General features: G+C 50.9%; 2 protein-coding genes across 3 annotated transcripts; one reads left to right on the top strand and one right to left on the bottom strand.

Moving 5' to 3' along the window:
• Positions 1-11,488: 11,488 nt before the first annotated feature.
• ECRG4 (ECRG4 augurin precursor) lies at positions 11,489-18,113 on the top strand. Its single transcript, XM_060027653.1, has 4 exons — positions 11,489-11,669; positions 13,536-13,583; positions 15,576-15,733; positions 17,836-18,113. Exons 1-4 carry the CDS (start codon positions 11,591-11,593, stop codon positions 17,992-17,994), a joined length of 444 nt encoding a protein of 147 aa, XP_059883636.1. The 5' UTR covers positions 11,489-11,590; the 3' UTR covers positions 17,995-18,113.
• Positions 18,114-47,395: 29,282 nt separating this feature from the next.
• On the bottom strand, positions 47,396-121,392 carry UXS1 (UDP-glucuronate decarboxylase 1). Of its 2 annotated transcripts, none has more exons than XM_060027202.1 (15): positions 121,238-121,392; positions 104,962-104,989; positions 103,641-103,704; positions 102,552-102,595; positions 91,952-92,012; positions 79,818-79,998; positions 68,513-68,617; positions 65,735-65,794; positions 62,827-62,948; positions 57,006-57,125; positions 56,549-56,592; positions 53,056-53,116; positions 50,972-51,029; positions 49,050-49,153; positions 47,396-48,218 (listed from the first exon to the last, which is right to left on the bottom strand). In XM_060027202.1, exons 1-15 carry the CDS (start codon positions 121,329-121,331, stop codon positions 48,087-48,089), a joined length of 1,278 nt encoding a protein of 425 aa, XP_059883185.1. In that variant the 5' UTR covers positions 121,332-121,392; the 3' UTR covers positions 47,396-48,086. The 2 variants fall into 2 exon arrangements, with proteins under 2 accessions (XP_059883185.1, XP_059883186.1); XM_060027203.1 differs by having other exon boundaries at positions 103,641-103,689.
• Positions 121,393-143,526: the final 22,134 nt, after the last annotated feature.

The raw sequence follows: 143,526 nt of genomic DNA, 5'->3' as shown, positions 1-143,526 counted from the left end.
GCCTGCAGAACTGTAAAAGAATAAGTGTGTGTTGAATTAAGCCACCAGGTTTGCAGTAATTTGTTACAGCAGCACGAGGACACACACACACACACACACACACACACACACACACACACACACACACAGAGCAATGAGAGGATCAGAGATCACGGGTAGAGTTTTCCTATAACCCCCTTTCTCTCCACAGCCCTGGGAGTAAGCAGGCATGTGTTAGGAGGGTTCCCACTTTACAGATGAGCAAGGTTTTGGCCGCTCTCCCATTACGAGTAGGCAGGCGATCCAGCACTCAGACTTGGTCTCTGGGGACCTGTCTGTTTTAGCAATTGAGGTGTTCATGCATTTTCCTCTCAGGACAAAGTTGATACACTACTTTATACTGAAGGGTTAGGAATTTAATAATGTGTCCTTTCCAGGAGTACCTAAATTTTAAAAAACAGCCAAACCCTCCCCACCTCCATCTTATTTCTAGGTGTCTCTTTGGATGTGCCCTTAAATGTCGGTTTCCCTATAGGTTCCATCCTAGGCACTCACCTTTCCACTTTGGCCCATTTTCCTGGGTGAATCTCTCCACTTCTGTGGAATCAGAGACGCCCATACACTGACAGCTCCCAAACCATCTGCAGCCCGGCCTCTCACGTGAGCTCCAGACCTGTCGTGGATATGTTCAGTTGCCCGCTGGCACTCCCGCGGGGCGTGTCATGGGTCTTTCAAATTCAACAGATCTGCCAGGTTGCTGAGTCAGAAATGCAGAGACCCTAGTGCCCCTCTCGCCATCCCATCCTCCACAACCCATCACCCAGTCCTGTCCATTCTCCACCCCGAATGTCTTCTGAATTCTGCACACAGCTCTCTGCCCCTTCCAACACCACCTTCGTCCACCTCCATCATCTCTCACCTGGAACAGCTCAGGGCCTCCCGCCCGGCCTCCTGTGTCCTCGCCAGGTGATTCAAAACACGAAAGCCGCAGTGACTCTTAAAATTTACTTTCTATTTCTTTATCCCTTTGTACAGCAACGGATAAGTTGTGATGTGCACAACCAACTCAAAAACTGTGCAAACTGACATCTTTGCATGTGACAATAACTTCAAAGACTTATGGGAAGAGCATCTCTAACAGGCAGCGTCCACTTCCCAGCATGAGTCTGTGGTGTTTATTTTCATCCCGTAAAAAGTGTTCTTGTTAAGGTGGTTGTTGTGGGGTTTTTGGGGTGTGTGTGTGTGTGTGTAGTGGAGTTTTCACTGTGGCAGGCACTACAGTTCCTACACTAAGTCCCCGTAGTAACAAGAGTCGGGCTGAAGCCCACCCCTACCCCTGACCCTCACCACGTTTGGGCTTTGCCCGCAGCAGTGAAAGTCACCGTGTGTTTTGGTTCACACCCCAGCTGGGGTTTTGACGACGTGCATCCTGCCACCCAGTGTTTATTTATCGATTATATTCCTGTCCCCATTTTCCTCCCCTTGAGTCTCTGCTTTGGTTGTTTTTGTGGTTTTTTGTCTCTTGGCTCCAGATACTACCTTGTTGACAAGGTCTGAGTTTGGCTGGATTTATTTATCCACCGATCTTCATCACAGGTCCTCTGCGTCTGTCTTCCCTGAGCTGGTCCTGGACAAGAGTATGTGGGGCCACCCTACGCACGCATCCAAGCTGTCCTCCGCCCATGACACCCTTGCTTCTCGACCCTCCAGATACAGAATCAGCTCCCCAGTCCAGCCTGGGTAGGTTCAGCCCTCCCAGTGCAGCTCCTAACCGGGCCTGGGCAAGGTCCTTTCTGGGCAACCTTCCCCAGCCCCTGGCAGCCGAGGTGAGCTAGTCTCCAGCCGGTTATTCCAAGATCTGATCTCACCTTCGACAACCAGTGGTCTTAAAGGGGGATGACCTACAGTGACGGAGGCTGTGGTCCTCCAGCTACCCTGTCATGTGGGAGAGGAAGGGTCAGTGGGCAAGAAGCCTCGGGAAACGACCTCGGTGGGTGTTTCAACACCGGGAGGGGAAGGGTCATGGGGGGACCGCTGTTCCCTGGACCTTCTCCATCTTCTCCATCTTCTCCTGCATTTTTGCCTCTTTCGTCCTGATAGCGGATTCACAGGACAGTCAGACCCACAGCGTTTACCAGAACACAAGCAACTTCTGGGAATGAGCCTGGTCCCTCTGCCAGTACATTTGAGAGCTTGAGAGAGTCCTGGAAAGTGGCTGTTTTGCGTTCGAAAGATTCTGCCATTCTTGTTTGATCTGGCGTTGATTCTGTCAATGAACAAACTTTAAATTCTCCTCTCCCTACAGGCAGGGAGATGGGTTATCTAAAGCATGGCTGGCATGATTGTACTCATTGATGTTTAAATAATCTCCCAACTCTTTGAACATTAAATGCGCTTGGAGGAGGTGAAAGGCATTGTCTTGTCGGTAGTATAATTGGACCTACAGGTCAGATCATGAACAACTGAATCTTCTTTATCAAGCTTCTCACAGGTTTGCCATCATCAGGAATTTTGATGAAGAAACAGAAGCTGACCGAGAAAAAAAATAAGTGCATCTAAGCTTTGTCAAAATAGTTTCACTTGCACCCATAGTCAGTGGTACTTAATTGAAGTCCTTTTCACCAACATGTGTGACAATTAATCTTGGACCAACTAAATATTCAGTTAATCATGTATTAGACTTCCACGGCGTCGAAGCAGATTCTTTTAGACAGAGATGCTGTTAAATTCCACCAAAGGTATTTATTTGAAGTCTCCCTCCAACACCAGAGGCAGGCATGTCCCCCACCCTTAAGGATCTTCGAAACTGTGAGCTTGAAAAATTGTACCGATATATTCTTTGAGCCGCTTGGGATTGTGAGGAAATTTTAACCTCTGGAATTTTATTTCCTTGCAGAGTATCTGAATGCTTCTGGCCCTTTTTCGTGCTGTGCAAAATATGACTTGATCAACTATTATAAGAAACCACAGTGCTTGGTATAATCACCATGGGCTGCGTATACATGGGGCCTTAGAGGAGTTGCAACTGCTAATTACATCCAAGTCCAATCTTGACAACCCGGGGCTGGGTGTACGCGAGGGGCAGGAGGACAGATGCTAGAAAGACGCCCCCCTCCCATGGGCACAAAGTGCTTTAATGTTAAACCACACGAATGCCCCAGCATTCAGGTGAGAGCCTCGTTGCTGCTGCTTCTTTCTTTTTCTTTTTTTAACATCTTTATTGGAGTGTAATTGCTTTACAATGGTGTGTTAGTTTCTGCTGTCTAACAAAGTGAGTCAGCTCTATGTATACATATGTCCCCATATCCCCTCCGTCTCGCGTCTCCCTCCCACCCTCCCTATGCCACCCCTCTGGTGGTCACAGAGCACCGAACTTGTTGCTTCTTGTTAATGCTATGGGCTCCCTTCCCTGCCCGGCAGCTTCCAGCACTGCCTGCGAGTCGGGGCATCCGCACCCCGTCCGCTGCCAGCCTGGTGGGAGTAAGAGGGAAGTGCACAGCCGTTTTGGCGCAAGTGCAATGACATGAACCCTAACAGAGAACTCTCTGTGGGACAGGGACTGTCACTTTCACACCATTTCAGGGTCCGTGTTGAGTCAGGAGCCGCCTGTCTCTGGAAATTTCTGTGTATCAGGCGACTTTGGGTCTAAAGTGACAAAGTCCTACTGAGCTCACTAAAGCCAGGACTTGGATTCGTTGGGAAGATTGCGGCGCGTCACAGAGGCCTGGGAAGGTGGTGGACCCGGCGGAGCTCTGGGTGCCCGTGTCTCATCGCCGTGCTCCCTCCACGGCTGTGGACACGCTCTGCACGTGGCGAACACGGGCCCAGCTGTTGCTCCCCATATCCCCCAGCAGAGCCTGGGCCACACTGAGCCGTGCTGCCCCTGACACACGTCCAAGTGTCCCAGGGAAGAGACTGGAATCCACCGTCCACTCCTGGCGTCACCAACCGACACCTGGAGAGCAGGTCACCTCAGAGGAGGCACACGTGTTTGGAGCGGGGCAGGGAGTTGGTAGAGGCAGGTAGAAAGAGAAGCGTCAGTGTCAGACAGGGCAGCGCTTCCCTGCACGTGGCGAGATGAGGTTTCGTCCTGGTCTGGGCTGCAGAGCCAGTTCTGGTTGGTCCAGGCTTTCTGCGGTCTTTTATCCAATATGCCACTGACATGGTCATCATTTCATCAGTTGAAAACCAAAAACAGCAAGGAATATTCCAACCCACATATATATAAATCTCACAAATGAAAAGGAACACAGTCCTGATACACAAAACAACACGGACAAGTTAAAAACACGATGCTTTGTGAAGGGAGCCCGATGCCGTGTGTACTGCAGGCTTCCATTCGCGTGGATTTTAGAAAAGTCAGATGCACGTGTTTTGTGGTGGAAAGCAGGTCAGTGGTGGCCAGAGGGCAGGGGAGGGGGAGGCTTGGGGCGGCGCGGGGACCCCACTGGGTGAGGGGAACATGCTTTACTGGGACTGCGTGCTGCCTACACAGCTGTATACTTTCCTCAGAACTCTTTGAACTGCGCACTTGAACTATGGGCTGGTGCTTCTTCCTCAGCTGCACCCCTGTGCAGTCAGGAGGGAATGTAGGTGTTATTAGCCTCCGTTTTTAGGCTTGGGGTAGCTGGGGAAAGTTATATGTAAGTAACTCAGCAGATATTTGTCTCTGTCTGAGTTCACTTAGGATGAGATCATCTCTAGGTCCACGCGTGTTGCTGCAGCAGACACAAACTATAGGCTATGAAATAGATAAACAACAAGGACCCACTGCAGAGCACAGGGAACTCTACTCAAAATCCTGTAATAAACCATAATGAAAAAGAATATGAAAAAGAATATATATATGTATGTGTGTATAACTGAATCACTTTGCTGTACACCAGAAACTAACACCACGTGGTAAATCAAGTGTACTTCAATACAAAAATTAAAATAAAGGTAACTCAGAGGTTGCATGATAGAGAGCGGGGCTCCGATAAATTCCTTACTTCACTGACTGGTGCCCTGGGGCTACCAGATGGAGGGAAGGTCACTGCGCTCACCCACCATGGTCTGGGATGGGGGTGGGTGTCGTCGTATGGCCACGCCTTGTGACCGCTGTCACCCCTGCCGGGTCAGAGCTCCCCTGCTCCCAGGACCTTTCAAGTAGAGACAAGACTAGTGGAAAAGGGCCACTGGGGCCCCCCTCTGCGACAAAACCCTCCCCCGGAGTCCTGGAGCTGCTCCAGCGCCCAGGGCCACCCCGCCCCTTTCCTGCACCCGCAGGCAGTCCTCCATGGATGAGGTCCTGAGGAGGCTGTAAACAGTGACTCAGGGGTACACATCCCGAGCTGGAGGCTCTGACCGACGCAACACGAAAAATGACTTAAAACTACCTCCCTCCCCGTGTAACACACACACGCACGTGCACGCACGCACACACACACATGTGCGCGCACACACGCGGGAGAAAAAATAGAGCAAAGACTAAATGTCGCAAAGGAAATACCTAAAGGATTTGAAACTAGCATGCCAAGATGATCTAAACAAGCATTATACCCCTCGAAGATAAAAGGAAACTTCCTGCATAAATATCTCAGGTGAGACGAGATTCTTGAGCAGAATCTGAAGACGAAGAGACAGGTCTTTGGCAGAAGAGAATGACCTCACCTCTGACCCACGAGTTTGAAATGATGAACTGTATGTGAAGGTGTTTATAAACCATCAGTCACTTATATAAAGGTGTATCATTCTTGTTTCTAATGATAGGAATCGTGACTGTTTGGGGCCCTTAAAATGCCAGTTCTGAGACAGCTTTCAAACAGCCCAGAATCGGACTTCACACTTCCCCACGGACGGCACCCAGCACGGCCTCTTGTCTCTGGGCCACCTGAGGATGCCAACAGACCAGAGGAACGGAAGTGCGCCGGGCTGAATCGGCAAACTGCTGACTGCCAAGTCACAACCTCTGACGCCCCAGGTTCCTAATCTGTAAAATGTGGGGGCGGGGGGGGCGCTCCTGCCCGCCTTGCGGGACCTGGGCAGGACTCGGAAATCTGAAAGCACCATTTAGTTGTAGGCTTTGCCTCCCTGGGCCACCCTTTGTACCTAACAGGTGCCTCCGTCCTTGGAGTGGACAGAATGCGGGCCAGTGATGGTACCGTTGCAGCTCTCCGTCTCCGTGAAGGGAGGATCTTTCACTGTTATTACCCCCTCACACATATTTGTACTTGAGTGGAGAGTCTTGGAAGTACACTGCCCTAGCAGAAGGAGTGAATCTTGGGTGCTCTCGTCGGGGCTGGAGGGAGCTAGTTTGAATCACACTTTCACTCTACCCATACCGCTGTCTTAAAATTCTGCACTCAGTAATTCACAACCTCAATGCATAATGAAACGCAACACCACCAGAAACAAAAGGCGATTACAACAGGCCCAGCGATCTGGGGGAGCTCCGTGGACCAAGTGGGTGCTGATGCTTTAATCGGGCAGCCCCGAAGAGACCCCAGCCGGGCTCCGTCACTGACGACCCATGACTGCAGGAACGAGGCCGCGGCAAGACCCCATCCCACCTCTTTGGGATTCACGGTATCTGTCAAAGCTGAAAGGACGACTTTGAGTCAATCATTAAGGAAGAATCACGGTGGTGCTTGTGGCCCTGTCGGTACTGTGGCCCCATCTGTGCCAGGCGACGGCAGGCCTCATCGGTTCCTGGCCACCCAGCGTGGAGCCAGGACCTGGCTCTGACAGCAGCCCTCTGGCCTTGGCCTTGGCGCCCGAGGCTGGGACCCCTCACGCCTGGAGCAGCACAGCCCCAACTATTACACCATCCTTTGCGTCCGGGTGGTGGAGCCGCTGCTCTGGGTTTTATGCTGAGAATCCGCGTGCTCCCTGCCCCACAGGGCAAAGGACTTCAGGCAGAGTTCACAGGGGCTTGTTCTGCTGCGGGCAGCTACGCTGCCTTCAACCGCGGCAGTCCACGCTGAGTCTCTGGGGTCTCCTCAGCTTTCAGGATAGTTTTGGTTAAAATGCTGGAAATTTTAAGGTGTGGAGAGACTGGAAACTGGCCCCATTGAACATGCGGGTCTGTTTTAGTAGCATCATCTCTTTTCACCAGACGCCCCTTAGGGATCCGAAGACCATTGCTTCGAGACATTGGCTGTCTGTACACCCTGGGCTAGGGATCTGTGCTCACCTGCACCGAGGACAACGTCTGCCTGCAGGACACCATCACCAAGGGCCATGTCTGCCTTCAGGGTCACATCCCTAAGACCTCGTTTGTCTGTGGGTCCCTGGCTCCTCCCAGAGCCCTGCTCACCGAGCCTTCCATGAGCAGAGCTATGCATAATAAGGACTTTGTGCCTCTCGTTATTTTTTTAGGTGGAACGGAAACTCCTGCTTTCCCTGTCTTTGGCTTCAGTTAGTTATTTGAAATGGCAGAAGTTATTAAAATTCCAACGTGGGACTTTGCTTAATAAACAGGAGAGGAGTTTTGAGAACCCACCGCTGAGCGTGAAGATTAACCCTGCAGTTGCCAGTCCTGCAATGTCAGCAGTTTCTACGCTGGCCTTCGGGGAGGGTCTCTACTCAGGGGTCCTTCCTTATTACTATTCTTGGGCTGCTGTGAGTTTTCGTTAGCTAAAACATGCGCTTTTCTAGTATCAAACTTAAAGACGTATGAAACGATCTCATTTGTACAAGGTCTGTGTAACTACAGATTCACTTTTAGATGGCAACATTTATTCATGCAGTATTTATTGGGTGTCAGTTTTATGGGGTCGTAAAAAAGGGAACAAACAATTTGAGGAGCTCAAAGAAAAATAAGGTAGAATGGGGAAACCTTCATGGGGAACATAGGCTTGGAGGAATTCAGAGGAAACTATGCTCCTGGCCCAAAGGGGGAAGCAAGAAAGACTTCCTGGAGTAGGCAGCATCTAAGCTTGACCTTGAAAGGTGGCCGAGTGTAGTGGATTAAAGACAGCCACACAACCTTTGACGTCCCCCCCACTGAGAAATGGGACCTTTGGCGTCGCCCTGAAGGCCCCCTGGATGGTGGGCTCTGTGACTGCTTCCATCAAGCGAATATGGTGGCATTCACTCAGGTCAGCTTCCAGGCCAAGACCTTAAGGTGCTGGCAGCTTCGTCTTCTTGTCTGTTGGAACAGCTGATCTTGGGATACTCTTCTGGGAGCCCTGAGCCTCCCTGCAGGACCTACCCCGGGCCCCTCCTGCCAGACAGGCCACATGTAGGCGTGTCAGTGGACAACCTCGGCGGAGTGGAAGCCGAGGGCAGCAGGACGCAGAGCCCCGAGCTTCCCTCAAGATCAAGTGGGTCACAGTTCCAGGGAGTGTGGCCCAGGAACCTGCCTGAACAAGCGCCTTGGGATTTTGAGACCGAGTGTGAGAAACGGTGGAATAAGGAATAAGGACTAGACCAGCATTAGTAGAGGGAGAAAGGGAATGGCGAATTTAAGTAAATAGGAAGAAAAGGACTTTTCATGGTGCCTCATTTTATAAGTAAATACAGGTGAACAAGTAAACAAATGGAAAGAAAGCTGGACGTGGGGACCCGCACAGCATCTCCAGCCGCGCACCTGAGCCTGGCAGCCCCCGGGAAGGCACGGGGCTGCTCCTGCTACTGACCCCTGTTTTCCTGTGAATAAACATGGGGGGTTTCATCACACCTCGAACCTCTCACCGAAGTGGCAGTAATGGCCCTGGGCCCCATCACAGTCACCTTTCTCCCACGCCTTCCCTGCAAGTGAACCCTCCCATGTTTGTGCAGGAGAGAGAGAGACAGAGAAACCCCAGTGAGTAGGACCCAAGCAACCAGAGACCTGGCATGGTTGGAAGCGGACAAAAGACTGGGACAGGCGGACACGATGCTCTGTGTGCCTTTTCCGCGGCAATAAATGTTACTGACAATGTGTAAGGCACACGAACACGGGAGCCAAAGACGTTTCACTCTGGAAGATTGTCTACAGGGATGTCCGCTGAGCATTTGAGAAACAGATATTGATACTGAATTAACTTGGATTCAATTGGTAGTCATGAATCTGACCCCTTTAATCCTTCTTTTTATCGTTAGTATCTTCCTACCGGTAATCGAAAGTCTTTGTATTTTGAGTTTTGTTCGTTTTAAGGAAATGAAAATAAAATACCAGTGAAGTGTTTTTAAAAGAGGATTGCCTCAAACTAAACTTATATGTGGGGTGAGGGGCGACTGGAAGGGACACAGGGGCTCCCGGAGGGCTGGTAACGTGGTCTCTCCATCATTATGTTGTATATTTGATCTCCGCACTTTTCTATATTATGTTACATTTCAATAAAAACTTGACACAAAGGGACTGTCTCTATTAATGGCAGAGATGGTGAATTCAGCCATTATTTAGGGTGTGTAATGTTCCCCTTCCCCGGGAACTGTGGAATCTCCTGGAAACCATTCTTGTTTTGTAAAGAGTGTAAACAGACAAGTGGACACCAAAGCCTTATGTGATTACCAGATCGGTCCTTTACCTCAGATGGTCACCGGTTTTGTCTCCTTGGCTGGAGGTGTAAGCTTAGCTCAGGAAGAAGAGGCATCGTCGGTCTCCACTTCCGGCAACGTCACCACTGCCCTGCTGGGGCCCAGGCTGCTTCTGCCCGGCCCCAAGGACGTCATTCGAGCAGTTCCGGGGATGCTGCTGAATGACGTCACCTCCACCCCTCCCTGTGGAGAGGAAGCAGGGCCTAGTTCTCAGGATGTGTTCTTCTCACCTTACTGACAATTCTTGTAAAATAATTTTCTGTGGGATCCTTGATTTTTCTAACCAATTCTACATTAAAACAGCAACTGAGGGTTTTTTTTAAAATATAGGCTAATAAAAAATGAGGATTCAATATTTACTTTGCCTTCAAATCCTACAACTGCATGAGCTGATTAAAGCAGACTTTTTTCCCCCTCTTGGAGTCTTGGAATTAACAAAAAATAAAATTGCCACGTTCCTTTTAACTGTCAGTGGGAGGGTGTGAAACGAAGGCCTGTTTCCACCAGAGGGAAAAAGAAAACTCAAGGAGATGGGCTGCTGTCCTTACGGGCAACACTACTGGGTTCAGATCAGACCCTGGTTAAGAGGAGAATTTCAGTGTTACAGGAGAAGCAAATGCTGTTGGAGATTGGACTCCGCCGGGAGACCCCCGCAAGATAAGGGAGAGATTACGGTTAATATCTTCCACGCCTGTTCGAAGCCAGTCCTTTGCTTGGGTCTCCCTCCTCCCTATAAACGTTCTTGTCCTTGGGCAGAGGGACAGGTACTGCTTTGCTTCTTCTCATCCTATCTCAGCTCCCCGGGGTTTATAAGCACTTCCCCGCCAGCACTGCAAGTATGAGGTTACCTTCCGGGTTCTCTCTGGCGCCTCTTGAAGCCCGTGCGCCCAAGGCTTGGGGTTCTCCCAGAGCCCCTCTCGCCTTCCCTTTGGTCCTTTCGTCTTTGCTGGCTCAGCGTAAACGCGCTTCTTTCTGCAGAGCGCCAGCCGCATCACGCGGAGAGCTGGGTCAGGGTGCAAAGGTTTAAAAAGGGAAGCGGCCGCGCTGCAGACAGGCCTAGAGAGGTTAGTTCTCAGCAGCCGCCCTGCCTGCGAGGAGTCCTCGTGTGCGAACAGGCCTGCGGCCCGGGAAGGCACTCTCGGTTCTCGCGGGGCCTCACGGCGGTACCGCTTCAGTGTGCGTGGAGCCGGGGCGCACGAGGGCGAAATACGTCCTGAGAATACCAAATGGGCTCACCGGCTGCTGGTTACTAAAAGCCTCGTCTGGGCTTCTCTGGTGGCGCAGTGGCTGAGAGTCCGCCTGCCGATGCAGGGGACACGGGTTCGTGCCCCAGTCCGGGAAGATCCCACATGCCACGGAGCGGCTGGGCCCGTGAGCCATGGCCGCTGAGCCTGCGCGTCCGGAGCCTGTGCTCCGCAACGGGAGAGGCCGCAGCAGTGAGAGGCCCGTGTACCACAAAAAAATAAAAATAACAATAAAAGCCTCGTCTATCGGGGTCGTCTGGAGTGAGATATTCTCCTGGAACGCAGCTCTGAACCCAGAGTGTGGAGACGTTCAAACCAGCACGAAGCACAGAACTGCCAAAGGCATCTGTAATCCAGGACATTCCAAAGGCCTGCGCGGGAGGGAGCGGGCTGGGGAGGCCGGGGCGCACGGTGCGGAGGGGCGTGGGACTGCGAACCGGAGGGGGCAGGTAGGCGCGAGACCCGGCGGCCTGAGCGGGGATCCGGCACAGCATCCTCAGCCCTTCCCGGGCGGAGCCCTCCCCTCTCTGGATGCCGCGGCCCCTCCCGGAGCGGCTGGACCTCGCTTGCCCCTCACCCGCGGTCCTTGGCGGCCCCCGCACCCGGACCTCCCGTGGGCTTGGAGGAGCCGCGGCCAGAGAGAGGGGCGCGGTGGCTTGGCACGGACGCTTGGCCCGGGACCTCAAGGCACAGCGCCCGCCCGGCGGGTCCCGCCCCGGCAGGGACGCAGGGACCGCCCGCCCAGTACCCCTATGCGCGGTCCTCCCGTGCGCAGTCCCCCACGCCTGGTGCCTCCGCGCCTGACCCTCCCCGCGCAGCGGCAGCCGAGGCGCCCGCATCTCCCTCCAGCGCACTCTGCAGCCATGGCCGCCTCCTCCGCGCGGCCCGCCGCCCTGGTCATGCCAGCGCTGGCTCTGCTCCTGCTGCTGTGCGTGGGCCCAGGTAAGGGGGCGATGCCAGGGCGCCGTGGAGAGGCTCGGTGAGGGCGGGGGGGCTAGGCGCCCATCCTGAGCCCGGGCAAGGGCCAAGGTTTGACAGGGGGTCCTGGGTTCTGCCCTTGCGCGGTGGGAAGTGGCGTGCTTGGGTCAAGGGCAGGGGCTCGGATGTGCGCGGCAAGCTTGGAAAAGGAGGCGGAGAAGCCTCGGGCTGAACGCGAAGCGCCGGGCGCGGTGGGCGCTGTAGGCGGGTGGTGCGCCCGGGGCTGAGCGGAGCAGAAGGGCCATCCCCAGAGTGCCTACAAGGCGTTCCCTTCCCGGCGCTTTGGCTCGGTCAAGTTCCAGGTCTGCAGAGCTGCGAGCGGGCCTCACCTCCCAGCTGGGGAAAAGTTCTCAAGCGAGAAAGGCTTAACTTTCTCGGCTTCTTGGAGCCCTCCGTGAATGGGTTGAAAATCCCGGTTCCCTACAGAATGCGCGCATTCACACACACGCCGTAAATGCGGCGGGTTCGGGGTGTGGACTTTTGAACCCTGGGGAGCCCACATCCCCACCGCAGAAGGGCGACCTGAAATCAGAGGTTTTGCCCTGACAGTGCACCTCCCCTCCTACCGTCCTTCCCGGCTCATGCCGGCAAGGGCCGCCGCTGAGGCTCGGGGCTCTGAGAGGCAGGAGTCATGACCCCAGGTCTACGGCGAAGTTGCTGAGGCTGGAGGGCGGGAGGTGACTTGCCCAGCACCCTGAGGCTGGTGCATCTTCCACCGCAAAGCAGCCGCACGGTGGGGTGGAAAGGCAGGACCCCCTTGGTGCTCAGCTTCGGCGTTTTGGATGTTCAGCGCGGGCTGGGGTGGGGGGCAGCAGAAGCCCTGGGAGGGGGGTGGGGGGAGGATGACGGCTGTTCTAATCTAGGACCACTGGGGGGCCAGTCCATCACTCCCCATCGCGTGCTTTATCACCTCCCTCTTTGTTCCTCCCATTTTAAGAAGCACATCTGAATACAGCAAGTGGGCATCGGCTATAACCTAGTCCTTTTCAGAACTTGTATTTTATTTCGTTCATACCGAGAATGCAGCGATAGGAATCAGTTAAAATATTATCATCATTGAGCTGGAATGTGAAAGTTCTTAGGACACCAAATGAAAATCGTTTTGTAGAGTGTAGAAACGCTTTTAGATCTGAATCAAAACAACAATAAATGGTACAAATAATGCCTGATTTTAAGACAATCAGGGCAAGTTACAAAACGGGGCTGAGCTTTTAGAGCTCTAAGCCCCATGCCTTGACTTGTGGTGGAGAAGCTCCACTTCTGCCTCCGTCTTCCCACGACTGCCTTCCCTGTGGCCTCACCTCCTCTTATAAGGACACCACCGGTCACTGGATTTAGAGCCCACCCTAAACCCGGCATCATATCACCTCGAGGTCCTTAACTCATTACGTCTGCAAAGATGCTGTTTCCAGATAAGTTCACATTCGGAAGTTCTGGGTGGGTATGAATTTGGAGGGACACTAGTTGATCGACTGTACCATGAAAAGTTAAGTCTGCAGGCAGGTGCATATGACAGGTGGCTGCCCGAATATTATGACAGAAGTGCTCAAAGGACAACGTCACTTTTCCTGGAGAACAGCTCAGATGGTCTCCAGTAGCTCAAAGTGCCCTGCTCGGCCATGGTCCTTGTCACTAGTTTGAGCCACAGGCAGCCTGAATTGCTTTTTCTACACAACAGGAAATGCAACAAGCATTAAATAATGTAATACTACCAAGTTGCCAAAGCAACATAGGGGTATGAAGTGATTTTTTTCCAATGTGGATTTTTGCATGTGAGAAATTTAAGGGCGCAGTGCAACCCTTAAATGATTTCCACTTTCATTCCTTTAGGTGGCATAAGTGGAAACAAACTCAAGCTGATGCTTCAGAAAGGGGAAGGTAAGTATAGCCCACACAGATAAGGGTTGCGTTCTTAACCAGGCTGCAATGAAACAGCGATGTCGATGTCCTCACCTGAGGCTTGTGTTTGGAAAATCAAAAGTGTTTACTCCGTAGAAGGTTAGCAGATCTGAAGGGCTCGTCCTGTGGGGATGTGGGGCGGTATTTCATCAGGTAAATATTATTGCCAGTTAATGCTTTTCTGACAGCTGTCAGTGTGGACTCAGAAATAAAAGGAACAGAGCTGTAGTGTTAATTGAAGGCTGTTTGTTTTAGAATTGTGATACCCCTTAGAGCACATACCTGAATCGAGAGCACACACAGCCTCCGTTCTGGGGCAGCACAGAGTGGTATCGTGGGCGTCCTCCGTATCCAACTAGCTCTTGGGGGAGGGTTAAACAGAAAGACCGTTTTGTTACTGACACCTGTTGTGAAGAACCGGCCTCCGATAGATATGGTAACGCAGCAAAATGTCGTAGAAACAGAACTGTCTGGGAGCCACGCAGGTGAGTTCAGGCCCGCTGTAATCAGTTCGATCATTGTGTGGGCTTGTGAAAGCCATTCTCCCGCAGAACTCGTCTTCACCTGGAAATTAGCAAGTTATCTATCTATTAGAATGAAGACTACATTTTTTTTCACATCTTTATTGGAATATAATTTCTTTACAATGAGGTGTTAGTTTCTGCTGTATAACAAAGTGAATCAGCTCTGCATATGCATACATCCCCATATCTCCTCCCAAGACTACATTTCTGAGGTGAATTTCTAACTACTTATTCTTTCCCCTGGATTAACGGGGGCTCCAGGACGCTGAAGTCTGCTCCCCAATGGGGGGCGCCAGCGCTTATGCACCTGCTTCCCAGGTGGCCCCGCGGGGACACCCCCCCACACACACCTGTTGGGCACACACGGCCCCTCTCGGGGGAGGGGCTCCTGGGGGAGCTGCCAGCATCTTCCCCGGCTCTTCCAGCTGCTCCCAAGGCCCAGGTCCACCCCCGACCTCCCAGGCCCCTCAGATGGCCCCTCCCCTCCCTGTGCTGGACAGCCATCTCCCGGGGACACCAGGGGTGACAGGGGCCCTGGAGAGCAACGGCCGAGGTGATCACGACTCCTCCGTGTACATCCTCAGCTTTTGTTCAGCTCAAGCCAAGAAACACACATTGAGCACCTACTGTGTACAGAACAGTGTAACAGGCCCTGAGGGAGATGCACAGGTGAACAGGAGGTGAAGACACAAATGTGCTGCCTGATCTTTATCCACGTGACCAAGGGACACAGGGCATTTGACTGCCTTTTCCTGCGCAGCCTCCATAAGGGGAAGCGGGCCCATCAGTCCCGTGTTGCAGATGACGGCACAGAGGCTCGGAGCCGGGCAGCACTTCCCCGAGCACGCCTGCCGAAGCGGGGCCTTTTCTGCAGCTGAGTCCGCGATGGAAAGGCGTCCGGGGAAGCCGTGGGAAAGCGAGGGTCACCCCCATCAAGAGGCGGTCGAAGCGTTCATGGTCACCCTGCAGCCTGACTTGAGGACTCGCTGCTCCGCTGGGCTCGCTGGCCGGCCTGCTCAGACCCTTGCTCCAGCTCTTTCTCCCCTGGCCCCCTAAGCAGTCCCAGCACGCTCGTGTTCGTGCAGACAAGGCACGCGCAGCCAGCGGCACTGGACACCGGGCGGTTTCCCCGCGGCAGAGCCCAGGGGGAGCACCAGGGCCTGGGGCCCGGGGTCTGGGCCTGGGGAGGGGCTGCAGAGGCGGAGCTGAGTTCGGTTTCCGCCCTGGGCCTGTTACGTGGCTGTGCCTGGACAGGAGGGCTCGCTACCCCGGAGGCCGGGACAGACGGCGGGAGCCCGCACAGTACCCGCGCCCTGCAGGGAGGATGCACCAGTTAAGGCCGCCTCCTGCCAGGTGGGGGCGGGGAGGGCGATGGAGAAGAGCGATTCACCCCGAGGAGGAAAGGACTCATTCTCTGTACTTGCGGGTGGGGAACCCCTCGTTTCAGCTCCTGCTCCCCCTACGACCCCGGTGGCCGTCCAGGAGAGCAGAGCCAAGGAGTTCCTGAGCAGCCCGGGGCGGCTCAAGCGGCAGCTGTGGGACCGCACGCGGCCCGAGGTGCAGCAGTGGTACCAGCACTTCCTGTACTTGGGCTTCGACGAAGCGGTGGGTGTTCTGGCTGGAGCCTGGCTTCCCGCCGGGCAGGATGGGGGTGGGGAGGCCTGCTTTGGGGAAACGGGCACAGAGAGTTAAGTTCTGTTATCTGCCCTGAAGTCAGAGCCCCCATTCTGTGTCAAGAGCTGCCAGGTATGGGACCACATGATCGTCAGGCACAAGGGTATCAGCTGGAATTTTCCATCCCACTATGCCCAAATGGGAACCTCTCCCATCAGGTTTTGGAAGCAGAGTTCCAGAGACATCCCCGCCCAAAGCAGCTGGGACTTAAATTCATCAAGAATCTGGTTTTCTTAGGGACTCTTTTAATGTATCTGGTCAGTTTTGCCTGGGTGTCCTTAATAATAACTCACCACCTCCTGAAACATTTTCAACTTTGCCTCAAATAAACGTCAGAAACAGCAAGATCGATGCAAAGACCCATGAGGATAATGGAAAGAGATGCAAAGCGACTTTTAAAGAGAGACGGGTCTTTGCAGATGCTTTTGGGAAAATTTGTCAATGCATTTGCAGGAAGTACGGTTCAGTTCATGTGTCCAGGTAGCATGAGTGGACATATTCACCAGATTAAGGAAAAAGACTGCTTATCATCACCGACTCCCATCCGGGGACCAGGTACAGGTCAGCCAGCGGCGGAGTTAAGGTGTGAGATTCTGCTGCCCCGGAGCGAGTCTGCAGGGTGATGGACAGGGCTGTGCTGAGTGAGTCCTGATGTGGAGACCACAGCTCACCGCCCCAGCCAGGGAGTGGATGGAGGGTGGCATCTCCCACGGGGGCAGCTGGAAGGGTTTTTCCAAACGGGCTCGTGGCTCATATTGTGAATGGAGGTGTATACAAAATACTGCAAGAGGCGAACAAAATTGAACTCTTCAGAAACATCATTTTTTTTTTTTTTTTTTTTTTTTTTTGCGGTACGCGGGCCTCTCACTGTCGCGGCCTCTCCCGTTGCGGAGCACAGGCTCCGGACGCGCAGGCTCAGCAGCCATGGCTCACGGGCCCAGCCGCTCCGCGGCACGTGGGATCTTCCCGGACCGGGGCGTGAACCCATGTCCCCTGCATCGGCAGGCGGACTCTCAGCCACTGCGCCACCAGGGAAGCCCTGCATTATTTCTGTTTTCATAAAATATTTTTTAAATTTTTTGGAAAAAAAATATGTTAAGCCGAAACCTCAAACAAGATTAAAATATGAGAGAAACCAAGGAATGAGCCTGCTTCACTAGGGGAAAATCTGCAGTATTGTGAGACAAGCCAGCTGTTTCCTTTTCAGGGCAGGGCCTGGGGGAGGGTCAGAGGAGGCTGCAGCCCCAGGCCCAGTGAGTAGACGGGGATGAGGGTTGAATTGTGGCCACGTGGTAAGCGTTTGTGGCCTGAATCACTGCATCCAGGCCTGTCTGAGCAACACAACAGGGGTGAGAGTGTCACCACCAGACGTGTCCAAATTCCTGCCCCGAGGCTGCAATGTGGTTTCATGCACCACGTTTACGAAGCCCGCAGCCTGCGCAGCAGCCCGCGCAGCAGCCCAGGTGGGACGCGGAGGGGGTCAGCGTCTGCCACATCAGATGCACAGTGCCTGGGGACAGGCCCGGCTGTTACTGTATTGGGCAGATGTCCATTTTCTTTACTGAAAAAGAGAAAAATGTTGAAGTCTGGGGTATATTTAGAACTCACAGACAGACGTGTTCAAGGGTAGGGGTTGTACTCCTTTGGGGGAAAAAGTTTTCAGCGGTGTTTTCCATCTGGTTAGTATCGACCTCTGGCCCAGGGATGCTGTAGCCAGAAGTTATTTTTTTTTAAAAAAATGATTATTTATTGTTTTCTATTGAAGTAGAGTTGATTTACAATGTTGTGTTAGTTTCAGGTGTACAGCAAAGTGATTCAGTTATATTCTTTTCCAGATTCTTTTCCATTATAAGTTATTACAAGATATGGAATATAATTCCTCCCTGGGCTGTACAGTAGGTCCTTGTGGCAGGAGTTACTCTTAGGAGGGGTTGTTCATCGTTGAAGAAAAATCCCAGAGAAACAGCGTCCGTAAGATGTGCTCTGGGAAACGGTGTCCTTGAGTTCATCCCCTCTCATCCTCTTTCCTCCAGAAATTTGAGGATGACATCACCTATTGGCTAAACAGAGGTCGGAATGGGCACGACTACTACGATTACCACCAGCGCCACTACGATGAGGACGCTGCGATCGGTCCCCGGAGCCACCATGGCTTCAGGCACGGAGCCAGCGTCAACTACGACGACTACTGACCGTCCCTCAGGCGGGCTCGGGGCCGCGGGCTCCGCACCACGCACGGCCTGTGTCTGCTGCGCCTGGTCTCGGCTCATCTTTCCTACCCGCTTTCTGTGGCCACAAAGGAAGTGTTAAAGCAAAGAACGTAAATGCCTTTCGAGATTTCATGCAAATACCTAACAATGCATTTCATTAAAAAATAGAAATAAAAGCATTTTGTTAAAAGGTCTCAGTTCTTTTGGATGAAACTTGAGCTGGCGAGCGTTTTCCTTCCCTGCACGTTTCTGAGGTTGAGGCAATTTCTCAGAGGCACCTCCCCTCCAAGAATCCCCACCACCCCAGGCCATGGGACCGAGCAGGTGTATTCAATGTATTAGAATTCAGTCCACACTAAATGCCAAATTAAAAATAAAAATACAGCAAGAAAATTTAGCTGGAAATTATTTAAGGTCATAGGACACGTTTTGGAGGATTGAGGATCCACACGGGTTTGCAGATTGGCTGTGCACATCCCGAGCCGGAGGCGGACCTGTTTAATGTTGTGAGGCAGGAAAAAGGGGGTAACAGAAAAAACACTGAAGTTTGGTTGATTTCAGAGCCTCCCTTGTCTTAAAAAAATTAAACCTTGTCTAATGAGCTCAAGAAAGATTTAAGAATATACATTGCATCATGTTTAAACAATCTGAGTGAATGAAAGAGAAAAGTGTCCTGGGGGTGGGTAGGGGGAGGGGGGGAAAGTGGGGAGGTGACACATGCAGAGGGGAGGGGCCCGCAGAATGGCTCTTGAACTCGTGTGGGTCACAGACCCTCTGACAGCCTGATGGAAGTTTTCTCAGAAAAATGATACGTGATTTTGCATATAGTCTCTGAAACACATCCTCATTCACAAGCTGCAGATGACAAACCCTTGGGTTTGGTGAGGAGTACCTACCAGCGTCAGGGGACCCGTGTTTGTGGACAATCCTTTGGAATCCTTACAGCTTTTAAAACTTTGTGGTAAAATATACACAACATAAAATCCATCATTTTAAGCATTTTTAGACGCATAGTTCAGTGGGTCTGTAAACATCTCTTCATGTCCCCACGTTCAATTCTTTTGGGGATACACCCAGAAGTGGAATTATTAGGTCATACGGTAACTCTGTTTAAGTTTTTGAGAAATCACCACACGTTTTCCACATCAGTTGTACTACTTTACATTTTAATGTAACATAGAGTTGTAATAGGGAAGAACACTTTGCATTCTCTTACAAGTTAATCACTAAAGGGACGTTGCCTATAAACTTAAATTGCACACAATGACCCATCTCGGACCCTTGCCTGCAAGAGATTAAGGTAAATGAGCATTCAGCGAAAACACCTGTGTTTAGCTCCCAGGAAACCTCCTGAACAGGCCCACCTGTGAATAACTGCTTGAGGGAGAAATTAACACCTCCCCTCCGGAGGCTGACGGGAACCACGAAGTGCTTGGCTTTAGTCCCGCCCCTTTTAGTATAAAAGGAGCCTGAATGCTGACTCAGCTAGATGGTTCTTTGGGCGTCCGGCCCGCCATCTTGCTCTGCTGGCTTCCCAGGTAAACTCACTCTTCTTTGCCCCAGCAGCTCGGCTCAGTTTATTAGCCTGTCGTGCGGCGAGCAGTACAAGCTTGGACTTGGTAACGAATTTTGATGAAGCCACCCAGGAGCCTTGCTGCTCGTGGCCTGCCAGCCCTGGCTGGGGAATTCTGGGGTAAGACCCTAGCAGCTGCCGGGACTCCTTGTCCTGGGGATCTGCCTTCAAAGTTCTCTGAAGCAGCACCGGCCGCCCCAGCGCTTGGCCGTGGAAGGAAGGAATCGACCTTTGGGAGCCGACGGGCTGCGTACGGTGGGGTAAGTGGCTCCGGTGTGAACAGCCGGGAACTTGATTCCTCTCCGTTTGGGGCGTTTTGTTTTGTTTTGTTTTTGCGGCGTTTGGGGCTTTTTCTCTGGAACAAGCCAGTTTGTTTCGTATTGGAGTGGGGTGTACCCTGTTGGAGAGAGGAAAGAGTTGTTGGACTTTGACCCGATTCGTGAACTGGTTCGTTTGCTTCTCTGAAGGCTAGCACTTGTATGTGCTGTTTGTGTTTTATCTTGAATTTCTGTCTCCAAAAATGGGGAATGTTTACTACCAACTAAAGATTTTAAAGAACATCCATCGCCCCCGTTCAGTGGGAAATAGCCCGGGCAGCCTTTGTGCCTCTTCCCACAACTGTGGACTGGACGTTGACAGTGGGTAACGGTAATCGGGAAGAACCTCTGTATCCTGTTACCAGTTAATCTCTAAGGCGAGGCTGCCTATAAGCTTAAATTCTCCATAAGGCCCATCTCTGGGACCCCTGCCTCCCAGGTGTAATGGGCTTTCAGCTAAAATACCTGTGTTTAGCTCTCAGGAAACCTCCTGAGCAGGCCCACCTGTGAATGACTGCACGAGGGAGAAATTAACACCTCCCCTCCGGAGGCTGCCGGGAACCAGGAAGTGCTTGGCTTTAGTCCCGCCCCTTTTAGTATAAAAGCCTGAATTCTGACTCAGCAAGAGGGTTCTTTGGGGCATGAGCCTGCCGTCTTCTGGGTTTGGGGTCTCTCTGAAGGAAGTCGTTATTCTTTGCCCAACAGCTCGTCTCTCGATTATTGGTGTGTCCTGTGGCGAGCAGTATGAGCTTGAGTAACAGAGTTACATTAAAACTTTTGTTTTGGGCCTCCCTGGTGGCGCAGTGGTTGAGAGTCCGCCTGCCGATGCAGGGGACGCGGGTTCGTGCCCCGGTCCGGGAAGATCCCACATGTCCGCGGAGCTGCTGGGCCCGTGAGCCATGGCCGCTGAGCCTGCGCATCCGGAGCCTGTGCTCCGCAACGGGAGAGGCCGCAGCAGTGGGAGGCCCGCGTACCTGGGGGGGGAAAAAAAAAAAACAAACCCTTTTGTTTCTTTTCCTTAACTACTCTGGGGCTGGCGCAAAGCCCAGTGCAGTGTTGAGGGGGAGGCGGGGCGGGCGAGCTGGGAAGGACGTCTTCACTCTGTTCCTCATCTTAAATGTTGCCCTGCTTCTCCATAAAGTATGTTTGCTAGATGTTCTTGGTCGATGTCTTTTGTCAAGTTAAGGAAATTACTATTCTTTTAAAAATATGCTAAGAAAACTTTAAATGTCATATATGGATACTGAATTCTAGTTTCTTTATCTTTGAGATAACACATCCTTTTAAATCTGGTAATTAACAGTTCTGGTAATACATTTAATATTAATCAGTCTCATTCCTGGAATAAAAACTAACTTGATCATGATTTTTTTTTCATTGTTGGATCTGGTTGGATAATATTTGTTCAGAATTTTTGCATCTGTTTTCGTGAGGAAGATTGGGCTGTAGTGTTCTTTCCCATTCCGTTTCGGGCAGTTTGGGTGTCCAGTTTATACTGTCTTCTTAAAATGAATTGTTTACCATTTCTTCATGTAAGAGTGGAATTATCTGTTTCCTGAATGTTTGGGAGCATTCTGATAAAGCCACTTGCATGTGGTGTTTCCTTCATGGTAAAATTTTTGACCGTTGAATGCATTTCTTTTTCTGGTAAATGATGATTCTGGCTTCGTTTCTCTCCTTGAATCTGTTTCGCTAAATTCTATCTTTCTCAATAGTCATCGATTATATGAAAATTTGAAGTGTGTTGAGAGTTGGTCTTAGTATCTTCTTTTCTCTGTAACATCTGTAGTTCTTTTTTTCACTCCATTTCATTTGTGCCTTTAAAAAAAATGAATCTTGTCTTTTCAAACATGTAGTTTTTGCCTTGTTGCTGTGCTTCTCTATTTAATAAATTTCTGTTCTCTTAATTTCCTTCCTTCTGCATCTGTGGGTCTTTGATTTATGTTAGACCTTAGCTCAGTTTTGAGCCTTATTTTTTTTCAAAGGCAAATTCTTACCATTCTAAGTTTCCTTTCAAGAATTGTATCCCATGAGTTTGATGTGAAAAGTTAGATGATGAATTTGTCTAATTTCAATGACAATTTCTCCTTTGACCCATGAGTCGATTACAAGTGTTATTAAATTTCCAAGTGAATGAATTTTTCTAATTATCTTATTGGCTTTGTTTTCTAACTTAATTGCATTGCGGTTTTTAAACAATGTAGTCCGATTGTAATTCTTTGAAGTATACTGAGGCCAGCTTTACATCTGAGCATGTGCCAAACCAGCACGTGTTCACGTGTGCCTGAAAGAAATGTGTCTTTTCCAGACATCAGATGCAGTCAAATGCATTAGCTCAAGCCCGATTGTGACAGTGTTCATATTCTATTTTCTTACTAATTTTCTTGGTTCATTTGATCTACCAATTACTGATAAGTGTGTTAAAATCCACTATGACAATGGATTTGACAAGTTTTTCCTTTAATGCTGTCAGTCTGGCTTCACACAAGGCTATACACAAATTCACATGGGACACACATCTAGAATCGATACATTTTCCCAGTGAATGGAATCACTTATTGTTAAGCAGCAAATTTCCTTATTTCTAATGATGCTTTTGCCTGATTCTCCTTTGCTATTAATATGACTATATTTTGCTTCCTGTTGGTTACTAATTGCCTGCTCTGTCTTTTCCATAGTTGGGCCTTTTATCTTTCTGCGTGCTTTAGGTGTGTTTTTTGCAAAGAGTACATAGCTGAAATTTGTTTTGTTTTTAAAATAGGTTATAATTCTTAAGGTCTGAACAGGAGAATTTAGTCCACTTACATGTATTGTGATTTATGATTTCGTTTCTTTTTTAAAGATTTTGTTGCTGTTGTGGACCATTTTTAAAGTGTTTTTTGAATTTTCTACAATATTGCTTATGTTTTATGTTTTGGTTTTTTGGCCATGCGGCATGTGGGAATCTTAGTATCCTGGCCAGGGATTGAACCTGCACCCCCTGCATTGGAAGGCGACGTCTCAACCACTGGACCTCTAGGGAAGTCCCTTGTGATTTGGTTTTATCTCTAACATTGCATTTTGAATTTTGACTTGTCCCGTTTTACGTGTTCCTCTCCCCCTTTTCCTCTTCTCTTGCCTTCATTTGGACCGTTTTCCTTCACTTATTCTTTTCCTTTCACCTCCTTTGAAGGTTACACTGGGTCTGTTCTTAGTGTTTGCCCATTTAATCCATATTTAACAAGTTACCAGTCATCAGTAGCCATAGTCTTCTCCTGGACAGTACAAGGACCCCAAAATACTTGATTCTGCAACCTTCCCTCCCAATTTATAACCCCAGTAACTTGGCATTTAAAATCTAGTCTGCTTTATTTCCCCATAAGTTACCGTTGTTTCATTTCCAGTTGCTGGTTTGATTAGATGTCACACATCCACTTGGTTCACTATTTCTCCTTCAGACTCAGACCACACTCTGAGCTCATTTTCCTTTGGCCTTAATTCCATCCTCCAGAATCCGTTTAGTGAGGGTCCCTTGATGGTAAACTCCCAAGTTTCACTTTGCCTTGTTTTACTCGGTATAGAATTCTTGGTTGAGCTAATCAGCACTTTGAAGATACTGTCATATAGCCTTGTGGTTTCCACTGTTGATGTGAAGGCTTTCGCTGTAACCTGTCTTTCTTGTGGGGAGGGGACACCGTCCTCTCCAGCTGTCTTTTATAACAGACCCACCTTTGTAACTTACACCTGTGTCTATATATTTATACTGCTTGGGGCTTGCTGGGCTTTGTAATCTGAGGGTTGGTGTCTTTCAACAAATTTGGAAAATTCTATTTCTTTGAGTGTTACCTCTTCCCCATCCTGTTATTTCTTGAACTTTATTCAGGTGTATAAATTTCTCTATTTTCCCTTTTTCAAATGTGCTTAGTTATGTCTTGTTATCTGTTCAGATTTTCAAGTTTCCCTTTCATTTCCTTTAAGGTATTAAACTTTATTTCCACCATCTGAAGTCTTTGCGGCTCTATTTCTAGCTGCCACCCATTGCTTCTCACTCATGGTGTCTCACCTGCTTGATGTCATGTAATTTCTAACCATGATGTACTCATTTTCTTTGGAGCTGTTTTTTGGGTTTTTAAAATTTATTTATATTTTTGGCTGTGTTGGGTCTTCGTTGCTGCGCGCAACGTTGAGCCTGAGTTAAGTTGGATTCTTCCAGCCAGCACTTGGCTCTCCTGTTGCTAGTGGCCTAAGGTTCAGGGGCCAGGGCTGGGGGGTGGGCGTCTACCAAACAGGGACCCCTCGTGGTCCCTGTTCTCCTGGTGCCCCCACCCACCCATCCACTCCCACCCGAAGCCTCCTAACTGCCCTTTTCACCGTGATGGGTTAGTTTGTCACTTACCCTCATCAAGGTGCAGCCTTTTGGGGGCTCAGTCTGATAGGGGGCATGTGACCCGGGCGTTGTCTCCTTTTCCGAGTGCCGGGCAGCCTTCAGAGAAGCACAGGCTCTACGGGATTCTGCAGAATCCTCCAGGCCATTTTTGCTTCATTCTGGGATTCTGCAGATTCCTTGCTTCATGTATCATCTAAGGGATGCAGTTTAAAAAGATTTTTAAAAGTCATACTCAGCAGCTCATCTGCTCCCACCGGAGCATTGATAGCTCAGGTTATCTATCTAATCTGCCGCCACTACTAGAGGCTCCCATTTGATCATTGATTTAAAATCATACGGTCTTCACCATTTCAGTGTGTTTAGGAAATCTCTTCTAAGAATAATGCTTTTTAATACATAAAATCCACAAGATTACAAATGAAAGCAGCTATATTGAAAAAGGTATCAACACTTTAAAAGACAAATTTGTGACATGGTAATAAATGTTCTTCGTCATGGTACAAATAACGAGATCTGTGACAGGTATACTTGGTGACAAAGTCCCAGGTAAGACCTGACACTACTGCGGTTTCTTGTCGACATTTATAATGGAAGAAAAGGGTAAATTTGAGTTAAGGGTTATTAGAAACAAATAATGCAATATTTTCCCCCATTCATGAGACTCCCTGTGTGAAGGGCTTCCCAGTGCAACTCCTGTTATATCCAGGGTGAAAACTTCCAGTTATTCTGAGGTTAAGGTGAAAACGCACGAGTCCTAGGAGGTCTGGCCTCTGCCTCCCTGGCCAGCTTCCTCCCTCCCCCACTCCCCTGGCTCAGACTCCACATGCCCCAGCCTCCCAACCCCTTCAGCCTGCCGTTGCCCTCCCTTCTTCTGGAAAGTTCTGTCTCTTAATTCCCAGACCTCCTTCACAGCTTCGTGTTGTCATTGTCACTTTTCCGCCCCAGCTCTTCCAGGGCACCTCCCTGTCAGGGTGCCTCTTCCAAGCCTCCTCCTTTGGGAAAATTATCAATCGCACAGGGGATTGTGGGACAGATGTTTCTCCAGGTGGACAGTGAACCCAGGATGATGATCGCCACCGTCTGTGCCAGAAAGTCTTCAGAGCCTCGCACAGAGCCTGTCCGGGCAATCGCTCTAGAAAGTGTGCTGGGGGAGCCTGACTGCACCCGGAAAGAACAGGTGACCTACTCTCAGGTTTACACGTGATGACAATGGACAGAGGGTTAGAATGTCACCTCCAAGACGCAACGTGAGTTACGAACAGAACACGAACTAGAGCTCAGATTAGGCTGCGCATCCCACACCCCTTTATCTGTCCTCCCGTCCATGGCAGGATCCACCTCCTCCCTGGCCCCCTGACCCCCTCTGTGACAGGGTTCACCTCCTCCCTGCCTCCCTGACCCCCTCTATGACAGGGTCCACCTCCTCCCTGCCCCCGTGACCCGCTCTATGACAGGGTCCACCTCCTCCCTGCCCCCCTGAACCCCTCTGTGACAGAGTCCACCTCCTCCCTGCCTCTCTGAGGCCCTCTATGACAGAGTCCAAATAATTCCTCCCAGCTGATCCCCTCTAAGTCAGGGTCCACCTCCTCCCTACCCCCATGACCCCCTCTATGGCAGGGTACACCTCCTCCCTGCCCCCCTGAACCCTTTTATGAAACTCTCCACATAATTCCTGCCCCCCTTATCCCCTCTATGACAGGGTCAACCTCCTCCCTGCCCTCCTGACCCAATCTATGAAAGGGTCCACCTCGTCCCTGCCCACTTGAACCCCTCTATGATAGGGTGCACATAATCTCTGCCCCCCTGACCCCCTCTAAGACAGGGTCCACCACCTCTCTGGCCCACTGACTCCCTCTATGACAGGGTTCAACTCCTCCCTGCCCACCTGATACCCCCTATGACAGGATCCACTACCGCCCTGCCCCCCTGAACCCCATTATGACAGGGTATGCCTCCTCCCTGAACCCCTGACCCCTCTATGACAGGGTCCACATAATACCTGCCCCCCTGGACCCCTCTATGACAGGATCCACTTCCACCTTGCCCCCTGAACCCCTCAATGAAAGGGTCCACCTCCTCCCTGCTTCCCTGACCCCCTCTATGACAGGGTCCACCTCCCCCCTGACCCCATCTATAACGGGATCCACCTCCTCCCTGCCCCCCTGACGCCCTCTATGACAGAGTCCACCACCTGCCTGCCCCCCAACCCCTCTATGACAGAGTCCACCTAATCTCTGCCTCCCTGACCCCCTCTATGACAGGGCCCACTTTATCTCTGCCTCCCTGCCCCCCTCTATGACAGGGTCCACCTCCTCCCTGCCCCCCGGAACTCCTCTGTGACAGGGTCCTCCTAGTCCTTGCCCCGCCTGTATGACAGGGTCCACCTTTTCCCTGCCACCCTGACCCACTATATGACAGGGTCCACCTCCTCCCTGGCCCCCTGAACCCCTCAATGACCCGGTCCACCTACTCTCTGTCCCCCTGAACCCCTCTATGTCAGGGTCCACCTTCTCCCTGCCACCCTGATCCCCTCTATGACATGGTCTACTTCTTCCCTGCCCCCCGAACCACCTCTATGACAAGGTCCACCTCCTCCCGGCCAACCTGACCCCTTCTATGACAGTGTCCACCTCCTCCCTGCTCCCCTAACCACCTCTATGACAGGATCCACCTCCTCCCTGCCACCCTGACCCCCTCTATGCCAGGGTCCACCTCGTCCGAGCCCCCCTAAGACACCTCTTGACACGGTCCACCTCCTCCCGGCCCCCTGAACCCCTCTATGACAGTGTCCACCTAATCTCTGCTCCCCTGATCCCCTCTATGACAGGGTCCACGTCCTCCTTGCCCCATTGACCCTCTCTGTGACAAGGTCCACCTGCACCCTGCCCCCCTGACCACATCTATGACAGGATCGACCTCCTCCCTGCCCCCATGACCCCTGTATGACAGGTTCAACCTCCTCAATGCCCCCCGATCCGCTCCATGATTATCCGCTCCAGTCCAACTCCTCCCAGCCACCATGGCCCCCTCTATGACAGAGTCCAAATAATCCTTGCCCCCCTGACCCCTCTATGACACGGTCCACCTCCTCCCTGCACCCCAGACCCTCTCTATGACAGGTTACACCTCCTCCCTGCCCGCCCTCATCCCCTCTATAACACGGGCCACATAATCCCTGCCCCCCGACCCCCTCTATGACAGTGTCCACCTCCTCCCTACCTCTGTGACCCCCTCTATGACAGGGTACACCTCCTCCCTGGCCCTCTCAACCCCTCTATGATACGATACACATACTCCCTGCCCCACTGAACCCCTCTATGACAGAGTACACCTCCTCCCTGCTCCCCTGACCGAATATATGAAAGGGTCCACCTCCTCCCTGCCCACTTGAACCCCTCTATGAAAGGGTACACATAATCTCTGCCCACCTGACCCCCTCTAGACAGGGTCCACCACCTCCCTGCCCCACTGACCTGCTCTATGACAGGGTCCACCTCCTCCCTGCCCCCCTGACACCCGCTATGACAGGGACAACCTCCTCCCTGCCCCCCTGAACCCGTCTGACAGGGTCCACCTCCTCCCTGCCCTCCTAACCACCTCTATGACAGGATCCACCTTCTCCCTGCCACCCTGACCCCCCTCTATGACAAGGTCCACCTCCTCCCTGCCACCCTGATCCCCTCTATGACAGGGTACACCTCCTCCGTGCCCCCCGGACGCCATCTATGACAGGGTCCACCTCCTCCCTGCCCCCCTGACCCAATCTATGAAAGGGTCCACCTCCTCCCTGCCCACTTGAACCCCTCTATGATAGGGTGCACATAATCTCAGCCCCCCTGATGCCCTCTAAGACAGGGTCCATCACCTCCCTGCCCCACTGACCCCCTGTATGACAGGGTTCACCTCCTCCCTGCCCACCTCATTCCCCCTATGACAGGGTCCACCTCCTCCCTGCCCTCCTAACCACGTCTATGACAGGGTCCACCTCCTCCCTGCCTCCCTGATCCCCTCTATGACAGGGTCCACCTCCTCCGTGTCCCCCAGACGCCCCCATGACAGCATCCACCTCCTACCTGCCACCCTGATTCCCTCTGTTAGAGGGTCCACCTAATCCATGCCCCCCTGACCCCCTCTATTATACGGTCCACCTGCTCCCTGCCCCCCTGAACCCCTCTGTGACAGGGTCCGCCTCCTCCCTGCTCCCCGACCCCATCTCTGACATGGTCCACTTCCTCCCTGCCCCCCTGACCCCCTGTTTGACAGGGTCCACGTCATCCCTGACCACTTGAACCCTTCTATGACGCAGTCCACCTCCTCCCTGCCCCCCTGACCCTCTTTGTGACAGGGTCCTCCTCCTCCCTGCCACCCTGACCCACTTTGTGAAAGGGTCCACGTCTTCCCTGCCCCCCTGACTCCCTCTATGATAGGGTCAGCCTCCTCCCTTCCACCCATGACCCTCTATGACAAAGTCCAACTAATCCCTGCCCCCCTGATCCCTTCTATGACAGGGTCCAACTCTTCCCTCTCCCCTGACCCCATCCATGACACGGTCCACGTCCTCCCTGCTCCCCTGACCCTCTCTATGACAGGGCCCACGTAATCTCTGCACCCCGATCCCCTCTGTGACAGGGTTCACCTCCTCCCTGCCCTCCTAACCACGTCTATGACAGGGTACACCTCCTCCCTGCCCCCCTGAACACCTCAATAACACGGTCCACATAATTCCTGCCCGCCTGAACCCGTCTATGACAGGATCCACTTCCTCCCCGCCCCCCTGACCCCCTCTATGACAGAGTCCACCTCCTCCCTGACCGCCTCTATGATAGGGTCCACCTCCTCCCTGCCCCCTGACCCCCTCTATTACACAATCCACATATTCCCTGCCCCTCTGAACCCATGTATGACAGAGTCCACCTCCTCCCTGCCCCCATGAACCCCTATATAACATGGTCCACCTCCTCCCTGTCCCCCAGACTCCCTTTATGAAAGGGTCCACCTCTTCCCTGCTCCCCTTAACCCTTCTATGACACGGTCCACATAATCCCTGCCCCCCTGAACCCCTCTATGAGAGGTTCCAGCTCCTCCCTGTCCCCTGAACCGCTCTGACATGGTACACCACCTCCCTGCCCCCCTGACCCCATCTATGACAGGGTCCACCTAATCTCTGCCACCCTGACCCCCTCTATGACAGGGTCCACCACCTCCCTGCCCCAATGACACCCTCTATGACGGGGTTCACCTCCTCCCTGCCCAACTGATTCCCCCTATGACAGGGTCTACCTCCTCCCTGCCCCCCTGAACCCGATTATGATAGGGTGTACCTCCTCCCTGTACCCCTGACCCCTCTATGACAGGGTCCACCTCCTCCCTGCCCCCCTGAACCACTCTATGACAGGGTCGACCTCCTCCCTGCCCCCCCTGAACCCCTCTGACTTGGTCCACCTCATCCCTGCAACCTGACCCTCTCTATGGCCGAGTCCACCTAATCGCTGCACCCCGATCCCCTCTATGACAGGGTCCACCTCATCCCTGCCCCCCGATCCCCTCTATGACAGGGTCCACCTCATCCCTGTCCTCCTGACCCCACTATGACAGGGTCTACTTCCTCCCTGCCCCCCTAAACACCTCTGACAAGATCCAATTCCTCCCTCGCCCCCTGATCCCCTCTATGACAGGGTCCACCTCCTCCCTGCCCCCAAGAACGTGTCTATGACAGAGTCCACCTCCTCCCTGACCCCTCTATGACACGGTCCACGTAATCCCTGAACCCCTCTATGACTGGGTCCACCTCCTCCCTCCCCCCCTGACCCCCTCTATGACAGGGTCCACCTCCTCCCTGCCCCCCTGAGACCTGCTATGATAGGGACAACCTCCTCCCTGCCCCCGTGACCCCCTTTATGACAGGGTCCACCTCCTCCCTGCCACCCTGAACCCCTCTATGACAGGGTCCACCTCCTCCGTGCCCCCCAGACGGCCCCTATGACAGCATCCACCTCCTCTCTGCCACCCTGATTCCCTCTATTAGAGGGTCCACCTAATCCATGCCCCCCGACCCCCTCTATTATACGGTCCACCTGCTCCCTGCCCCCCTGAACCCCTCTGTGACAGGGTCCGCCTCCTCCCTGCTCCCCGACCCTGTCTCTGACATGGTCCACTTCCTCCGTGCCCCCTTGACCCCCTGTATGACAGGGTCCACGTCCTCCCTGACCACCTGAACCCCTCTATGACGCAGTCCACCTCCTCCCTGCCCCCCTGAACCCCTCTGACAGGGTCGACCTCCTCCCTGCCCCCCTGAACCCCTCTATGACAGGGTCCACCTCATCCCTGCAACCTGACCCTCTCTATGGCCGAGTCCACCTAATGGCTGCACCCCGATCCCCTCTATGATGGGGTCCACGTACTCCCTCCTCCCTTGAACCCCTCTATGACAGGGTGCACCTCCTGCCTGGCCCCCTGACTCGCGCTATAACAGGGTGCACCTAACCTCTGCCTCCCTGACCCCCTCTGTGACAGGGTCCACCTCCTCCCTGCCACCCTGACACCTTCTGTAACAGGGTCAGCCCCCTCACTTTCCCCCCTCCCCGCCTCTATGACAGGGTTCACCTCATCCCTGCAACCTGACCCTCTCTATGGCCGAGTCCACCTAATCGCTGCACCCCGATCCCCTCTATGACGGGGTCCATGTCCTCCCTCCTCCCTTGAACCCCTCTATGACAGGGTCCACCTCCTCCCTCCCCCCCAATTCCCTCTATAACAGGGTTCAACTCCTCCCTGCCACCCTGACGCCCTCTATGACAGGGTCCACCTTATCTCTGCCTACCTGACTCCCTCTATGACAGCGTCCACCTCCTCCCAGCCACCCTGATCCCCTGTATGACAGGGTCCACCTCTTCCCTGGCCCCCTTACCCCCTCTATGACAGGGTACACCTGCGCCCTGCCCCTGAACCCCTCAATGACACGGTTCACATAATCCCTGCTCCCCTGTACCCCTGTATGACAGGATCCACTTCCTCCCTGCCCCCGAACCCCTCTATGACAGGGTATACCTCCTCCCTTACCCCATCTATGACAGGGTTCACCTCCTGCATGCCCCCTGACCCCCTCTATGATACGATCCACATACTCCCTGCCCCTCTGAACCCCTCTATGACAGGGTACACCCCCTCCCTGCCCCCCTGACGCCCGCTATATCAGGGTCCAGCTCCTCCCTGCCCCCCTGAACCCCTCTATGACAGGGTACACCACTTGTCTGCTCCCCTGACGCCCTCTGTGACAGGGTCCACCTGCTCCCTGCCACCCAGAACCCCTCTAGGACAGGGTCCACCTCATTCCTGCTCCCCTGACCCCCTCTATGACTGTGTCCACCTCCTCCCTGCCCCCCTGAACCCCTCTATGACAGGGTACACCACCAGACTGCCCCCTTGACGCCCTCTATGACAGAGTCCACCACCTCCCTTCCCCGCTAACCCCCTCTATGACAGGGTCCACATAATCTCTGCCTCCCTGACACCCGCTATGACAGGGACAACCTCCTCCCTGCCACCCTGACCCCCTCTGTGACAAGGTCCACCTCCTCCCTGCCACCCTGATCCCCTCTATGACAGGGTACACCTCCTCTGTGCCCCCCAGACGCCCTCTATGACACGGTCCACCACCTCCCTGCCCCCGTTTCCCTCTATTAGTGGGTCCCCCTAATCGATGCCCCCCTGACCCGCTCTATGACAGGGTCCACCTCCGCCAAGCCCCCCTAAGACCCCCCGTGACAGGGTCCGCCTTCTCCCTGCCCCGCCGATCCCCTCTATGACAGGGTCCACCTCCTCCGTGCCCCCCAGACGCCATCTATGACAGCATCCACCTCCTCTCTGCCACCCTGATTCCTTCTATGAGAGGGTCCACCTGCTCCCTGCCACCCGGAACCCCTCTAGGACAGGGTCCACCTCATTCCTGCTCCCCTGACCCCCTCTCTGACATGGTCCACTTCCTCCCTGCCCCACTGAGCCCCTCTATGACAGGGTCCACCTCCTCCCTGCCCCCCTGAACCCCTCTATGACAGGGTACACCTCCTTCGTGCCCCCTGGACGCTCTCTATGACAAGGTCCACCTCCTCCCTGCCCCCCGGACGCCCTCTATGACACGGTCCACCTCCTCCCTGCCCCCGTTTCCCTCTATTAGTGGGTCCCCCAATCGATGCCCCCCTGACCCCCTCTATGATTGGGTCCACCTCCGCCAAGCCCCCCTAAGACCCCCCGTGACATGGTCTGCCTCCTCCCTGCTCCCTCGATCCCCTCTATGACAGGGTCCACCTCCTCCGTGCCCTCGGACGCCATCTATGACAGCATCCACCTCCTCTCTGCCACCCTGATTCCTTCTATGAGAGGTTCCACCTGCTCCCTGCCACCCGGAACCCCTCTAGGACAGGGTCCACCTCATTCCTGCTCCCCTGACCCCCTCTCTGACATGGTCCACTTCCTCCCTGCCCCGCTGAGCCCCTCTATGACAGGGTCCACCTCCTCCCTGCCCCTTGACCCCCTCTATTATACGGTCCACCTGCTCCCTGCCCCCCTGAACCCCTCTATGACATGGTCCACATAATCCCTGAACCCCTCTGTGACAGGGTCCACCTCCTCCCTGCCCCCCTGAACCCCTCTATGACAGGGTACACCACCTGTCTGTTCCCCTGACGCTCTCTATGACAGGGTCCACCTCCTCCCTGCCCCCCTGAACCCCTCTATGACAGGGTACACCACTTGTCTGCCCCCCTGACGCCCTCTACGACAGGGTCCACCTGCTCCCTGCCACCCGGAACCCCTCTATGACAGGGTCCACCTCCTCCCTGTCCCCCTGAGCCCCTCTGACAGGGTCCACCTCCTCCCTGCCACCCTGACACCTTCTGTGACAGGGTCAGCCTCCTCCCTGCCCCCCCGATCCCCTCTATGACAGGGTCCACCTAATCCCTGCACCCCTGAACCCCTCTATGACAGTGTACACCACCTGTCTGCCCCCTGATGCCCTCTATGACTGTGTCCACCTCCTCCCTGCCCCCCGAACCCCTATGACACCACCAGACTGCCCCCTTGACGCCCTCTATGACAGGGTCCACCTCCTACCTGCCCCCTTGAAGCCCTCTATGACAGAGTCCACCACCTGCCTGCCCCGCTAACCCCCTCTATGACAGGGTCAACCTCCTCCCTGCCCCCCTGACCCCCTCTATTTCAGGGTCCACCTCCTCCCTGCCCCCCTGACACCCGCTATGACGGGGACAACCTCCTCCCTGCCCCCCTGACCCCCTCTGTGACAAGGTCCACCTCCTCCCTGCCACCCTGATCCCCTCTATGACAGGGTACACCTCCTCCGTGCCCCCCGGACGCCCTCTATGACACGGTCCACCTCCTCCCTGCCCCCGTTTCCCTCTATTAGTGGGTCCCCCTAATCGATGCCCCCCTGACCCCCTCTATGACAGGGTCTCCCTCCTCCGTGCCCCCCAGACGCCATCTATGACAGCATCCACCTCCTCTCTGCCACCCTGATTCCTTCTATGAGAGGGTCCACCTGCTCCCTGCCACCCAGAACTCCTCTAGGACAGGGTCCACCTCATTCGTGCTCCCCTGACCCCCTCTCTGACATGGTCCACTTCCTCCCTGCCCCGCTGAGCCCCTCTATGACAGGGTCCACCTCCTCCCTGCCCCCCTGACGCCCTCTATGACAGGGTCCACCTCCTACCTGCCCCCCTGAAGCCCTCTATGACAGAGTCCACCACCTCCCTGCCCCGCTAATCCCCTCAATGACAGGGTCCACCTAATCTCTGCCTCCCTGACCCCCTGTATAACAGGGTCCACCTCCTCCCTGCCCCCCTGACACCCGCTATGACAGGGTCCACCTCCTCTGTGCCCCCCGGACGCCATCTATGCCAGCATCAACCTCCTCTCTGCCACCCTGATTCCTTCTATGAAAGGGTCCACCTCCTCCCTGCCCCCAAAAACGCGTCTATGACAGGGTCCAACTCCTCTCTGCCCCCTTGACCCACTCTAAGACAGGGTCCACCTCCTCCCTGCCCCCAAAAACGCATCTATGACAGGGTCCAACTCCTTCCTGCCCCCTTGACCCACTCTAAGACAGGGTCCACCTCCTCCCTGCCCCTCTGAGGCCCTCTAAGACAGGGTCCAAATAATCCCTGCCCTCTGAATCCCTCTATAACAGGGTGCACCTTATCTCTTTCTACCTGACCACCTCTAGGAGAGGTTCCACCACCTCACTGCCACCCTCACCCTCTGTGACAGGGTCCACCTCCTCCCTGCCACCCTGACACCTTCTGTGACAGGGTCAGCCTCCTCCCTTCCACCCCGACCCCCTCTATGACAGGGTCCAACTCCTCCCTGCACCCCTGCCACCCTCTATGACAGGGTCCACCTCCTCCCTGCACCCCTGAAACCCTCTGTGACACGGTTCACATAATCCCTGCCCCCCTGGACCCCTCTATGACAGGGTTCACGTAATCCCTGCCCACCTGAACCCCTCCATGACAGGGTCCACCTAATATCTGCCACCTTGACCCCGTCTATGACAGGGTCCACCTCCTCTGGGCCCCCGGGACGCCCTTTATGACAGCATCCACCTCCTCTCTGCCACCCTGATTCCTTCTATGAGAGGGTCCACCTGCTCCGTGCCACCCGGAACCCCTCTAGGACAGGGTCCACCTCATTCCTGCTCCCCTGACCCCCTCTCTGACATGGTCCACTTCCTCCCTGCCCCACTGAGCCCCTCTATGACAGGGTCCACCTCCTCCCTGCCCCCCTGACCCCCTCTATTATACGGTCCACCTGCTCCCTGCCCCCCCTGAACCCTTCTATGACACGGTCCACATAATCCCTGAACCCCTCTATGACTGGGTCCACCTCCTCCCTGCCCCCCTGAACCCCTCTATGACAGGGTACACCACCTGTCTGCCCCCCTGACGCCCTCTATGACAGGGTCCACCTCCTACCTGCCCCCCTGAAGCCCTCTATGACAGAGTCCACCACCTCCCTGCCCCGCTAATCCCCTCAATGACAGGGTCCACCTAATCTCTGCCTCCCTGACCCCCTGTATAACAGGGTCCACCTCCTCCCTGCCCCCCTGACACCCGCTATGACGGCGTCCACCTCCTCCGTGCCCCCCCGGACGCCATCTATGCCAGCATCCACCTCCTCTCTGCCACCCTGATTCCTTCTATTAGAGGGTGCACCTAATCTCTGCCACCCTGACCCCCTGTATAACAGGGTCCACCTCCTCCCTGCCCCCCTGACACCCGCTATGACAGGGTCCACCTACTCCCTGCCCCCCTGATCCCCTCTATGACAGGGTCCACCTTATCTGTGCCTCCCTGCCCTTGTCTATGACAGGGTCCACCTCCTCCCTGCCCCCAAAAACGCGTCTATGACAGGGTCCAACTCCTCCCTGCCCCCTTGACCCACTCTAAGACAGGGTCCACCTCCTCCCTGCCCCCAAAAACGCGTCTATGACAGGGTCCACCTCCTCCCTGACCCCTTGACCCACTCTAAGACAGGGTCCACGTAATCCCTGCCCCCAAGAACGCCTCTGTGACAGGGTCCAGCTACTCCCGGCTCCCCTGAACCCCTCCATGACAGGGTCCACCTTATCTCTGCCTCCCTGCCCCCGTCTATGACAGGGTCCACCTCCTCCCTGCACCCGTGCCACCCTCTATGACAGGGTCCACCTCCTCCCTGCCCCCCTGAAACCCTCTATGACACGGTTCACATAATCCCTGCCCCCCTGGACCCCTCTATGACAGAGTCCACCTAATCCCTGCCCACCTGAACCCCTCCATGACAGAGTCCACCTCCTCCCTGCCCCCTTGACCCACTCTATGACAGGGTCCACCTAATCTCTGCCTCCCTGACCCCCTCTATTTCAGGGTCCACCTCCTCCCTGCCCCCCTGACACCCGCTATGACAGGGACAACCTCCTCCCTGCCCCCCTGAACCCCTCTATGACAGGGTCCACCTCCTCCCTGCCCCCCTGAACCCCTCTATGACAGGGTACACCTCCTTCGTGCCCCCTGGACGCCCTCTATGACAAGGTCCACCTCCTCCCTGCCCCCCGGACGCCCTCTATGACACGGTCCACCTCCTCCCTGCCCCCGTTTCCCTCTATTAGTGGGTCCCCCTAATCGATGCCCCCCTGACCCCCTCTATGCTTGGGTCCACCTCCGCCAAGCCCCCCTAAGACCCCCCGTGACATGGTCCGCCTCCTCCCTGCCCCCTCGATCCCCTCTATGACAGGGTCCACCTCCTCCGTGCCCCCCGGACGCCATCTATGACAGCATCCACCTCCTCTCTGCCACCCTGATTCCTTCTATGAGAGGTTCCACCTGCTCCCTGCCACCCGGAACCCCTCTAGGACAGGGTCCACCTCATTCCTGCTCCCCTGACCCCCTCTCTGACATGGTCCACTTCCTCCCTGCCCCGCTGAGCCCCTCTATGACAGGGTCCACCTCCTCCCTGCCCCTTGACCCCCTCTATTATACGGTCCACCTGCTCCCTGCCCCCCTGAACCCCTCTATGACACGGTCCACATAATCCCTGAACCCCTCTGTGACAGGGTCCACCTCCTACCTGCCCCCCTGAACCCCTCTATGACAGGGTACACCACCTGTCTGTTCCCCTGACGCCCTCTATGACAGGGTCCACCTCCTCCCTGCCCCCCTGAACCCCTCTATGACAGGGTACACCTCCTGTCTGCCCCCTGAACCCCTCTATGCCAGGGTACACCTCCTGTCTGCCCCCGACGCCCTCTATGACAGGGTCCACCTAATCTCTGCCTCCCTGACCCCCTGTATAACAGGGTCCACCTCCTCCCTGCCCCCCTGACACCCTCTATGACGGGGTCCACCTCCTCCGTGCCCCCCGGACGCCCCCTATGGCAGCATCCACCTCCTGTCTGCCACCCTGATTCCCTCTATTAGAGGGTCCACCTAATCCATGCCCCCCTGACCCCCTCTATTATACGGTCCACCTGCTCCCTGCCCCCCTGAACCCCTCTGTGACAGGGTCCACCTCCTCCCTGCTCCCCGACCCCGTCTCTGACATGGTCCACTTCCTCCCTGACCCTGACCCCCTGTTTGACAGGGTCCACGTCCTCCCTGACCACCTGAACCCCTCTATGACGCAGTCCACCTCCTCTCTGCCCCCCTGAATCCCTGTATGACAGGGTACTCTACCTCCCTGCCCCCATGACCCCCTCTATGACAGGGTCCACCTCCTCCCTGCCCCCCTGACACCCTCTATGACAGAGTCCACCACCTCCCTTCCCCCCTAACCCCCTCTATGACAGGGTCAATCTTATCTTACCTCCATGACCCCCTCTATGACCGGGTCCACCTCCTCCCTGCCACCCTGACCATCTTTGTGACAGGGTCCTCCTCCTCCCTGCCACCCTGACCCACTTTGTGAAAGGGTCCACGTCTTCCCTGCCCCCCTGACTCCCTCTATGATAGGGTCAGCCTCCTCCCTTCCACCCCTGACCCCCTCTATGACAAAGTCCAAATAATGCCTGCCCCCTTGATCTCTTCTATGACAGGGTCCAACTCCTCCCTCTCCCCTGACCCCGTCCATGACACGGTCCACGTCCTCCCTGCTCTCCCCTGACCCTCTCTATGACAGGGTCCACGTAATCTCTGCACCCCGATCCCCTCTGTGACAGGGTCCAGCTGCTCCCTGCTCCCCTGAGCCCTTCTATGACAGGGTCCACCTCCTTCCTGCCTCCCGACTCCATGACAGGGTCCACCTCCTTCCCCCCGATTCCCTCTATTAGAGGGTCCACCTAATCCATGCCCCCTTCACCCCCTCTATGACAGGGTCCACTACCTCCCTGCCACCCTGACCCCCAGTATGACAGGGTACACCTCCTCCCTGGCCCCCCTGACCCCCACTATGACAGGGTCCATCTCCTCCATGCGACCCTGACCCCCTCTATGTCAGGGTCCACCTCCTCCCAGCCCCCCGATCCCCTCCATGACAGGGTCCACCTCCCACCTGACCCCCTCTAAGACAGGGTCCACCTACTCCCTGCCCCCCTACCACCCCCCTTGACAGGGTTGCCTGCTCCCTGCCCCCCTGTCCCCCTCTATGACAGTGTCCACCTAATTCCTGCCTCCCGGAACTGCTCTATGACAGGGTCCACCTTTTCCCTGCCACCCTGACCCACTATAGGACAGGGTCCACCTCCTCCCTGCCTCCCTGACACCCTTTATGTCAGGGTCCACCTAATCCCTGCCCCCCTGATCCACTCTATGACGGGGTCCTACTCCTCCCTGCCCCCCTGACCTCCTCTATGACATGGTCCACCTCCTCCCTGCCCCCCTGAGCCCCATTATGACAGGGTCCACCTTCTCTCTGTCCCCTGACCCCCTCTGTGACAGGGTCCATCTCCTCCCTGCCACCCTGAATCCCTCTATCACAGAGTCTACCTAATCCATGTCCCCCTGACTCCCTCTGTGACAGGGCCCCCCTCTTCCCCCCCCCCGCCCCCCTGTCAGGACTCACTTCTCCTCCAGTGTTTGCCTCATGGGCCTGCAGTTTCAGGAACCTGTAGTGCGCCTGGAAATAGCAAACTACTGTTTTCTCCCGACACTGCACTGACGGCCAGGTGCCTTCTGTTAGGAGCTCCCCATGGCCAGGTGAATACATGTGCTCCCATTAGGTGGAATATTCTCCTAGCTTGGTCAGAGGCCCTGAGCCAAGTGCTTTCCCAATCACACCACCTGGTCCTCCAACCATCCCCTTTAAGTTGAGAAATACTGTCTTCCTCGACGGATCAGAATTACTTTCCAGGATTTGAAACCAACCATTTTCATATAAAGCTTCAATATGGGAATGAAATTCCCATTGGGAGAAAATGCTGACCAAGAGGTTCATTAATTTTTATTGGAGTGTATTTGCTTTGCAATATTGTTTTCTGATGTACAGCAAAGTGAGCCAGCTATACATATACATGTATCTCCTCTTTTTTGGATTTCCTTCCTATTTTGGTCACCACAGAGCACTGAGTTCCCTCAAGAACTTTAACTCTTAAATTGGGCATGGGCAGGTGGCATGGTCCAGACACTGCTCTCCTTCCTTCTCCTCTTTTTTTTAAAAATTGAAGTCTAGGGGCTTCCCTGGTGGCGCAGTGGTTGAGAGTCCGCCTGCCGATGCAGGGGACACGGGTTCGTGCCCCGGTCCGGGAAGATCCCACATGCCGCGGAGCGGCTGGGCCCGTGAGCCATGGCTGCTGAGCCTGCGCGTCTGGAGCCTGTGCTCTGCAGTGGGAGATGCCATAGCAGTGAGAGGCCTGCATACCGCAAAAAAATATAGAAAAAAAAATAAGTTGAAGTCTAGTTGAGTTATAATGTGTTACTTTCAGGTGTACAGCAAAGTGATGCAGTTATACACATATATCTCTATCCTTTTTCAGATTCTTTTCCCTTATAGTTTGTTGCAGAATGTTGAGTATAGCTCCCTGGGCTATACAGTAGGTCCTTGTTAGTTATGTATTTTAATATAGTAGTGTGTACCTGTTACCACTAACTTATCGCTCCCCATCCTTTCAACTTTTCGTAACCATAAATGTGTTTTCTGTGTCTGTGAGTCTGTTTGTTTTGTAAATAAGTTCCTTTGTATCATGTTTTCAGATTCCACGTGTAAGTGATATCATGGTATTTGTCTTTCTCTGTCTGACTTCACTTAGTATGATAATCTCCAGGTCCATCCATGTTGCTGCAAATGGCATCATTTCACTCTTTTTTATGGCTGAGTAGTATTCCATTGTATATATGTACCACATCCTCTTTATTCATTCATCTGATAGACGTTTAGGTTGTTTCCACGTCTTGGCTGTTGTAAACAGAGCTGCAGTGGACACTGAGGTGTGTGTATCTTTATGAATTAGAGTTTTTATCTTTTCCAGATTTATGCCCAGGAGTGGGATTGCTGGGTCACATGGTAGTTCTATTTGTAGTTTTTTAAGGAACCTCCATACTGTTCTCCATAGTGGCTACACCAATTTACATTCCCACCAACAGTGCAAGAGGGTTCCCTTTTCTCCACGCCCTCTCCAGCATTTATTGGCTGTAGACTTTTTGATGATGGCCATTCTGACTGCTGTGAGGTGATACCTCATTGCAGTTTTGATTTGCGTTTCTCTAATGATGAGTGATGTTGAGCATTTTTTTCATGTGCCTGTTGGATATCCTTTGGCTTCTTTGGAGAAATGTCTATTTAGAACTTCTGCCCATTTTTTAATTGAGTTGTTTATTATTTTTGCAATTGAGCTGTATGAGCTCTTGATTTATCAATATTTTGGAAATTAATCCGTTGTTGGTTACATCATTTGCAAATGATGATATTTGCAAATATTTCTCACATTCTGTAGGTTGTTTTTTTTTTGTTCATGGTTTCCTTTGCTGTGCAAAAGCTTTTAAGTTTAATTAGGTCCCATTTGTTTGTTTTTGTTTTCATTACTCTGGCAGGTGGATCCAAAAAGATACTCTGCTCTTTATGTCCTCTATAAAGTATTCAGTCTTACATTTAGGTCTTTAATCTATTTTGAGTTTATTTTTGTATATGGTGTTAGAGAATGTTGTAATTTCATTCGTTTACATGTAGCTGTCCAGTTTTCCCAGCACCATTTATTGAAGCAGCTGTCTTTTCTCCATTGTATGCTCTTGCCTCCTTTGTCATAGATTAGGTGACCATATGTGTGTGGGTTTATCTCTGGGCTTTCTATCCTGTTCCATTGATCTGTATTTCTGTTTTTGTGCCAGTACCATATTGTCTTGATTACTGTAGCTTGGTAGTATAGTCTGAAGTCAGGGAGCCTGATTCCTCCAGCTCCGTTTTTCTTAAGATTGCTTTGGCTATTCAGGGTCTTTTGTGTCTCCATACAAGCTAAACATTTTTTGTTCTAGTTCTGTGAAAAATGCCATTGGTAATTTGATAGAGACTGCACTGAATCTGTAGATTTCCTTGGACAGTATAGTCATTTTGACAATACTGACAATGTTGACTCTTCCAATCCAAGAACATAGTATATCTTTCCATCTGTTTATGTCGTCTTTGATTTCTTTCATCAGCATCTCACAGTTTTCGGAGTACAGGTCTATTTCCTCCTTAGGTAGGTTTATTCCTAGGTATTTCATTCACTTGGATGCCATGGTAAGTGGGATTGTTTCCTTAATTTCTCCTTCTGATCTTCTGTTTTAAGTGTATAGAAATGCAACAGATTTCTGTGTATTAATTTTGTATCTGCAACTTTACTGAATTCATTGATGAACTCTAGTAGTTTTCTGGTTGCATCTTTAGGATTTTCTATGTGTAGTATCATGTCATCTGCAAACAGTGACAGATTTACTTCTTTTCCAATTTGGATTCCCTTTCTTTCTTTTTCTTCTCTGATTGCCGTGGCTAGGACTTCCAAAACTATGTTGAGAAAAAGTGGTGAGAGTGGACGTCCTTGTCTTGTTCCTGATCTTAGAGGAAATGCTTTCAGCTTTTCACTGTTGACTGTGATGTTTGCTGTGGGTTTGTCATATATGGCCTTTATGATGTTGAGGTAGGTTCCCTCTAAGCCCACTTTCTGGAGAGTTGTTATCATCAATGGGTGTTGAAACTTGTCAAAAGCTTTTTCTGCATCTATTGAAATGATCATATGGTTTTTATTCTTCAGTTTGTTGTGGTGTATCATCCTGAGTTGTGGATAGTGAAAAATCCTGCAGCCTTGGGATAAATCCCACTTGATCATGGCGTATGATCCTTTTAATGTGTTGTTGGATTCCGTTTGCTAGTATTTTGTTGAGTATTTCTGCATCTATGTTCATCAGTGATATTCACCTGTAATTTTCTCTTTTTGTGGTATCTTTGTCTGGTTTTGGTATCAGGGTGATGGTGGCGTCATAGAATGAGTTTGAGAGTGTTCCTTCATCTGCAATTTTTGGAAGAGTTTCTGAAGGATACATGTTAGCTCTTCTCTAAATGTCCGATAGAATTTGGCTGTGAAGCCATCTGGGCATGGACTTTTGTTTGGAGTTTTTTAATCAGTTTCAATTTCAGTACTTGTGATTGGTCTGTTCATATTTTCTATTTCTTCCTGATTCAGTCTTCAGAGATTGTACCTAAGAATTTGTCCATTTCTTCTAGGTTGTCCATTTTATTGGCACATAGTTGCCTGTAGTAGTCTCTTATGATCCTTTGTATTTCTGTGGTGTCCATTGTAACTTCTCCCTTTTCATGTCTAATTTTATGGATTTGAGCCCTCTCCCTCTTTTTCTTGATGAGCCTGGCTAAAGGTTTATCAATTTTATCTTCTCAAAGAACCAGCTTTTTAGTTTCATTCATCTTTTCTGTTGTTTTCTTAGTCTCTGTGTCATTTATTTCTAGTCCGATCTTTATGATTTCTTTCCTTCTACTAACGTTAGGTTTTGTTTGTTCTTCTTTCTCTAGGTGCTTTAGGTGTAAGGTTAGGTTGTTTTAAGATTTTTCCTCTTTCCTGAGGTAAGGCTGTATTGCTATAAACTTCCCTCTTAGAACCGCGTTTGCTGTGTCTCAGGTTTTGGATCACTGTGTTTTCATTGTCATTTGTCTCCAGGTATTTCTTGATTTCCTCTTTGATTTCTGCAGTGATCCATTGGTAGTTTAGTAATATATTGTTTAGCCTCCATGTGTTTGTGTTCTTTAGTTTTTTTCTTGTAGTAGATTTCTAATGTCATAGTGTTGTGGTCGGAAAAGATGCTTGATATGATTTCAATTTTCTTAAATTTACTGAGGCTCGCTTTGTGGCCCAGCATGTGATCAATCCTGGAGAATGTTCTGTGCGCACTTGAGAAGAAAGTGTGTTCTGCTTTCAGATGGAAGTTCTGTAAACATCAGTTAAGTACATCTGGTCTAATGTGTCATTTAAGGCCTATGTTTCCTTATTTTCTGTCTGGATGATCTGCCCATTGATGAAAGGGGGTGTTAAAGTCCCCCACTGTCATTGTGTTACTGTCAGTTTCTCCTTTTATGGCTGTTAGCATTTGCCTTATGTATTAAGGTGCTCCTGTGCTGTGTGCATATATATTTACAGTTGTTATGTCGTCTTCCTGGATTGATCCCTTGATCATTATGTAGTGTCCTTCCTTGTCTCTGGTAACATTCTTTGTTTTAAAGTCTATTTTATCTGATATGAGTATTGCTCCTCCACCTTTCTTTTGATTTCCATTTGCATGGAATGCCTTTTTCCATCCCCTCACTCTCAGTCTGTATGTGTCCCTAGATCTGAAGTGGGTCTCTTGTAGGCAGCATATATGCGGTCTTGTTTTTGTATCCATTTAGCCAATCTATTTCTTTTGGTTGAAGCATTTAATCTGTTTACTTTTAAGGTGATAATCAATATATATGTTCTTAGTGCCATTTTGTTAATTGTTGCGGCTTTGTTTTTGGAGGTGTTTTTTCTTCCCTTCCTCTTTTGTTCTCTTGTGATTTGATGACAAACTTTAGTGCTGTGTTTGGATTTCTTTTTCTTTTTTTGAGTGTATCTATTATAGATTTTAGGTTTGCAGTTACCATGAGGTTTTGATATAGCGGTCTGTAGATAAACAGGGTTATATTAAGTTGCTGGTCTTTCAATTTCAGATGTATTTCCAGTATCCTGTATTTGTGGTCTCCTCTTGTCACGACTGCTAGTTTTGATATATTTGTGTGTGGATGATTTCCTACCTGTACTGTATGTTTGCCTTCACCAGTGAACTTTTCCATTCATAGTTTTCTTGTTTCTAGCTGTGTCCTTTTCTTTTATGCCTAGAGAACTTCCTTCAGCATTTGTTGCAAAGCTGGTCTGGTGGTCCTGAATTCTCTTAGCTTTGGCTTGTCTGTAAATCTTTCGATTTCTCTGTTTAATCTGAATGAGAGCCTTGCTGGTAGAGTATTCTTGGTTTAGGTTCTTCCCTTTCATCACTTTAAATGTATCATGCCACTCCTTTCTGGTATGCAGCGTTTCTGCTGAGAAATCAGCTGATAACTAATAATCTTATAGGAATTCCCTTGTATGTTACTTGTTGCTTTTACCTTGTTGCTTTTAATATTTTTACTTTTGTCTTTAATTTTTGTCAATTTGATGACTATGTGTCTCAACGTGTTTTCCTCCTTGGGCTTATCCTGCCTGGGACTCTCTGCGCTTCCTGGACTTGGATGACTGTTTCCTTTCCCATGTTAGAGAATTTTCAGCTATTATCACTTCAAATATTTTCTCAGGTCCTCTCTCTCTTCTCCTGGGACCCCTAAATGCAAATGTTGGTACATTTAATGTTGTCCCAGAGGTGTCTTAAACTGTCCTCTTTTTCATTCTTTTTTCTTTATTCTGTTCTGCAGCACTGATTTCCACCATTCTGTCTTCCAGCTCACTTATCCATTCTTCTGCCTCAGTTATTTGCTATTGATTCCTTCTAGTGTATTTTTCATTTCAGTTATTGTACTGTTCGTCTGTTTTTTAGTTCTTCTAGGTCTTTGCCATACATTTCTTGTATCTTCTCCATCTGTGCTTCCATTCTTTTTCCGAGATCTTGCATCATCTTTACTGTCATTTCTTTGACTTCTTTTTCAGGTAGATGGCCTGCTTCATCTAGTTGTTCTTCTGGGGTTTTAGCTTGTTCCTTCAGCTGGGACATATTTCTCTGCCATCTCATTTTGTCTAATTTTCTGTGATGGTGGTTCCTGTTCTGCATGCTGTAGGGTTGTAGTTCTTGCTTCTGCTGTCTGCCCCATGGTGGAGGAGTTTGTCTAAGGCTTCTGCAGGCTTCCTGGTACCTCCATTTGTATTTAATGTATTATGTTAAGGCTTAAATGTGCCATTTTACTTTTTGTTTTCTGCTTGTCTTTTGTTCTATTTTTTCCTCCCTTCACGCAGTTTAAATTAGAGTTCTTTTGTTAGAGTTCTATTTGGGCATCTGTACAGACTTTTAGTGGATGCTCCAGGCACTGCAGTCTGCACACGCGTAACTTCTCAAAATCTACTGGTGACAAGTTTTACCAGTTTGGAAACGTTACTTTCTTTTACCCTCCCATATCTATAATATAGTTATTTTATTTCACTTATATGCATTGGAAACCATAAAACTTATATAATTTTTGCTTCAACCATCAAATATCATTTAGAAAACTTTGAGAGGAGAAAGAAAACCCATTATATTTACCCATATTTTTGCTCTTTCCTTGTTCGTTCTTCCTTTCTGATGTCCCAAGTTTCCATATTTTAGTGTTTCCTTTTTGTTTACAGAATTTTACTTTAGCCATACTTCTAAGGTAGGTCTCCTGGTGAAAACTTTTCAATTTTACTTCATATGAGAATGTCTTGATTTCCCCCCCCCACCTTTTTTTTTTTTTTTTTTTTGCGGTATGTGGGCCTCTCGCTGTTGTGGCCTCTCCCGTTGCGGAGCACAGGCTCTGGACGCGCAGGCTCAGCGGCCATGGCTCACGGGCCCAGCTGCTCTGCAGCATGTGGGATCTTCCTGGACCGGGGCACGAACCCGTGTCCCCTGCATCAGCAGGCGGACCCTCAATCACTGTGCCACCAGGGAAGCCCTCCCCTCCATTTCTGAAGGGTATTCATGGGATATAGAATTCTGGATTGACAGTTCTTTCAGCCCATGAAAAATGTGCCACGTACTTCTGGGGCCCTGTTTCTGAGGAACTTGCTGCCATTCTGATTGTTTTGAACCTGGAGGTAATGTGTCATTTCCCTCTGGCTACTTTTGAGATTCTTTGCTTACGGCTTTAGTTTTGACTATTACGACTTGGTGTGGATTTCTTTGGTTTTATCTCATTTGGGGTTCACTCAGCATTTTGAATCGGAACCTTTATGCTGCTTTGCCAAATTCAGGAAACTGTCAGCCCTTTTCCTAGGAATATTTTTTTCAGCTCCCCCCTCTCGTTCCATGAGTATATTTTATGAAAACCGTGGGGAAGAAAGTCAAAGGAATGAATTTCAGAGGAACTCTAGATATTCCTATATTCTAGATATAGCAAGTAACGAGGTAGGAGAATTCTGGAGCCTGGGGCTTTGGGGCTCCCCCTACCCACACTGCACAGCTGAGCTCCACCAAACTCCCTCCATGCCTCGCTCTTTCCTCAGTGCCTGGATGTCACCGTTAGTGGTTCCCAAACAAGTTTCCGTTCACCCCCTCTCAGTAAATGGTGTCACTTAGTTCAGGCCCAAATAATGACAACTAAATATAAGAAGGCATCCTGAGTCCTTTCCTTCTCACACCATGCCCACTCTAGCATTGACCTTCAGTTCCAGAATCTTAGCACAACAAATAAAACCACAGCTTCCTTGGTCTGACCCCAGAAATTGATTGGAAAAACATGTCCAATTAAAAAAATAGATATCCCTAGGAGATTTGGAAGGACAGACAGGCAAGCCTAGCTTGCCCTGGTTCGTATGGAAACGAGCACAGCGCCCCTGCTCGATGCCTTCATCCCCTTGGTGTCCTTGCAGCGTTTGTCGCTACGCCCTGGGGCCAACTGACTGGAAAGTGTGTAGCCTTAACTTCCTGCGTGCTCTTCCGTTTGTTATAAAAGCAATTTAAAAACCCCACCGGGGGCTCCCCTGGTGGCGCAGCGGTTGAGGGTCCGCCTGCCGATGCAGGGGACACGGGTTCGTGCCCCGGTCCGGGCCCGTGAGCCGTGGTTGCTGAGCCTGCACGTCCGGAGCCTGTGCTCCATAACGGGAGAGGCCCGCGTACCGCAAAAAAACCCCCAAAACCCTACCAGTAAGCCCTACCACTAAACCTTGAAAGAATTCTTAGTGAAAATGAAAGCTCTCAGTGTCTACTCCACAGGTCACTAATGACACTTCCTTTTCTCCATCTGCTCCGTGCTTCCAGGGAAGGACACACAATGATTCTAACCCTGGGTGAGACCTGAAAATCTCTCCCCACTGCAGTGAACACCGTTTGCACAGATTCAGCCCCAGCAGCACAGAAATGTTTCCAGTATCCACTCATCAAGTTACATATACACCAACCTCGACAGTTAACAGACATTTCTTTAAAATTCTCTAATATTTTTCTTAGCCATCCGATGATGCACCATGCAAAGCAGAAAGCCAACCTTTAAAACTGAGAGTTTCAATATTTTATTAAAATAGCATATTTAACCACTGTTAACCAAGAATATGTTAGCTTCCCACCCCCACCAGGTGCAGCACAACACAGTAGTGATTGATTTCAAATATCCTGCATTGTGATAACCAACAGAAACATTTCAAAGTCAAGTCTGCAACTAAAAACTAGACCTTGGAAAAATCCTGAATTAGAAGAAACATAAAGCCCTCAAACAGAATTTTATCTGCCCGAGAATTAATGCGGTGCGCCCCCCACCTACCTGACAACACTGCTGGGCTGCTTTTTCTCCTCTGTGCATAGTATAACGTCTCGTTTATTAGTACCCACTTTATAAATAAATCGGCATTTAATCACCCCATTTAATGTTCCTTTTCAGCTTCACAAAGAAACCAGTAAATAAAACTGTCGATGACAGTCACGACATAGGCTCTCACGGCAAGGTAAAAAATTTGAAAATACGCAGAGATGCATCAATGCTGTTTTACATAAAAAGATTTAAAAAGTGCAAGGCAAAATCTGCAGTTCTTTTAGGGGAGTTTTTAGGCACATCCATTTCTTAAAGCAAGCTTCAGAGGGAATTCCAGTTTGTTCTTCATGATACCTGTTTAAGTCTTTCTTTAAAAAAAAGAAAAATACATCTCCTCAAGTGTGAAACAGGGCATCTCCCGTCCCGAAAGGCGAGGTTTTCAGGTATGGCGCGTCCGTCCTTTTTTTATTCTTGCGGGCTTTGGTTTGGGGATGTACTGATTATTCGCCTGGTACTCGAGTTCTTTCCGGAAGTAGTGAATTGCTTTGTTTAACCCTTCCTCCAGCGGGACCTATTTAAAGAGAGAGCGAGAATGAGGGGCGCGGCCGGGTCCCCCGAAGCTGTCTGCGCCTGTGCTGTGCACCCTGACAGGCTGCACTTGAAGGAGCTGCAGCCCCAGAGACCCACACTTCCTCCTGCAGGTTGGGACTCTGTTCCAGTTTGAATCAGTCACAAAAGGCACCCTTAAAATAATGCCCACACGCGCCCTTCCTCTCAGAGGAGGAAGATGCGTGGAAGCATCCGTATCCAATCCACATGCCTGATTCTCTGGGTGACACTCTCTGTACTTTCACCCCTGGGGACCCTCATAATTTAGAGCTGCCCTGCAGCAAACAGGAAACGGAAACCGAATCAGCTGCCCATGTCCTCTCTGAGGACATGACCTCTAGACTGAGACCTGTAGGAAAGGAATGCACCAGCCACGCCCAGCCTCGGGGCGGGGGGAGGAGGAACTGTCTGCCTGGGGGACAGGCAGCCCGAGCCTGGCGAGGCCACCCCACCTAGCCTGATGGACTCCAAGGGCAACAGAAAGGAGGGGAGGCCCACCGTTACCCTTCAGCCTCTCACACTCCCACCCTGCTCCACCTGCGTAGGAACTGGGGTGGATGGGCTCGCCCACATCATGGGCATCGTGGCCGGCCCTGCACAGCCATGACACCCTGGCTGAGTGAACAGAGGCAAGGCAGGGCTACCTGGGGCCAAGCCATTCCCTGTTAACAGAGAACAAGGGACACAGGCTACAAGCACCATGTGGCCCTGGAGAGAACACTGCTGGGGCCACCCCACGTGGCAGCACCCCCCGGGAACACAGTGCAGGGGTGGAGCCACCCCCCCCGCTTACCACTGGCTCCCACCCCAGCATCAGCTTTGCTTTCTTGATGTCTGGTTTCCTTTTCTGGGGGTCATCCTGGGCTTCAGAGAGAAACTGAATTTCACTCCCACTGCCTGTGTTGTTGAAAAAAGGTGAGAATCAGGAACCACTGGGATGCGACTCTCCACATACATCGAAGGCAAGGCCCGGCCCACCATCGCAGGTATACAGGTGCAGATGGAGTGCTGTGTCCTAAGTCACCTCACCCCCCCCAGGAATGTGCTGCTGGCCCACCAGCGCAGGTACACACGGAGGGCTTTGTCCCAAGTCATCTCGCCCCCTCCTACCCCCAGGACCGTGCTGCTGGCCCACCATCGCAGGTACACAAGTGCAGATGGAGTGCTGTGTCCCAAGTCACGTCGCCCCCACCCCCGCCCGGGGAATGTGCTGCTGGCCCACCCACACAGGGATACAGGTGCAGATGGAGGGCTGTGTCCCAAGTCAGCTCCCCGCCCCCGGGGAATGTGCTGCTGACCACACAGCACTTGGCAAGGGCAGGACACCAGCCTGCGCCACCCCAAGGGGAAGGAGAGGGCAGGCCCAACGCATACCATCCCCCTCAGCAGCACAGCCGCGTGCCCACTGCCACCGGGGGGGGGGCTGTGACCCTGATGCCCTGACGAGCCCCCCTCAGATGTTCATGCCCTGCAGCCAGGCTCCCTTCAGCCCGTCTAACGGGCAGAGTGCCAGGGAGTGACCGTCGGCCAGCTCAGGCTGACACCTTACGAGGCCCTGCCACCTACGCCCTGCCAGAGCCACCCTGCTGGACAAACCTCAAGCAGAAGGACAGAAGCCCAGCTGCTCCAGCTTCCTAGGACCAACAGATCGAAGCCAGCCCAGTAACCACTGGCCAGGCCTGCAGAGGGAGCCCCCAGCCCTGGTCCCAGAATCTGGAGCGAATAAAACAGCTGCCGCCTGAAGCCAGGGGTCTGGGTCGATGTGTTACACAGCCATCCACCCAGGCTCCGGACAAGCTTCCCAACCTCCACGTGAGCACGAGCGCCTGAGGAGTCGCCAAACGCGGATTCTGACCCGGGAGACGCGGGCAGGGTGTGTGACTCTGCATTTCTAACAAGTGCCTGATGGGGATGAAGATGCTGTGGTTTTCATCTCAGCAGGACCATCCCCTGTCCTGGCCGACTGTCCGGGCTGGACAGGGGCAGGAAGGACAACTGCAGGGAATCCAGCCTGCTAGGTGCAGGGTCTAGACAGGCCCCCATCACGCTCGCCTGGCCTAGCCAACCCCACTCCAGTTTGGTTGTGTCTGCACACTGATTTCTTGATCAAACCTGGGAAGCAGACACCCCCCCAACCCGAGCCCCAGGAACCTGACCGTGTGACCAAGGGCACAGCCCGTGGACACTGGCAGCCCACAGCTGGCTGAAGACGCAGACTTCTCAGGGCTTAAGAGCACGCCCTCTCGGGGGCCACGCCCAGTGTCCACACTGCCTGCAACACCCCGTGGCCAGGTTGGCCAGAACTGCACATGGGACCTAAAACTCGCCACCGGATTCCACCAGAATCACACAAGCCCCAGTGTCGCTCTCCCACTCCCTGAAATCCTGTGCTCGGCCCAGCTGGCATCCGGAACCAGACAGCGGTCACCTGGGCAGAACTGCCGGCCCCAATCACGTCTCAAGCACAGAGATCGGACGTACCATTTCTGCTCCACACAGACCTTGTTACAAGGGTGAACAAAGCTGGGCCCCTCCCCGCACCCCTTCACCTTTCCGTCACTTAGAATCACAAAACGGTGAGGCCCTCCTGATCAAGTTCTGCTTTTCATCCAATTCGATTAGCGTGTCTTAATTGCCCACCGTCCAGGCGGGGCGTTATTAACCGACAGGGTAAGCGCGGTCGGTCACACGTAGGAAGGCCTCTGTCCTACTTACCAACGAGGTTTTTAATTAGCTCAGCGAATTCCAGGATCGTATGTTCTTCCGGGTTCCCCTAAGGAAGAAAGGTCTCTGGTTAGAGGTGTAAACGCAACGGCGACTCCACGCCCTCCCGCACCACATGCGCGCCGTCCCCGACGCCGGGGGGCGGGGGCAGGGTCAGCAGACGCCCGCCTGTGTAGCGGCGCATTAGGGCGCTGCGTCCCCTGGCCCAGGGACGGTTTCCAGACGCAAGGGTACTGGAGGCTCGGTGTCGCTCTACAGGAAAGCCTGGTTCTGCGAGCTCAGCTCTCCCAGGACACTCTTGCCCCTGGGGGCGCCGTGCTCACCCCCTCGGTGATGAAGACGCGTGAGCCTGGACAGGAGTCCCAACAGACGCGAAACGCGTTCGCAGGGGGGCCCTGGGCAGCCGGTGCGAGAGACAGGATGTGGCTCTATGGCGGGCTTACTTTGGGCGCCCCTCCTCCTCTTCCTGCCATGGTACCTTCCAGCAGCCACAGCCCCTCCCCGAGCCTGCTCGTCCCGTCCCGTGAGAGCGCACCATGAAGTCTGGCAACCGTACGTCCCACCACTCTTCATCCCCAAGCTGCTGGTTTCGTCTGAGACCAAAGGTAAAAGAGGCAGGAAGGGACCCTAGGCCTAATTATGAGCACCCCGGGGCTACCGGCAGACACGCCCCTGAAACAAGACAGGTTTCTACAGGAGTCAGACACTCCAGCACAGCCCTGTGCAAAGAGGCGAGAACGACGCAGCACTAAAGCGGGGAGTGGCTGCTTGGGGCGACCACTAAGACGCACACTTGGAAGGGCGAGAAGTGAAAACACAGGGTAAGGGCGGTGAAGGCTCAAGATGAAGTGAGGATTCACGAGACACGGCTTATGCTGTTTAACCCCCTGTTCCTTTGAAAATGCATGAAAACAGCGCTGGCTGGGTGCTTGCGGCCGCCGGGACCCATAAATTGGTCAAAGGTCCCACAGGGAGTGACCTCTCCTTTGCTGTTGGTAGGAACTCCCGCCCAACCCAGGAGAAATGAACGTTCCAGAGCGTGCTTCAGACTGCCGGTCATGAAGAAAAGTACAAGGAACGGTTTGCAAGTGAAGTGCTTTCAAGAAATTAGCAGGCACGCCCACACCTGTGAGCTTAGCCCCTCCTAGGGAGGGGAGGTGGCCGAGGAGACCGAGGTGGTGAGAGGGGAGGGGCTCCCCTACTGAGCGGGGCGGGGGGTGGGCTCGGGTCAGCTGCCATCGGCAGAAGTGGGCCGTCTAGAATGACGGGCAGTCTACACCGGACACCTCGCATTTTAAACGGGGTGGAATGAAACCATTCAGGAGACAGTGACCAAAAGGGTCCGAGGGCTCTAGCCCAACCTGATCCCTGGAAGAGCTGGAGAGGAGACGGGGGAGTCCTGGGGAAGCTGTCACATCACGGGGAATAGACCAGCTCTGGCGGGAGGGGGGGGCGGGTGCCCATGGAGAAGGCAGGACAGCGGGCGGGCACACACAGGATGAGGTTTTACCTCTAAACAGAAGGAAAAACGTTCTGCCAGGGAGAACCGGGCGAAGACAGGACAAACTGCTCTGCAGAGAAACACCTCCTCCAGCGCCAAGAGTGAGCGAGGCCGGATCAGAGATCAGGCCGGTTCTGCTCCCTCCCGGGAGTGTCTGCGCTGCAGGAAGTGCGGGAGGAAGCGGCACGAAGGGGGTCTGGGCGCTCGCAGACGTGACAGTGAGGGAAACTGGCTTAGCCACTCCATCTTCTACAGCCCCGGAAAGCAAGCCTTATCGAGCCCAACTGCACATTCAGTGATGGATAAAGGACACCCAGAACGTCACCTCCAGCCACTGAAGGCTTCACGCATTTCTAGACCTGGTCCTTCCGGTGGGTGGAGCGGGGTTCGTTTATCACGTGGCTCAGCCACGTGTCCCAGATCTTCTTTGTGGACTCGTTTTGTTCTATTCCGTGGATCTTCCTCTAGTGTTGGGCAAGCGACACACAGGCACGTACCCTAAGCGTGCTGCCGGCGAATGAGCCAGGCAGGAAGCCGCCTGCTGGGGAGGGAGGGGGCAGAGGGAGGGACTCACCAGGTTGACGGGGCTGCTGACGTTGCTGTTCATGAGTGCCACGAGGCCGTTCACCAGGTCGCTGGAAGAGAGGGGAGGCTGCTCAGGTGCCCGCCGAGGCCCGCAGGTGCCGAGCATCGGACACAAGCCGGCCACCTCCCGGAAGGAAACCAAAACCCCCACGGGAGACTGGACGTCAAAATAAAACCCTGCACCTAGAGGGCGCAGAGGATGCTCCAGTGTTTGCAGATGGGATGATGTGGCGTCTGGGATCTGCCTTCTGTGGGAGGGTGGAGGCAGATGGCTGAGCAGGAGATAGGGCTGAGTTCCCTACTTTGTATATTTCTGAAGTCCTTCGGCAATTAAAAAATGAAAATAAAGTAGGCACACACCCCAAAAAAGATGGCGTTTATGCAAGTTTCTGAGGAAAGTCCATGTTTAACGGGAACGCAGGTAGTCAGCCCGTATGGAAAAGCAGATGGTTTTTTTAAAAATAAGGTCTCCTGCAATGGAAGAACTCCAGGATGTAAGTCTCCTACTGGCAACTCACAGGAAAGCCAGACAGCCCTGAGCGTTGGAACCAGCTCCCTGGACCTCCGGCCCCTCACCTCCCCCCAGGAACCCCCGCACCCGGATGGGACGGGCGGGGGCGTCTGGGTGTTGCAGACGGATGGTGAGCGAGTGGGCCGTGAGGGTGACGGTCAAGAGGCAAACTTTCCGCTTACCAAGGTTTGGTTCTTATTTTCAGAAGCGTTAAAGGGTGGTTCTGTCAAAAAAAAGTGACTTCATAAAAATGACACCTGGCTGCTACGCGAGCGTTTTACTAAAAGTCATAAGTCACTTTCACCAGCTGTGTCTCACGAGGCTGTGAGGGTTCTTTCTGCTCCGGGGATGCAAATGCGGCCGCCTGGAACCCTCTTCCCTCCTCCACCATAACCAGCAAGGAGCAGGTTACTGTGACAAACTTCCAAAAGAAAACCTCAGGTTTTCCTTTCCTTTTCACTGAGAAACAATCTGGGGGTGGGGGTGGGGTTATTTAGCAAACAAATGATTTTCTGGATTTTGCTTACAACCAATGGGCATTTTATAGGAACACGCCTAAAGTCCGCTCTGCTCTCACGGATCAAGCACAGATGCAAAGAACCGCTGACTTGAGATGATTCCTCGCTTCTAGAAACTGGCAAAAATCCCTTCATCACTATAGCCGTTAACGACCACATCCCAACACAACCTCTGACAGCACACGTCTCTGCATATTTGGAAAAGACGTTAAAATGTGCCATTCAGTAGCATCCACAAACATTTTTAATGGGGGGGGGGTCCATATTAAGCTGGAAGGTGACGGACACTTATGTAATCATCCTGGGGGGGAGGGGCATGCATCTTTCATGCAAAAAAACTGGCAACTTTTAAGGCCAAAAGTGCACAGATCACATCCATTTAACCTGAAGCTCTTTAAAAGTGTCATTCTGACAAAGTGACTTTTTAAGACAACACAGCATGCCTCCGTGATGGGGTGAGGACGTAACCTGGCCACGAGAGCACCAAGCACGGTTATGCCAGGATGTCAGCACACACGCCACCCAGAGACCGCAACGGTCACCCAGAAACGGTGCAACGCTACCGCAGGGCAACCGTGGATTTTGGAAATGGGTAATTTAGTTCAGTAAGTACAGATCCGAACATTGTGCATTTTTAACTGTGAAGTAAAAGAGCCTCAGTTTCTACAAAATAGCTTGTTTAAAACAGCCCAGCATTGGCAAGTTAACTCTCTGGGCCAAGCCTCGAACAATGGAGCGCGAAAGCCGGGAAAGCGCCTTCCCTGAGTCTGGTGACGTCGGGGAGCCTCAGCACGTCAGAGCCCACTACCTCGAGATGTGAGACCAGACGGCGCGGCCTCACGGAGAGAGGGTTTGCCCGAAGGGCCCCCAACACCACTTCTAGTGACTCCACTGAGGTCCCTTCCAGGCTGCACCCTGGCACCTGGGTGGGTGACGGGGCGCGTGGACCGTGCAGGCCGGCCAGCGAGGCACGTCCTGTCGGGGATGGAATGCAGCCCGCGCATCACTCGATGCTTAAAGGATTTTAATCACCAGCAAAAAGCAAGCACCTGAGAGGCTACTTTAAATGAATTCTGTATCTGATGCCTTTGAAATAGTAAGAACGGGTTGAAACTGATGCCCCTTTCACTGCACGGTCTCTGGAATACTCCACGAGGTGGTAAGGCTGGAGGAGGCTGGGGGCCTTGATGAGGCCATTGGAGGAGATTCAACGCGACTAAGACGTCAAGACCCCCCACACACCTCGAGAAAGGGCGCACACGGGGGCCGGGTGAGGGCAGGCGGGGTGGACACGTGTCACGATGAGAAGATGGTACCCGAGCGCAGGATCCCAGGAGCACGGTCCCCACACAGACATGGGCCGCAATTGCTTCCTTGCAGCGCACGGCTCCCGCGTGAAGCGCTCTGACATGAGAACAGGCCGGCTAGCTCCTGGCTGAATCCCTTCTTAGACTATTTGGGCAACAAAGTGGGCCAGTGACGTGACGGTCCCAGGCTTTTGCCCTGCTGGGCAAGATACTAACCGATGGGGAGAGAAAAACCACTGTTCATTGTAAGACACTTACTCAGCTTTCTTTTGGGCTAAATGTGAAAATCCACAAACACTTGCAGGAAAAAAAAATCTACAGTGGTTGTGTTTAATTTTTTTTTTTCTTTGGTGTGTTGCTCGGGCCGAGGTGGGGTGGGAGCCCCCCAAGACCTGCCACCACTTCGCCCGACAGCATCCCTGGGGTGGCCGCAGGCCCCAGGGACAGCATTTTCTGATGGACAGGCACTCCAGGGTATTTGTACTGAAAAGTGCAAGTATACGGTCCCAAAACACACAACTAGATTTTCCAATGATTCAGGACACCACAGACCTATGCAGAATTCACCACTGTGCCACGTGGGACGTATTCTGGTAGATGTAACTGCTCATATGATAACTCTTCTCTCAGAACCAAACCGCACTTTAAAACTTGCCACCAACCGAACTGGCCGACGACAGACTAGACTGAGGAGGGCTACCAAGAAATCAGTGAATGTGACCCTGTGAGACCGTTCAACCAAGATCTTAAAATACCTTTATCTACATTTAGTTCGGGCACAAAATTTGTCAGCATTAGGCCACCTGACCTTCTTAATGATGACAACCTTGTCCACCCCAGAAGGCACATCTAAAGGGTCTGATTTCGGCATCTGCAGGTGTGCTGCAAGCCTGAGGCCGTCACCTCACTGGCCTGAACTGGAGGCCCTGGGTGACCCTCGGGGCCGGCAGCTTGGCCGACAAGACACTAGGTGGCAGCAGGAGACCAGCACATCCGACCTCTATTGGCAGAGAACCGGGATAGGGGGGCGCCCACGGGATGAGCAGAACTAACCGTCAACCCAGCTGCTTCACCGGAATGAAAACAGCAAAACGAACAAGTGACCCAGATGGGACTGGACGGCCCTCGCCCGCCTGGGGGTCTTACCTGACGTACTGGAAGGCCCTTGTCTGCGACCCGGATCCGTACACCTGCGGGGAGACCACACGGAGGGTCCCGGAACCGCGGACTGCACGGGAGCCTTCAACCACCAGGGGCGTAGCCTGACCTCAGCCCTGACAACCCCAGGGTCCAGCTGCGCCAGGCCCTCCACCAGGCCCGGGGCCTCACCCAGGGGCACCCTGAGGCGCCCTGTGGACAGAGACGCCCCCGGGCACAGTCATGGGCCAAGAGCACGGCGGGAGAGGCCTCTGCAGGCAGGCCCTGAGCCCGAGGCACCAGAGTGTCTGCAGCTCAGGGAGCAGGGTGACCTGGGCCCCGTGCAGGGTCACGGCTCCCGTGTGTTCCCTCCACGCACCGCCCCCTCCCTCCCTCCCTCCCTCCAAGGGCAGCAGGGACTTCTGACTTCAGGGCAGCCCCCCCACCACGCCCACCCGCCACCCACCGTGAGCGGCTCCCCCTGCAGCGCCTGCAGGATGAAGTTGCTGACCACCCGGCCGTCGTTCATGTGCATTCGGGGTCCGAAAGTGTTGAAGATCCTGGCCACGCGCACCTCCACGCCTTCCTGCAACACAGAAGAGGGTGAGCCCGGCGCCCCACAGGTACCCCTGCTCTTCCTTCCAGACACAGGTGCTTTTCCGTCCTGATGAGATGCTCTGTTCTCTGTAATCAAATCTGGAGGCTGCAAGTTACACCAAACTCACGTGAGCCCCGATTCCCACCACCTTGAGGCCCACAGCATGAAACGTGCTGCAGAAACCTGAGAGACAGTTAAACAGTGCAAGGGGTTAATGATGGGTGTACATTTTCCCCCAGTAAATAAATTCTACTTTCTTAACTAGGACCGTGCTATGCATCTCTTTCACATAATATTTTGTATAAATTTATCACTCAACAGAGATGTAAATGTTAGTGAATGTTTAATAGCTGATTTGAAGAAAAACAAGAGAGCACTTTGTCCTGGGAAAGGAGGGGCAGGTGAGGGTTCCGAAAAGGCTACACTGTACCTACTACATTCCCCAGTCTGTTCTGCTGGAAAACTCATCCGTTCAGTGAAAAACCAAAGGCAATCTGGCACCTGACACAGGCTACGTACAGCTAAACAGCCCGGGAAGACGCCAACGTACATTGTTCACAAAAATGGGCGTTCCAGACCTTCCCAGACTTGCCCTCTTGTACTTTTAATGTTTCTATTGTTATTACAATAAACATCTCTTACTTTTGTAATTGGGGAAAGCATATTTTCAAACATGTAGTCAAGGAAAGTATATTTTATTAAACCCCGAAAGCCTTCTGCAAACTATCTTGCTTAATTATCAATTTCACAGACTGCTTTGTCAGTGATAAAAAGTTAAATGTTTCCATCACACTCTGAATCAGCGGACTCTTACAGCAATCCATCACCCATCAGGCAACAGACGCGCATCTCCGGGTGTCAGAGGGCTGGTGGGGTGGGCTGTGAGCCCCAGGGCTCAGTGGCCAGGCCGTGCCGTCGGTCTCTCCTCACCGGGAGAGCGGGAGCGGGCGGGGCTCACGTACAAGTCAGCCTCAGCACAGGCCCGGTGATGACAGCTTAGCTGCTGCCGGGGTCCTGCTAGTCGGTACAGTTCTTTCCTGACTCTACGTACCGGAGCCGGGGCAGGCTGGGAACCTGAGGGACCCGTAGCTGATGGGGCTGATTTAGCACAGAATTTCTCCACTGTAAGTACGGCGAGTGGACGGCCATGGGCTGCGGCATCCCTAGGGCCCCAGCAGGCCTCCCAGTGGCTGGAGCTGCCAGCCGCCTCCGCCCCCAGCGGCCTCATCTAGGCCTCCACGTGTGCCAGCGTGCAGTGGCTGGCAGGTGTGGACCCAGCGCAGTTAGCTTTCAGAAACTGGAGCTGCCACATTTCTGCCAAGCCCCAGCAATGCACCATCAAGCCTTCCCAAGGGCATTCAGACTCCTAGGCCTACGATGTGAGCTGTAATTCCAGGTCCGGGCATAAACCAACCCTGCTCTCTACTGAACTGACCAGGGAGCATTTCAGCGACGGGGGGTGGGGCAGGGACGAGCAGAGATGCTGCTCTCACTAGAAAACAGCTCTCACTAGAAAACAGCTCCCAAGTGTCCGCCTGCATTTACTTGTCAAGATGAGAAAATCCAAAGTGGGTGAAGGTGGCTTTATTCCAAGAGAGGAAAAGCTCAGCACATTCACAGCGGTCAGGCCACGTGCCAGCAGGGCGCTTGGGGGGCTGTGCTTTGCTCCCTCCCCCGCCCCCAGGAACGCTGGGCTCTGCACACGTGAACTGCAGCACAGAGGGACCTGGCTGTGTGACCTGTCCGCCTGGGTCCGGGGCCTCAGGGGACGGGCAGCTCCTCCCGACTATCAGGTGCGCTGACGCGTGCTTCCCAGGAGCCCCAGCTCTCAAACTCGTTCACACCCTCTCCGCTGTGCCAGGCCTGCCCTGAGGGAGGCGCCCAGGACACGTTCGCCTGCAGGGAGCAGGACACACAGGGCGGGAAGCCCCCAGAGACGGCAGGCCCCCAGGAGAAGGACATGCCATCCCTAAAGGAAGGGGGTCACGCAGCCCCGAAGGCTGAACCACACGATTCCCCCCGGCCTCTCATAAACATACCTTCGTGGGGTCCGCTCCCCGCCTGGGGATGAGACCGAGGCCATTACAACAGGCAGAGCTCAGCTGCTGAGTAAGATGCCCGAAGGTGCGGGAAGTGTCCGTTCACGCTGGGTGGCGGCAGAGGGAGGCCACACAGGTTTGGGGACGGGGGATGCCTGCCTGGTAACTGCCCTCAACGGTCCCGCCAGACCCTTAACATTCAGACCAGAGTGGTCACTAGGCCCAGGCCACGCCCAGGCTCAGCGCACGGCCAGCGGGGAGGGGGCACCAGAAACAGGCCTGCACTGGGGGTTCCAGGCCATGGGCTTGATCAGCCCCTTGGGGTGAACCCCGCTCACTGGACATTTGACGTCCTTCAGCCAGTTGCTGAACACTTTGTTAACTAAGGTATAATACGCATCCCAGGCATTTAATTTTAAGCATTCTGATGCCAGAAAATAAAACAAAACCACACCCTCAAGGCCCTGGACTAGACGGTTTCTGAGTTTCCTGTCTTTCTGCTCTGCGGTCTGTGTTTTTAGGAACGGCGGCCTGGTTCGCAGACCCAGCCCCGTGGGGGAGGCTCAGACGCAGGCGGGGCCGTGAGCTCCGAAGTGCACAAGCGCCGCCCGCAGCCTTCTGGACAAGTCTGCACGTTTACAAAACCACCACGTCCAAGGGCACGGACCAGCCCAATGTAACTTCTTCTCTGACAAGTTCAAAGTGTTCCTGAAAGATGCGATGCCCTTTGATCCCGACTGCCAGCTCAATCCACCCCCTGGAAGAAGAGTCCAGGGAGCCCCTCTTTATGTAAGAAACGTGCCCTGCAATGTACCTGCGATAGATTTTCCTGGGAAATCAAATTCTATTTTGAATACATTTTAGGATATTTAATTCACTACAACAAACCCAGAAGAGAATCCTTTAAAATCTTTTATAAAATGTGTCTTCATCCCTGGATTTATCTTGTTTATATTCTCTATCCTTATATATTAGATTTATTCAGAGAAAGATATATCCACATACCATCTACGGTCTTTTCAATAAAATGATGATTTATACTTAAGAGGGGACATGCCTTTATATATTAAAAAAAATTAAATTAACTAAAAATACACCAAAGGCATTCTATTCCACCTGGTTCATCATTTTACTGGCCATTATTTTTTCATTTGCCTCCAGATAGCAAAAACTAACACCCAAAGTTTTGAAGCAGGAGAGCTGGAATACTGAATATCAGTTGCTTTGCTGTTTGAACTCCAAAGATGGTCTGATCTGCCCCAGACCGGGCTGTGCCCACAGGGGCCAGCCCAGCGTGGCAGGAGGGGCTCTGACTCACCCCTGCCGCAGCTAATATAAAATCCCAAGTGAAATAACTGCTCTATTTTTCCCTTCCGTTTATCTCTGAATGGGACCGTGGGTGGTAATATTTTTTCCTTCTTGCTTATCTGTGTTTTCTTATTTTCTATCCTGGCAAAGCAACCTGCAGTACGAGAATCCCGACACCCCTCAACTGTGTGGTGTCTGCCCTGTGGACAGAGAGAGAAGATGCCCATGGCTCCCTCCCCTCAGCACGGCTCGGACAAACGAGGGACAGCAAGCACAGGTACACTGTGTAGACCCAGCCGCAGTCACAGTCTCGGACCACAGCTCTCCCTGGAAGGGAGCACAGCACGTGTAACATGAATAACGAGGCATGCGAGCTTTGAAGCTCACGCTGGGCCTTCTTCAAGGCCACTCAGAACCAGGCGAGACCACAGGGACCTCCACCCAGGCCCAGGCGCCCAGCCCTGCTGTCCTGCATCAGCCCACTGGCCTTGCAGCCACCAGAACCAGAGAGGACGCCGCCAGCCACAGGGCCAGAGGCACGGTCACTCCTGGACCTAAGGGCCAGCCAGCAGGAGTGCATGAGGGACTGTGGGGAGAGCAGGACCCACACCTGCCTCCAAGGCCACAGGGGCAGGCCTTCCACGGTGCATTTCCAGATGCCCGACGGGATTCGTGGGGCAGGTGTGCTGAGCAGAACCCACAGGTTACACAGTGCTGCTGGCCTAGACCCGAGCTTCTCAAAAGGTGCTGAGCCTGTATCCGAAAGCAACCCTCGGACGTGACACTGTGACAGGGAGCAGTCTGTGCACTGTCCCCCGTGAGAAGCCCACTGTCACCCTAACCACCAGGTGACTTTTGCACACAGGTGACATCATCTGCTGGGGTCCCTGGCGGGAAGCCCAGGCAGACGGCCCCCGCAGCAGAGGCCTTCAGCAGGCGACACCCTCCCGACGGCCACAGCCGGCCAGCCGCACACAGGGCTCCTAGAGGATACATTATGGGGAGCACCATCTATGCGTGCCTCTCCCAGACCTGTGTGAGCAGAAATGCCAACGCTGACATTCCCCAGGTGTGGAGGGAGCTGTGATCCTGCGCTCACGAGCTGGACGGCACTTACGGATCCCGGGTCAGCACATGCGCAGTGGAACCCACACCCTGGGTCCTGGCATCCAGTCAGTGCTCAATAAATGTTGGCCACACTGTTACTAAACACCATAGTTATCATGAGCTCATACCTTAGGTAATATGAATACTTACAACATTATTAAGTTATACTGCTCATCACTTAGTAAGAACTGAAAGTTCAATAAAAAATGTCCTACTTGCCCGCCAGCTTTAACTACACAAAAACTCACTAAGAAATACACCCACAGACTGAGAGCAGACAGCCGAGAACCCTACTGATTTCTGTCCCCTCACACACTCGAGTTAGTTTTCTTAGGCACCAACATACACAGAGGCTGTTCTGTGTACCTGGGAGACCATCTCATTCAACTTTTAGGTCAAGATATTCCCGGCTCCAAAATGATATAGTTTGTCTTTTCTAGAACTGATTAAAATAAATGGATACTACAAGCCAACTGCCCAAAGTGGCTTAGAAAACAACCAGTTCTGCTCCTGGCCGAGAGCTAAGGCAGAGAAACCTAAACACCAATACCTACCTCAGCACAGGGTTATTCTGTGGTCGTCATACTGGTATTTCATTAAAAACGTAAGAGAAAAAAGTCTCTGCCAGCTGCCCTCCAAAAAACAAACAAGGCGCTCAGTGCCCCCAGCCCAGCCATGAGCTCTCAGCACTGAGTGCCCAGGCAGGGTCCCCCATCACACAGAACCCGTGGCCAGCTGACCTCCGAGCTGGCCGGCAGGAGGAACCCTCGGCCTGAGAGGGCTGCTCCAGGATATGGACGCTTGCTCATCTCTGAGTCCCAGAGTGTGGCCACCACGCCTCTGTCAGCAGCCTGTCGTGGAACCACCGCCGTCCACGGTTATTCACTTACACATCCCTCCAAGGGCGTGTCTGTGAGGGTCCCAGAGCCGGGCAAGCACAGTGGATGGCCTGGCTGGGCCCCATCTGGACGTCTGACTGGCCCCTGCACAGCCCTCAGGCAGGCAGGACAGGGCCCTGTGACCGATGATGGGTCACGTCTCCGGAGCAGACAGTGGGGAGCTCTCGGCTGTCGGCTCCACCTGCCCCAGCGTGGGGGTGAGCGAATCTGTAACCTGGAGAGATCCACAGGCAGGCGCCAAACGGGGGCAACGCCCACCCCCGGGCAGGGCCGGTCACGGCGCTTCATTCCAGCACAGGCCTGTCTACACCGCCAGCCCCACAGCGGGTTGCATACCTGCTTCATGTAGGCATAGCACATGGTCTCGGCGACGCGCTTGCCTTCGTCGTAGCAGGCTCGGGGTCCTATGGGATTCACGTGGCCCCAGTAATCCTCGGTTTGAGGGTGGACTTCAGGGTCTGCCGGGGGGTTGGGGGGGGAACAAGAAGGAAGTGCTGTCAGAGTCTCCCTTTGTTCACGTTCATACACTTTACGAACAGTGGATACTGATGGTGCAAAAGGGAGCTTGGGAAAGACCAAGGTGAACATCTCACCTGGAGAGATACCTATCAGAGGAGCACCTTCAGCGCCCCTCGGTCCACCTCTAGTCTAGCAGGACACGCTATTCTGACCGCTCGTATCAGTGATGACAGTTTTTACAGGAAAAAAAATTAATTAAAAGAGCAAAGTCTCTCGATTTTAAGTCTCCCCGCTCCTGTAAACTGTTCTTAACTTTTAGATTACTATACAGACTAAATTAAACATCTATGTGAAAAGACATACGGTCCAATTTCACGTTTATAAAATATAGAATTTTATAAAGCATGGATTTATTGAAAACATTTTAAGAGCCTCTCTCTGGAACAGAATGGCTTTCACCTATGCTGTCACCAGAACCACCTGACAGCCTCAGTGACACACCTGAGGACCTGGTCGGCCCTGGTCCTCTAAGCAGGAGAATGCAATGCAAAGAGCTCTTTCCCCAGCACGCACTGTATACGTCCCAATGCCTGCTTTTTTGGTGTGTAAATCAGTCACACTTTAAGATGTACCAGAGGAATGGACTATCTAAAGACACCTAGTCACAGATTATTATTTTTAAAAATATTATCTTGACTTTTTTTTTGGCTGCGTTGGGTCTTCGTTGCTGTGCGTGGGCTTTCTCTAGTTGCGGCGAGCGGGGGCTACTCTTCCTTGCAGTGCACGGGCTTCTCATTGCAGTGGCTTCTCTTGTTGCAGAGCACGGGCTCTAGGCACACGGGCTTCAGTAGTTGTGGCACGTGAGCTCAGTAGTTGTGGCTCATGGGCTCTAGAGCACAGGCTCAGTAGTTGTGGCTCACGGGCTTAGTTGCTCTGCAGAGTGTGGGATCTTCCCGGACCAGGGCTGGAACCCCCGTCCCCTGCATTGGCAGGCAGATTCCTAACCACTGCACCACCAGGGAAGTTCCTAGTTGCAAATTCTTTTTTTTTTTTTTTTTTTAACACAAGTGCATTTTTGGAATCAATTAATACCTGATTTATCCGGTACAGCAGGAATTTTACACAACTATGCTATAAAATGCATAAATCTTTGCCAAGAAACCTGGATAAGGTTCACCAGCCCCAAGTTACAATTCCTTTCTGCTTATGTCAGAGCTGAAGCTCGTGGGCATGACGGGACGTGAGCCGGGACAGGACAGGACCCAGACTTCTGCAGCTGCCGCTGTGCTTAAAGTTCCCTGAGAAGCAGAACAGCTCAGAGACAAATAGGCCCCGAGAGAAGAAAACCAGTGACGGGACTTCATGTGGATGTGCTGGTGACGCGAGACATCTTCAGGGATTTCTGCCAAGGGCTGGGCAAGCTGGACTCCCAGAGGGAGACCCTGAACGTGGCAAAGGACCAGAAAGAGAAGGGTGGGCACTCCGGGCGGACAAGCCCGAGGTTCACGACACACAAAACCACCTTGCTACGACAGAAGCGAGGGTGCAGAGGGACACCTCGTCTGGACCCTGTGTCCCCTGTTCAGCATCGGGGAGGCCGGCAGACCAGGCACGGAACCCACAGGAGGTGGGTGCCTGCAGACCGGGGCTGGCGGGGCCTCCGTGAGTTACCCCGACGTCACAAGCCCTGAAGACCGCGAGCTGCCGTCAGAGATGCAATGCTGAGTTGGGGGGGGGGGCGGGGGAAAGATGTCAGGGGCCTGGATGGGTGCCGCCAGCGCTCTGAGGCGGCGACAAGGACGCAGCCCCGACAGCGTCGGCACCGATGCTGCTGGGACATGTGACAATGGGCCGCCCAGTGCCACTCGGGGACCCGCTGGGCCTCTGCAGAGGCTGGAAGCAGGGAGCAGGGAGACGGGGAATAAAGGTCCCCCTGCGTGCCCCACTCCCAGAGCCGAGGGGGAGCAGGTGGGAGGGGGTGGTGGGTGCTCTGCCTTCCCACGGGGGTGGCAAAGAGCAGAACTGCATCAGTAGAACTGCTGCCTCTATAGGTTTTTTCCAGCTGGTTCCCTTATTATTATTTTTTATTTTTATTTTTTAAAAGGCATCTCTTCCCACATTGCCTTCTCACTTCCTTTCCGCGACAGTAACGCAAGGAGAAAATCGCATCGCAGTAGCATCTGGCTTCTGCCGCGTCAACTAAGCATTTCTCCAGAACCCTGCGCCCAGCAGGCGGGGCTGAGCTGGAAGCCCCATGAGTGGACACGTGGTCCTCAGCCCTCTCCGGACGCTCACTTCCTCAAGGCCTGTGGAGGGCAAAGCAGGCGCCTGCGTTTTCTGGCTCCACCTACTTAAGACTCTTCCAGAACCCATCCTCCTACGGGTGAGGCAACCGGCACACGTCTCCCCAGCGAGCAGGCTCTGAAGCCGACCCCTGAGCTCCCGGCGGGGTTGGGGGACCCTGCTCTCACTGGAGCAAATGCTCCAGCTAAACTGGCAGAGTCCCCAAGGATCTGACTTCTGGGGCACCTGTGGAGCAGACACTTTTGTGGATTGGTAAGTGGCGGGTGCTCTCGGGCAAAGTGACACGACACCGTCCTCAGGGGGTGGTCCTTCAGCAGGAGAGAAAGGCTCGCCCCAGCCGGAGGAGGGAGCCCCTTGCTGCCATCTGCTGGAGAGCAAGAGCCAGCCGGGCCTTCCTGGAAATGGAGTCCAGACTCACTGGTCCCTTCTGCGCCCGAGATGGGATGCAACCGTCCAGGGCGCCGGAGCGACACCCACTCACCTCCGTACACCTCCGAGGTGGAGGCCAGGAGCAGACGGGCTCCGACTCGCTTTGCCAGCCCTGCAGAGAGACAGGACACCGTCACCTTCGTCACCTTCGGGGAACAGGGAAAACACGTGTGCACACGCTCATTTCTGTAGCCACTTTAAGCATTTTTTAGCGTTAACTGTATCTGATCACCCGTGCACCTTCAGTTACCCACTCTTATTGCATCTACTTTGGAACCAAAATTAAAATAGTAAGGAAAGCACGAACGAACCTCCAGAAGCACAGTATTTAGCTGGACACTTGTAACTATAAGCAGGGCCAAATGCAGAGTCTGGGTTTATTCTAAGTCATGACTTGAGGAGTTTCATAAAGATTCCTTCGCCCGAACGTACCACCCAGTATTTCGTCAGGTAACTCCACCCCACCCCCGCAGGGAGAAGGCAAGGCCCCTCGAACCTTAGCGCCCCCCTCACTGTCCCCCTCAATGGCCGGCCTCCTGCCCCCACTCCCCACACGCCCCAGGCATCTCCAACTGCCCCCGAGCCCATCTCCTGTCCGGGCACCTCCGCCCCGCACCCTCCCTCCTTCCTTTGAAGTCCAGCTTCCAGAGCATCTTTTCCAGAGCAACTGGCCACATCCTCGTCCTGCTCTGAACCGTTCCCGGGTTCACACCCCTCCATGCAGAACAGACTAGAGCATCGTCACCTGCAGTGCTCAGGTAAGTCCTCCAGATGCTCTCACAGTCCCAACACAGCAGGCCCTGCCCCAGGGAAACCCACTGCCTGCACTCAACCCCCTGCTTCCCAAACAACTCCCCCACGGAGCCTCTGTGCACAGACGCCACAGGGCCGGCCGTGCCACTCGCCGGGCACTGCTCAGGGCAGAGGGCCAACTCGGGCTGTCAGGTGCACCGGAGGGAGAGCTCAGGGCGCACGCCAGCTGTGGGCATCCCGGGGGTGTCGGGGGGCGAGACAGAAGGGTCCCAGCGTGAGTGCATAGGAGCATCTGGCGGGGAGCCCTGAGGATGCACAGCAAGAACAGAGAAGAGTGCTGGTGAAGGTGCAGACGCCACGACGAGCTCGAGGACAACGGCAAAGGGGCTGCAGCTGAAGTGGAATCTGCAGGCTCACGGCACTGCAGGCCCATCTCCCGTGTTCCCACCCCACAGGCGCCGGCCAGACGGACCCCGCCAGACCCACTGCTACACAGAGACAGTGGGAGTCCCGAAGGATCCGGAGATCTTTTTTTTTTTTTTTAATTAAACTTCCAATGTGAGAAAAGCGTAGATTCAAATGCAGTTGTTACAAGTAATCCAGACAGATGCCCTTCGCCCGGTTTCCCAACGGTAACAATGCGTAAGAGCAGCACATCATCACAGCCAGGATACTGACAGGGATACAGTCACAGAACACCCCTCACCACGAGGCCCCCTCCTGCGGCGAGGCCGGTGTTTGCACTGAAACTGGACAAGGTTTCACCAAGACGCAGCCATGCTCAGGGCCGGCAGGGGGTGACGCCGCAGAGGGAGGGCCCCCCAGGCTCAGAGGACCCGCTCCAAGTGCGGAAGAGCTAGTGACACTGCACCCAGCTCAGAAAACCGAGTCCCACTGGGTCTCCTTCCAGCCTGGCCATTGTCCCCCTGCAGCCTTTGTCCACGTCGCCCCTGGAAGACCCTTCCCCACACCCCCTTCAGTCCTCCAGGCCGCCTTCACTCGTGCTTCCAGCCCCAGCCCGAGCCTCCACCCTGGAGCTCTAAGGGCACTTCAGGGCGCCTGCTCTGGGAACCTGTCCGTCCCCCATGGTCGCCAAGCCCCTGAGTGTAATCCTCATCTGAGCGCCCCCAGTGGACGGGACGGGTGGGAGGCAAGTCGTCTTTCTAAAGAACTCCGTGCACACGAGGCTGTTCCCGCACTGTGGCTGGCTCTGTGGAGGAGGGACTGGGCGGCTGGAGAGGGGGGGCAGGCGCTTGCAGTGCCAAGAACGGGGCATCTCCACCAGGCGCACCTGTGAGCACAATCGGGCTCTGTCCGTCCGCAGGCCGCCGCCGCCTCTGGATCAGAGGAATCACCCTTCCCTTCCTGCACAGCCCGCTGCCCCGAGGGCTTAGTGTAAGAGACGGAGCTCGCATCCCACCGCCCTTCACGTCTGTCTCCCAGCTTCGCTCCAACTAAAACGCAGCGGAACCTGTCGTAAATGTTCCTTATTAAATCCACTTTTTACTTGATATTTAAACAAGTGGTTCCTCTCTTCCACTTTGCACTTAACCCAAACCCCTGGTTTTCTAAACCTGTGGGAACTGAAGCCCACGTGTACACGGCCCAGACTCTGGGCCTCAGGCCAGCTGTCTGTGGACTTGCACGTGCGGCACCTGGGACGGTGCTCACGCCCTCACCTCCCACTTCCAGGGCGAGTCCTGCGGTCAGTCCAGAGCCAAGAGCTCAGTCTCCACCACCCCATGAGGGGCGCTCTCCCCATCCCCCCGGGGGCAGCACCCGAACTGCGTGGGCTCAGTCCACCCGCCCCGTCTCGGATCAGAGCCGCCGAGGCTCACATGCCACGAGTCCCGGGAAGCGCAGGAGGGGAGGGCGGCCGCTCGGGGCCAGGGGATGTCACTACCGCCCCCATGACAAGTTCCGATGGCAAAGCAAGTCACACCGAGGGCCCGGACGGAGACGGGGGGTGGGGGGCGCCGGCCGAAGACCAAGCTCAAACTGGAACACAACAGTCAGTGACCGATGCTGGACCGAGACACCCCGACAGCAGATGCAAGATGAGGGGGCCACAACTCACCCAGCATGTTGAGCGTCCCGATGGTGTTGGTCTTCAGCGTCTTGATGGGGTTGTACATGTAGCTGGGCGGCGAGGCTGGAGACGCCAGGTGGTAGATCTGGTCCACTGTGGGGGCAAAACCACAGCTGTTACGTCCACGGAAAACACTGACCGACTGAACTCCTAAGAATCAGACCGTGTAACACAGGTGTTCCTTCTTCTTACAAACTAGTTTATGTGTACGATGGGAAGAACTTTAAACAAAAATAGAAAGTCTCATTAATCTGGAACAGAAACGTGCCGGCCCCTGACGTGGCCTGTTCTCCTCTAATCAGAAACGGTCTGATTACCAAGCTGATTGCTTTCTGAGACGATCTGTCCCAGATAAAGCACTCAAATCAGAAGGCAGACTGATTCTTCAGACAGAGTTAAGCATGAATATTTAATAAACAACATTTAAAATTTATAAAACAAAGCTAACACGAAGTGCACAAAAGTCTGGGAGAAGAGGGCCTTTTGCTCTGTTTTTATTTGTCCTGCTATTATAAACAACAGACCCAGAGGTGACAGTCAGAGGGTGGTTTTTAAGGCCACGAATGGTGAAATGTTTGGATTCTGCACGACTCCCCTGGTGCACACGTAACCGCTCTAATGTCATCGCCTGCGACCCTCACTCCCCAGGGTCAGGCGACCCCTGCCCCACAGCAGAGGCCGGCACAGCCGTGTCCCCTGGGGGAGCCGTCCCTGCAGACACAGTGTCTGTGATGCCACCCACTGCGCTACAGTCAAGGAAAACCACCCCCGCTGAGGCCAGCCGGGGGACGGGGTCCGAGACACCACTGCCAGTGGGACCCTCCCTCCCACACGGCTCGGCCCCGACATGAGCGCCTGCAGGGACCCTGCCCCTCCACCCTTTGTCCCCCTTGCCCCCGCATCCTCTTCCCAGCCAGGACCACTGCTGTCCTTTGAGGTCAGGGCACCTCAGGAGCCAGGTTTCAGAGATGATGGGTGGAACAGGCAAACTTGGAAAAAAAAAAAAAAAAGTCCCCATGATGAATTCTGCAGAGACCAGCCCCCGACCAAACACTGCCCAACCTCCCCACATCACACACCCTTGGCCCCCTGAAAGTCTTCTGTCACCCCCGGGGTGGCGTGGGCATCACTGCAGTACCATCCAGGACCCGGGGCTGTTTCCCGACACATCCACCCCAGGGTGAGCAGCGGACGATGCTTTCTCATCCTCAGACTAGGAGAGGCTAGTATTCCAGGCAGGGGGCTTGGTCTCCACTCAACTCACCCCAACGATCACGGTCTTTCAAGCCTTAGGGTGTCTGGGGGACAGAGGACACGTGAGCCACCAGGACCTGGATGGTTCTGTGCACACGGCATCTTTGGGAAGGGGTTCTAGGTGAAGACAGACTCATGGTATAACCTGGTAACTACAGTTTTTCCTACACCAGGACCATACACCACAGGAGGCAAGAATACATGTGCAAGGCTGCAGGTCCCGTCTTCTGGGTGTTTACTGACGTGGCTTCTTGCTTTGCTAAGAGCTTTCCAGCAAACTCCTGATGGGATTTTTATTTTTTTAAGTCTTTTTATTTTAAAAACAATACTCTGCAACATCATCTCCAACAAAATCTCAACAGCCTTTTTTTTGCAGAAACAGAAAAAAATTCATCCTAAAATTCATATGGAATCTCAAGAGTCTAAATAATCAAAACAATTTTGAAAAAAAAAGTTGGACTCCCATTTCCTGATTTCAAAACATAGTACAAAGCTACAGTAACAAAACAGTGTGTTACTGGCATCAAGACATAAAGACCAATGGAACAGAATAGACAGCCCACAAACAAACCCTTCTGTGTATGATCACACAATCTCTGACAAGGGTGCTGAACCCACTCAATGGAGAAAGGACAGTCTCTAGCAAATGATGTTAGGAAAACTAGATATCCACATGCAAAAGAATAAGACTGGACCCTTAACTTACACCACACACAAAAATCAACTCAAAATGGATTAAGTACCTAAGTATAAGACCTAAAGTAATAAAACTCCTAGAAGAAAACATAGTGGGAAAGCTGCATGACACTGAATTTGGCAAAGATTTCTTGGATGTGACACCAAAAGCAAAGGCAACAAACGCAAAAACAGACAAATGAGACTACATCAAACTTAACTTTTCTGCCAAGATCAAAGGGCACAATCAACAAAGCAAAAAGGCAACCTATAGAATGGGAGAAAATACTTGCAAATCACACATGTGATAAGCTAATATCCAGAATATATGAAGAACTCCTACAAATGAACAAAAAATAAATAACAAATTTAAAAATGGCAAAGCACTAAACATACAGTTCTCCAAAGATGATATACAAATGGCCAACAAGCGTATGAAAAAATGCTCAATGTCACTTATCAGAAACATGCAAATCAAAACCACAATGGGTATTACCTCACACCCATCAGATGACTACTTCAAAAAAACAAAACAGGAACAGAACGTAACAAACGTTGTTGTCAAGGATGTGGAGAAGTTGGAACCCTTGTATGCTGCCGGTGGGAATGTAAGTGCTGCAGCCACTGTGGAAGACAGTATGACATTTCCTCAAAATGTTAAAAATAGAATTAATATATGATAAGACATTTCGCTTCTGGGTATACAGCCAAAGGAATTAAAAAGCAGAGTCTCAAAGAGATATTTGCACACGCATGTTCACGACAGCATCATTCACGACAGCCAAGACATGGAAGCCGCCCAAGTGTTCACAGGCAGATGGACCAATAAACAACATGAGGTAAATCCAAACAGTGGAATATTATCGTCTTAAAGTGGAAGAAAATTCTGACACGTTACAAGACAGATGAACTTTAAGGACATTACTCCAAGTGAAATAAGCCGGTCACGAGACAAATGCTCTAGGACTCTATTAGGCACACGAGGTCCCTAGAGCCGTCAGGTTCACAGACAGCGAGTACCGACAGTTCGCCGGGGCTGGGGGATGGGCTTACTGTTTGGTGGGTACAGGGTTTCAGTTCTGCAGGATGAAAAAGTTCTGGGGCTCTAGTTCACAACAACGTACTTCACACTGCTGGTTAGTGCACTTAAACATGGTGACGAAGGTAAAAACAGAAAAAGAGGCTTAGGAGCGGTGAAAGCAAACGCAGAAAGGGGATCAGTGCCTTTACCAAAGCGGAGGTGGAGATGAGTAGTTCTGGTGTGTGCATTTGTTCCCCCACTTTCTACCCCCGACCCTGCCAGCCGGTAGAGGATTCTCCTCAGTCCTCACTCTGCAATCAAAGCCCCCCAGGGAAGCTTCTGAATGAAAGGTGCCCGGACCCCTGGCATCCTGCTGCAGACGCTCCAGGCGGGGAGACCCTGGACCTTTACTTACATGTGTATTATTTATGTATTTTGTAAAACCACGTTTTAAAACTACTGGGTTGATTTAAAAACGGAACCCATGCTGTTCAAAGAATAATCCTTTTTCAAGAAACTAAAAAAACACAAAACCTTTTAAAATGGTTTACAGTCTGTCCATATGGGAATTCATTGAAGGGGTTGATCTAATTAAGAGGAAAATCCTGTGACTGCTTTCTGACCCCCAGAAGTTTTTCGGAGCTGACACACAGATTTAAAAAAAAACCAAACAAACAGAAGTTCTATGCAAATTGTAAATTAACAAGATAGTTCTCACAGAATCCCGTCAACCTCAGCTGACAGCTCTGTAGGTAAGGGGCTGGATCAGTTCCCACCCACCTGCTAAAAGGCCCAGGGGCTGCAGGGCGTCCCAGCAGCCAGGGACACCTCGTCACTCCCCACCACTGCCGAGCAAGTGGGGCTGCGCTGGGCTCCAGATGGGCCTGCAGAGCGAGGGCCACGGCGTGGAGCCTGCCCAGCACCCCCCCCCCACCCCGTTCACAGACCCCCAGCAGGGCTGCAGACGGCGTCAGTCAAGGCGTGTGGGCTGTGACCTCCTGGCACAAAGGATTCACCACTGGTTTCACACTTGAGGCGACAACACATACAGTGGGAAAAAAAAGGAAACGGCATCAAAGACAGAGGAAGAAGGGCAACTTCAGAGAGCGCAGTTCAAACACGAGCAACCTCGCGTGCACCCTCACCCCCGCCAGCGCGATCCGGGTCAGGACCTCACGCGGTCGCCGCTCGCGGCCCAGACCTCGGGGTCCCAATCCCTCCTCCTGACTCAGCGAGGGCTCCACACGCGTCCTTCCTCACGCTTTATCCGCACACGGCCCCGCTCTCTGCAGGACGGCAGCCTAGAGCACGTGCAAATGTAGACTCCCGGGCAGACCCAGGAAACCTGCAACTGGAAACAGCCCCTGCACGGCAAGGCTGACGTGAGAGCAGTGCTCAGTGGGGTCAGCCAGTGTCGAGGGGGGCTGCACACTGGGGGCTTATTTCAGCCGAAGGCCGTTCCATCTGGTGTGTCGTGTTTTCCATCATTTGACAGCTTAGCCCAGCGGCTGTCCCCACCCACCGCAGCTGGAAGGACCAAGACACTCCCTGTAAGACCATTCCTTACATTGATTTAAGCAGCGCCTCTTTCCTACAAGGCTGTCCTGCCTACAACAGTAAGGACAGCAGCTCCAGTGCCCGTCCCAGGAGGACACAGCGCCAGTCCCTGACAGAGTCTTCTGGAAGGAATTACGACGAGGAGAGAGGGGCAACTTCAGAACAAGCGTAGACGATCAGCCACAAGAGGTGCTCGGAAACTACGAAGAAACTTAACAGAGCAGCAGGTGAGCCCTCCAGCCCAGGAGAAGAGCCCTCAGAGCCTGCCAGCTGCAAGCACGAACTGCACCAAAAATGAGTGGGACGTTCAAGCATCCCAGCTGCGGGACGAAGGACGGCACGGCCGTTCGTGCTGGCCGTCGGCCGCCAAGTGACCCTCCGGAGGCCCTGTCCCAGTTACAAGGCTGAGTGCAGGAGCCACAGCTGGGAAGAGAGGAACCTCGAGAAATGAGCCTGAAAGAGCGCAAATTAATGAGACTAACCAGTAAAGCAAACACGTGTTCTCCGTTTTCACATAATTTCCTTAAATAGGTTCAAAGCAGCATCCTGGCAGGTCTCGGCGTGTAATTTTTATGTTGGGGAGAGGATGGGCCCAGGGTGGGGTGGCTGCAGCACGCTGGCCCCCGTGAATTCTGATATAGAAGGATCACCGGGATACAGAAAGCAGAAAATCAAGATTCAGAGCAATATAGAAAATGCTACTTTCTCTACCCACAGGGGAGAATTATGAGTACCTAGATGTGTTAACTGGGTCACATAAAGAGACTGCAGATGGGGCTTCCCTGGTGGCGCAGTGGCTGAGAGTCCGCCTGCCGATGCAGGGGACGTGGGTTCGTGCCCCGGTCCGGGAAGATCCCACATGCCGCGGAGCGGCTGGGCCCATGAGCCATGGCCGCTGAGCCTGCGCGTCCGGAGCCTGTGCTCCGCAACGGGAGAGGCCGCAACAGTGAGAGGCCCGCGTACCACAAAGAAAAAAAAAAAAAAACTGCAGATGAACAAAGAAATGCTAAGAGCAGTTTCCTGAAGGTGAGTTGGGACCTGGGAAGACTGGAGACAGAGGCAAGAGAAAGACCTTTTACGGAATATCTTTTTAATTAAAAAAAAAAAATTGAACCACATAATTATACTGCCTATTAAGCATATGTTTAATCTAAAAAAGATCACATTTAAAGAAATGATTGGATGTTAGTGAGAACAGAGTATTTCTGGGTATTCCTCCTCTAAAATTTTCTTTTTTTGTTTTCCAAATTTTCTGTAGCATGCATGTATTACTTTTATCATCAGGAAACAATTGTCTTTTGAAATGAGAGAAAAAAGTTAAGATTCTCTTCCATGTTATTCTTTTTCAAATACATAAACACAAAACCCAGTTCTTTCATTTAGTTCACAATATTTTTAAATTTCTGAGATTTCTTCTTTGACTTGTGTTATTTAGAAGTATGTTGTTTAATCTCCAAATACTTCGTGGTTTTCCATCTATCTTTCTGTTATTGATTTCTAGTTTAATTCCACTGTGATCTGAAAGTACATTTATATAATTTCTACTCAATTGTTTTCCACTCTAGTAACAAACGTAAAAGGCTGTCAAGGTGTACTTTCTGGGCCAGAATGTGGTCAGTCTTGGTAGGTGCTCCGTGTAGCTTGAGAAGAATGTGTTCTCTGTTGTTGGACGAACTAGTCTGTACACGTCCATCACATGCCGCTGATCAACGGTGTCGCGAGCACGTCCTCACTGATCTTCTGCCTGCGGGACCCGTCCATTCTGGCGGGCGTGTCGAAGTCCCCAGCTATGACGGTGGTTCATCCCCTCCTCCGTTCATTCCATCAGTTCTGAGCTCTGTGAAGCGCACACACAGGCAGGACCGTGACGTCCTCCTGGAGAACTGACCCTAGTCAGGATGCGCTGGCTTTACCGTGGTAGCTTGCCTCGCTCTGCGCTCTAGTTGGTCTGAAGTGAAGACAGCTGTCTTCTGATCCGTGTCAGCACGCTTCACCTCTCCCCGTCCCTTCCATCTATCTGTATCCTTATATACAGCATAGGTTTCCTGCACAAAACAGAGCTGGGTCCTGTTGTTTTTTAACCTCTATGACGATCTGTTTTTCAACTGGCGTATTTAGAGCATTCATATTTAAAGTGATTATCAATAGACTTGGATTAATATCTACTATATTTCTAGCTATTTTCTACTCATTTCCTTGTTCTTGTCTTCCACTCTTCTGCCCTCTCTCATTTTATCTGAGCATTGCAGATGATCGCGTTTTCTCTCATCTTTTGGCATATCAATTATACCTTTCAAAAAATCCCTTTAGTGGTTGTCCTATAATTTACCATATACGACTGACCTACAGGCAATGAGGTGCCTCATATAACAGAGTATTCCCAACTCCTCCTCTATCTCTGGTGACACTGCTGTCATTCTTTCATTTATCATGAGCAGTAATCACCCAAGAGCTACTACTATTATTCTGAACTGTTACCTGTTAGATTAAGAAAAGTGGACATTTTAATTTTGCCATCACTTACTCCTCCTCTAAAATTCCTTCTTTCTTTACGCAGATCCAAGTTTCAGACCTGCATCACCTACCTTCTCTAAAGGACTTCTTGGAACACTTCCTGCAAAGCAGGTCTACAGGGGACAGATTCCTCAAAGTCTTTATTTCTCCTTCACACTCGAAGGATAAGTTCACAGGATGGTGAATTCTAGGTTGGCGGGTTTTTTCCTTCAATTACTTAAATATCTCCCTCCACTCTTCTCTGCACGGCTCCTGAAGGTAAGTCTGTGTGATCGCCATCCTTGTTCTTCTGTGGGTGAGGCGTGACCCGTAGCCGTCTCAGCTTCCTTCAAGGTTTTCTGTTCATCAGTAATTCTCTACAAGTTGAATGCATAGATTTTGGGGGCATATCCTGCCTAGTGTTCTCCAAGCTCCCTCGGCCTCTGGTGTAGTCCGTGTCACTAACTTTGGAAGATTCTCAGCCATCCTTACGTCACAGGTTTCTCCCGTTCCCGCCTTTCTTCTCCTTTGGGAATCTCCCTGTGTGTGCGTTACACCTTCTGTAATCTGCCCCCACTTCTTGGATATTCTGCTCTAGATTTTTTTTTTTTTTTTTTTTTTTCGGTACACGGGCCTCTCGCTGTTGTGGCCTCTCCCGTTGCAGAGCACAGGCTCCGGACGCGCAGGCTCAGCGGCCATGGCTCACGGGCCCAGCCGCTCCGCGGCACGTGGGATCTTCCCAGACCGGGGCACGAACCTGTGTCCCCTGCATCGGCAGGCGGACTCTCAACCACTGCCCCACCAGGGAAGCCCCCGGCTCCGGATTTTTATGCTTTTTTCTCTTTGTTCTCGACTTTGGGAAGTTTTCACTGACACACCTTCAAGCTCCCTGTCCTTCTCCTCGGCTGAGACAAGCCCATCGAAGGCCCTCTTCATTTCTCGCACAATGCTTTCTATTTTGGGCATTTCCCTTTGATTCTGAGAGTTTCCACCTCTCAGCTTCCATTACCCACCTATCCCTGCAGTCTGCTTTTCCCACCAGCATCCTTTGCACGTTGACCATAGTTACTGAAACGGCCCTCGTGGTAACTCCAAGTCTCTGCCACGTCCGACCGGGTCTGATGTTTGCTCCGCCTCTGCAGACTGTGTTCGTGCCCTGGAACACGCCTGCAGTTCTTCGCTGAAAGGCACACATGCTGCACCAGGGGTGGGAGATAACGGGCCTCCGGCACGAGGTTCGAGCTCACTGGCTGGACGCAGGCTGCACTTGCTGCCCTGAAGCCCTCGGGGTCAGAGGCTGTACCTCCACCCCGTGCCCCTGCTTGGTGTCCCCAGCTGTCCCCGAGTTTCCCTAGAGACCCCTCCTTACCGGGGCCTGGGCCCATGCTTCCTCTGCTTCTTGTCACCCTCGGGGTCTCCACTGAAGGCCGGGGAGCCCCCTGGTCCCAGGCCCGCGTCTCCTCTTTGTCGGTCAGGCCCTGGGGGAAGTCCCCCTGACAGGCCTTTGGGGGAAAACAGGGTGCTCTGGGCAGATTTCAGGAAGGCTTGTTTCCCCTCCCCCTGCTGGAAAGCTGATCGTCACTGAGAACCTCGTGGGGCTCCTGGAGGTGAAGCTCACTACAGGGCCCCCAACCCCCAGAACCAGGGCCCGGACTCAAGGCCCATCCACGCTGTCCCTGCCCGCGGGCAGCTCCCACCCGCCCGCAGCTGCTTCCACCCCAGTCAGGGTTCTGTGTCCACCACCATCTCCAGCTCCCAGGTGGCCGTTTGCCCCGCGACCTCCGCCCCCTGCTGGGGCCGAGAAGGGCCGCGGGTCATCCACTTGCTCATCCTCCCCGCTGTGAGGACGGGAGGGACTGTTCCGGGGTCCCGACAGGTCAGAACAGAGACCTGAAGTCCATCCAGCCCCCCGTGAAAACGAAGACGGCTCCTCCCCACTACGCGGTGCTCCGTGCTCCCTTCTGCTCTGAGAGCCCAGTCACTGCCCGCTCTCCTGTGCTTCCCCGGGGCCCCCTCCCCAGACAGACGCCCGCCCGTGTCCACGGAGCCGTCCTGGGCCGCAGCTCAGCGATCACCACCGTCCCGATGGCCTGGCGTCCACCCCACAGACTACACACACCCTCTACCCGACCCCGGCTTCTCAGAAACCTCCCAGTGTCCTGAATGGGTGGGTGGGAAGAATAGGTAAATTTACCCCTTCCAGAGCCAGTTTGCAGGATGGGTTCAACATCTGAAACTTAAACGCTGTGGTGGGCAAAATCCAGAGTTCTTTTAAAGCAACATGAAATCCGATTAACTTATCTCAATAATTACTTACGATTCCTTCCAAAGCAACGATTTTCTCCCCCAAACATCTAACCCAGACAACACAGAGGCCTCTGTCGTAAGCCCCGTGACAACAATGCTTCCTGTCTGATCGTTTCATAATTAATTACACGAGGGGGCCCCTGGGGTCACAGTGCCATCTCAGCCCCTACGTGAGTTACCGCGCCCACAGCTAATCTTCCACATCGACCACCACGTCCTGAGCCCAGACAACGGTCACTTTCCCATTGGAAATACGGAAAGAGAATAAACCATGATGGCTACACTTTGAAAATAACAAGAGGAGGAAGCGTGTGCTTAGCGAAGCTCTGCTGGGATGCTGCCAGGTCAGGTGACACCTCTGCTGCCATGTTAAAACCCACACCTGTCAGCCCGGGAAACAAACAGACCAACACAATCCCGCAAAACACTTGCCAAAGCAGAAAGACATTCCTGCTGTGCTGTAAATATCAGATCCACTAAGGCTGCTTCTATTAGGAAAAGGCACCCAGAGAGTAAACACCGGGTGTTTGTACTTTGTTACACGCTCTCACCACGCAAAGCAGGGGGGCGGGGAGTGAGTAATTCATGCCATCGAGCTAAGTTCAGCTGTGACTGGGACCAGAGTGGGTAGGACGGATCACCACCTTTGAAAAGCACAACTGTCCCCGAACCATGGCCCTTCCACGCGAGGGGCTCAGAGTCCGGCGGGCATTGTGGGACAGAGCGAGGAGGCCGGGACAGGCAGGAGCAATCTGGCACTTGGAAGAAGCCCGCGCACTACAGGGGGCGGGGGAGTGAGGGGCAGGGAGAGTGGTGTGTGCGTGTGCGCGCGCGCCCTCTACGTGGAGTCCAGCGCCAGAAGCGGCCTAGAACAGCTGTGGCGTCAGAGCTCAAAGCACACAGCTGAGCTGCCTCTGCGGCTCAGTTTGGTCGTCTACCTAAAAGGCAAAAGCCAGGAGGGGCCGGCGGTTTACTAAACAGGCACCAGAGGAGTTAACATCCTTACGATGAAGAACTGCTTGGATTTCCTCTGGGAATTAGCATGTTAGAAAATATGTACACCAAACCATGGGTTTTCTACCAAATTAACAAACTATTTTTGTTAGTAGTTTTTCAAGGTAGCGCTCAAGGCTACTAACAGACACCACCGAGCAACGAAGGAGACGTCTCAGTGATTAGCACAACTCACGTCTGGGCTCTCTACCAAGGACGTAAAGCTCGAAGATATTTATAATGAAGCACTGGAGCCTGTAAATACGGGGAAATTTACATAAGCTGCGGCGTAGGCACCAGAGCACGGCTCAGTCAGTACACGAGCTCTGCAAGGCTCCTTTCATGCGTGGGGAGGAGGCCCATGATGCGGGGCCGTGGGAAAAGCAGCGCCAGCCACCCCTGCAGTGTGTGTGCGGCCCCACCAGCCCCACCGCTGGGCAGCCGCCTGGCTCCAGGCTGCACGCGCCACGTGCAGGCGGGTGTAGCCTCCCACCTCAGGGCTGCAGCCAGAGCCAGTGAGGAGGCACGTGAGGTGCACGTCTTTTGGGGACCACCATGCAACCCACCACCGCCCCCCAAACCTGATTCCTTTAGGGTGGCAGAGTTACCGGAGGGCTCTGAACTCTGACACGGAGCGTTTCGGTATGAGCCCAGCATCCTCCATCAGCCAGCTGCCTGGAGGCTAGAAGTGACTCCCCCCAGCCGGCAGGCATCAGACTGTGAGGCCACCGGGACCGGGGGGCCCTGATCGAGCCCCCCCAACAGCCCTAGAGGCTCAAATGCGGGGCTGCCACGTGACAGCGAATCCAGACTCCCCCGTCCTGGCTGTTCTCCATCACAGGGGCCAGGGCGCCTGGGACGCAGTGAGACCATTTCCAAAACAAGACAGGGCCTCCGCATGGCCGAGGCAGCCGGCGTCCCGGGGCCGCCGCCCCGTCGAGCCTGCCCACCTGCCCGCCTGGCACCAACCGGCACGGGGCGGCCCTCGCTCACCTTCGATGTACAGAGGCTCCACCACGTCGTGGTTGATGAGCTCGAAGTTCTCGTGGCCGATCCAGTGCTCCACGTTCCTCTTCCTGCCCGTGAAGAAGTTGTCCACCACGGTCACCTCGTGCCCGTCCATCATGAGCTTGTCTGTGAGGTGGGAACCCACGAAGCCTGCGCCTCCGGTGACCTGCGTGCGGACAGCAGGGGAGGGTGCGGTGAGCACCCGTGCGAGCGAGGGGTCCCGGTGCGGCCTCCACTGAACACAGGAGGGGGCGGGAAGGGGGACCGGGAAGGTTTCAAAGCGCATCTCTTCTCACTCCAGAGCAGGGAGTCGAACCTTCCGGAACTTCTAAGCAGCCTGCAAATCTAAACTGCCGCCACTAGACAACACAGGAGAATAGTAGTCACGAGTTTCAAAATCTGACGTTATTAAAAGGTCCCTGTTTCACAGTGCATCATGGGATACTGAGCATCACCTACGTGGCTCTAATACTTTTAGAATCACTTTCTAAACAAAATGATCAGCAACATGCATCTATCAGTGAACTACCAAAAACAAAGGATGTGATACTGAAGCTGGACTCAAAAACCTCATGAAGGGGAGGGAGGGAGACGCAAGAGGGAAGAGATAGAGGGATATATGTATAGCTGATTCACTTTGTTATAAAGCAGAAACTAACACACCATTGTAAAGCAATTATACTCCAATAAAGATGTTAAAAACTAAAAAGAAATTTTTTAAAAACTAAAATAAAATGGGGAAATGATGAGTAAAACAGAAAAAAAAACCTCCTGAAGAACTAGTATCTTCCAAATTGTTTATAAGAACAAATTAAGCCATAGACACTGTGTGCAGACCAAGGCCCTGAATGATTAAGTTCCACTCTTTGGTTTCCTAGTGTCGGCAACCCAGCCAAACAGAAGTAAGGCAGCTCGGGGGCGGCGGGGGGGGAGCCCACGAGGGGAAGATCACCACTCACGTGCTTCTAAAACTTAAACCCACCAAATGTGTAAAGGCAGTTATGACTGGAAAAAATTTAAACTAATAAAAAGACTATTCAAATTAAATAGTGTCAGTGGAGGGGTCTAGATAAAGCGTATTTTGTTTTTGGAGGATAGGAGCGAAAAGAAGAAACCCAGAAGACAGACGTGGGATAGGAAACCACATTCTCTGCCTTTCCTGCTCTCCCCTCCCCTCTGCCTTCTGCTCCTTCAAAATTCACATTCACGTCACCCTCCTGTTCCAAACAGAAAGAATTAACAGTAGAGAAAACACCCACTCCTTTTAACCTAAAGAAAAAGCACCTTAACATCTAGGTCTATGGTTTTAAAACATTTAATCTGCCATAAAGTCCTCTGTTCACATAAAATCTGACATGTAATTCCCATGTTTATTGCAGGCAGGAGCAGAGCAGCCTGGGGGAGAAAAGGCAGATTGGGGGAGGGGGTGGGTAAGACCAGCCCAAGAAGAGTCATCCGTCCACCACCACCGAGAGATGTGTGAGCTCGGATGGAAACACAAATACAAACACTTAGAACATGCATGGCTGAGAAGCCCTGATGCCTGACGGTTTCCTATCAGCTGCGTCCATTCTTTATCGGGGCCTCATTTGCTAAACCCCTCTGCTTTAGGGATGCGAACTGACATCTGGGGGGGTGGAGTTTGGGGCCAAGATCCCCAGATCACCAGAATGACGCAATCAGCCCAGTCGTCCTAATTTCATATTCTCTCCGCCACCTGTCGACTCGTCTGGTGTGTGTTTTATCTTAGCGCTCTTACGCTTTACCTGTACACCTGAAGGATGATTTGAAAAAATAATTTTCTGGAAAAATAACTGGATTTCCAATCTGGCTCACCACTGGTGATTACCTCACGGGGCAAGATTCCATTTTATCTCACCTTTGTTTTATTGCGTTTTCCCAGTTTTTAAATCAGAAAAATTACATTTTTTTTTCCTTACAAATTTTATTTTGTATGTCTCAAATTGTGGACGTTATATGAATATTTCTGCAAAAAAAATACATCTTTTCAGAAGAAATTTAACCCCTCTTAATGTAGCTCTATTATCTATATGCAAACGTTTCCTAAAATAAGATGTTCTGTAGCTTGCTAACTTTATCTCTGCACCTAAAATAACTGGTGAGGCCTGGAGCCAGCAGAAACGCAGGGCATTAAATCATACACGATGGCTGCCAACACTTCACTAGTCTCTGGTGACAAAATTGCTGGAAGCACCTTAGCCTTTCTTAAAATAGATTAAAAAAATTTTTTTTTCTTGAATAATTCCTTTCTATCTAAAATACTTAAGATTTATGTAACCTAGCTGGGTGGTTATAAAATGTTTCTCGGGCTTCCCTGGTGGCGCAGTGGTTAAGAACCTGCCTGCCTATGCAGGGGACACGGGTTCGAGCCCTGGTCTGGGAAGATCCCACATGCCGCAGAGCAACTGAGCCCGTGCACCACAACTACTGAGCCTGCGCTCTAGAGCCCGTGAGCCACAACTACTGAGCCCACGTGCCACAACTACTGAAGCCTGCGCGCCTAGAGCCCAAGCTCCGCAACAAGAGAAGCCACCGCAATGAGAAGCCCGCGCACCGCAATGAACAGTTGCCCCCGCTCGCCGCAACTAGACAAAGCCTGCACACAGCAATGAAGACCCAACGCAGCCAAAAATGAAAAGATAAGCAAATAAATTTTAAAAAATTAAAAAAATAAAACCAAAATAAAATAAAATGTTTCTCCTAATCAATTTCACCCCTTTAGGAAAGCATTTCAAAAAGAAACAAAACGGGCAGAAGCTTAGCACTCAGGCAGCCTCCTCAGGAAAATAACCGCTGAACGCAGGCCTTTGAGTAACAGGGAGCGGACGGTGGGAAGAGAACAGACCAGGCCGCGCACAGCTTTGCTTGGCTCTGCAGTCCGTGACCTCTGCCCCGTGTGCTGCTTGTTCTTGTCGGGGCCAACAGGCAGCTGGCGGGTCCAGCTCAGGGCAGCACACAATCTCATGCCGCCCCGTCCATCAGCAAAAAAAAAAAAAAAAGAAAAAAGGATGTCTTTCAGAACAAAACTCTTCTCTGTGCGAAGGCGTCAACAATTACTGAAGAGGCTTTAAGTTGCAGCAACCATATGCCAGCCTTGGGCCCCAAATGACTCGGGATGTGACTTAACCTATGAGGCGGCAGATGAGTCAGACACTGGGCTCGTGGACTGTGGTTATGCGTGAAGCGAAAAGAATTCGACAGTGCCCAGCATCACAGGAAAACCATCCCACGTGGAAATGACAAGAACTCTAGCAAGGCCGTGCAGGGTTTGTACATCTGCGCACAGCTTCAGATTTTCTGATCACTCTGACGTGTGGCCGCAGGGAGATGAGGAAAATCAGCTTTTCTTTTCACTGATGTATTTCTCAATTCATGCCTAAATACTTACACATTTTTGATGTGATGGAAATCACCCAAAAGATGGGTGTACAACTGGCTTTAGCGTCTACTCAGGGTGAGGCTTAGTAGCCACCCCAAAAGGCAAGAGACTTCCTGTAACTTCTAGAAGAAAAGGGAGATTTTGGGGGGGAAACAGTTTAACAGATTCACAAGTGTTATTCTGGTGTTTGGGACGCACGATCCTACACTGGACATGATGGCCAAGAACAGACACCTCTGGGTCCTAACCACTGATACGCCAAGGTCACAGATATACCAGGAGCGCCACAGACCTGGTGAAACGGGACAACCACAACAGGAGAAAATTAATTCAAAAGCCAATATTTAAGTGTCTGGATTTTGTCCTAAGGGCATACAGCAGATACGGAAACATGTATCCATGAAAATCTGCCAAAATTTAATAAGAACCGTGAGAGTCTGGACACGTGAGCCCCGGCTCACTCTGTCCTTCCACCCTCCACCCAGTGCAGAGCCGGTGAGAGTGTCAGGTGTGGCCAAAAATAGGGGCTCCCAGTGAAAGACGTAGCATCTCCCTAGGAAGGGCAGGGCCCCCGCATTCCACATTTCTCGTCCCCTTCGGCCTGGACTCCTGACCCCCGAGCCTGCTGGTCGAGCGCTCCCTTCCCCCAACCAGCTCCCACCCCCGACTCGGAGCAGAAGCTCCGCCCCAGGCATGGAAGTCTGTAACTGATGAGGCGCTACTGATCTCCCTAAAGGAACTGACTTTACTTGGAAGAGACAGTGGGGAAATTCAAGCATAAGGGAGATCAGGGTGGCAAGCAGCCAGGAGGAGGCTGGCAGCTCTATGATAACAGCTGGTTTAGAAGACGGAACCGGGGAGAGACCCAAGAGCCTTCCCGGGTCAGAACAAACCTCCAAGACTGGGCTCAGATCTCCCTCTGCAAAGGGGCCAGAATTTAATTAGGTAAAAGGGAGGAGCAATTTATAATGCAAAGCCCTGACGAAGGACAGATCACCCCACCGGCCAGTTATCAGAGCCTACCACACAAGGCCGACAGCTCAACAGAGCGATCGGGGAAGGAGACCGTGACAAGGGCCCTGCTGGAGCCACCGCCCTCCAGGTGACCGTGTCCACTCCCGAGGCTGCAGCCTCTGAGCAGCGGCCACCAGGCCTTCGCACTCCAGGGGAAACAGACGTCACCAAAGTAGACCAGCCAGGCCACCGAACAAATAAATAAGCAAACCAAAATAAAACAGGCCTCGGGGAAGGGGGCAGTCAGGATCCAGAGCTGCTGCAATGAACTACCCAGAATGTCTAGTTTTCTACCAAAAATGTCGAGACGTGCAAAGCAACAGTTGCATGTGACTCACGCACAGGAAAGCAACCCGGCAACAAAACTGCCTGCGGGACCCAGGTGACGGATTCGACAGTCTCCAAAGCAGCCACCACAAATACACTCAAAGAGCTGGAGGAAACCAGACTAAGGAAGGAAGAGACAAAAAGAGAAGTTAGAAGACAGACAGATGGGAATTCTACGCTGACAAGCACAGAAACCAAAAAGAAACGTGGGCCAGAGAGATTCGACAATCTTCTGGATCTGGAGAAGCACAAATCGGCCAACTTGACGCTGGACCAAAGGGGCTCATGCTCCGTGAAGAACAGAGAGAAAGGGCTTCCCTGGTGGCACAGTGGTTGAGAGTCCGCCTGCCAATGCAGGGGACACGGGTTTGAGCCCTGGTCCGGGAAGATCCCACATGCTGTGGAGCAACTAAGCCCGTGAGCCACAACTACTGAGCCTGTGCGCCTAGAGCCTGCGAGCCACAACGAAGAGAAGCCACCACAGTGAGAAGCCCACACACTGCAATGAAGAGCAGCCCCCGCTCGCCACAGCTAGAGAAAGCCCGCATGCAGCAACGAAGATCCAACGCAGCCAAAACTAAATAAATAATTAAAAAAAAAAAAACAACAGAAAATGAGGAGAGTGAATAGAGCCTCTGGCAAACATGAGACGCCAATAACCACCCCAACATGTAACGGGAAAAAGGAAGAAAGAGGAACAGAGAAATGCTCAAGGAAATAATGGCTGAAACTCCCCAAGCTGACGAAACACAGTAACCTACACTTCAAGAAGCTCCACTAACTCCACGTAGGAAAATGTAAACACAGGTAGACGCACGCAGACACGTCACACTAAAAATGATGAAAACCAGAGACAAAGATGAAGTCTGAAAGCAGGTGCACTGGGTTGAACACTGTCCTGCAAAATGTATGTCCTTCTGGGAACCTCAGAACGTGACCTTATTTGGAAGCGGGGCTACTGCAGGTGTAATTAGTTCAGGTGAGGTCAGAGTGGATCAGGGTGGACCGTGAGTCCAGCGTGAGACATGGGGAGAGGAGCGCTTGGTGATGGAGGCAAAGGCTGGGGTGATGCCCCACAAGGCAGGGCTTCAGGGACTACTGGCCGCAACAGAGTGCAGAGAAAGGCTGGGAACGACTCCAGACAGAGCACAGCCCTGCCGACAACTTGGATTTACACTTCCAGCGTCCAGAGCTGGGAGCTCCTGTTGTTCTGAGCTACGGGGTTGGTGGAATTATTACAGCAGCCGCAGGAAACCGAACAACAGGAAAAGAGAATGACCCCTGAAGCGCAGGGAACCCCAGTGTGACTCACAGCTGACGTTTCATAACAAATGATGGAGAAGGCAGTAGAGAGACACTACAGCCGAGAATCTTACAGACACCAAAGGTAACTTAGAGAGATAAAAAACAGAGAGGTAAGAAGTGAGAGAATTCATTGCTATCAGACCTGCCATACAAGAAATACTGAAGTCTTCAGGCACAAGGCAGACGATACTGGGGGGTGGGGGGAGAATAAAGTAATTGAGTAACTATAAAAGGCAATATCATTGCATTTTTTCCCCTTTTCCTCTTAACTGCTTTAAATTTAAAGACCAAACTACTTAGCACAACAATGTGGACACATTTAAAGCCAAAGAACTATACACTTAACAATGATTAATAAATTTTATGTTATATACATTTTACCACAACAAAAAAGAAAAAGCCGCTTGAACAAAATAATATATATAATTATATTATTTATCCTTTTAAAATACAGAAATATATTTGGCAACAATAGTGCAAAGAAGGTAGGTGAGAGCTAAGTTGTTTGCAGTAAGGAAATGACACCAAAGTTAACTCAAACCCACAGGAACAAATGAAGGTTGATAAAAATGTTATAAAAAGGTTAATGTAACAAATTCCATAAATATATCCTTTCTCTGCTTTATTCACTCAGCTTATTTAAAAGATATAAACTTGTATAAAGTAATAATCGTAACAGTGTGTTGGGTTTGTAACATGGATAGAAGTAATACACAGAACTAATGTGGGGGGCATTTCTACACCTCACTGGACCACAGTATAAACCTGGAGCAGAGTCATGAGTTAGGGCATATGTGGTGAGCACTAGAGCAACCAGGAACAAAAATTTTTGGAATACAGTTAAAAAAAAAAAACTAAAGGAATTCGAATGTTATACAAGAGAAGATTTACTTAATGCAAAAGAAAACAGTAATGGAGAACAGAGGAACAAAGATGTGAGGCAAACAGAAAACAAAATGAAGTGGCAGAAATAAAAATCAACTATGTCGAAAATAACATTAAATGTGAATGGATTAAACAATTACTCAAAAGGCAGAACACTAGAAAAAATAAGATCCAACCACACACTGTCTAACGAGGACACTGTCGACTCGAAGATATAACGCGCTGAATGTGAAAATATAAAACACAGCATAGAAACAACAATAAGAAAGACGGAGTGGCTACAATGCTATCAGACAAACTTTAAAACAAAAAATGTTCACAGATAAAGAGGGGGCATTTTATAAGGATAAAAGGGTCGATCCATCAGGTGGATATAACAGTTACAAACATTTATGCACCTACAACAGAGACCCAAAATACATGAAGTGAAGTTGAAAGAATCAGAGGGGGAAACAGAATTCAACAACAAAAACGGCAAACATCAATACCTCATCCTCGATACTGGACAGAGCTATGCAGCAGATTAACAAGCGAATAAAGCACTTGAAAAGCACGATAAGCCACCTGGACCGAACAGACACCTACGGAGCACTCCACTCAGCAGCAGCATGGGACACAGTCCTTTTAGGAGCACATGAAGTATTCTCCAGGAGAGACTATGCCCTAGGCCATAAAACAAGCCTCAACAAATTTAAAAGGATCCAGATCGCACAAGGTATGTTCTCTGATACAAGGGAATGAAATTAGGTATCAGTAACAAAGATATCTGAGAAATTCACAAGTATGTAGGAATGAAATGACACACTCCCAAGTAACTAATGGATCAAAGAATAAATTATAAAGGAAATTAGAAAAGACTTTGAAATGAATGACAATGAAGAAACAGCATTCCCAAAACTTAGGACATGCAGCTAAAGCAGTGAAATTCCTAGAAAGATACAAACTACCAAAAGTAACTCAAGAAGAAACAGAAAACTGCATAGGTTTGTAACAAGAAATTGAATTAAGCCTAAGTGCAGATGGCTTCTCTGGTGAACTTCACCAAACATTTAAAGAAGACTTACAGTTGACCTTCAAACAACTCAGGGGTCAGGGGTGCCAAACAACCACACGGTGGGAAATCCAAGATAACTTTACAGTCAGTCCTCCACATCTGTGGTTCCACATCTGCAGATTCAACCAACCACAGATCGTGTAGTATGGACTGCAGTGTGTCTTTTTTTTAAATAAATTTATGTATTTATTTATTTTTCTTGGTTGCACTGGGTCTTCGTCACTGTGTGTTGGCTTTCTCTAGTTGTGGCGAGCAGGGGCTACTCTTCATTGCAGTGCACAGGCTTCTCATTGGGTGGCTTCTCTTGTTGTGGAGCACGGGCTCCAGGTGTGTGGGCTTCAGCAGCTGTGGCACGTGGGCTCAGCAGTTGTGTCTTGTGGCCTCTAGAGTGCAGGCTCAGTAGTTGCGGTGCACGGGCTTAGTTGCTCCATGGCATGTGGGATCTTCCCAGACCAGGGCTCGAACCCGTGTCCCCTGCATTGGCAGGTGGACTCTTAACCACTGCACCACCAGGAAAGTCCCTGTAGTGTGTCTTTACTGAAAAAAATCCACATATAAGTGCACTGGCACCGTTCAAACCCATGTTGTTCAAGGGTCAACTGTAATGCCAGATCTTCAAAGTCTTCCCAAAGAGTAGAAGAGGAAAAAACACTGCCCCACTTATCTTACGAGGCCATTATTACTCTGATACAAAAACCAGAAGACGACCTCATAAGAAAGGTAAATTCTAGACCAGTATCTCTTATAAACATAGGCATAAAAATCCTCAACAAAATATTAGCAAATCAAATCCAGCAATATACAAAAAAGGATTATACACAGTAATCAGCTAGGATTTATCACAGGTATGCAAGGTTGGTTGCAAAATGAACAAACTAGGAAGAGAAGGGAACTTCCTCAACCTGATGAAAGGCATCTCTGAAAACCCACAGTTAACACGCCCTTGATGGTGAAAGGCTGAAACCTTTCCCCTGAGATCAGGAACAAGACAAGGACGTCTGCTCCTCCCACTTTTCTTCAACACTGTATCAGAGGTTCCAGCCAAGACAATTAGGCAAGAAGGTGAAATACAAGGCATCCACATTGAAAAGGCAAAACCTAAACCACCTATAATTACAGACAACACGACCTGCATGAAAATCCTACGGAATCCACTGAAAACTATTAGACCCGACCAACAAGTTGAGCAGGTTGCAGGACATTAAGACAAAAATCAATTGTGTTTCTAATTACCAAGAGAATATGCAATATAAAAATGAAACTGGCAAAACTCGATTTATACTAGCATCAAAAAGGATAAGACACTTTAGAATAAATTTAACAAAGAAAAGTACAAAATTTGCATTCTGAAAACTACAAAAAAAAAAGTTAAAAGAAACACTGAAGACCTAAATAAATGGAAAGACACTCCATGTTCAAGAACCAGAAGACAATACTGTTAAGATGGCAATACTGCTGCCCAAACTGACCTACAGAGTCCATGTGTCTCTGTAAGAACCTCAGCTGGCTTCTTTGGAGAAACTGACGGGCTGGTCTTAACATTCACAAGGAACTGTAATGGGTCCAGAACAGTCAAAATGATCTTGAAGAACCAAGGTGGAGGACCCACAATTCCCAGTTTCAAAACTTACTGCAAAGCTACAGTAATCAAGGCAGTGTGGTCCTGGCACAAGGAGAGGCATATAGATCGACAGACAGAACTGAGAGTCCAGAAATAAACATTCACACTTATGGTCAGTTCATTTTTGACAAGGGTGGCAAGACAATTCAACAGGCCACGATTAGTCTTGTCAGCCAACAGTGCTGGACCACTAGGCAGCCGCATGCAAAAGGACGGGAGACCCTTATCCAAATCCACGTATAAAAATGAACACAAAATGGATCAGAGACCTAAATGTAAGATACTAAAGCTGTAAAAGTCTTAGAAAAAAACATGGCAAATCTTTGTGACCCTGGATTAGGCTATGACTTCTTCCTCTTTTTTTTTTAAATAAATTTATTTATTTTTGGCTGTTTTGGGTCTTCATTGCTGCCTGCGGGCTTTCTCTAGTTGTGGCGAGTGGGGGCTACTCTGTTGCGGTGCACGGGCTTCTCATTGCGGTGCCTTCTCTTGTTGTAGAGCACGGGCTCTAGGTGCGTGGGCTTCAGGAGCGGTGGCACGCGGGCTCAGTAGTTATGGCTCACGGACTCTAGAGCACAGGCTCAGTAGTTGTGGTGCACGGGCTTCTCGTTGCGGTGGCTTCTCTTGTTGCGGAGCACGGGCTCTAGGTGCGCGGGCTTCAGTAGCTGTGGCGCACGGGCTTAGTTGCTCCGCGGCATGTGGGTTCTTCCCGGACCAGGGCTCGAACCCATGTCCCCTGCATCGGCAGGTGGATTCTTAACCACTGCACCACCAGGGGAGACCCTACGCTATGACTTCTTAAATGTGACACCAAAGCACAAGGAACAAAAGAAAAAATAAGCTTCACTGATATTTAACTCTTCAAAGAATACCATCAAGAAAGCAAAAAGACAACCCACAGAATGGGAAAAAATACTTGCAAATCAAGTATCTGATAAGAAACTTAGATCTGGGATAAAGAACTCGATAATGAAAAGAAAAAGAACCCAACTTTAAAATGGGCTAAGTGTCTGAGTAGACATTTCTCCATGGAAGATACAGAAATGGCCAATAAGCCCATGAAAAGATGCTCAACATTGTCAGCCATCAGGAAACTCAAATCAGAACCACAACGAGCGCGCACTTCACACCTACGAGCAGGGCTACGCACAAAGACCTATCATGACAAGTGTTGACAAGGACGTAGAGAAATCGGACTCCTCACACACTGCTGCGTGTCATGGGATGTGAAACGGTGCAGCCAATGTGGGAAACAGTCTGGCAGTCCCTCCAAAGTTTAAAGAGCTGCCACATGGCTCTCAGGATAAACGGACAATAAAGTGTGTCCTATCCATACAACGGAATATTACCTGGTAATGAAAAGATGTGAAGTACAGATAAGTGCTGCAACAGGAATAAATCTTACAAACATGCTAGCTGGTCACAAAAGGCCAAACAGTGCATTACTGCACCTGTATGAACACCCAGAATTGGCTCACGTCCACAGACAGAAAGTCAATTCCTGGTTGCCGAGGGGTGGAGGGGCTGCGGAAATGGGGAGTGACTGCTCACAGGCTCAGGGCTTCTTTGGGGACGAAACGTTCTGAAATCGATGATGGTTGCACAACCCTGTGAATGTACTAAAAACGACTGAATTGTACACTTTAGGGGGTGAGTTGCACAGTACATGAACTATATCTCAACAAAGCTGGCACTCCTACAAAATGCAAAGGGCCGATCTCCTTGGACACACTCTGCTGCACGGCCCGCACATGGGGTTCTTTCACCGGTGAATTTGTGTTCGCGTTTAACAAGCAGACACTAGCCGAGGAAGCCCCCAGTGTATTTATCAAGGTGGCATGTGAACCAGCAAAGGGTTTAAAAACCACCGCTCCGGAAAGTCTCACATTTCCTCAGAAAGTTACACACAGGGTCACCATACGACCTGGTAATTCCTCTCCTAGGTGTACATATACCCAAAAGGAGAGGAAACCTATGTCCACAGAACCTTGTACCCACCCGTTATGTTCACAACAGCATTATCCACAATAACCTCAAAGGAGAAACAACCAACCCCAAACGCCCAGCAACTGATAACTGGATAACCGAAGTGTGGTACCACCACACAATGGAACATTATTCAGCTCTAAAAAGGAATGAGGTCCAGATTTGTCTACAGCACAGACGAACCTTGGAAACGTTGACGTTTAAGAGAAAGACCACACATTGTATCATTTGAAATGCCCCAAACAGGCAAATCCAGAGACGGAAAGTCGTTCTCGTGGTTGCCAGGAGCTGGGGGGCAGGGGGGTGGGATGGGAAATGACTGCTGATGGCTATGGGGTTTCTTTGGGTGATAAAATGTTCTGGCATTAGGATGTGGAGCTGGTGCAGGACTTTGTGAACGAACCATAAACCACTGTATACGCTGAACTGTAGACACTGTACCGGTGACTTTTATACGCTGTGAATTACACTTCCATTTAAAAAGCAAATTCCTCGATTACAAATATGAATCAGATGTGTAAACTTACCAAAATTCTTTTACGGTCCTTCTCTGATAAAAATTTTACAGGCGGGTATTTCTGGGTGAAGCTGTATAACATAAAGAGATTATAAAAGAAAGAGTCAAACATCTCATGTGAATACTTTCTCTACTTGCCACCAAAACAAATGCCGGATTTGAGAACTGTTACTATCTGCTCCCCTCTCTTCTCCGAAAGAGGGCTGCGGCAACCAAGCAAGCACTGGTTAACCCTGAGCTCATGATCAACCTGCTTCTTGTTTACGATCACACAGGTGTGACATGCGATGCTGTCCCTGGACAGGGAAAACGTCAGGGAGTACCAGCCACCGGCAGCCAGGGCTGAACACAAAACACAGGAGATGCCGTGCCCAGGCCTGGGAGGAAGATATCGGCTGTGTGGGGTCACAGACCCAGCCCTGCCGACTGTACCCCCAGGAGGAAAAGAAGGTGTTAGGTAAGACTCTTCCCCTCTTCGGGCGGTTTCACAATTCCAGCCTCCCCTACCCAGCTGGGGGCCCTGGACAAAGCGACTGGGCATCAGCCCTTTCTGCCCACCATGGTCCGTCTGAACCTGTCTGGGGTCTCACCTTATCTTTCAATGCCTCTTGCCCCCATCAAGGTGCCACCAGTCCCCAACCCACACGGATGTTCCAGGACTGGGGCAGCATAAAAGACATATAAAGTTTCAAAAGAGAGTTGATAAATATAGACTTGAAATATCCACTCTTAAAGTGATTCGGTCAGAAACAAAAGGGCTTTTTAAAAAATGTGGAGAAAGTAGCTCTGGAGTTATTATTTTAACTGCAGATGTGCTGGGCGGGGGCCCTGTCTCCATCCGCTCCACACCCGCAGCCAGGACGTGGAACGCATCTCCTCAGTGGCTGAGCTGAACGGCGCAGGACAGGTGCTCAGACAGAAGACCTTGAAGCAGGTGCTTCTCGTCTCCTGACGGAGTGAAGCTCGCTGACAACAGAGCTGGGCGGGTTGGCAGTGCACGTGATCCCCCCGTAGGAGCTTCCAGACTCTCAAAAGGTCAAGTTCGCCATGCAGACGCCAAACACAGGCAGGCAGCTGGGAGACGCCCAGGGGATGGTGAGAATGCCAGCCTTCCCGTGTCAGTTCTGTGACCCCGTCCACACCCCTGGGGCAAGACCCCCAGGTGCTCTGGGCACCTCGGGTTTCCTGCTCCCTCGAGCCAGAGGGCTGCCCGCAAGCCGTCCTGGGACCCGGCCACCACAGCAAGCGCTTGATGAAGCGGGGCCGGGGAGGATGACAAAGCAAGCCCCAGCACTGGCCGGGGCAGCCCTCCCACCTGCCCGGTACACCCCGTTCTCCGAGGGCCCGACACCCCTGCTCCAGCCTCAGTCTGAGCTCCCAGCATCCACGGGCCCAGCTGACTCAGCTCCATCCCACTCTCCCCGCGCTGCCCACCAGCCGCTTCTCCTCCAGGCCGTCCTGATGCCTCCCTTCCCTCACCCACCCACGGAGTGTTCATCCCCTCCAGGCTGAAGGGTTTTAGAGGGAGTCACAGGGAGGGGGGGCCAGGGCTGCACCCTGGGAATGAAGTGGGTGGAGGGAACACAGGACAAGACTTGTGCATCCAGGAAGAGGTGGCCAATTTGTCCACTGAAACCGATTTTCATCCAAGTGGTGAGCTTGGAACAGGGCCTGCATGAAAGCTTAACATGAAACCAGATATGCTATTTACACCAGGCAGGAAGAGCAAACTGTTTTCTTATAGGAAATATCCTTAAAAGAAATAAAACTGAAGCAGACAGAGCCGCCTGACACAGTCACTGGTGCAGGATGACTAAGAAAACTGCTCTCAGCAGTGTGTGCTAAGAAGCCCTTGATCTAAGAAACGCAACGCTGGCTGCTTTCGTGCCCCGTTTTTCTCTGACGTGTAACAACCAAGTTTCAGATTCCACGTGGGCGATCATGTTACTGAACGTTTAAAAACGATCTCACGGCCCTCGTTCCTCGCTTTGAGGACTCAGGGCACAAAGCTCTAGGCGGGAGCCAGGGTCCTCCTGGGTGTGCACCCCCAGGCTGTGGTGACAGTCGGGTGACCGAGCTGGCCATGCGAGGGGGTGGTGGCTCAGCCCCGAGCCCCAAGCTGGGTGAACAGGGCAAGGGCGAGGTGTGGGCTTCTCTAAGGCCAGGGCCCCTTTAAAATCCTACCCAGGTGTCGTTCACCCACGTATTCGTGTGTTAGGCACCTTTTCTGGAGCACCTGTTCCAGGCCACGCCCTGCGCTGGGGACAGAGCAGCCATGGGGCAGGGTCGGGAGGCCGCCCACCTGAAGCCTGCATTTCTGAGTGAGAAGCGGCAGGAAGGCAGAACGAAGCGTGAATTCAGTAACGGACCTTTCCTTACCCCCCAGATGGAGCCTACAGTCACTAGTTATCCCATTCCACACTCTAACCTTCCTCTTTGTTAGGAGAGCCTAGGTACTTTTACTTAGAATTTTAATTAGCATTATTACCTGCTATCTATTCAAAGAATGTTTAAAGATGTGGAGATGGAATGAAACAGCATGCAATCCAACTATTAGGAACTGGAGCGTGAGGTCAGGAGGACCGAAAGACCACAGAGTCACAACACTGTCAATCCACTGTACGTCAATAAAAAAAGAAAGAAAGAAAGAAAAGAAATCAAACTTGCCTGTACATTAGAATGACTTGGGGAGATGTGCGAACTCCCAAAGCCCAGCCTGCATGCTAGGCCAATGAGAGCATCATTGCAGGGGTGGGGCCCAGCTGTCAGTACTCTAAAAACAAAACACGGCAGAGTCCACGACCCAGGCTGCTCGGACGGCACCGAGCCCTGTGCCTCCCTGTGTAAATTGGTGCTGACCTGTCAACTGTGTCCTTATTTCTTGGCGCCCCTCTGCCCCCAAGTGGCGATCATGTATCTCCTCCCAGTGACATTCTCATGCTGCCGGGGTCAGAATGGCTCTGTGAACATTCCTATCACACAAAGTCAGGAGGAGTGAAACTAGACCGAGCTCCTCCAACTTCCACAAGGTCACGTCCGCACCTGACCTTCTGACTCGCCCAGTAACCAGGGCCCAGCTGTCACCTGACTGGCTCGCCCACTGGAGGGACAGAACCCTTTCAGGCTGAGTCACGGCAAAGCAGCCCCGCGGGGCGGGCACTCACCCTCAGTGCCCAGCTTACTGGGAACTCTCACGGTTTCACAGGAATGAGTTACCAGAAAACTATTTCAGATTACAGTCATACGTGTGCATCTCTCCCGAGTTAAAAGGAACAACCACATCACAGAAGGATCAAAGGGAGTTTGTATAATTCTCATAATTCAAGAGATCCTGTGTGCAAAGCCACTGCCTTAGAAGAGTTACCTAAATGATTCACGTTCTTTTCGTATAAAGTTAATGCTATTCTCTAAAGAAAATAATCACTGGTGGGCAGATTTTTTCTTTCTTTTTCAGCCAAGGTAAAACTTGTGGTGGGTTACTTCTTACTGTAAACTATTTATTTTTTAAACAGCTTCAATTAACAGTCCTCAAATTACAACAGTCCTATCGAAGGCAGGATTTCTGGTTCCCATCCAATGAAATGTTACAGGCAGTGTCATTTCAGCACCGGATAGTGGCAAGAAAGATAAAAGCACAATAACAGCCTTCTATTAGTGATGGAATCAGTTAAAAAAACAAGTAACAACGTTTGCTCCAGGTAAGAGTTAAAATTGATAGCTTGGTGACTGCACATAACCATCAGCTGAGGGCAAGAAGAGAGTGAACGAGCACAGTTAGTCTGATGAATTTTCTCCATCCTCCTTTCTCCTTGATCATTTAATGAAAACACCGAGATCAAAAAAAATTGCTCTCCATTTCTACCTTCTTATTCTAGACTTGATAACGGGCTCACACAAGGCTAAGCACATCGTCCAAACACATCCCAGGGGGAAAAAACATATACAAACTTTAATGGATGAATGTCTTCCTTTTTCTTTTTTAAAGCTCTTAAGACCCAACTGTTACTCCAGACACTTGGGAGTTTTCTCCACACTCTCAAGGGAGAGGTCCCCGTGTCCGAGGCCAAGACACAGATGGAGCCCAGACAGAGCATGAGCAGGACCCAGGACCTTCCTCTGGAAACCGATTCAAGTAAGAGTGTCCACGACCTAATACCATTCTTCCCTCCCAGCCACTTCGCCTGGACTCAGTTCTGGAAGCTTCCCGATGTATTGGCAGTATGGGGACAAAAGCAAACAAATGACTGAATGGGACGGATCACAGGCTCCCCACCCCTAACGTCCCATGGTGCTTCCAAGTGGCCCTGGGTTCCAGGCCCAACAAATAGCATTCCTACTTCGGAATCCTCTGAGATGGTCAGCAGGTGCTAGGAACCATCTGACCGCCTGCTGGAGCCAAAAGAGGGCACGAGTTTGCAGGAACTGAGAAATCCGCAGGGCTTGGGAAAGGAAGGTTTCAACACCCCTAGATCCTTCCTTCTACCAACATTCAGACTATTTGGGAATTTTACTGGCGGGGGGACCAATGACACTGATGTGGACATGTGTCTGCATCGTCACAGGTTGCAGAAATCAAACTGACAGAGGGCCTTAGAGGAAAGGCTTTCCCACAGGATCTGGGGTCGGGCTTCAGGAACACTCCTGAAAAAAATCAATTAACTTTGTGTCTCCACACAACTAGGGCACCTACCAGGCACCGCTGGGGGACCACGGACACCTAAGGGGGCGGGAGGAACCCCCAGCGACTGGCTTGTGGGATCTCAGTTCCCAAGCCAGAGGCTGGGCCCAAGCTCCTGGGGTGGGAGCTCCGAGTCCAAACCCCTGGACTAACAGAACCTCAGACCCCAGGAACATCAATCGGAACGAGGCCTGCCGGAGGATCTCATCTCAGCACCAAGACCCAGCTCTGTCCAACTGCCTGCAAACTCCAGTGCTGGACAGACACCTCAGGCCAAACAACCAGTAAGACAGGAATACAGCCCCACCCATCAAAAAAAGAAAAAATGAAGTGACAAAAAAATACGTCACAGACGAAGGAGCAAGGTAAAATCCTACAAGACCAAATAAATGAAGACAAAATAGGCAACCTACCTGAAAAAGAATTCAGAGTAATGATAGTAAAGATGATCCAAAATCTCAGAAACAAAATGAGGAAAATACAAGAAACATTTTACAAGGATCTAGAAGAACTAAAGAGCAAACAAACAGTGATGAACAACACAATAACAAATTAAAAATACTCTAGGGCTTCCCTGGTGGCGCAGTGGTTGAGAGTCTGCCTGCCGATGCAGGGGACGGGGGTTCACACCCCGATCTGGGAGGATCCCACATGCCACGGAGCAGCTGGGCCCGTGAGCCATGGCCACTGAGCCTACGCGTCCAGAGCCTGTGCTCCACAGCGGGAGGGGCCACAACAGTGAGAGGCCCGCATACCAGGAAAAAAAAAAATACTCTAGAAGAAATCAATAGCAGAATAACTGAGGCAGAAGAGCGGATGAGTGAGCTGGAAGATAAAATAGTGGAAATAACTACCGTTGAGCAGAATAAAGACAAAAGAATGAAAAGAATTCAGGACAGTCTCAGAGACCTCTAGGACAATATTAAACGCACCAACATCCGAATTACAGGGGTCCCAGAAGAAGAAGAGAAAAGGAAAGGGTCTGAGAAAATATCTGAAGAGATTATAGTTGAAAACTTCCCTAACATGGGAAAGGAAATAGTCACCCAAGTCCAGGAAGGACAGAGAGTCCCACACAGGACAAACCCAAAGAGAAACACGCCAAGACACATAGTAATCAAACTATCAACAGTTAAACACAAAGCAAAAATATTAAAAGCAGCAAGGGAAAAGCAATAACATACAAGGGAATCTCCATAAGGTTAACAGCTGATCTTTCAGCAGAAACTCTGCAAGCCAAAAGGGAGGGGCAGGACATATTTAAAGTGATGAAAGGGAAAAACCTACAACCAAGGTTACTCTACCCAGCAAGGATGCCATTCAGATTTTCAAGAGAAACTAAAACCTTTACAGACAAGGAAAAGTTAAGAGACTTCAGCACCACCAAACCAGCTTTACAACAAATGCTAAAGGAACTTCTCTACACAGGAAACAAAAGAGAAGTAAAAGACCTACAAAACCAAAACAATGAAGAAAATGGTAATAGGAACATACATATCAATAATTACCTTTAATGTAAATGGATTAAATGCTCCAACCAAAAGACACAGACTGGCTAAATGGATACAAAAATAAGACCCGTATATATGCTGTTTACAAGAGACCCACTTCAGACCTAGGGACACATACAGACTGAAAGTGAGGGGATGGAAAAAGATATTCCATGCAAATAGAAATCAAAAGAAAGCTGGAGTAGCAATACTCATATCAGACAAAATAGACTTTAAAATAAAGACTACTACAAGAGACAAAGAAGGACACTACATAATGTTCAAGGAATCAATCCAGGAAGATATAACAATTGTAAATATTTATGCACCCAACACAGAAGCACCTCAATACATAAGGCAAATGTTAACAGCCATAAAAGGGGAAATCAACACTAACACAATCATAGTAGGGGACTTTAACACCCCACTTTCACCAATGGACAGATCATCCAAAATGAAAATAAATAAGGAAATACAAGCTTCAATTAATTGATATTTATAGGACATTCCATCCAAAAACAACAGAATACACTTTCTTCTCAAGTGCTCATGAAACATTCCCCAGGACAGACCATATCTTGGGTCACAAATCAAGCCTTGGTAAATTTAAGAAAACTGAAATCGTATCAAGTATCTTTTCTGACCACAATGCTATTAGCTAGATATCAATTACAGGAAAAAGAACTGTAAAAAATGCAAACACATGGAGGCTAAACATTACGCTACTAAATAACCAAGAAATCACTGAGGAGGAAATCAAAAAAATACCTAGAGACAAATGACAATGAAAACATGATGATGCAAAACCTATGGGATGCAGCAAAAGCAGTTCTAACAGGGAAGTTTATAGCAAACAATCCTACCACAAGAAATAAGAAAAATCTCAAATAAACAACCTAACCTTACACCTAAAGCAATTAAGAAAAACCAAAAAACCCCAAAAAAGTTAGCAGAAGGAAAGAAATCAAAGATCAGATCAGAAATAAATGAAAAAGAAATGAGGGAAATAGCAAAGATCAATAAAAACTAAAAGCTGGTTCTCTGAGAAGATAAACAAAATTGATAAACCATTAGCCAGACTCATCAAGAAAAAAAGGGAGAAAACTCAAATCAATAGAATTAGAAATGAAAAAGGAGAAGTAACAACTGACACTGCAGAAATACCAAGGATCATGAGAGATTACTACAAGCAACTATATGCTGATAAAATGGACAACCTGGAAGAAATGGACAAATTCTTAGAAAAACACAACCTCCTGAGACAGAACCAGGAAGAAATACAAAATACAAACAGACCAATCACAGCACTGAAACAGAAACTGTGATTAAAAATCTGCCAACAAACAAAAGTCCAGGACCAGATGGCTTCACAGGCGAATTCTATCAAACATTTAGAGAAAAGCTAACGCCTATCCTTCTCAAACTCTTCCAAAATATTGCAGAGGGAGGAACACTCCCAAACTCATTCTACGAGGCCACCATCACTCTGATACCCAAACCAGACAAAGATGTCAGAAAGAAAACTACAGGCCAACATCACTGATGAATATAGATGCAAAAATCCTCAACAAAATACTAGCAAACAGAATTTAACAGCACATTAAAAGGATCATACACCATGATCAAGTGGGGTTTATCCCAGGAATGCAAGGATTCTTTAATATACGCAAATCAATGTGTTACACCATATTAACAAATTGAAGGATAAAAACCATATGATCATCTCAACAGATGCAGAAAAAGCTTGACAAAATTCAACACTCATTTATGATAAAACTCTCCAGAAAGTGGGCATAGAGGGAACTTACCTCAACATAATAAAGGCCATATATGACAAACCCACAGCCAACATCATCCTCAATGGTGAAAAACTGAAACCATTTCCTCTAAGATCAGGAACAATGCAAGGCTGTCCACTCTCACCACTCTTATTCAACATAGTTTTGGAAGTTTTAGCCACAGCACTCAGAGAAGAAAAGGAAATAAAAGGAATACAAATCGGAAAAGAAGTAAAACTGTCACTGTTTGCAGATGACATCATACTATACACAGAGAATCCTAAAGATGCTACCAGAAAAGTACTAGAGCTAATCAATGAATTTGGTAAAGTAGCAGGATACAAAATTAATGCACAGAAATCTCTTGCATTCCTATACACTAATGATGAAAAATCTGAAAGAGAAATGAAGGAAGCACTCTTATTTACCACTGCAACAAAAAGAATAAAATATCTAGGAATAAACCTACCTAAGGAGACAAAAGACCTGTATTCAGAAAACTATAAGACACTGGTGAAAGAAATTAAAGATGATACCAACAGAGGGAGAGATATACCATGTTCTTGGATTGGAAGAATCAACATTGTGAGAATGACTCTACTACCCAAAGCAGTCTACAGATTCAATGCAATCCCTATCAAACTACCACTGGCATTTTTCACAGAACTAGAACAAAAAATTTCGCAATTTGTATGGAAACACAAAAGACCCCGAATAGCCAAAGCAATCCTGAGAAAGAAAAATGGAGCTGGAGGAATCAGTCTCCCAGAATTCAGACTATACTACAAAGCTACAGTAATCAAGACAGTATGGTACTGGCACAAAAACAAATACAGCTCAATGGAACAGGACAGAAAGGCCGGAGATAAACTCATGCACATATGGTCACCTTATCTTTGATAAAGGAGGCAAGAGTATATAACAGAGAAAAGACAGACACTTCAACAAATGGTGCTGAGAAAACTGGACAGCTACATGCAAAAGAATGAAATTAGAACAATTCCTAACACCATACACAAAAATAAACTCAAAATGGATTAAAGACCTAAATGTAAGGCCAGACACTATAAAACTCTTAGAGGAAAACATAGGCAGAACACTCTATGACATAAATAACAGCAAGATCTTTTTTGATCCACCTCCTAGAGTAATGTAAATAAAAACAACAATAAACAAATGGGACCTAATGAAACTTAAAAGCTTTTGCACAGGGGCTTCCCTGGTGGCGCAGTGATTGAGAGTCCGCCTGCCGATGCAGGGGACACGGGTTCGTGCCCCGGTCCGGGAAGATCCCACATGCCGCAGAGGGGCTAGGCCCGTGAGCCATGGCTGCTGAGCCTGTGTGTCCGGAGCCTGTGCTCTGCAACGGGAGAGGCCACGACAGTGAGAGGCCCGTGTACTGCAAAAAAAAAAAAAAAAAAAAAAAAAACCCAATCCAAAAATGGGCAGAAGACCTAAATAGACATTTCTCCGAAGAAGACATACAGATTGCCAACACACACATGAAAGGATGCTCAACATCACTAATCATTAGAGAAATGCAAATCAAAAGTACAGTGTGGTATCACCTCACACCTGTCAGAATGGCCATCATCAAAAAATCTACAAATAATAAATGCGGGAGAGAGTGTGGAGAAAAGGGAACCCTCCTGCACTGTTGATGAGAATGTAAATTGATACAGCCACTATAGAGAACAGTATGGAGGTTCCTTAAAAAACTAAAAATAGAACTACCATGTGACCCAGCAATCCCAATACGGAGCACATACCCTGAGAAAACCATCAAAGAGTCACATACCACAATGTTCACTGCAGCACTATTTACAGTAGCCAAGACATGCAAGCAACTGTCCATCAACAGATGAATGGATAAAGAAGATGTGGCACGTATATACGATGGAATATTATTCAGCCATAAAAAGAAACGAAATTGAGTTATTTGTAGTGAGGTGGATGGACCTAGAGTCTGTCATACAGAGTGAAGTAAGTCAGAAAGAGAAAAACAAATACCGTACACTAACACATATATATGGAATCTAAAAAAAAAATGGTTCTGATGAATCTAGGGGCAGGACAGGAATAAAGGACAAAGGCAAGGGGAAGGGTAAGCTGGGACGAAGTGAGAGAGTGGCATGGACATATATATACTACCAAATGTGAAACAGCTAGCTAGTGGGAAGCAGCCGCATAGCACAGGGAGGTCAGCTCAGTGCTTTGCGACCACCTAGAAGGGATAGGGGTGGGGATAGGGATAGGGATAGGGAAGGTGGCAGGGAGACGCAAGAGGGAGGAGATATGGGGATATACGTATGCATGTAGCTAATTCACTGTTATACAGCAAAAACACAACATTGTAAAGCAATTATACTCCAATAAAGATGTTAAAAAAATCATTTAAATATTTTTTTTTTTCTGGAGAGAGCCCATAGCTTTCATCAGAAATACTTTTTAATGAGCAAAGGAAAAAAAGATTTAAAAACACTGCAACCGAATTTTAGAGTAAAAATTGACGTTCTCGTGGAAAAGTCCCTGTCTTGAAAGTGCCTTGTATCTTTGAAATTACAGAGTTAATCACTCAGGTGAGATGAACTGACATTAGATATTGACCTTCTAAGGTCAGTAAGATATAAGTATTTTCTTAGACAAAAGAAAAAGTACACATACCTTTTTTCCAAATCTCTGATTTTCTCTCTTAGTGGTTCAACGATCTAAAACGAAAATAACCAGTATCAATTTTCAAGCAGAAACCCAGTCCTCCACCACGTTCACCCACTCTGATGTTCCAGAGGGACAGGACGTGATGTGAAACAGATTTTAATTCCTTCTACGATTCACCTCCAACTTGAGGTTAAGTAAGACCCCGTGACTCACAATCCTAGAATCGAGATACTGAACTGCGTGTTGGAATCTCTCGCTCCAGAGATGCCTAAGCCCTCAGGACATTCACCTTTTTCCTTCCCGACCTCACGGGCAAAGTCAAAGGGGGTTCAGGCTCGTGAAAACAGGTGATCACCACCCCCACTTCTCTTCAGGTGAGAGAGAGGACGCCCGGGGGCTGCCCCCGGTGTGCCGCCTGCCATCAGCACAGCGCCTGCGTCGCAGGCCGTGCGTCCACTGCATTCGCGGGCCAGGGCCGGGGCTGCACAGGACGGCCGGTATGTGGCTCCAAGTCACCGTGAGCAGCCCCCAGCGCTCCCGCAGCCCAGATTACAACGGTCTGTCTGCACCGACGCTGGACTAAAACACGAGCAATTATTTTAACCAGAAGGTGTGACGTGGGCTAGAGTTGCCGGCTTTCAGTGAGGCAGGCCGCAGCCTCCCCTCCGCTCGTGCGCCCGCCCTGCTCTGTGTGTCCCCGGGTCCTCGCAAACGAGCCGGGTCGTGTTTCCTGCTGGCACCTGCTCAGGTGAGTGGAGGGTGGCCCCTGCCCCCATCCCTGGTGAAGGTCCTCACTGCCGTTCCTCTAAGGAAGCCTGGAAAGGCTCCCCTGAAAAGTCACGTAAGAGCTTAAATCCATCTTGCCTGGAGGGCAGATTTAACACACTGCACCTTAACAAATGGACAAATGCCGACACAGGTGCGGCCACAGCCTAACAAAGTCCTTCTTAAATGAGGGAATGATTTCCTGCGAGACGGTTTCAGAATCACAGGTCGGCATCAAGCGGCCACGATAAAGATACCAGCGCAAGCAAAGGGACTGAAGTGGACCAATGAGCAGGAAAAGGAGGGGCAAAGTCTGGAAAAGAGACTAACCTCTTCAATCCTGCTTTCAATCTTGAGTTCACCATTTTCCTGGATGGACCTGTTGAGTAGAAAACTACAAAACTGAGACCAGGAAGACTTTGTGACTCCCAGGTGTATTTCTGAACAAACCACCGCAACACAGGCCAAAGGGTGCACGTCGCCCCCTCCTCCCCAGGAACCCATCCCGGGCACCAACCCCCCAGGATGGCGGGGGAGGAGGGGGCTGGGGGTAGCCCCTCAGTGCCGTACCCCAGGCTCACCACCACCTGACGGGGCGCTTCTGTTAAACTAAGACCATCTCACTTTCACATTCCACCCAACACGGGATTGTAAATTAGAGGCAGGAAGCGTGTCTATAGGGAGTACAAGTTTCTCTGCTGGGCTTTCCTGGGATTTAATGCAAAATGGAGTTTTTCCAAGTGCAAAGACAGAGCTCCTTTAATGGGGCCTGAGCAGCCCTCCAGCCACACACAGGGGCCTCTGTCAGGAGACACACACCAGCCCCGGCGGGAGGAATTGGGTCAACACGGCCCCAGCCGCCCTGCAAACCCCACTGGACGTGAAGAGCCCGGTGGGGGCAGAGCGACCCTCCCCGGCTGCCCGCAGCTGCGCTGACTTCCCAAGCCTGCTGCCGCCGCAGTGCGACTGCCGCTCTGACAGTCACACCAAGAAGTACAAAGTGGAGGGGGTTTTTCTTTAAATGTAAAACTGTACTCACGGCACCAAATCTGTTTTTACAATAATGCTTATGACTTTCGCTGATTTTTTTTTTTTTTTTTTTTAAGAATACTGACACAAGGATTTGACTTTTACAAGTGTCCCTCATGCTCTGCTGAGCAACACAAATAATGCTCACTCAGGCCAGAAGGTCCCCGGGCCCTCCCGCCCCGGGACGGACAGTGGGCTCAAGCATCCACTGGTCTGCTCCTGGGGGTGAGGGCAGCCTCGGTTTCCCTAAGAGGCTTTGGAAAGGTGCCCCTGAGTGCTTTGCTCAAGCCGCCCAGAAATGCCATTTACATTTCAGGAGCCTGAAAGCTCAGGTCCGCCCTCTTCTGTCTACAAGGCCAGGAAGGCCGGAGGCGGGCACCAAGGTGCCGCCACGGCTGCCCCGAGATTCACCGTCACATCTGAGCTGGACTTGGGTCAGCGTGATAACCAGCTGCGTCCTCCGGAACACCCCAGGACAGAAGACGCGCTGGACGTGTGAACACCAAGCTCAGTTCCGCTTTTACATCGTCCTCAATCAGCCCATGACGTCACGGTGTACATGCAACAATGAAATGTATCCTCTCAACCCAAACGTAACAGCCGAGTTATTAAAAACAATTACCTCATGTTAACCAAGTTGCCCCAAATAGCTGTAAGAGAAAGAGAAAGGAGCAGTCAATATTTAAGTTCACAACATTCAAGGACTCCAACTAATACAATATTAACTTTTAACCAATATCTTAAAGTTGCCTATGAAAACTATAGCTCACGAAGACAATAAAATGCACACTTTCAAAATAATAAGTCCTGGGACTTCCCTGGCGGTCCAGCGGTCAGGACTCCGTGCTTCCATTGCAGGGGGTGCAGGTTCGATCCCTGGTCGGGGCACTAAGACCCTGCATGCTGCACGGTGCAGCCGGTAATACATACATACGTACCTACATAAATAAAATAGTGAGTGCGACTAAACATCAGCGAAAAGGTGACCCTATATACCCCTGACGCTGGCATAACCTTCTGGGGCCTGGAGTGCCACGGTGCACGTGCTTTGATACGCAGTACGTCCCCAGCCTTTGAGGAAGAGCCGGTCACGGGAATCAAAGACCTGCAAGAATCAAAGAGATCCCAGGGCCCAGTCCAACCCCTCCCCTCCAACGTCGATGAGACCGAGACTCAGAGAAGTAGAGGATGGCCTGACCCTGTGGCCGTCCTCTCTCTCAGCCCTCACCCAGCTCCCCTACATCACAGCCTCGTCTGCTGGGCCACCTCCCTGACGGCAGACAGCTGAGTAACTGCGTCTAAACCAGTCCGGCTGCCGCAGTGGATTTCACCAGGGGTGACTTTACAGACACACTAGACCACGACACGCACTTGAAGTTACTGACCAGAGTGTACCTCACAGAGACGCCCACAGAGAACGGTGTCGCTAAGGCTCTGTCCACATGCCGACACGGCCCCACGTGAGCACTCCCCCAGGGATGCGCCCCTCCCGAGGCCAGGAGCACTCGGGTGCTGCCAGACGCTGGGGAAAGCAGGGAGCAAACACACACACACCCTGGAGTCCGGGGCCGGCAATCCTGGGAGCTTGGGAAGGCCCTGAGGTGAGGGGCGACACTAGGCATGTTCTCACTGCACCTGCTGATACCCAGCAGGGGGGCTGATTAACGTTCACTGCAGAGTTCTCAGTGTCCAAAATCATGCTCCTTGCAAGAGAGCCCCGTTGTGAACAAGGGGCATGATGAAACCATAGCAGCACAGCCCTCTTCCAATACAAGAGGAAACTATGATCGAAAAGATAATAAATAAGTAGAAAGTGGCAAGTAAGCAAGAAATGGGAGAAATTAAAATGGAGCTGTACTATATTCGTTACTCATTATAAAACAAAGAATGTTTATGCCTTTGGACCATGGGATCCTACTTTTGAGGATTATCCTCAGGAAATAAGTGTACACACAAGAAAGCGGCCTTCACAAGTCACAGCCTTATTTATAATTAAGAGTAAACCAAAATACATTACAGTTGGGGAACTATTATATAAATTATGATATAGCCATTCACGTGATGAAATCATAAAGTCATTAAATATGACTGTAACAATTATCAAAAAAGATAAGCGATAACAGGTGTTGGTGAGGGTGCGGAGAAAAGGGAACCCTGGTTCACTCACTGTTGGTGGGAATGTAAACTGGTGCAGCCGCTACGGAAAACGGTGCAGAGGTTCCTCAAAAAATTAAAAACAGAACTACCACCCGATCCAGCAATTCCACTCCAGGCTATTTATCCAAAGGCAATGAGAACACTAATTCCGAAGGATACATGTACCTCTATGTTCACTGCGGCACTATTCACAACAGCCAGGATACAGACGTCAGGTGAGCGTCCACTGACGGATGAATGGGTAAAGAAGATATGGTGTATATACACAAGGGAATATGATTCAGCCACGAAAAGACGGAGATCTTGCCATGTGCGGCAACGTTGCTGGATCCTCAAGGCATTACACCAAGTGAATGTCAGAGAAAAACAAATACCGTAGGATCTCACTTACACATAGACTCTAAAAACAAACAACAAAAACCCAAGCTCACAGGTACAGAGAACAGATCAGCGGTTGCCAGACGTGGGAGGTGGGAGGTGAGGGATGGGTGGTGTGAAATGGGATTAAAATAAGTCCTGGGGATGTCGTGTACAGCATGTGACTGTAGTTAACAACACTGTCCGAAGTATTTGAAGGAAGCTGCTAAGACAGTGAGTCTTCCAGGATCTCATCACACACGCACACAAATCTGTAACTGTGGGGCTTCCCTGGTGGTGCAGTGGTTGAGAGTCCGCCTGCCGATGCAGGGGACACAGGTTCGTGCCCCGGTCTGGGAAGATCCCACATGCCGCGGAGCGGCTGCGCCCGTGAGCCATGGCCGCTGAGCCTGCGCGTCCGGAGCCTGTGCTCCATAACCCGAGAGGCCACAGCGGTGAGAGGTCCGCGTACCGCAAAAAAAAAAAAAAAAAAATCTAACTGTGTGGTGATGGATGTTAAGTAAACTTATGGTGATCATTTCCCAACACACACAGGCACACTGAATCATCACATGTACACCTGAAACTAATAAAACGTTATATATCAATTACATCTCAATAAAAATATGGCAACGAAACCATGCTGCAACCTGATAATGCAGGTGTGACGGCCCCAGACGAGAAAATATATCTGCTACTAAAAATTACACAGAAAAAAAAAAGACTGTCTGAAGACGCCAAAATACTGAGTTCAAATGCTGACTATTTTTTCCTTGTATCTATGTGCTTACCTTGCTTTGTAAAAAGGAGGGAAAAGGTTCTTGAGCCCCTGCTAAGCTGCATGCCCCCTGTCCCCGGTCTCTATCTGGGTCACTGCTCACCTGGGATGCCAGGTGCCCGTGAACCAGGAGGTGCAGACCCTGCGACACTTGTCCTCACTGTGGACCTGAAATGAGTACCTTGTCTCATTCTGGCTTTAGGATTAGCTCCTCATCAAAACAGCCCGGAAGCGTCCCCCTCTCTCTGTGCCAGGGAACTAACTGCGCCTGAGATGACCCAGGCCCTAAGGTGCCTTCCGAGTGGTGACAGCCTTTTGACCGTCTTCCCAAATCATCCCGCGGTTATTAGTTTATTCCGTTTTCTCCTTCTCAACCTCTTCCTGAATCTCTTTAAAATGTCTATTTTGGAGACATTTCTCAGTCCTCCTGCAGTCACCTAGACCACCTGAGAGCAGGTAAGGCTGCCCTCCCCGTCCCGGGAAGTAGACACACAGGTCTCCCGAGTCATCCCCCCGGCCCCAGCAGGGCTCTGCTTCTTCGTCTCCCTCAGGAAGCGCGGGCGGCCCGGGATCTGCCGGGGAAGACGCGCACCTCAGGAGCTTCGCCGCCCTTTACAGACGGATAATGCGGACCGTGGGCAGGAAATGCCCCTTCGCGGCACCTGGACACGTGCCCTCCTCCCCAGCTGCTCTTCCCCGCCCACCCCAGGGCTTCGTGACCCACCCCCCCACCATCGGACCCCCTTGCAGCCCCTGCTCCCGCAGGACTCCGCACCTCCTCACCACTTCAGCTGCCTTTACAGGGTCTCCGGGCACCTCGCCGGGGCACTCCATTCTCGGGACAGCGCCCCCCCCCCCCGCAGGGTACGCTGTGGCCCCCCGTGTGGCCGTGGTGACCACGGCACACCTCTTTTTAACTGGCGGCTTAGGGCGGGTCTCCCTGCAAGAGCAGGAGTGTCCTTATTCACTCAAAACACCAAGCACGGGCAGGCCAGGCACCAAAACCAGCCAAACGGAGGTCAGGGAATGCTCTTCCTTTCTCACAAACATCACTTGCTTAGTCCTTTTTATCTTCAGAAGCAGAGCCGCCTTCTGGGCTCAGCAGGAGATGGATGCCCTGGGAGGAGAAGGGCAGCAGAGGTCCCTGGGGAGGGAAGACGAGGCTGCAGCTCAGGGTGGGCCTCGGGGGCTGTGTTCCTGACAAGCTCCCCCGAGGATTCTGCCCATGAACTGAAGGCGAGCACCACTGCTTCCCCTTAGGTAGCTGGGCCCTGGTTAGCAGGTGACCAGCATCACTCAGCGTGGTGAAGGCAGCAGGGTTTCAGCACCAGAGGAAGCAGGGGTGTGAGGGGCAGACGGGCAGGGGAGAAGCGAGCTGAAAGCAGAGGACAGGGCGTCAGGATGGGCTGGGAGGTCAGGGCGGGTGTGACACGGGTTTGTCACAGGCTAAGAGCTGGGGGGCGGCTGCGGGAGGGATAACGGCTGGGACAAACGCACTCTCGCCTCCCTCTCCATCCCACAGTGACGGGGAGAGGTGTCTAACGGGGGGCAGGAACAGACCCTGAACAGACCCGGCCTGGGTCTCAGGACAAGGACAAGGTGGCTCAGGGACTCGGTGGCGCTGGAATGACGCCAGGGCCCTTGCAGGGTCCTTCCGGGCTCACCATTTCCAAGCCCAAGGTCACGCTGTCACTCCCACGTCACAGCTGAAGACCAGAGCCAAGAGGAGCACCTGTGACTTGTCAGGTCACCCCACAGCCGTGTGACAGGGCCATGCGGGGGCCTCCTTCCCAGGCCTGCATAGCCCGTCTAGGGCCCGGGCTCATCCCCACTCCCACGGAGACAGGCGCCTTGTTTTCCCCAAACCGGCTGCTAAGCTCATTCCCCCCAGACGCCCGTGGGACACGTGATCAAACCCAAACTGAGCACGGAGACCTCGTGAAACTCTCAGGGCCACGCAGCCCACTGACCGAGAAAGATGCTCCACCTGCGCAGGTAAGAAACGCTTCATCCAGAGGCGGATTCACAATGGAAACCCGTACCCCCCAGGCTCCTGGGCTCATCCGAACCACGCACCGTCTGTGGAGAAAGTTCCAGGACGCTGCAGTGCGGGCGCCTTCCCCCGGCCGCCCCTGCTCCTCTCGGGTCCCGAGACAGGGCTCAGCAGAGGCCAGGCCCAGCCGTCTGCTGCACTCCGCAGCGTCAGCGTGATGTTCAGAGAGCGAGACCCTCCCTGGTGCCACAGGTGACACATCCCATCAGAGGAGGGGTCCTGGCCCTCCCCACAGTCTGGGCAGCCGGTCAGAACCAGCGTGCATGTGGGCCTCGGTTGCTGGAAACACCGGATCCTGCAGCCCAGGGCCAGCCGGCAGGACCGCGACCACCCGAGGGCAGACAGGTCACCCACGGGGGCTCCAACAACCACGCCGGCCGAGCTGTCCTCAGGGGCAGACTTGCCAGCCGAGTCTCCGGGAAGGGGACCCTCCAGCCCCGCTGTGTGAGTCCCAACCGTCAGGCTAGACGCCACCAGAGAACAGACTCTGCTTTTCAAATTCCCACCCCACAGACCCATGAGGGTGGTGAAACAGCCGCTGCTCTGTGCAAGTCCTGAAGGGGTCGGTCACGCAGCGGAACAACCAGAACCAGAGCACAGGCAGGTGCTTTAATCTCCCATCGACCCAGGATCCGGGCAAAGTTCCTCCCGCCTGGGCAGAAAGGGTGGCTGAGGTCCCAGGGGTCCCCATCCCTGTCACGCAGGCTGCCTGCCTTGTGTGATCACAGCATCAAACGCGCCCAGGAAAGAGGAGCCCTGATCACCTCCCACGAACGCTCACAACTCCGGCCCCCGAGGAACAGATACAGACCCTGCGGTGGCTCAACTGAAGGCCTTCAAAGCAGACAAGGACACGCATCCTAAACCGATCAGAGGGTTCAAATCACAAGATACTATTCTGTTTAAAATTCTCCAGATAAGGCAGGGGGCTGTCAGAGGAGGAAGCTTCCCCGCCTCCAGGTCTCCCTAAAACCATCAGGTGGCTAAGGGTCAGGCAGCATCACACACGAAGGGCAGCAGCCACGGAATGGGGAGCCCTCCTGCCCCCCGACCCGAGGGGAGCTGGCCTGGAACCCTGCCCCCCCGGCCCCCCGACCCGAGGAGAGCTGGCCCGGAACCCTGCCCCGCCAGCCGGACCTGCGTTCATGCCAGCGGTTACACAGAATGGAAGCTGCCCGGATGAGGCGGTCTGGGGAGCCCCGGCAGGCTGGCGACTGGCGTCCTTCCCAGGCCACGCGCAGAGGCCCTGCGCCAGCCCTGCTTCCCTCCCGAGACACCTCCTCCAGGACGGCCTCCGGGACGAGCCCCAGCACAAGCCCTCCAGCTCCCCACCCCGCAGCCTCCAGAGTCCCAGCTGGCGGGTCCCCAAATGCGGCACAGAACACCTAAGTGACTCACACCTCCCCAGAGACTTTCCTAAGAAAGCTGCCCCAACATTTCCATGGGAAAAATCTTATGCCCCAAAGTGGTTAAAAACGCAAGAACGTGTGGGCGTTGTAGGTAACATCAGTCCCTTTAGAAAGTCTTTACATGTAAAAAGGTCACTTATTAACTGAGATGAGAGACTTAGTAGAATCCATTTCTGCTTGTTCACACTAGACACACGTTTAAAACTTCATGCAGGTGTATTTACGCATAAGACAGTCTGAGAAACACAAGGAAGGCCTTTCTAGGCTCTGGTATCACTGCAATTTCCACAGCCCGCAGGGAGAAAGTCTGAAATAAGTTCCCTAAGGTCTGCAGGGGAGCCGAAGTGTTAGGTCCGTCCAGGTCCGTCCAGGTAGGGCAGCACCACACTTGCAAAGTGCAGGCTGACCCATGAGATCCCCAAGCCGGTCAGGCAGTAGAGACCCCAAACTCAACTGTCATCTCGAGGACTCCCGCTGTTGGAGGAGCCCGGAGAGGGGACAGCGCCCAGCCCCCGGGACCCTCGAGGTAGACAGGGCAGAGGCTCATTCGGACCAGAGCTACACAGCGTTTCCCCGGAAGCCCGTCGGAAATGCAGATTCTCAGGCCCCGGCAGGGCTCCCCAATCAGAAACTCAGGGGGTGGGGAGCCACCGGGGTTGAACAAGTGCTCCGGCCGATCTCCCCGCAAGCTGAGAGCCCACCTCTGTTCCCCTCCCTGCTCAAGGCCTCCGAAGGCTCCGTGTTCTAAGACAACCGTTAAACAACTTCTTTACAAAACAGACTCTCAGACATACAAAATAAACTTAGTTACCAAAGGGGGAAGAGGGGAGGGATAAATTAGGAGTTTGGGATGAACATATACACGCTACTGTATACAAAATCGGTAACCAACAAGGACCTACCACATAGCACAGGGGACTATATTCGATATCTTGTAATAACCCACAATGGAAAAGAATCTGAAAAGGATATACTTATACGTATAACTGAATCACTTTGCTGTACACCTGAAACTAACACAATACTGTAAATCAACTGTACTTCAATATAAAATAAAAATTAAACTAAAAAACCAAACCGATGTCACAAGAGCCCTGCCGCCTCTCCCTCTGTGATGGGCACAGCTCTGGGCGCCCCTCCCCCCAGGTGGCCGGCAGACCCTCGCGCTCCTGCCCCAGCGAGTCCCTCGAGCCCACGGCCCCGGTCCGGCCCCCTCGTCAGGCTCCGGCCAGCGCAGGCCCCGCGTGGCTGCGCTTCCGTGTCTGCCCTCCCACGTGACACTCCTACCTTCTCTCCAGGTGACTCGTCCCCGTCCTGCCCCTGCTCCGGATTCCAAGTCTCCACATCACTCCCATCGCCCCCTCCGGTGATCGCGCCCCACGCGTATTACACGTACTGTATTATGTTCATCCCACACAAAGGCAGGAAACGGAAGACGAGGAAGGGAGACGTGCATGCACACACGGAAGTTCCAGCGTGCGGAGTTCTGCGGGGTGCCCCCCTCAAAGCCAGTCCCACGGGACACCCCGCCCGCCCCCCGCCCCCCAGGGCTCCGTCCCCGCAGCAGGGCTCCCCCCGCCCCACCAGGCTCACACCTGCCAGCCCACGCCCGGCAGGCAGGAGTCCAGGGAGGGTGCAGAGCTGCGAGCGACACCCAGCCACAGGCCCGGGGGGGCAACACAGGCGGCGCTTAGCCCCGAGTCTGAACATCTGGGGCAGGTGGATCACATCCTGGCTCCTCAGCTGCACGGCTCTCCTCCAACAGCAGCTCCTCTCGCTGAAGGGTTCCCACCCGGGCAGATCTCCAGCCTTGCCTCCTGGCCCCGAGGGCCCCCAGTCCCTGCACCTGTCACCTCCGCCCTGGGCTCCGGGGTCCAACCCCGTGCACCTCTCCACCCGCTGACCCCCGGGCCTCCAGGGCGCCGCGCCCCTCACAGCCCAGGCCCCTCACCTCCCTCCAAACACCTGGACCACGTTCTTAAGAACCACATGGGGAAATGGAAAAATCGTCCTAAGATCTGTTTCCACCCCCAGAACACAGCTGACCCCAGGGTGCGGGGTTTCCACACCACCAACCAGCGCTCCGGCCCCCTGGACGCCAACGAGCTGCCCTGAGCGCAGACCCCGCAGGTGAGGGGCTCAGGCCCACAGGACGGCACACTTCACCACCACCAGGCCCGGGGCCACCTGTGCTTCTCACAACCAACTGGCTGCAAGTCAGGGCTCCACGACCCCCTCCTTGGGTTTGATAATTTGCTAGAAAGACTCACAGGACTCAGAGAGACAGTCTCTTTACGACAGCCGGTTTATCAGGAAGGACGCAGCTCAGGAACAGACGAATAGATACTCTCAGAGGGACCAGAGCCTCCACGGCCTCTCCAGGCAGCACCCTCCCAGCTCCTCACCCACCGAGGAGCGCGCCACACCTCACTGTTGACGACTTTTTACAAAGCTTCCGGAGGTGGCGGGGTGAGGCTGACAGTGACCTGCCCCGTTCCAAGCCAATCTAGGGCCCACCCTGAGTCACCCCCAAGCAAAAACTCAGGGTGATCAAAAGGGGCATCTTAGGAACAACAGAAGACACCCCTATGGCTCAGAAAACCCCAACGGTTTTAGGAGCTCTGCGCCAGGAACGGGGACCAAGACCACAGATATCTTCCTGGGAACCACTCGAGGCACGAGAAAACAGCTGCAGCTTACCTCACAGAGGACAATTAACACCCCCGATGTGTTAAGAGCTCTTAAAAATGAGGGGAAAGATGACCAAAAACTCAACAGAAAAATGGGCAAAAGCTGAACAGTTCTCGGAAAAAGATACATTAGCATCCTTTAACCCTTGGAAAGATGCTTGACGTCACTCCTAGGAAGAGGATGCACACTAAAGGAGACACCACTTCTGCCTGGTGAGCTGTCCACAAGCTCTGACGGGGGTGTTCTGGGGCATGGCTCGGGGGACCACACGCACAAGCTTACTCGCGGCAGCAGTGTTTCCAAGAGCAGAGTGTCTGAAACAAGGAAAACGCCTTGCTCAGGAGCCTGGCCACGGAGAATGCAGGGCACACACACAGGAGAGATACACAGAGCAAAGGTGAGCTCCGCACGCCGATACCAGAGCCTTCCAGGGAATACTGTGCAGGAAAGGAAAAGAGGGCGAACCGTCCATGTGATTCACTACCTTCTGGTAACGATGAGTAGCAGGTGTGTATATACACACAGCCTAATGCCTGGATTTGCAGAAAGAAACCAACGATGCATAAAATGGACTAATGACAGTGGGAAGAGGGTGGAGGCCAGGGATTGCAGCAAGACACGTCTGCACATAGCTTTTTATTCAGTTTGACCTCTGAACCATGGAAATGGCTTACACACTTTAACAATCAGAAAGAAAAGAGAAATCCTAAAATAAACGGAGCACAAACAGAAAAATAAACCTGACTTGTATCAGGCATAGAAAAACATGTTTCATGGAGCTTTTCAACACAATAACTGTACACCCTGAGTGAGACAGATTCTAAGGACAAAAAGAACTACAGAGAAATTCTGAATTTTCTTAAGCTTGTCGTTGGTACTGGAAACGAGGCAATGATTCTGAAACCGGCATGGCTGGCAGTAGAGAGCAAATGAGTTTTTCCTGATGTCAGAAACAATATTTTCATAGTGGGAGGGAGGAAATAGCAATATGGGAAGTGGGCAGGGGAGGAAGAACCCCGTTATGATTTAAACTGGGGGCCTCGGCATAAACTCACAACTGGAAAGAATTCGCACCTGTCCTGGCTCTGTCCACTGCGAACGCTGGAAGCAAGGACACCTCGGTGAGTGCTCAGACCCTGAGTTCTAACCCATACTCTCCACTGAGAGGAAGCAGGGCTCCTTGTAGAAATGGCTGATTCCAGGTTTGGGGCACAGAAAACACAAGATGAGCCTGGAGCATCTGGAGATCAAGGAAGTGCTCAAAGATAGAGCCTCTAGTCCATAGTGACTTTAAAAAAAAAAAAGAGGGGCATAAATTAATGGTGGTCCTCAAAATATGTTCACATCCTAATTCCGAGAACCTGGGAAACTGACCTTACTTGGAAAAAGGGTCTTAGCAGGTGTAATCAAGGATCTTGAGACCAAAAGACCACCTTAGATTATCCAGCTGAGCCCTCGAACCCGTGACCAGTGACCTTATAAGGATGGAGGGACCTGACAGACAGCAGGGAAGGGGCCACGGGACCAGCACCGGGAATGAAGCACCCGCAGCCTGAAGGCGCCTTGAGGGGACCACGGCGGCCCTGCCGACACCTCGACTTCTGACTCCAGCCCCCAGAATCGTGGGAGAATCAATTTCCCTTGTTTTAAAGCCGCCTAGTTCCTAGCAATTTATTACAGCAGCCCCCAGAAAGCGGAAGGAGGGAAGGAGGGAAGGAGGGAAGGAGGGAAGGAGGGAAGGAGGGAAGGAGGGAAGGAGGGAAGGAGGGAAGGAGGGAAGGAGGGAAGGAGGGAAGGAGGGAAGGAGGGAAGGAGGGAAGGAGGGAAGGGGCAGGCCTCGGTCCCTCTGTCCGCAAGAACGCCAGTTAATAAACAGAGGAGGATTTACAGGATTAGGAAGTTGCCGCTTTTGTGATCCCAACATAAAACCGATCCAGGCGAGGACTGGTAATGGATGCTGAGCGCGCTGGCTTGCAAGTCTCCGAGATCCCCTGGCTGGGTCCTGGGAACGTGGATCCCAGCAGTCAAGTGGCTGGCAGCCAGCCCCTCCCGGCATCAAACTCAGCACTGGTAGTGGACAAGCCTGATGTGATGCAAATCGACCAGCGTTATCATAAAAATATTTACCTGAATTTAATCCTGAGGAAACAATCAGGTAAGTCCAGAAGGTTGGACGTTTCTAAAGGACAACCAGCCTGTGCTTTTAAAAGGTAAATGTCATGAAAAAACAAGAGTTAGAGGCATAACAGCGATGTGTAAACCCTGACGGGATCCTAGATTAAAAAAAAAAGCAGAAAAGGCTATAAGGACATTTATGGTACCATGGGGGCGGGCGGAGGGAATTCAAATATGGACTGCATATCAGATGATACTATTTATTGTTAATTTTTAGACTATGATAATGGTGATCAGATTACATAGAAAATGCAGATCTTAGGAGACACGTGAAGTATTTAAACACGAAGTATTACGATGTCTACAACTTTCAAATATTTCAACAAAGAAACATATGTAAAAATGAAAAGAATGAGCAAATGAGGGGGAAAAAAGAACTGGCATATGTAGGCCGAGGGTTATTTAGGTGCTTGCTGAATTATTTTTTCAATACGATAGAAATCAGGTGTGGAAATTCTTACAGTAGATGTCGAGGGTCAAAACAATTTCCAGGTTGCCCCTCCCGGCCACCAAGAAGGTGGGGGGAGATTCTAGGCTCCTATTTCTGGGCCTGGGGGGACCCTGGGAACTTGCGGTAACAAGCGTAGTGACCCCTGGGCTCAGGGGAATCTGGAAGCACCACTTACACAAGTTCACCTGTTTTCCCCCTTTTTCCCCTCTTTTCCCCCAGGAGTCCACTGGCATCACCAGCACCTGTCTGCTTAGTGACTTAACGATCGCCAATTACGCAGGGCTAATCAGACCAAGGGGAAAACTGCTCACAGAACTCCCAGCTCAGAGAAGCTTGACGTCTGTTATCACACGTGCAGAGCTAACACATGTAAAACATGCTCGCATGTGGTTTTCAGGGCTGATTTAGCATCTTTTTGGTGGAATAACAGGGACAGGATAGGAAAGCACCACAAATACGGTGCCCTCCCAACAAAACCCAGGGCACACCCAAACCTAAGTGAGCGCTGTTACTGTCACAACTCGCGTTTTCCAGAGCTGAAGGAGTGCCTCTGAAACGTCAGAAAGCAAGCTTCACCTTTGTTCTGCTGTTTCGGGTATAAACCAGGGTGCACAGGGGGATGGGGACAAGCGCTTTCGGGAGGGGAAGAAGAATGAAGCGGGCAGAGGAACCAAGAGACGGGGAGCGGGGGCGGGTCGCGCAGAGGAGGCTGGAGAAGGGCCCTGCCCGCTGCACCCCGCCGGCTCCAGCCCCGCCCGGTCCGTCTCTGCAGAGGGGAGGGCAGAGGGTCTGCGGCACGGGGCCCCGTCAGCCGGGGGACGATCAGGGTACGACTCAGCCCCGCAGCCCTGCCCCGGGTCCCTGGGATGCCCGGGAGAGCCGGCACCGCCGCCCGGAGGATGCTGAACGCTCCACCAACCAGTGAGGCAGCTGAGGTCCATGGGGCAGCCCGGGGGGGGCCCCCCACCTGCCCAGGATCGATCGTGCAAACAGAGCAGACGGCCCAGCGTCCCGGGAAAGCCTCCAAGGAGAAAGGAAGCCACCGGAGGAAGAGACTCTCCAGGGGAAGAAAAGTGAGCAAACGACCACCGTTCAGAGGAGACCCTGACACAAAGACCACACTCTAGTTTTTTAAATTCGGGGAGAAAGAGAACGCTCCTAAACAAAAAATGATAGCAAACATAAATGTTCTCACTAAAAGAGTTAGACGACAAAATTTCCAAAAAGTAGGACCAAAGTCTACAATGACAGAAGAGACGAAAGGAAGAGGAGCAGACCAGGCCACCGCACCCCCGCAGGGTACCGCTCCAAAGGACAGTTCGGAAGGTTCCCAGAACCGCAGAGCGAGGCTCCTGGGCGGCCAGGCTTGGAAGCACCCGGCACGTGCGCACACGTCACCAGCCGGGCGCGCATCCCTGGGCGGGCGGGTACGCAGGTGCCCCGACCCCCCTGCGGCACAGAGGCCTCACTCTGGGAGGGGCTCCACATGCCGAGCACAGCAGTCCTGAAGGAGGCCAGTTATCAACCGCACGTCCACAAATGCACACTCGGGGCACACCCGAGTGCGGAGGGGCCGAGCCGAGGTGTGCCGTGGAGGATGGCGCCAGGGGCAGGAAAAGGGCAGGGCCTGGGATCTCCCGGGAGAAACCAAGTCACAGAGAGACGGGAGCCGGCTTGAGCCTCGGCACCAGGACCCGGAAGGGATGGAGCCTCACCACCCACCTGTCAATTAAATGTGAAGACAAAGACACGGCCAACGCCTGCCAATGCTCCTCCCGTGACCTCCAGCTGAAATGAGGCGGTGGCCGTCGGGGGGACAGGATCTCCAGGCCAACGGGGCTGAGGGGCTGAGGCCAGGGACACGAGGTCCGAAGGCCCCTCCTCAGGGAGCTCGAGAGGCTGCTCAGCATCTTGGGGGAGAAAGACATGAGCGACAAAGCTTGCAGTCCAACAAGTATAGGGCCTGAGAGTGGAGTCATTAGCTCCGGGAAAAAAAAAGCGGAGTTCACAGGGCTCAGGTGAACAACATTTAGTCATGCGCGTAAACACTAAGTGCTCAGGTGAACAACATGTAGTCATGCGCGTAAACACTAAGTGCTCAGGTGAACAACATGTAGTCATGCGCGTAAACACTAAGTGCTGAGCTACTTAAAATCACACCGCACCTGCGTGGGTCGGTGGGGGAAAGGAGAATAAACAATCTTCCAAAGAAGAAAGCCACTAGGTAGTATCTAGAATTCTACGCACAAGGACAAACACCAAAATCCTCGGCTCAAAGAAGTGAAGTGCTTGCCTCTGGGTAGAGGAAAACAGTGCCTGGGGACACCAACAAACCCGGCAAAGGCTATTTGACTTTTTAAACTCTAGCCTGTCAAAAACACTAAAAGTAATTCCAGCTGAGTCTCTGCCTAGGGATCTACCTAGCAGGTTGGCATGACTTTCAGACCTCTAGGCTCTTCTGAGGGGCTAACAGCACTGATCTAAGTGCTACAAGGGCTGAAATCCCCATTACCGAAAAGAAAACACATGCATGGAGAAGAACCTCAGTGCAGTGCAAGCTGGCCCACACTCAGCCCCTGGGCCTGAAGAATTATGTGCGAGCAAGGAGGCTGGACCCGCACGGGCACAAGAGCATTTCCAGAAGGCGCTGTGTGTCATCTGGGAGCAGGGGCGTTTTCTCAAACAAAAGGGAAAGATTATTAACAAGGAGAGCAGAGACTGGACGTCACAGGCATCATGGCTCACGGACACCTTCAACGTCCTCGGACGCCGTCAGTCGGGAGCCACAATGTCATGCTTTTCCCTGCGAAGTGCCCGGGACTTACCAACCCGGCTTGTTACCAGCACTGCCTCCACCCTAGTCTAAAACCTCACAGCTAAATTCCCCCGCGTCGGGAGCTGGCACGAGGCCTCCGCCAGGCCTGCCTGCTCCAACCCGCCTGCCAGGGCAGCCTCATAGCTGCTTCGTGTCCATACTCCAGCCACACCGCAGTTCTCCACATTCTGAGGACACGCCCTGCTCTTGGCTGCCACAGGACCTCTGCACATGCTGCTCCTGGGGAACCCACCCCCCCGCCGCCTGCCTAGTCACTCCTACACGCACTTCACTTACCAGCACAAGCCCCTGTGCATTCCCTCCCTTCCTTCCTACCTGTTCGTAATTTAACCCTCATTTGGGTGAACATCTAATTCGTGGCCAACTCAACTCACCTGCTTAGGCCACAGGTTCTAAAGTGGCGTCCCCGGACCACACCAACAGCATCTGAGGTGAAGCTATTAGAAATGCAAATGGCTGGGCCACACCCCAGACCTACTGAATGAGAAACTTGAGGGGGGGGGGTGGCAACCTGTGTTCTGAAAACTCTCCAGGTGACTCTGACACACAGAGGAGTCTGAGAAACACTGCCCAGGTGTTTTGCACTCCTTGGGGTCCCCTGGGACTAAGAGACAAGCAGCAATAAGGGCTGGACAGGCAAAGGTATGGGCTCAGGAGAATTTCCTGGTCTACAGAACTGTGAATGACATCCCACAACCCCCTACCTTCAGAAGACCCAAAATCCACAGGGAGCTTCCTGCACACCTGGGTTCTCGCCCCAGCTCCCCGGCAAGCCGGGCTCTGGTCTTGGTCTCCATAGGTTATCATCTGTGTGGTCATCAGTAAATCTGCCTGATTTCTCTTAGCCTTAACAGACTCACCTCTAGAATGGGAATAACGATAGTACCTATTTCCTAGGATTGTTGAAATAGTTACAGGAGACAATGAAACAGGCTCACGCACCTATGGGGAAGCTCGCAGCCAATTTAGATACAATTACTGTCCTAACCACAGTCAGACAACTTCAAGCGGTCTTTCCCCTGGGTTCTCGGCTGTCTCACTCAAGACTGACACACGCTTCAGACTAGCTCTTCCTCCTTCGAAGACTACTCCCAACTAACTGCCCCCAGCTGGGCTGCAGCAGACAGGCTGGGTCTCAATCACCCGTATCGTCCTGGAGCTCAACTGAAATCACTTTGCCGAGCCTCCCTCACCTCGGGAGTCAGATCTTGGTAACTCAACAGGTGAGCAGGTGTTTCGTTTCAGCGTGTATCACTCCCGTGGCTAGGATTCAAACGAGCTCACCTGGTCCAATTTTGGTACTTGGGGAAGTATTAATAACAGCAATGAAAATACATTCCCATCGAAATTTTTTTTTTAAAGGGACAGCTTCTGCCTCTAAGAAGCCACAGGGTCTACCCTCTGCCTGAAAAGTGCCCCTCCTGCCCTAGGTCCGGCAGCCGCGGTGAGTGATGACGGGAGAACCACACGAGAAGCGGCGCCGGGATCCCCAGCGCTGCGCCTCCGTGCTGGGCCGACCGGCACCCGCACCCTCCTTTCCTGGGCGAAGAGACCCCTGGGCATCCGAACACCTAGGCGCCAGGAGCCCGGGCGCGGACACCTGGGCGGGGGCACCCCCGGGCGTCCAGAAACCTGGGCGCCAAGACCCCGGGCGCGGGGACCCCCGAGCGTCGGACCCCTGGGCTCGGCCGCGGGCCGGCGGGGTCCGGCGACACTGGGCTCCCCTGCAGCCAAACGCGGAGTAATTTTCCGAAGAGCAGGCAGCCGGCGCGGGGTCTCTGCCGGGCGACAGCATTCGCACCCCCTAGTCCAGCCCGGCGACGCGGCACGCCCGGGAACCGCTGCCCGCAGCCCCGCGGGCGGCGGGGCAGCCGGGCCGAGGGTCCGCGCCTCCTGTCCGGCCGGCGGCCGCGCGCGCAGAGCGGGAGGGAGGGAGGGAGAGAGAGAGAGAGAGCAGGCCGCGGGCGGGAAGGAATAGCCGGCGCACTCACAGGCCACGTAGGCGAGCAGCGCGATGCCCAGCAGCAGCTTCATCCTCCTGCGGCTGACGGCGGACGCGAGGCGCAGGAGCGCCTGGCTCAGCATCCCGGGCCGCGCGCTGCGGCCGCTGGGCTACTTGAGCGGCTGAGGCGGGGGCGGCCCGAAGGCCCCGCCCCGCGCCCGCTTCCTGCCGGCGGGGCCCGCGCGCATGCGCCACGCCCGCCACGCCCCGCCCCGCAGGCGCAGTGCGGCGGCCCCGGCGGGCGGCGAGTGCGCGTGCGCGGTCCCAAGCGCTACTCGTGGGCCGCCGTGGGCGGCGTGCTTCAGACCCCAATCCGAGCGCTCGGGGCGGACTCGGGGATGGGCAGGTGTTTGGAGTTCTTTACCGCTTCCCTCTGAAAGCTGACTGTTCTCTCGGCTTCTGTAGCTGGAATAGTGGCAGCGACAACGATTAGTCCCCTAAACACCGATGAAGTCCAGACCCCGTGCCTTTTTCCTTCTGATCAGCTGGAACATCTTTCTTTTAAAATTAAGGAGTTTACATGCAGCTCAATATCAAAAAAACAACTCAATCCAAAAATGGGCAGAACACCTAAACAGACATTTCTCCAAAGAAGACGTGCAGATGGCCAACAAACACATGGAAGGATGTTCAACATCACTAATCATTAGAGAAATGCAAATCCAAACTACAGTGAGGTATCACCTCACACCGGTCAGAATGGCCATCAACAAAAAATCTACAAACAATAAATGCTGGAGAGGGTGTGGAGGAAAGGGAACCCTCTTGCACTGTGGGTGGGAATGTAAATTGATACAGCCACTATGGAGAGCAGTATGGAGGTTCCTTAAAAAACTAAAAGTAGAGCTACCATACCACCCAGCAATCCCACTACTGGGCATATACCCTGGGCATATCATATACCATAATTCAAAAAGAGTCATGTACCCCAACGTTCATTGCAGCTCTATTTACAATAGCCAGGACATGGAAGCGACCTAAGTGTCCACCGACAGATGAATGGATAAAGAAGATGTGGCCCGTATAAACAGTGGAATATTACTCAGCCACAAAAAGAAACGAAATTGAGTTATTTGTAGTGAGGTGGATGGACCTAGAGTCTGTCATACAGAGTGAAGTAAGTCAGAAAGAGAAAAACAAATACCGTATGCTAACACATATATATGGAATCTAAGAAAAAAGGTTCTGAAGAACCTAGGGACAGGACAGGAATAAAGATGCAGACGTAGAGCATGGACTTGAGGACACGGGGAGGGGGAAGGGTAAGCTGGGACGAAGTGAGCGAGTGGCATGGACATATATACACTACCAAACGTAAAATAGGTAGCTAGTGGGAAGCAGCCGCCCGGGAGAAACAGAGCGGCCGGCAGCGCCTCTCGCCTCTGGGAATGTCAGGTTCTTTTGCTAAACTTAATCGAATACCCTTCTTCAGCCTTGTTGTAAACCTCCAAGAAGAACAACACAACGAGCAATAAGGCAGTAATTGGTTACAGCTTTCGAACCACTCAGCACAAATGCTGTGACTTTGTGATTCTAATGCAACCTTCCCAATCCCAGGTCTGCCCATTAGCTGTGGAGCGTCATTGAGTCACAGGAAACTTGTTAAGCCCCTCCCTGAGGATGGTGCCCACACCTGGACCGGCCACCAGGCAGGACGCCCAGCCCTCCGCCCTCCCCAAACTCCAGCCCCACCCCAGCAGTATCCAAGGAGAATGCCAGGTGACACTACCTTTGGAGGCAGAGAGAGACCCCTGGGTAGACGGCCAGAGCACACCAGCCTGGGACAAATTGCTCTTTGTCTGGGAGTCTTAGTTTCCTCATCATTAACGTCTTGAGTTTGGGTTAAATCTATGATTTCTGCAAAGAAGTGTCTAGAGCAGGGAGTGTCCTGAGCTCCTCGGACCCTATGATTCCATGATTTTTATTTTTTAATTTCATTTATTTATTTTGTGGCCACACCACAAGGCCTGTGAGATCTTAGTTGCCCAACCAGGGATGGAACCTGGGCCCTAGGCAGTGAAACCAAGGAGTCCTAACCACTGGACTGCCAGGAGATTCCCCCATGATTTTGATTTTGGTTTTATTTATTTTTATTTAGGATGATCACTTTAATTTTTTATTTAATCCTGGAGTACAGTGGATTCACAAGGTTGTGTTAGCCTCAGGCATATGGCAAAGTGCTTTACTTGTACGTATTCATGTATCTATTCTTTTTCAGATTCTTTTCCCATATAGGTTATTACAGGGTATTGAGTATAGTTCCCTGTGCTGTACAGTAGGAATTTCATGATTTTTACATAAAAGGTGAGTAGCAGAGATGTGAGAAAAGATTTTGACACTTGCCCTAAGGCAAAATCTGACAGAAGCTCTACGTGGGTTCCAAGCATGTTGGGTTGTAGGTGAGATTTTGTTGGTAGGTAGGTATTAGTTCAAGCAGCCCAGAAAAATGAATGATCTACTTAAAAACGCTTAAAATGGTAAATTTCATGTTATATTTTACCATAAAGAAAGAGGATCACTCCTACCTTCCATCCTTGCTCTACAGTGATGTGGTCGAACTTCTTCAGCTTGTAACTACATAACAGAAATGTTAATCTTCTGATGTGGTATTCTCTCCTGCTTCACTGAATGTATGCTTACGGTAAAAAGCAATAAAGTCACTCGCCCGCATTTCCTAGAATTTTATATAAAATGATATCCTGTGGTATATTCCCTGCTTTGTCTGGCTGTATTTAGCCGAGTTCTTTTGAGATTCATCCGTGAGGCTACCTGGCAGGTCCTTGGCCGTGGAGGGGCGGGTGTGAGACATTTCGTGGCGGGCAGAAGGGAGTGATCAGAGAAAAGTTTTGGGGGCCACAGATATGTTCCTTATTTGGACTGTGGTGATGATTTCATGTGTCTATATCTCTCACATTGTCTTTAAATATATGCTGTTTATTGTATGTCAATTATACCTCAATAAAGCTGCTGAACATTGGGGGGGAGGTAATAAAGTAAGACTAAAATGTCCACCGAAGTCTCTTCAAAGGCGTCCGTCAAAATCTCCCAAGGGAAAATTTTCTGAATTATTTTATCAAGAGGAGGTGGTCATTTATTTTTGATTTGTGGAAATGAAAGCAATGTTATAACTATAAAGAAACAAGGGCCTTGTATAACAGGCCATAAGACTGCAGCACCCCGTACACAGTTTGTGCGGGCTGCTTCTTAGAAGTTTGATTTAATTGGCTTCATGATGGTTATGAAGCTTCGCAGAGTGTAAAGGTCTGTGTGTGTCTGATTAAACTGTGGTCCCTTTCACGGAGGTTCCCCCTGCCATCCTTACCACAGCATCTTTTTTTTTTTGAAAATAAGAGACAGGCGTATTATTGTGACTTATGTCCCAAAATACAGTAAGTCACAAGTATGAAGCGTGACTACACGATGGCAGCGGTAACACCCAGGATTTTTATGATCTGCGTACTCCTGTGTCCTCTTCTGCTGAGGGGGAAGATGTGACCCAGCAGGTAAGCGTGTTTTATATAACAGAGACCTCGGCAGCCCCAGGCCAAGGACGGCCATAGCCACACTGCGGGCGTGGCGGGAAGGGCCTGATACTGTATTTAGGACTGGAGGTCAGATGACCCCAGGTACCCGTTCTGGCCTCACCACTGATGAGACACGGGATGTATTACTTCGCCTCCTTGAACCTCCGTCTGTACGATGGGTTGAATAACACACACACTTCAGGGTTGCTGTCAGGATTCGGGATAATATATGTAAAATAGAACAGCGCCTGTGATAGCTGTTACACCAATGAATAGGCCCTGGCAAACGCATGCTTTTTCAAAACTTTTAGATTGATGCTAGATTGAGAGTAGCCATAACTAGCCGTTAACATTATTGGTTGATTTCAATACATTCCTTCACATCTGGATTTGTTAACTCTTTGAACTTTTCTGATAACTGTCTCCCCATTTTTAGCATTTTCAGAGACAGGAATATCATACAGAAAATGTCACGTGAAGGCCTCTGCTGACAGCTGCCTTCACTAGTGAAGCTGCCTTCACTGATTTTAAAATGTGTTATGTCACTTTATAAGGACCATCACAAAAGTGCGGGTTGTGACGGAGTCGTGGGTGCCCCAGAAAAGTCAGTCGCGTGATGTAGGCTCTGGTCACCCCGTCAGGTTTAGGAAGCCCTCAGGGCGGTGTCACTAAAGACGTGCCTCTCTCAGCATTTGAGAGACAGAGGTTTTCACACCACCTGAGGATGCTGACAATTGATGAACGCAGTTTATTGTTAGGAAAGTTGTGTTGCAAATGATGAAAATCAACGCAGTCTGTCCCCAAGAGAAGGATGCTGGAATGGTTCACAGAATCAAAGGGAGGACAGTAAAACTGGGGCCTCGCTAACTGTCTCTGATACGCACGCACACACACACACGTTCTAATTCTCTCTTGTGCTGAACAGAACTCCCCCTGAAGGTGGGTCATGTGGTCCCAGCAGTTCCAGGATTAAAGGACAGGCTCAACCAGCGGCAGCCTGCTGAGCTGCTTTTGTGTGGCCTACAAGTGGAGACCGGTTTCACATTTGAAGGGGTTAAAAAAAATCAATACTCCCAATCCACAGGAAAGCAAGGGGCAGAAGAATTAGAACATGTAAAACAAAATGTCTCATCAATCAGAATTTCTGCACAAATATGCAATAGGCTGCCAGGTAAGTTTCCTAATAGCTCATTGGTTAGCTAAGCAAGGACAACTATTTACCAAGGATGAGTTAATTAAATCATATTTTATTGCAGCAGCTAAAGAAATGTGTCCAGAGAAAATAAACATATTTAAAGCTATTCACCTGTTGGTGAGAAATGATTCCTCACAGAGCTGGGGACGTTGGAGGTAACATCAGTAGCTAATTTGTCAAAAAGACAAATGATTTCAAGTGGTTTTCTTTTGCTCTTAAGGAATCAACACATGTTACTGGTATGGCTCAGCTGTCGTTTATTAGGAAAATCAATGGTGAGTTTGGGGTAAATGAGGAATTGGCTTCTGTGAATCGTCTGTGTGGAAGAGCCAGGGGTGAGAATATTTCCAAAGAAGTTGAGAAAACACTGACTCAGTAGAACCCAAATGGGAATCTGTTAAGATGTGTTACATCTGATGGTGGTGTAAACGTGTGGAGCAGAAAAACAGCTCAGTTGGACAAATTCAAAAAGCTTGTGAAAATGTAACGTGTTTAAAGCCTATGGTTACGCACTGTAGTATTCATTAGTAGGTACTTGGTGGAAAATTTTGGAACATGTGTGTGCTATTGAAGCAATGGTGTCAGCAGAGGACTTCAATCACTCTGTTGATCTTAAGCATGATCGGTTTCATGAATTTTTGTCTGAAATAGAAGCTAAACATCCTGAATGGCCCTACTAAACAGTAGTTCAGTGGCTTGGCAGTGGTGAAGTTCTACTGCAATGTTTTGAGCTCAGGGCTAAGACTGAATTTCTGAACAAAAAAACCTACACTTAATCCCTATTATTGAACATTGACTATCAGCAGAAAATTAACTTCTGCTGTAGACTTGATTGTGTTATTAATGAATTCATCCTAAAATTAGAAGGCAAAACAACACTTAATGACAAGCAAACCACGGTAAAGCCATTCCAGTAACCAGTAATGTTTAAATCACACGTACCATCAAGCTGTTTTGTACACTTCTCATGCTGTCAGAAGTTAAAATAAGAAATGAGAAATGAGATCTCTGTTCTCATGTGAATTTGCAGTTCATATATATATTTGAACTCAAATCACACTTTTAGCACTGTTTATCAGACCTCCCAGAGAGGATAGAGAGAAATGGGTGGAAGTAGTGCTTAAAGAAATCATGTCTCCCTGAAGCTCACCCCTCAGGAGTCACCTTATATTTAAGGCAGTACAAAGATTCATAAAATGGGATGCAATCCCAGTTTATTTTGAACACTATTTAAGCTTGAAAGGGCCTGAAAGTATCCTAGTTTGGGATGCTTATAGAGGTCACCTGAGGAATCATTTATTTAAAGAAAAAAGAAGAGACCCCCAGCAGACTGATATTAGCGTAAAGGCAAGACCTGCCCTTGCAGCTACTAAACGTGGCTGCACACAGGCTTTTTACAGATCAATTAAGAAAGGAATAGCGTAATTATTCAAATTACAGAGATCATGTACAGGATGAACGAAAAAACAAGCAACTATCTTAGTTAATGATGAGAACGGATACTTGTGAAGGGGGCTGATTTTTCCACTGGCAGTGTATATACCGTTCAGAAACTTCTAGATCTCAGTTGAGTCAAGAACCGAAAGTTATGGGCTCTGGGAAATTGTTTTAGAGGCTCAGAATTGACGCTGGTGGTGATAGAGACAGGTGTGTCGAATACCACATGAAGAGTTTGGATAGAACTGAAGAAATGAAAGGCTGGAAAAGTTGTTATCTCTAAAGTTATGTATTATTGAATGTGTTTTATAACATGTATTACAGCTAAATTAATAAGTTAACTATTACGAGTAGACATTTGATCAAATCTACATGTACATCCCTAAAAGTTTCTATACTCAAGTTGCCTACAGGATAAACAAAAGATACTGGGTAAATATGAAGAGAATTGAGCACAGGACCTGGTTCTTAGCCAGTGGCAATAAACGTTTCTTTGTTTTGAATAGAAATCTTGCATCCTCAGACCCACGTACACCCTGGTCTTTGAAGAAGAGAAGAAGAAACAGCAGCTCCTGCTTTTTCAGGTGGGCATTACAGTGGCTGCCCCCGGAGGAGCCGTGGTCTTTGACCCTGTGAGCGATGCTTAGTTACTGTTGGCAGATCAGGAGTGGGGAATTGGGACTTTTAAAACCAGCGTGAAGCCAGGGGCCTGTGAGATGCGCCTCCCCCCGCACCGCAGACGTCCAGGGAAAGAACCGGAGGAAAAAACAAGAACACAAAGCAAAGAAGAGGGTTTTGGCCTCTTGATTTCTGCCTTCTTGTTCCCAGGGCCTGTTCCCTGCAGGGCCTTCCCTCCAAGCAGAGACCTGGCCTGGATCTGAGGTCAGGGGCACGAGGCCGGGGGCCTGGGGGAGCCCTGACCCTGTGTGCCCCTCTCCATCTGACCGCACAAGGACCAGACTGGCACTCATGGCCTTCCTCCAGTCTCTTCTCACTGTGGCCTTAACTGGTGCACAAGGGAGTGGACCATACTATCACCGTTTTACATTTGGAACTTGCTGAGGAGGCGACAACACTGTGAACATACTCAGGGGGTGCAGCCCCCCTCCCCTATGCCTACAAGTCCATTATTGAAGGAACACGGAGCTGTGGCTGGGGCTGGGTTTCCTGGGAGTCAGCGTGGGCTGTGAAGCGGTCTGTTCACTCAAGACAACAGGGAGCACCAAACACCCTAGGGATTGGGCAGGGCTGAGAGCCCCAGAGCATAGCTGGGGCCACCCCACCAAGCCAGACGAGGATCCAGCGGATGGTCCCAGCCACAGGGGATAAGTGGGGAAGCTGCTGACAGGGCCAGGAGGGGCCAGAGAGGGCCAGAATGTGAGCGTGTGTCCGGGGATGTAGGATCGAGTTCTGGGGTGCTTGCCTCGTTCCCTGCTGGTGTCTGAGGTTGGCTTTCATGGGCAAGCAGGGTCCCTGGAGACTGTGGGCAGAGGCAGACAAAGGGGCCAAGGACCTTGAAGGTTATGGTAGATCTCAGCTTGTTACTGAGTCCAACCTCGTCCTGCTCACCACACAACACGCTGATACGTCAAGAGACAAGCTATTGGGGCATTGAATGATGACTTTATTCAGAAAGCCAGCGGACTGAGAAGATGGTGGACTAGCGTCCCGAAGAACCATCTTCTCTGAGTTAGAATTCAGGCTTCTTTTATATCAAAAGGGGAGGGGTGTAGCTGGCTGTTGCAGGCTTCTTGGTGTTGGAATCCTTTGTTCTTGCAGCTGTCCATGTAGGTCAGGTCACGATGTTCCTGTAAACCTCCAGCAGGACAAATGTTATTCTCTGTTCTGCAACTTTTTATCTCTCTATGAATGGAAAAGTGTTGTAGCTTTTTAAAGTCAGAGCCTTGAGAATGGGCTATGCTGTATATTTCAGGCTACAGGCAACGTTCTTGACTTGTAGCAAAAGCAATAGAATACAAAGGTTAAAGTAAAAGAAACAGATCCAACATGAGGTCAGATTTGTTCTTCCCTGTTACAATGTGACAGCTTTTCTGGTCGGCACCTCCCTGGTCCACCTGGCTGACTGCCCGGGAGCATCTGAACAGAGGGTTTCACTGGCAATCCGCTAAGACCAGGTTGAGAAGTAGATCACCCTGCTGCGACTAGTAATTTCTGAAGTGCTTAATTCCAGGCTTCTGTAGAACTTGAAGGATCTGCAAGGAGAAAATACAAGGACCTGTGCGTTGAGCTATTTTTGGTGAGCAGTGGAGGAGAGAGAGAAAGAAGCTGCCTTCCGTTACTCCTTAAGGCTCTCCCTCTGCATCCTTTTGCTTCACGGAAGCATAAATTGTGATTCGTATATCTGACCAGTAATGTCGTCTCTCTGCTAGGGCCACATTTCTGATGAGCAAGGTGATAAATTCCAGTTGTTAATGGGGGTGCCAGCTGGAGCGTGAATGCCCAGTGAATACTTAGGGACCAACTGACTCCGGCGAAGTGGGTGATACAGGCAAATTACGTTTTCAATTCGTTATTTTGTGAAGTTTGCATTAGCCGTTAAAGAGGTTGATTTCTCTGGGGTGTGTTGAGTAATTAACTTCCCATCAGCGAAGAAAAAAGTAGCTGTCAGATGTACAACATGACGATTCACCAAGTCTGCTTTTGACAATGGTTATTATCAGGCAACTGAGAGGCAGACGCCTTGCCTTTTAAATAGGCCCCTTATCTACTATAAATCTGTTCATTATTAGAAGTCCAATTAATTTTTAATCACTCTAACTACACGGTTACATAGTGATACCAGATGATTTTAAGAGTGAAACCTCAAAAGCCTTGCAAAAAAAAAAAAAAAGTTAATAGCCCGTCTTCGGTTCTTCCTTTCCCAGGAGGAGAAGCGAAACCTATTTGAAATGGAAAGATTTCTGTAGCTGTTTGGAAAAGATGTTGGAAAAGATGGTGCATTACCTAGCCACTTATTCAGTACCTAAACTGCAAATCAGTATCATATATCACCCTTTATTTGGGGGGGGGGGACAGCCTTGTAAACTATGCTTGGCCAAGTGGATTTGCATAATATCTGCCTCTCTTCTTTCCTTTAGCCAAATACCAATTATGTTTGGAGTGGGCTGCTGAAAACGTGCTTCAGGACGTCACTTCGGCTCACCTAGACACAATTTTGCTTTTTAAATTAAAAACAATCTTTAAAAAAGAAAAGCTGTTGGGAAATTTACTGTGCACAGGGCAATACTTTCAATACTTTCCTCAGGATACGTAGAAACAATACTGCCGTTTTCTTTAGTGATCGCCTCAGTGTTTTAAAGCAAGATAGAGCACTTTGATGAGCAGAGGTGGCACACCTGTTGGTGGACTGTTTAAAGTGGCGGAGGAATGGTCCCCACTTGCCCACGATCGTGCAGAAACTGGCATCAGAATCACCTTCCTGCTGCGTCCTACTTAATCAGTCCTGGTCACCGAGGGATGATGCAGAGAAAACAGCCTCCTCTCCAGGAAAACCTCAGCTCCTTGGATAGGCTGAGCTGGAAAAAGCACAAAACCTCAACAAGGGGAAATGAATTCATGGAAACCAGGCATTTGAGAGCCGGAGGGGGTCATCCTGAGTCATCCAAGAGAAGGGATTAACCTGGAAGGACCGATCGTAAAAGGATTCTTCAAGAGATGAGTTTTGAGTTGGAATTTTAAAAAAATTACAGGACATAGTATGACTGAAAGGACAGGGGGAAGGAGGAGGCACTTTACCTTTTTTTTTTTTTTTGGCCGCGCAGCGTGGCTTGTGGGATCCCAGCCCCCCAACCAGGGATTAAACCCTGGCCCTCGATAGTGAAAGCATGGAGTCCTAAGCGCTGGATCGCCAGGGAATTCCCCAGAGGCACTTTCGAATGTGATACAAAGCTATGCAGAGCTGGAACGTACGCTGACTCTTCTTTCCCTAGGATCTCTGCTAAAAAAAATTGCAAATAATTTTAGACCTTTAAATCAAAACCTTTAAAAGAATTCCAGTCAGGAGTCATCCATCATCTCCCAGGAGGAACCGTTTGCATGCTCTGTCAGCTTCCCTCTCTGTTTTCCTACACAGATGCTGCAAGCACGGGCGTGTTCCATGATGCAGATGGCTTGTTCCTACCTGTTTGTATTTTGGGGGACACAGGGATACCTGGTCCCCTAGTTTTGCTGTAAATGTTTTCTATGGGTTTCTCATTTTGATATCTAGTTGCTCTGTGGCTATGATCACCGTCCCTCTCCCACCCTCACCCCATTTAAGGAACTAGCTCACCACCCCCCTCAGGGGGCAAGTAAGGGCACCTGTTACTTGTTTTCTCTCCCTGGTGCTGCCCGCTCGAGTCCCAGTAAAGCCTTGCCTGCGTTACTCACCTGGCCTCAATTTCTCTTGATTAAAGGGTCAAGGACCCAGGTTGGTAACACTTTGCTTTGTAGTGAGTGTTGAAATTGAGCAGCGTAAGTCCTCCTACTTTGTTCTTTTAAAAGATTATTTTGGCTATACTGGATCCATTGCCATTCCATAAGAATTTTAGAATCAGTTTATCAATTCTACAAGAAGTCAGCCAAGATTCTGACAGGACTTGCATTTAACCTGTAAATCAGTTTTAGGAATACTGCCGTCTTAACAAGTCTTTGGATCCAAGAACAGGGGATGTTTCCCCAATTATTTAGATAACGTTACTTAATTTGTTTCATAGTTTTTAGCATATACGTTTGTACTTCTTTTTAAAAATTTATTTCTAAGTATTCTTTCTGTTATTCTCTTTGATGCTATTGTAAATGAAAGTTTTTTTTTTTTTCAATTTCATTTTTGGATTGTCCTGAAAGTTTTTCAGAAATGCTTTTTGTTATTGCAAATTTCAAACGTGTGCAAAAGTTCATCAAAAGCTTCAGCAATAGAGGCCACAGCAGTGAGAGGCCCGCGTACCGCAAAAAAAAAAAAAAAAGGTTTTAAAAAAAAAAAAGCTTCAGCAATGATCAAGTCATGGTTGACTCCTTTCATTTTTATCCCACACACTCTTTCCACCCTTAATTTCAGAGCATATTCTAGACATGGTAGTGTTTCATTTATAAATATTTCAGACTGTATCTTTAAAAGGTAAAGATCTTTGAAAAATCACTACAATATTATTATAACACTTAAAATATTAACATTAATCTCTATATCATCATACATCTAAGCAGTTAATTCTCTCTTTTTCTCTCTAAGAGCACCTTCATCCTTATATATGTATCTTTTTCTGTTTCACTACATAATTAACTGAAAACTGCTTAAGGAAAAGTATTGTGTGATTAAATGTCTGTTGAAAGAATGCTTCACAGAGTTTTCGTTCACTTTTGAAATTTGCTTAGAATTTACCAACCAACCCATCAATCAACGGACTCAGGAGTAAAAAGAGTGAAAGAAGACAACGACCTGAGGCCACATCTATTTTAACCCCACACATTTTGTTAGAAATTCCATCAGATTAACTGCCCAAAATATACAGGAAAACCACCAGGCTGTTTAGGGAGGGGGGGTGGCCTATATGATTTTAAATTAAAGAAATACTTTCCCCCCTAAGTTGTCCTATAAAATGATTTAGCCCAGGAGAAAATATAGCTGCATCTTGGTACAATTTCTGTAGATTTGGATCGTACATTATTACTACTCAGGTCTTCTGAAGTCAAGCACTTTCATAAGTGACTTGTTTTTGTTTTGAGAATGAATCAGAATCGCGTATTACAAGGTTGTTTGTAAGTTTCCATTTCCTCCACTTTGTGCCTCCTTCCTGCATCCTACACAATCAAATTATGTCTAGACAAAATATTAAATTATGTCTGACTCGGCTTCCTTTGGCCCGAGTTCTGTCTAAGGTTTGAGTGCATTGTGGTGGCGAGATTACACGGAAGATTGTATAAACTCAGCCCAGAGGTGTGGATCCCTTCTAAACATTTTCATGGGAGCGTCAAAACTGTAGTAATGATCTGAGGGTCCCGTTGGTGATGCCGCTGCTGAGATATTAACAGATCTTCCTGCAAACCTCCAATCTTACTAACGCTGGGAACATTTCTTGGCTACCAAGTATATATCATCTTTGAAGTACGAGAAAAGAACTGATTTCACCATTCCTCTGGGAGTCAAAATTTGGGGTGTTCTTATCTTTCTCTTGTATAGAAAACTCAGGAAGAATTTCGACCTGAGGTGAGGGGGCGACAGTTCACAGTGGGGAGAGGAGATTCTGCCTTCCTAGGGATGGGTCACATTATTCTTCATGAAGCGCCTACTGTGAACCCCCCGGGACTTGCAGAATACAGAAGAGGACAGAACTCAGCAATTCTGTGCTTTCTGTTCGTCTCTGTAATTATTTTTACTTGATTGCTCAGTTGTCCCTTGCAGCTCCTCGGCTTACTGGTTGTGCCGTAACTCGCGCTAGCCTCATGTTGTATTTACTGTGACAGTCTGTATGTCAAAACCCCAACGGTTTCTGCGAGAAAATCCCCAGTTGACAGGCGCGTACTTTCCTTTTCTTCCAGCTTTTCTGTGGCGTAATTGACATCACATGTGGGTTCATCAACCGAGGGGCGGGAATTCAGAGCACTGCAGACTCCCTCTGGGGTCTCCCCACCTCAGCCAGGCGGCCCAGGACCCGGAAGGACGGTGGACAGGCCGCTCCCCCCACTGGTCCCCACCCCAGAGTGGGTTCCAGGCCCACCGGGTAAAGGAGAGGAGGTCAGCAGAGGGCAGAGGCCGAGGAAGGAAGAAGGAATCAGAGCCGCTGGGCAGACGGGCTGGTGAGCTCTCTCGGCCCTTCCCTCTCGGTGGGGAGGGCTAAGCGCCCCAAATCCAACCCCACAAGCAGGGTCCCCTTGGTCCTTTCTGTCCCTGGGAGGCCCTCTCCCCGATGGTACGAGACTCTAAGAGGAAAGTGTGGACTTGGACACAGAAGGCCTGGGGTCCAATCCTGGCCCACTGTTTGGAGCAGCCTGGCCTCGGGCAACGTACTGCACATCCCCGAGCTTCAGTGACAGCTCCACAAGGGGCTGCGGAGAAGATTACGGGGCCCAGTGCCCAGCGCCCTGGTGCAGGCCCAGGGGCTTCTCAGGACAGCAAAAAGCAGCAGGAGTCTCTGCCCGACGTCTAGACCCCCTGAGCTCTGTGGATCAGACACACAGACAACAATTTGTGACCCTCGGACTGCCTGGCACACAAGGGGACCCCCACGGTCGGTGCTGAAGGGACACAGCTGTCAAACCAGCCGCGAAGGCGATGTGACCAGCCAGCCGTGCGCCCGTGCTGGGACTGCAGCCGCTGCGGTCGCTCTGTGCCAGCACGGCTGGTGCATCGAGCCTCTGCCTCGGGCACGGCAGCTGCGGCTTCTGTTTGAACGAGGAGCACAGAGAACACGCTCACTGACAGTGTCGTGGACTGAATTGTGTCCCCCGTCACACTCAGATGTGGAAGCCCTAGCCCCCGGCACCTCAGAAGGTGACTGTATTTGGTTATAAGGCCTCTAAGGGGCGATTAAGTTAAAATGAGGTCATTAGTGACTACGGTTAACGATACTATATTTTATACCTGGAAGTTGCTAACAGAGTAGATTTTTCTTTTAAGGATTTACATTTTTTTTAATTTTTATTTTTTAAAATTAATGTATTAATTAATTAATTAATTTTGGGCCGCGTTGGGTCTTCGTTGCGGTGCGCGGGCTTCTCACTGAGGTGGCTTCTCTTGTCGCGGAGCACGGGCTCTAGGCATGTGGGCTTCAGTAGTTGTGGTTCACGGGCTCAGTAGTTGTGGCTCGTGGGCTCTAGAGCGCAGGCTCAGTAGCTGTGGCGCACGGGCTTAGTTGCTCCGCGGCATGTGCGATCTTCCCGGGCCAGGGCTCGAACCCATGTCCCCTGCATTGGCAGGTGGATTCTCAACCACTGCGCCACCAGGGAAGCTCCATTTCTTGCTCTGGATCTGGCAACAGTAACACCCTAACCTGCTAATTCCATCTCCAAAGTCTGCAAAGTGTCCTAAACTGCCCAGTCACCGAATCACCCCGATCACGTCATGTGTTCAAATACAGGGAAGAGCTAAATACAATATTTTGTTCACTCTTCTCAAAATAGCAGCAGAATAAGCCCACTCCCCCAGATAAGTGCCTTTAATAATGCCTTAAAGAGACTACAGGATTAAACATTTAGCTGCTACTCTCTGGCCAACTCTTAAAACAAAACACACACACACTCTGCGGGATTTCATTTCCTCCCATTTCCCCACGTCTGACTCTATCCCACTGCAAGCATCAGGTGGGTGATGTCAGATGGATGAATAGTTCCAGGCAGTTATTGGGGCGGCAGCGATGAGTGAGGCTGGAGCTGGGCACAGTGGTTGAGCTCTTCCAAGAAAATCAGCATAAAATATAAGGCAGTGAGTTGCTCGGCAACCAGAGAAGATCACAGGAGCGTCTGACAGCTTTTCCTGCTCAGAAATTGTTGCGCAGCTGGGGCGACTGGCGCCGAGCCCCTCGGGGGTCTCCTGGGGTCATGCTTGCCTCCCACCCTGGTCTGGGGAGATTTTCCCAAGTTCAATGTGTGCAGCATTTCAGAACTGGTTCCAACAACTAGAGGGATTTAAGACAACCTGAAATCAGCAGAGTAAATCAGCATTCTTCATAAATGGAGTCGCTTAGCTAAGCCCCACGTCACCAAACTGAGACCTCATTACAGTTTCCACTCTCCCAGAAATGGAATCTTAACCCTGTGGGTCAGGAACCGCCTGACCAGCACTGGTCAGCTGCCTGGTAGACTCCTGCCGTCCTTCCCCTACAGGAAAGTGACCCTGTAATCACCAACCCTCTGTGTGCAGGGTCACTTCCTTGTCCCTGCTCCCTTCTGACGATGAAAGTCCTTCATCCGTCCGTCTCCTCGAGGCTCCTCTCTATCTGCAGATGGGACGCTGCCCAATTCATGAACCGTTGAATAAAGCCAATAAGATCATTAACACTTAGTTGAATTTTTAACACTCAGTATAGACAGACATGTAGACAGGTAGAGAGGATGGATGGATGGATGGAGGGAGAGATGATAGACCGATAGACAGACAGACAGGACGGACTGTACGTGTAAACCTTCAGATCACCATGGGCTGGGGAGGAGAAAGGAAGGGAGTGGAAGACATTAGAGAAGCATGAGGAGGAGGTGGGAAAACGACTGGGTGTGAAGCAGGTCCTGTGAACTGCTGAGCTGCCGTGGGATTTAGTAAAAACACTGAGGTCTACTTCAATCATCAGACGTTACGTTTTACTCAACAACGTAGCTTTCTCTAGTTAATAGTAAATATCTCGATTCCACAAGACATACAGACTTGGAGGACCGATAGAATAAACATCCATCCTGAGATTATGAAACAAAACGGCACAAAGGCAGTGGGCTCTGGATCCCACCGCGTTGCGCTCCTCTGAGCTGCGTGGCGCTCCTCCCCCGGCCCCCCTGAGCTCCCCTGGCCGCTCTCTGGAATCCAGTGTTTATAACTGCGCACCCTTACTCCTCGGCACTTTTCTACGTGTCCATATACAATGTAGAGTGTTCTCCTGCCTGTTTTCAGGCTTTGGCATGATTAATAGACTCCATGCCTTCTTCTGCAACATTTCATCTTATTTCAGCATGTAATTGGGATTCACTCCTGCTTCTTCTGTCTCGCTGTAGCTCATTATTTTCACGGATGTGTACGTAGCATCACACAAGATGAGTGAACCACAGTTATTTATTCTCCTGCTGATGGCAACTGGGGTCGTTTCCACATTTTAAGCTCTTGTAAACACTGTTGACATAAACATTCCTCCATATAGTTCTGTTAGCATATGCGTGAACATTTCTCCAGGGTAGGAAAGCAGGACTGGAATTTCTGGGTCGAACAACAACATGATTTTTCGATTCTCTCCTTGTGATAATTCTCTCGATTGATCTGTATATCAAGCAAAAAAAGATTGTTATGGAACAGAGATAAAAAATGTCTAATTCAACAGTTCATTTAATTCATCATAGAGACTACCCATCCTTGTTTCCATGTGAAGAACTGTGAGATTGGAAATCCTTTGACTTATAAAGTCTACTAGGACTCGATTGAACTATACTGTGTTTTTTGGGATACAAGGTAAAACATGAAATCCTCCTATGCTCTTTTATTGTCTGACACGTCAAAGCCAATCATTTTATTCCCGGCCAAGCTGTCATTCAAGTATAAAGTTTACGTGACAAACTCAGAATTCACGCACCAGCCTTCATGCACTGGAGGCCAGAGCTAGGACCCTGCAGTTCACTGCTGGGTGACTGAGTTCAACTTACATTAACTTTCAAGTCACTTTGTCTGTAAAAGTAAGAAATGCTTAATTTAGTGCCGAATGATCAGAGACCTGACATACAATAACTTCCCTGACAGAAAAAAAATAAATAAGGAAAAAAGAAACAGGAGAATTAAGTCCAATGATGATAACACTTCTCTAAGTATCTAACTCCCAGTCTTTTTTTTTTTTTTTTCTGGCGGGGTTTGATCGTCATTGCTGCGCGTGGGCTTTCTCTAGTTGCAGCGAGCGGGCTTCTCATTTTGGTGGCCTCTCTTGTTGCAGAGCACAGGCTCTAAGCGCACGGGCTTCCATAGTTGTGACACATGGGCTCAGTAGTTGTGGCCCACGGGATCTAGAGCACAGGCTCAGTAGCTGTGGTGCACAGGCTTAGTTGCTCCGCAGCATGTGGGATCTTCCTGGACCAGGGCTCGAACCCGTGTCCCCTGAATTGGCAGGCGGATTCTTAACCACTGCGCCACCAGGGAAGCCCGCTGCTGCTGTTTCTAACCAAAGCCCCAGTGTCCTTTGGAAGCATCTGCAAGTATCTTTTCTTTCCATACGAAATCGTTTTTATCCAAGGAGACTCCCCCCAACACAATCACTGGATTCCAAACAAATGAATGTACCCCTCGCTGTAACACTCCTCCATGGGATCTGCACTTCTCTGTTTTCTCCTCTTATCTCATGTACTTTTCTTGTCTTTTTTAGGTTTAACGTATGTTTTGAATCTTGTAGTCCATTTTGATCTCTTCTATATAAAAGAAGGTGTTTTATAATTCTTAATAACTAATACATTGAGTCAAATAAGATGAGATGGGGCTTCCCTGGTGGCGCAGTGGTTGAGAGTCCGCCTGCTGATGCAGGGGACGCGGGTTCGTGCCCCGGTCCGGGAAGATCCCATGTGCCGCGGAGCGGCTGGGCCCGTGAGCCATGGCCGCTGAGCCTGCGCGTCCGGAGCCTGTGCTCCGCAACGGGAGAGGCCACAACGGTGAGAGGCCCGCGTACCGCCCTCCAAAAATAAATAAATAAATAATAAGATGAGATGTTAAAAGATTTCTGAGGCAAGCTCTACTCTTCCAGGTTTCTATCTACCTTTGTACTCTCCAGTTTTTACAAACCAGTGACATCTGTGCTAAGATGTTACCAGTGCAACTACCCCTGAACATTGAGCAAAGTGTATCGAACTGAAGATGTGCTCGGCATTTACTGGAGACTCATGCCAGGCCTTTCAAAAATTTATTTGCCCGTCTTTTCCGTTAGAGCTGCAAAAAGAGGAACCCAGACCATCCATTAGGCTGGTAATACGAGCTACGCGCCGAGCTCTCCATACGGACCCATATTAGCTGCTAACAGCGGGGAGCTCTGAGGAAGATGAGGTCATCACAGAGCACTCCGCTCAGCGCGTCCCTCTGATTTATGGCTATGCCGACCTTGATGCGGATAACGGTACAGCTTCCATCTCCGAGACTGCCTTCAAGGGGTCCAGAGTGCTTGGCTAATGTCTTCTTATCGATCTTCATGTCTCTGAGGCAGGGTTTTGAAGGCACCAGAGGGAAAGGTGAATAGCCGAGCCAAGCTATTCAAAGTCAGTGGGAAACCCAGCTCGAGCCCCACGGCCCAGCCTCGACAGGCTCCTCCCCAGCCGTGGTCCTGACTGTCTTCGCTTCTTCCTCGTGCAAGAAGAGGCTTTGCAAAATGAGGAGCTCAGACCCGTTACACAGAGCAGGGCTGCTCTATGCCTTCGGTTTGTTCAGTCCCCAAACCCATTTTATTATTATTATTTTAATAAATTTATTTATTTATTTTATTTTTGGCTGCGTTGGGTCTTCGTTGCTGCGTGGGTTTTCTCTAGTTGCGGCGAGCGGGGGCTACTCTTCATTGCGGTGCGCGAGCTTCTCATTGCGGTGGCTTCTCTTGTTGCGGAGCACGGGCTCTAGGCGCGCGGGCTTCAGTAGTTGTGGCACGCGGGCTCAGTAGTTGTGGCTCATGGGCTTAGCTGCTCCACGGCATATGGGATCTTCCTGGACCAGGGCTCGAACCCGTGTTCCCTGCATTGGCAGGTGGAGTCTCAGCCACCGGACCACCAGGGAAGTCCCCCCAAACCCATTTTAAATGGCTCTTCCTTCCTTTGGAGGGTTATCCTGGTGAAGGATTTCTCTACAGGGGAAAAAGATTTCCCACTATCCAGACTGCTTTCTTTTATCTACAACACAATGGACAACGGCAGACACTGAAGTGCATGAGAAATTTTTATAAAAAAGAAGAAAAAGAGGACAGGAAGTTTTTTTAGAAATCCCAAAGGAAATACTTCCTTCACTTTAATGAGCTTAAAATATATAAATATTTGCCCTCTCTGAACAAATTAGAAGCAAAAAAGCCTAAAGCGTTTAGCTTTCTGACCTGATAAACGGTTGGTTTTCCTGAGACTGGAACACAGCTCATAAGGGTCTCCAGGTGCGGCTGCGTGGAGGAGCGAAGCAGGGGCGGGTCGGGACGGACGTTTCCACACGTCAGCTGCCGTGCTGCCAGAACCTGGCTTCTGGGAGGCTGGGTAGCCTTGACCCGAGAGGTCCGTGCAGCCTCCAGGAAGCAAAAAGCCCTGCATCACACTCAGCTGCCAGCATCAGGACCAGAAATGCTTTGCTGCGGAGGGGATGGGGGTGGGGGGCATCCTGGGCTCTGAGAATATTTAGCAGCATCTGTGGTGTCTCCTCACAGACTCCACAAGACCCCCTCCTGGGTCTGCCGGGCAAGCGTGTCTCCAGACGTTGCTGGATGTCCCCTGATGGAGGAGCGCTGTCCTTTATCAACCACTCTGAAGCGTCAAGAACTAAACGTCCCAAGAGTTGGCTGTTGTCAAATGTCACCAAGAACACTGTCGCTCCGTGTGAGCTGACCCAGCACATCAGGAGAACCTCAAGATGCCACCAGAACCACAAGATTCGCCCTTCCCTGCAGCTCTCTGCACACGCACCCAGAAGCAGCTGCTCTGACACCCTTTCCAGGGAAAGCTGGATGCCTTTCAAATGAAAACACTTGCTTCACTACCAAAGGCTTGAAGGCTGAAGAACATGGTCCCCTAATTCCAGGTGGAGGGAAGGAAAACTTTGCTTTCTTCCCTTCTTGCCTCTTCGGCTGGTCTAATAATTAAATTGACAAGACAGATTAACAGGAGAAAAACAGGAGCTCATAAAAAATAGGAGATTTGAAGAAGTGACCAAAGTGGGTAGCTTTAATACCTTCAGACAAAGAAACAATACATCTGTGAAGAATCGACCAGACAAAAGGGATTTGGGGTTGGTGTAGTAATTAAGGAGGAATAACAAGCTCTGTCTGCACAACCTTCTCAGCCCCAAAAGCCTCATCTCTGGTGATAAGAATGTCTTTCTACCTTCTTGCGCAGGGAGAGCACCTTCACACGGGAGATTTGTTTTCTGTTTTCAGGGGGACAAAGTGGGTCAGAGTGTCCTTCTTATACCAGCTGTTTCTTAAGTAAGTTTAATTTAAAAAATAACAAATATGCCAAAATGGCATATTTTGGAGTGGCATAGTCTGTTCCCCTACACAGGTGTTATTAAGAATTCACTGAAAAGTTACACTGAGCAATCAGTTTTAAGATGAGTCGCTTTGCCCTTAAAAATGCATTAGTATTGGACTTCCCTGGCGGCACAGTGGTTAAGAATCCGCCTGCCAATGCAGGGGACACGGGTTCAAGCCCTGGTCCAGGAAGATCCCACAGAGCAACTAAGCCCATGCGCCGCAACTACTGAGCCTCCGCTCTAGAGCCCGTGAGCCACAACTACTGAGCCCGTGTGCCGCAACTACTGAAGCCCGTGCGCCTAGAGCCCGTGCTCTGCAACAAGAGGAGCCACCGCAATGAGAAGCCCGCGCACCGCAACGAAGAGTAGCCCCCGCTCGCCGCAACTAGAGAAAGCCAGCACGCAGCAACGAAGACCCAACGCAGCCATAAATTAATTAATTAATTAAATAAATTTATTTTAAAAAATGTATTAGGATTGTAGGAGAGCTTAGTGATGAGCCAAGCAAATTGACACATTATAATCAGGCTACCACACCGCATAATTACCTGTTGATGACTACATTATAGATCTCCAGTCCAAGAGCAGACAAATTTCTTTGCATTTTAATTTCTGACTGTTGGATTTTTTTAAAAACATAAGTAATCGATCATTAAGAGCTTTTTCAAAGTGACTGGACTTATTGTTTTACAAGCAGTGCTATTGTCATTAATTTGACTGTTACAAGTGTTAATTAATTAATTAATTTACCATTTCCTTTTCTTTGAAATGCTCAGCTTGGACAAAATGCAGCCCCAATGAATTGAGTCTGGTGGCTGCAGACAGATCTATCATTTATAGCAAAAACAACAAACGCAGTATTTTTGGAGGGAAGTTGCCCAGCAGGACCCTGCTGGTAGAAACATCTTGATGCTGCATTAGTAAGAATATACAACCATACACAGTAGATCAAACATAGCCCTGCAGGAAACAATGGGACTGCAGGAAACATTTTTTAAACAGGATCAAAGAAAAGCTACAGGAGGCCAGGAGTTGAAGCCCAGAGCCTTAAAAGGAAACCTACAGTAAGTGAAGTAACAGCTATGTGCCACCACAAGGGCATTTCACCTGAAGTCAGGAATTAACCAGCAGAGAAGGCTGCAGTGTGTATGCTTAATGGATTACAAGGAGAGACTCAGAGACCAGATTAGGTGTTTGTGTGCTGCCTGACAATTATTGGTCGGGTTGTAGCATTTGTTCTGAGACTTGCTGGCATCGTAACAGAAACAGGGTGGTACCGTAGAACGGACACACCATAGCCCTCACCAGCCTTTTAACTAATAATTGCTACAGAGTCTGCTTTCCAAAAAAGTGCACTCATGGATTGGAAGGGTCAGTATTGTTCAAATGTCTATTCTCCCAAATTGATCTAGAGATACAACATTACCCCAATGAATCTCCCAGCAGGCTGTTTCCTTTCTGATTTGGATGTATAGATGTGTGCGTGTGTGTAGTTGTGTGTGTGTGTGTGTGTGTGTGTGTAGGGGTGGATTTGGGAAGAGATTAGCCAGAGGACCTGACCTGTCTGGGTTTGATGAGGAAAAGTCTCCACTCTGCATTCTGGCTTCAAAGCAATCGCAAGAGCATCATCGGGGGCTTCCTGACTGCAGGAAGAGGCACGTCAAGGATGCTGCCAGCAAAGGTCAGAGAAGCTGATGGTAAAGGCATCAGCCTAAGCACTAGAAGTAGTGTCTGGTGAAGGACTGGAATTCCGCCACCTCCGCCCACGGGAACTCCTGCAGGGCTGCTGTGCCCACCACGTTGGCACCCGGGGAAAGATCTGCAAACCGTGGCCGTCCCACCAGCAGCTCTGCCCCCCAGAGTGGGGACCCTGCTGCACTTCCCCTTCCAAACCTCACTCATGTCTCATCCTCTGATTGTAACCCAGAGCCACACAGGCACGGAAATGTCCCCGACCTCGGATGGGAGGGGTGGATGGGGTCAAATGACCACCAGCAATCCCACCAGGCACTTGTACGGTTTTACCAGATACATTTATAGGGTCAGAATCTGGGCGCGTGGCCCCTTCTCCTAAATCATGTTACCACCCCGATTGCTCCCCAAGTTCATCCAGTCCCCACAGCCAGTATCCACTTGGGACAAATTGCCTTGAACACAATTACTGAAAATGTGACCACAGTTGCTGTTAATTAACACCTCTTTCTTGTCATTTGAATAGAAATAGATTTCAGCAAAGTGATGGGCATCTATTC

Source organism: Delphinus delphis, chromosome 12 (assembly GCF_949987515.2).
Source record: "Delphinus delphis chromosome 12, mDelDel1.2, whole genome shotgun sequence".
In the NCBI taxonomy this organism is placed as follows: domain Eukaryota; kingdom Metazoa; phylum Chordata; class Mammalia; order Artiodactyla; family Delphinidae; genus Delphinus; species Delphinus delphis.
The sequence above is the reverse complement of the archived record's forward strand: the minus strand, read 5'-3'. Positions and strand labels throughout refer to the sequence as shown.

Bases quoted from the DNA above. Each gene is read 5' to 3' on its own strand.
- UXS1 (XM_060027202.1), bottom strand. From the start codon at position 121,331: ATGCTGAGCCAGGCGCTCCTGCGCCTCGCGTCCGCCGTCAGCCGCAGG. The intron at 92,013-102,551 runs GTATGTGTACTT...TATGTTATACAG, and splicing joins ATCAGAGATTTGGAAAAAAG to CTTCACCCAGAAATACCCGC. The intron at 51,030-53,055 runs GTGAGTCCCTCC...TTTCTTCCTTAG, and splicing joins TCAGCAGCCCCGTCAACCTG to GGGAACCCGGAAGAACATAC.
- ECRG4 (XM_060027653.1), top strand. From the start codon at position 11,591: ATGGCCGCCTCCTCCGCGCGGCCCGCCGCCCTGGTCATGCCAGCGCTG. The intron at 13,584-15,575 runs GTAAGTATAGCC...CCCTCGTTTCAG, and splicing joins GATGCTTCAGAAAGGGGAAG to CTCCTGCTCCCCCTACGACC. The intron at 15,734-17,835 runs GTGGGTGTTCTG...TCTTTCCTCCAG, and splicing joins ACTTGGGCTTCGACGAAGCG to AAATTTGAGGATGACATCAC.